Source organism: Aplidium turbinatum, chromosome 5 (genome assembly GCF_918807975.1).
Source record: "Aplidium turbinatum chromosome 5, kaAplTurb1.1, whole genome shotgun sequence".
Lineage (NCBI taxonomy): Eukaryota > Metazoa > Chordata > Ascidiacea > Aplousobranchia > Polyclinidae > Aplidium > Aplidium turbinatum.
The window spans coordinates 37532528-37676706 of NC_137476.1; the positions used below are offsets into that span (position 1 = coordinate 37532528).

The 144179-nt window shown below is 39.7% G+C and overlaps 3 protein-coding genes, 1 long non-coding RNA gene and 1 pseudogene across 8 annotated transcripts; 4 read left to right on the plus strand and 1 right to left on the minus strand.

Moving 5' to 3' along the window:
* Positions 1-4713: 4713 nt before the first annotated feature.
* LOC145769960 (ubiquitin-protein ligase E3C-like) lies at positions 4714-47381 on the plus strand. 2 transcript variants are annotated; one of them, XM_082581522.1, is made up of 22 exons: positions 4714-4951; positions 18397-18485; positions 27798-27854; positions 28193-28396; positions 29485-29579; positions 30201-30355; positions 30974-31507; positions 31775-31917; positions 33078-33247; positions 33432-33527; positions 33648-33790; positions 36553-36685; positions 40142-40244; positions 43496-43664; positions 44166-44275; positions 44852-45005; positions 45243-45484; positions 45765-45889; positions 46006-46155; positions 46461-46657; positions 46777-46907; positions 47081-47381. In XM_082581522.1, exons 2-22 carry the CDS (start codon positions 18417-18419, stop codon positions 47246-47248), a joined length of 3348 nt encoding a protein of 1115 aa, XP_082437648.1. In that variant the 5' UTR covers positions 4714-4951; positions 18397-18416; the 3' UTR covers positions 47249-47381. The 2 variants fall into 2 exon arrangements, with proteins under 2 accessions (XP_082437648.1, XP_082437649.1); XM_082581523.1 differs by having other exon boundaries at positions 30974-31423.
* Positions 15877-18396, plus strand: LOC145769961 (E3 ubiquitin-protein ligase TM129-like). Its single transcript, XM_082581524.1, has one exon. The coding sequence runs from the start codon at positions 15884-15886 to the stop codon at positions 16979-16981; it is 1098 nt and encodes a 365-aa protein (XP_082437650.1). The 5' UTR covers positions 15877-15883; the 3' UTR covers positions 16982-18396.
* A 5164-nt stretch (positions 47382-52545) lies between the features above and the next one.
* LOC145769887 (uncharacterized) lies at positions 52546-55595 on the plus strand. The gene is made up of 4 exons (XR_014289110.1): positions 52546-52682; positions 53299-53484; positions 53710-53828; positions 55495-55595. It is a non-coding gene; the product is annotated as an uncharacterized LOC145769887 (long non-coding RNA).
* A 2552-nt stretch (positions 55596-58147) lies between these two features.
* Positions 58148-103150, minus strand: LOC145769967 (eosinophil peroxidase-like). 4 transcript variants are annotated; one of them, XM_082581535.1, is made up of 20 exons: positions 103095-103150; positions 88410-88538; positions 86522-86616; positions 84914-85059; positions 83936-84067; positions 80770-80978; positions 79409-79563; positions 78594-78749; positions 78148-78238; positions 77471-77576; positions 76929-77093; positions 76052-76317; positions 74108-74196; positions 71093-71271; positions 70633-70789; positions 69580-69745; positions 62243-62401; positions 60297-60421; positions 59401-59513; positions 58148-58951 (listed from the first exon to the last, which is right to left on the minus strand). In XM_082581535.1, exons 2-20 carry the CDS (start codon positions 88480-88482, stop codon positions 58795-58797), a joined length of 2739 nt encoding a protein of 912 aa, XP_082437661.1. In that variant the 5' UTR covers positions 88483-88538; positions 103095-103150; the 3' UTR covers positions 58148-58794. The 4 variants fall into 4 exon arrangements, with proteins under 4 accessions (XP_082437661.1, XP_082437663.1, XP_082437662.1 ...); XM_082581537.1 differs by lacking the exon at positions 103095-103150 and adding an exon at positions 99746-99764; XM_082581536.1 differs by lacking the exon at positions 103095-103150 and adding an exon at positions 94168-94273 and having other exon boundaries at positions 88410-88534.
* A 3367-nt stretch (positions 103151-106517) lies between these two features.
* LOC145771241 (uncharacterized) lies at positions 106518-109426 on the plus strand (annotated as a pseudogene).
* Positions 109427-144179: the final 34753 nt, after the last annotated feature.

Here is a 144179-nt window from a genome sequence, read left to right on the forward strand (position 1 = left end):
CATTCAAACATTCTTGCATAGCAATAGATAGAGTTTCGCTTTTAGCAGCATGATTGTTGATTTCTTCTTCACAAATGTATTTGCATTTGGAGTTCTTGCATAAATTACTCTAAAATAAATTTGGATTGAACAAAAGATGATTTTTCTTCATTTGCGTTTTTTAGTTTCGAATACATCACTACGTGTTTTCAATTGTTATATTTGTTGGTAAATCATATATTCAGTGGTTTATGGTAGCCTACAACAACATACAACTTTTAAAAAGTGCGATAAGCCAGCTTTCGATTTTGTTTTGATCGACAATCTACAAAGGGACAGAGAGCACATTACTAAGTTTAGAAGTAGGCCTATGCACTATACACTACAGCCTACTTGTTTTGAACTTTTGCAAAAAACAAAGTTTTTGAAATAACAAGGACATTTTCGATGTAAAAACAAAAACCCAAATTCAGATAAAATTAAAAGTTTTTTTGCTGAATAACATTTAGCAACGCTGAATCAACATGAAGTAAACTTTCTAACAAATACGTTTATGTTTATTTTTGCCATTTAGCGATAATGCAGAAAAAGATTAAAACTATGGATCCAAAACTAAACCAAGTTCTTTTTGACTAAATTTTTGCTAAAGCAACATAGTTTTACGTTGAAAAACCGTCTCACACTGTTGTCGTACTGATTGCTTCAGGCTATGGAAAGTTTACATAATTCATTCATCACCAATTTCTTAATTTGATTTTGTGCTTTTGTTACCACACAAATCTATGCTTCAAATTTGAAGTAAGTTTCATTGTGAAGCATGGATTGAACTAAACTGCTCGAAAAGTCTTTTGAGAGATTTTAGACTGCATCCTTCCACAGTATTCAGTCAACCGAAACACCCTTATTGTCTTCATGTGCTTGAGACATTTCGTTTTATTCACAAAGCAGATTAGTTACATTGAAAGTCGTATAAACAATGGAATGATGAGAAATTTAGTATGAACGCAAAAAACTGATAATTAGGCTACTCACAGAAACCCTCAAAATCAGCAATTTACTATGCAACCACATCAATTAAATTCAAAATAATAATAAAGTTGAATAGTTATCGAGACGTTTGTTGGTATGCTTGCGCTGGACCGTGCGTGCCTTCAACGAAGAGATTAGCGATTTCAAGGAGATTACGGCGGAGACATCAGACAAATTTAGAAAAAATTGCCTTTTTTTAGCAAAAAAGCAATAGCAAAAAACTGGTAGAGTATGTGTGTCCACTTAAAATTTTAACCAGTTTGTCAATAATTTTGCTCTAACTTTGCGAAAAAAGCAACCTCGTAACGTTTTTATATCAAAAGTTATTAGACAATGAAAGTGTGGATGGAATAAGTCCACACGTCAGGTCATTACCTCACAAAAATTGCTTAGTCCAAATGGGGTTAAATGCACAAAAAGATAAGCAACATTAATCGAATGACGTGCACTGCATTGAGAATGTTGGTAAAATTGAAGTCTGAACCCTCGTTTACAGAACCCAGAACCACCCCAGTTTACAGAACCCCAGTTTACAAATATTTATTACACCATCATAAAGCACTTGGTAATATGAACCTGCGTTCATATTACACATTCAGCTAGGGTTCATGTTACACACTTGTGGTGATTCCACTTAAAATGCTGATAATCAACTAAATAATGCATTTTTTAAACAAAACTTGTTGTGATTTCCATCATCAAGTTTATTTGAGGGTATATTAATCAAAAAATTACAAGTCCATTGATGCACTAATAAAAAAAACAGAAATTTCTCCATCTGCCAAATAATATTACACAAGCTTTAAACCTTCATACCCCCAAAACTTCAGCAACACGCCAACTTTCAACAAGAACATTTCCGGTCGAATGACCAGCAAACTTACTTAATTCAAGCTGTTAAAAGTCAAACATTTTTATTGCCACGTTTTCTGAAAACAACAGGGCGTTCATAATACACAGCAGTTCATATTACACGGCTTTCCCCAAGTAGAGTGTTGTATCGCTCAACCGGCCCCAGTTCAATACTCGGTGCTGTCACGGGAAGTCTAACATACATAGCCTAACTAATAAAAGTTACATTCGCATGGCGCATAGATTGGCTTAGCGGTTAGTGGAGTGGTGCCTCACTCAACCGGCCCGTGTTCGATACTCGGTCTAGCCCCCAGAAAATTTTGAAAAATTACTTTGAATTTGGTGCATTCTGAGAGCATTTTCAACAAAAATGTGGGTATAAATATTCTTATAAAATGGTGCTGTCTGGTGGCATAGCAAAAGGATAAGATCATGTTTTCTTCGGATTTTTCGGTAATAAACCTAAGTCTCTATGTTTTCTTGTTGCTAATTCCTGGCTGAGATATTTGAATGTTTAGTATTGGCAAAACTCGCTCTTTTAATGCAGTTTCGTTTAAAATTAGGAAAACTTTGTTTAAGAGACATAGATACTGAAAGCTTCATTCTCAATATCGTGATGTCACACGCGTGCCAAGGGGGGGGGGGTTGTAACCCCCCCCCCTCCCCTTGGCTAAGCCACTATACCACTATACTACGACATATACGATATGCCATAAAATAAAATAGACATTAAAAGAAACAGCCATTTCATCAATTGTGAATGTTTGAAAAATACATTTTGCTTGAATAAAAACTGCTAAGCATGCAAAGTAAACTTGAAATCTGGTTTAAAACCCTGTATGCAGTGTCCATGACCAATTGGATGTTTGCATGTTTGCAAGCATAGACGGCAATTGATTGAAATTATAATGAAGGCTAAAAACTATAAAACAGCCATTCAAGGTTTCAGATTGTTTCAACTGACGTCATTTGGTTCAGCATTGGTTTCAGCTGAGTCAGCACCAACAAATGTTGCTATTAAAATGCATTTACAGTTGTATAACGGAATAAAGGAGTCTGATCGATGCATGATTTTAACCATAATAATAACAAAAAATTACCCCCCCCCCCCCAGATAAGTTAAGTCCGCCTTGGGACAAATATCAGCTGTTTAGACGTACATCAAACGATTTGATGCGGATACATAGAATTTCAACAATAATTCCTCACAATATTTCGGGGGGGGCTCGGGCCCCCTGGGCCCCCCCCATAAATCCGCGCCTGACCAGGAATAACCTATCAAGGCTTTGTCAGTCCGATGATAAAGATCCAACTGTCCCAAAAACAATAAGAGGCAACATATCATGACGTCAAACATGAAGTGAGTAGTAGTCACAACTGTAAAGAGAAAAAAAAGAACTTGTCTTGAATAAATTAACACACAAAGATGAGGGAGAACACTTAACACTAAAGTTGGGAGAGAAGTTACCTTTGCAGAAAAATGGTTTCTTTTTGAAAAGTCATTGTTTGCCGTGACGCAATATTACACGAACTGCATTGTCATTTGATTTTATTTGTTAAGAGTTTTAGTGTTGCCAGATAGAATAGTTTTCATAAATTTTAGCTCAGTTGTTGTTTTTATTTATGACCATCACAGCTGAAACAAAACACTTCAACATACCAAATGTCTAGAAAAACAAAAAAGCGAAAAACGTAAACGTTGAAACGTGCTTGAGACGAAAATAATTTATTAAGCTGAAAAAAATTAAAATGGTCGCAATACCTTCAGAAAAAATTAAGGTAAAAGGGGAATAAATAAAAATTACTAACAAAAATAAAAACAGCAACACATATTTAGGCTTTAGATGATATTTTCACGATTTCTATAAATATACACTTGCTACTAAGATTGGTTATGGTGCGTTATCAAGAGTGCTGTTGGTTGTGAGGAAAACACGTTTTGATGCGTTTAACTGCTAATGCTAAATTAGCAGTAAGTCGGCTGCGTAGCCGAGTGGTGAGAACGTCTGCGCGACGTTCGAAAGGACGTGGGTTCGACACCGGTCTAGAGCACGCGTCTGTGTCTCGGCGAAAGACACTTAAAGGCAAGCCAAAATAAGGGGAGCAGTTGACTCGAAGACTATATGTCACTTCGCTGCTTCCTGTCGTCTGTTGTATCGCATCTGTGATCGCAGTGTACTGTATGTTATCGCAATGGGCGCAAATAAAAGCATGATTATGATTATTATTATTATGAAAAATAGGTATACAAGAAATTTACAGACTAGAAATAAGAAAATAGCCTCCATGTCTAATTAAATTAATGGTTAGAAACAGAATGTGATATCTTTCACAGACTATCGGAATGCCAATCGCGCAATAATCCCCAATTGTCCAGCAATAACTACGGTATTTTGTTTCAAGAGTGCGTAGGCTACTGAATTGTGTAAAATTAAGGCAGATGTTAATAAATGGTCCTAAAGTATTGCATGAGGTTCCAAGTGACTTCAAAGGTCTTTCTACAACTTCCTAAAAAGTCAACAGGTTACGCTCAGCGCACCAGGCCTTAATGCACAACATAGGCTACAAAACTTTGGAAATAGCAAAACAAACAACAATTTATTAATTTAAATTAAATTTATTGATTTACAAAAAGCATTATAATGATGAAATAACACTGTCTTCACGCACCTTTCATTTGGTAAAAATTGTAATAACTTGCACGGTTATTCATCTGGAAAATTTTTGAGATAAGTTCACTGGTGCACAACTGGCAACGCTACTCTGTGCCAGATGTTGAAAAATGGAAAGAAGTTTCTGGAGTTGTGTACGGTTATTATTATTGTAACTGTCTCCGCCGCCAGTGTGGCCAAATCGTTTGGCATCCGCTGGCTTCGATCAGTCTTTCAACAAGGTTGATAGGATCTCCATTCTGTTTTGTCCTTTGCGATGTTTTGCAATCGATGGAGATGTGGTGTGCTGAGCAAGGATCCCAGGCCAGCTTTTCTGATGTCAGATCTCAGCAGTTGTAATAAATTGGTACGGTGACGTCCGGTTCGGCCTTGGTACTTTTTGCTGCCAATTATTGCAAATTCAAGGGCTTTCTGAGGAGGTGAGTCCTGGTGAAGTCTCAGAATGTGTCCAAACATGTTCCATCTCATGGTGGAGATCTTGCAAGACAATGGTTCACTGTTGCATATTTTGTAGAGATTTTTGTTCGAGATAAGACTGTTTGGCCAAGTATGTGTACGGTTACGGTTATTCTTATATCATAGCTTTTAAACTTGATGAGATGACATGACTTTTTTGTACAGACCTATATTCCTGGTGCAGACGTAACTACTCATTTTATTTATTCTCAGAATACCTTTACTTAATCGAGGACAAGTTTTTATATTCCGGTGTAGGTACTTTACTTTGTCTAGTTTTTGGTAAAAAAAAAGTTTATTTAAAGCTAGCTTTCATGAAAAACAGAACTATTAGTCCCAGTAGTTTAGTATTTTAGTTGTCCAGAGTTGCAACTCTTTAGGTTTCTTTGCTGTAGTCGTTGTAACCATGAAAACAGAAGAACTCTTGCTCAATTGTGATGATGTTGATTTAGTACCGGTAATAATCCCAAAGAAAGAGTCATTATCACATGTTTTTGGAAAAGTCTTGATGGCTAGTGTGGAGGCTACACCGGTATGGTTAGCGAAACACAATGCTCGCTGTTGTATAGTGAGTAGTCAGGTAGTGCTGACGCCAGGAAGATCGCTCCTTTTCAAGAATCAGTTGTTGTCAGAAATAGTAAATGTTCAAAATATGTATATAAGTTGCATGATAATAATAAGGCAGTGGCTATTTGACCGGCTCCGGTCTTTGAATCTGAAACACTATTTGACCGGTCATGACGTCACTGCATAAGCACTTTTTTCTTTTTCTCTTTCAAAGCAAAAGACGAGAAGCGCCGACATAAGTTCTAAATTCAACACGTATTCTTCAACTCAGTCCGTGGCACGCAGGGTTCGTCTCTGGCTGCCAATCTAAAGGGGATGAGTTCGATACTATCCGGAAGCATTTTTTTTTTCGTTTTTTTTTTTATCTAAATTTTGACCCGAAGCGCATTTATGTGGTCAATTTTTAATTTGAGTAGCCTACAGTCCAAGTTAGTTAATAGTTCTCAAGTTAGTTATATACAATACTTCTTTTAAAAGAAATGATAATGGTAAAACCATTTTTTAAAGAAGTATTATATTGTATATAACTAACTTGAGAGAAAAATGTAGGGTCGTTCGGCAACACACGTTCACTTATGACGATCGGAAAATTACCAAGAGAAATTCTCAAATTCCAGCAAATTAAAAAAACTCTAACATTATTACTCACAATTGAAAAGACATAAAAAATGGGCTGTAGGCTACTCAAATTAAAAATTGACCACAAAAATGCGCTTTGGGTCAAAATTTAGATAAAAAAAAGGCAGTGGCTATTTGACCGGCTCCGGTCTTTGAATCTGAAACACTATTTGACCGGTCATGACATCACTACATAAGCACTTTTTTCTTTTTCTCTTTCAAAGCAAAAGACGATAAGCGCCTTAAGTTTTAAATTCAACACGTTTTTTTCGTCTGAATCTGTGGCGCATACGTAACGTCTCCGGCTGCCATTCTAGAGGGAATGAGTTCGATTCTATTCGGAAGCGTTCTTTTTTTTTTAACTAAATATTTGAAAGTGGAAAGTTGTCTTGAAGGGTTGGTTGAGATGATGATTTGAAACTTGACTGATTGGTGTGCGACAATGAGACTGGATTTAATTTTTAACTTCGGACTTCAGCGAAACGTAATCTTACAGCCTATTAGAATGTGTGATTTTTTCAGAGAATTTGTGCTAAGAAATGAAAGGAATTTGTTAAAAATAAAGACTAGAAAAAACTTTTTTAATTCGTTTTGAAACTTTTTTATTCACTTGTTGATTCATTCATATCAGTTTGTATCCTTTTGTAGTTAAAAAAAAAAAAAAAAAAAGAACGCTTCCGGATAGTATCGAACTCATTCCCTCTAAAATGGCAGCCCGAGACGTTACGTATGCGCCACGGACTCAGTTTAAGAATACGTGTTGAATTTAAAACTTAACGCGCTTATCGTCTTTTGCTTTGAAAGAAAAAAGTGCTTATGTAGTGACGTCATGACCGGTCAAATAGTGTTTCAGATTCAAAGACCGGAGCCGGTCAAATAGCCACTGCCTAAAAAAAAAGAATGCTTCCGGATAGTATCGAACTCATCCCCTCTAGATTGACAGCCGGAGACGTACTGCACGCGCCACGGACTGAGTTGAAGAATACGTGTTGAAGTTATATCTTATATCGGCGCTTCTCGTCTGTTGCTTTGAAAGAGAAAAAGAAAAAAGCGTTTATGTAGTGACGTCATGACCGGTCAAATAGTGTTTCAGATTCAAAGACCGGAGCCGGTCAAATAGCCACTGCCTTATAATAATAATGGTGTTGCAAGCACAGTAGGCTAGTGCTTTTTCAGGTCTTCATAATAACTTACGTAGCAAAAATAGTAAAAAAAAAAACAGTTAGAAACTTAACAAGGAAGTCATAAACAAGAGAAAAAAACACCAAGAAAAACGAATTGATGATGATAATTTACACTGCAAAAGTGGCACCAGAATAGACCTTTTGTACATTCAAAATCACCAGAGCGTGACATTTGAGTTAGCCGGAGTCTGAGGGTTAAGAATCGCTTGTTTACTACGGTTTATGAAAGCGTTTCTTGTTATTGCAAGCAAGCGTGAGGTTGCTAGCAGGGAAAAGTAATTGTTTTGTGTTTATGAACTGTTGTAGGTTATCGGCACTCTTCAGCTTTTGTTCGTTTTAATCATAGTGCTGGCTAGCAGTAGTAGCAGACTAGGTATATACTGTAATATTTAGGCAGTGTAAGACGCCACCCGGCCTGTTGAGTTGCTGTGTGTGTCCATCCCCTCCGTGCATTCTCATTCTCCTAGTCTAGCTTGCTCGATTGATTTTAAGACTTAGCCGGCCATTATTGTTTAAATATTAACTAGACGTACTAAAAACTAGCCTAATAGGCTACTGTAAATGGTAATGTTTCAATACCCACCAGGTAGATTAAGTAGGCCTGGTCCACACAGGTCCTGTCACTAGCTAGACCTACCATAACCACTCTTTTTAAGCCAAAAGGTCATTTTATGGGTTTCTGAGTGTTTCAAGTAGCCCATAGGCATAATTAACAAATGCTATTTTGTAGAGTTATTGATATAAGCTACAATGTGTGACTGGATGCATGCTGGATGAAATCATTAGAAAAGCTGCCGTCATTTGGCATATAAGTGATATATCAAAGTATGAAACTGGAAGTAACTTTGGTTTGTTAAAAATAAAATGTCCATTTAAGTGGAGGAATAGCACTATAGAAGATATGGCTACAAACATGGACTCCTACCTTCATGTCTTGGACAGCGACACAGCTTAAAACAACACATGAATACTATTTTCCGATCCAAGGACAACTAGGTTTAAGTGGACTACAGTGGTGTAATATCGTTGTGTAACTTCCAAGTCGATGTTTGTGGAGCGTGTGCATTTTGACCGGGTATTATGGACCACGTCAATAGTATATACATTGTCTTGCAACATTTTATTTTGATTCTGCATCGTCTTTTCTTTGTCAATAAATTAAGTTAAAATTCATGGTACCGGTATTGAAAGTTTTCATAAGCGAATAAAACTGAGGCATGTTTTCTTCAGTTTGTTCAAACAAAATAGGTTCTTGAAAATTGCTTAACATGCAACAAACCAACCATACTTGATTGATGATACCAAGCATAGTCACTGGTATTTTCCTGTCGAAGATGTGAAATTGACAATTTTTTTTATGGGCCTCTCTACATGAATGCGATGACGTGCAATACTCCGTGTGTTCAACACTATGTCTTTACTTATTTGAGGCCTTCTACCTAGGAACGGTGGGATATTCAAATGTAGACCAATATCATGTTACAAGTCTTTTTCTATGAGAAACCCTTTATCGGCCATAACAGCATCATTGAAGTGCAGTTCATTAGCAGCTATTTTCTGCTTCAAAAACGTGAAAAAATCCACTTCTCTGACATATTTCTTTGTCACTCACATTACCAGTTTACAATTGCGATACAAACATAATACAGCCATTTGGATCAACTACCACTAATGCCTTTGCAGTGTTAGTTCTTTTATAGTTCGAGTAGCCTACGTTTGCGACTGACAGTGAAGTGAGAATAGTGTTTCGAGACGTAGCCTACTTCAGTGCAGTCGATGATGATCATGGTGCTTGGGTAGCCTAGTCCTAGTAGGAAAATTATACTGAAACACTGATGCATGCTTGTAAAGACCACAAAACAACAGCTTAAGCGATGCTCAAGCAAACGTTAAACAATTTTTTCGCCTGCAAACTATGCCGCTAACCCTAGCGCACAGCATTGTAAACAGCGGCTAGTCGTTCACGACGCCAACGTCACGCTCTGTTGGTTCGTTATGCAAAAGGTCTATTAATATGAATTTATGCTGTAGATGTTAATTTTGTGTTGGAGCATTGTATTTAACAATTGACATGATATATATACTCCCAGCAACAGCAGTTCAATATAATCGGGAAGTTCAATCTGTCAATCTCGATGATCGGGCCTGCATCAGTGGTTCAAAGCCTTTACAAATATGTGAAACTACCAGGATTCTCTCAAAGAAGCTTTTCCAGTCCAAGGATAAAGATGCAATCAATCAAATGGATGCTCCATGTGTATGTGTCGCTGCTGATTTTGGTTTGTTGGTTTTCCTAATTCATTCTTTTGTTGTAATAGGCTACTCTTGAGATGACTAAATGAGTGAACTTTAATTTAAACATATTTGTTCATTTAAAGCAAGAAGCTCCGGTGCTCCCCCCTTGTCGTCACTTGTAAACCTTTGTGCCCCCCTTTTCTTGTCAAGTTATAAACCAAAGTCTAACTATATAAATTTTGCATGTTTTGGATTTTAAAACAAAGGTTATAATAGTGTGTATGTTCATCCAATGTATGAACAGTAAGCAAAAATAAAGTAGTTTTACCCCATATTTTTGGTCGATTCCAATGTATAACGTCGTGGTATTTTTGACCAGAGTAGAGACTTGTAGACCAGCTTCGAAAATTTAACTCAGTGAACCCGGAATGGCCCGTTTCGACGAGTCCGATTCGGCTAATCCGATTCGGCAAGTTCCCTATTCGGCAAGAGCCTTTTTCGGCGAGTGCCCTATTCGGCGAGTTTTTGAAATTTTATTTTTGAAAGGGAATTATCGGGTAACGTGCAGAAAGGAATAAAAATAAAATGTTGGAACTATTAAATTAAAATTCGTCATGTCAGTTCAGTTGTTTTTATTTCTGACCATCATATCAAAAACAATACACGTCAACATAGCAAAGGTAGAAGCGACAAAACGCGAACGTTAAAACGTGCTTGAATTCGTCATGTCCGTTCAGTTGTTTTTAAGGTAGAAGCGACAAAACGCGAACGTTAAAACGTGCTTGTGACCGAAGTAAGTTATTGAGTTGAAAGAAATTTGGCACGGTCGCAACACCTTCAGAAAAATTTAAGATGTAAAGGAAAAAAAATGTTACAAAAAAAATCATGTTTATATCTATAAGTTAGTACTTTTGAATAGTTAAAATGATTAGTTTGGATCAACAAATGTGTGGCCTACAGCTTGGATTGAAAGGAAATTATCGGGTACCGTAGCCTAGTTATCCCTACCAGCAAAAATTTGTTCCAAGAACCCAGTTAGCCTAACAGTTCATTTCGACATTGTAGTAACAGAATGAGAAGGCTAACCAAATGTGTGGCCTATCGTTTTAACGTCGCTAAACGTTGAAATCGTGTAGAAAAGAGAACTTTGATGACTAGGATACGTTGCAAGCCTTAAAGCAGCCGGCGGTCATCGCCACTAAGTAGTAGTGCTTGAATGACCGCCTGTGCTACCTCCTCCGTCGGCCAAGTTTGGCCGCCGGTTTCTTCTAGCCAATTATTTAATTTCGCAATAGAATGATTGTGGATTAAATGTCGAAAATATGTAGTATCAAAGAGTGACGCAGAATTAGGTCAGCGCATCATAGTCACTAGTGTTGTATTGAATATATCCAGCTGCGATCACCAGCGATGTAAGTCTTGTTTGCAATTCCCGATGTTTATTTTAACGAAGTGTTAATCCGAAACTTTTGTGCTAATTTACATTGGCTTGCAATATTGTCGTTTTTATATCGATTCAATGTGGTCGGACATTGAATTGTTGTTAAAAAGGAGAACTAGGTTAGTTGACATCCGTCGGTAAAACACGTGTCTTCATAGTTGAGAACGCTGTGGGTTAGTGACTACACACCCTCAATGGTGACATCATAACGGAATAAATGGTCAGGTTTTATGAAAGGCGGTATGCAGTTGAAACAATTTAATGAGCTGCAAGCAGTTAAAACAATTTAGGGTCATTAGATGGTCCCGCAATACCGGATTACAATCCCGATAAAGCATTTAATGCGTGGTACAACGATTCTATTGCAGGACGTCGCCCAGACTTCCACAACGCTAAGTGATCATTTTAACATTGTTGCAAGTTTAATGCTATTTACAATTATGCTATCGTTATTGTAATTTGGCCTCCAAGCATGCAGATTGGCCGCCTAGAAGGAGCTCTTGGTAGGCCACGATGGCTGCCGGAAAAAAACACAAGTTTTAAGGCCTGCGTTGAAAATGAGAAACATTCACAGAAGCCCTTCAATACGTTGCATTTTTAAGATTATGCATTTTTAAGATGATGTATTTAGACGTTGAATCAATGTACAAATGAACTGTTAGGCTAAATGGGTTCTTGGAACAAATCGAAGGGCTTCTGTGATTGTTTCCCAGTTTCAACGTATCCTAGTCAGCAAAGTTCTCTTTTCTACACAATTTCAACGTTTAGCGACGTTAAAACGATGTAAAAACGGCAATTTCTGCTGGTCGGGATAACTAGGCTACGGTATCCGATAATTTCCTTTCAATCCAAGCTGTAGGCCACACATTTGTTGATCCAAACTAATCATTTTAACTATTCAAAAGTACTTTTTTTGTAACATTTTTTTTTAATTTTCCCTTAATTTTTGAAATTTTTCTGAAGGTGTTGCGACCGTGCCAAATTTCTTTCAACTCAATAACTTACTTCGGTCACAAGCACGTTTTAACATTCACGTTTTGTCGCTTCTACCTTTTTCTCAACCTTTGCTATGTTGACGTGAATTGTTTTTGATACCATGATCAAAAATAAAAACAACTGAACTGACATGACGAATTCAAGCACGTTATAACGTTCGCGTTTTGTCGCTTCTACCTTTGCTATGTTGACGTGTATTGTTTTTCATATGATGGATTGATGGTCAGAAATAAAAACAACTCAACTGAACTGACATAACGAATTTTAATATAATAGTTCAAACATTTTATTCCTTTCTGCACGATTTTAACGTTTATAAATACCGATGTAAAAACGACAATTATAATTAGGCTACGGTACCCGATAATTCCCTTTCAAAAATAAAATTTCAAAAACTCGCCGAATAGGGCACTCGCCAAAAAAGGCTCTCGCCGAATAGGGAACTGGCCATATGGATTAGCCGAATCGGACTCGCCGAATAGTAGCAGACCCCAGTGAACCAGAGCAAACACATGTGTAGTGAAGATTGCGTGCTAGTTCATGCTTGAGTTGTGCTGCAATTGAAAATGCATCGTAAAAAAGCACTTTGATTGGGTTACTTCGAATTTGAATCAATTTTTTTTAATAATGCACTTCTGGGCTGCATTGAACAGAATCGCCGCTTTAATTCAAGACTGACTTAAGTCCACTTTTCATGATTTTGACTTTTTTGCATTTTTTTCCTAATTGGACATAAACCCATATTATGAGCAAATTTGCTAAGCTGTACCTGCCTTAAAAACAGAAATACCATAGGCTTATGTCCACATATTTTTCCAAGTTTCAATTCCATATAGACTTATGTCCATGCATGGACATAAGATAAATTTTTTTATAAAAAATTTGGACTTAAGATATTTTTTTGGACTTATGTCCAATGACTATCCATGTAATTTTAGTTGTAAGTCCATGTCCAATTACTGGCAAGTAGTGAAGTTTGCATTGTATCAACATCATAATAATAACAATCACTTTGCCTTGCAACAAAGCTATAGCAGTTGGCCTGCACTTCAACTGGCAGCATGGCAAGTGCGGTTTAATTGAACAAGTCATATGCACATTATATCTATGCGTTCGGAGCTTTAAGCAACTTTCAGATTACTGCAATATGTCATGTACAGTTGTACACCTGTACGCAAGATACGAACAGAAACCACACAGTCTTGCCATGATCTCTTAGGGAATACATATTGTATACCAATATAGCATCAGAAAAGATTGTTGGTTATACCTCCTAGCGGGAAAACGCACTTTCATGACAGTACACGAAAGAATCAGTCATTTGTTTGCCACATCTTTAACATTTTTTGAACAATCATTTCCACTTATAGCAGAGATGCACAGAATGTATATATATTGAATGGTGCAGTGAACGTAAGTTTCAACCAGATAATTATTCCACATATTACCAAGTATTAACCCAACAATTCCATCTGAAATTTCACAAACCAAAGAAGGATCAATGCGATAGCTGTTGTGTTGCTTTTGATAATACTCCAGAACATCTTGTTACCGATCAAATGAAGGCTGATTAACAAAAACAACTTGCAAGAGAGCATAAAAAAAAACGAAGAAGGAAGCTTCCAATAAGGCATCTGTTCTTACTGCAGGATTCGATTTCCAGAAAAGATTGCATTTACCTCATGGAAAACCATCTTCATTTTATTACCGTTTAAGGTGGAAAAATTACAACTTTACTGTGACTAATTTGAACTCTATGCAAACTGCTTGCTTTTTGTGGAACGAATGTCATGCAAGAAAAGGTTCTTGTGAAGTAGCATCATGTCTTCTTAGTTTTTTATCAAAAGCAAACACCTATGGTGTAAAGAAAATTCACTTGTTTTGTGATCGATGCTGTGGCCAGAACAGTAACTGTATGGTTTATATCATGCTGGCTATTGCTCTCGAGATTTATGGCTTCGATGAAATCACCTTGAACTTTTTGGTATCTGAGCATAGCCAAAACTAAAATGACACAGCCCATTCAATCATAGAACGTGCTGCAAGCAAAATGACCATTTACACTACTGCACAATGGGAAAGTTTGATTATGACTGCCTTCAAAAGGCATCAACCAATTGATGAATGCATGCAACATAGTGATGTGATTGATTTCAAAAGTTCAGTTTCCGAAAATGATGAAAGCCAATGTCAATGATAGCAATGGAGAAAGAATCTACTTGTCCAAAATCATGTAACTAAAAATCACCAAAGCCGAGCCAATAACATTTTTTTTATAAAATACAGCTAACAGTGAAAGCACATTCAGAAAACTAGACCTAATTTTCGAAAATACAGGAAGACGAAGCTGAGCACTACCACTATGCCAAGGTTATATAAATCATTTCCTGGCACTTCAATGGATAAGAAGAATGATTTGAAAAAACTCTGCCTCAAAGGCTTGATTCCAATTCAACATCATGACTTCTTTCGAAATCTTCCAGTCACTCCCAACAAAGACAGTATTGAAGTATAATTTCATAAACTAGGCTTAGAATTAAGTGACAGCGCTTTGCAGACACTTTTCATTTGAAGTTATGCATATTGATGATAACAACATCAAGTCAGCAATGATAACGCATCATTCTGTTATGTCCAGTGAACTCGTCAAAGCCATTACGCATTATGGTGGTATATATAAGTTGTTCCAGTTCCAGTAGTGAAGTGAATGAAAGTGCATTGAATTTAGCAAATATGATAGTAATGGAGTAAAGTTAATAAGAGGATTGTGCTGGTGAATTTTAATCGAGTTGGCAATAGTGGTAGTTATTGAAGTGCATTGGCTTTGAGAAACAAATTAAGTGCAGTAGTGACTATGTGCTATACAGTAGTTGAGTTAGCAGTGGTAGTTGTTTAAGTACATTAAATTTAATTAGTGACTGAAGGTTCAATTGCACTAACTGTATGAAACGGCAACATGTTAATTGAACAGAAAAAGATAATTCAGCACAACTACACAGCAGTTTTACTCTCTTTTGGGAAAAAGTTGCAAATTCACAGTTTAGTGTAAGAGTTTGTTAAGAAAAAGAGTTTTTTGGAAGAGTTTGTGTCGGTGTAATTAAATAATTAAATTTGTGATAAAGAAATTTTGAACATCAAAGTTTGAGTAAAAATTACGTTATTTTGCTGTATGCTGTGATACTTTACCTCTAAAAGTGATTCATCAAATGAAAATGAATGATGCTGCACTGGTGATAAACAATTCATTCGTGTTTTTCAGCATGTACGTACCTTAACCTTCAGGATAAATTAGACTTATGTCCATTTACATAAAAATGAATCAAAAATATTTCTGAGCAAGAAAGATTTAAGTCCAACAACATACAAAAAAAATATAAATGGCACCACCTAGTGGCAAAGTATTCAGTGATTTTTGTAGACCAACATATTGCCTATCACTGGTAAATAGTAAGTCTCTGTGTGCACATCCATGTCAAAGAAATTTGTTCGGTTGTACAGTCAAGTGCAGTTATTTGCAATTATCTCAAAACGCTAAAAATGGACTTAAGTCAGTTTTGAATTCAAGCGGCGAGATAACCGTTAAAAGAGACATCGGAGGCTTGGCAAAAACAGCCACAGCAAAATATGAAATGCAAGCACCTGTTTATTGTTTATTTGGAAATATTGGAATGACCAACATGTACTGGTAACTTCCAAGAAATACAAAAATGCAAAGAGTTGTGTGGCAAGTTAAAATATAACTGAGTAAAGATGTTTTTAATTACTGACTTTAATTTTTATTCAGATTCTTATTTAGCCTAATTTACTTTTATAAAAATTAAGACATACTGATATATATACTGCAGATTTTAGAAATGCAGTTCAGTCCTACTATTGCTTTCTCGTTGTTTTACTGGTTAGTGGCATTTTGCTTTGTGGTTTCGCCAACAGAATTCCAGTCAGCTGGTCTAACAATACAAAGTATTTTTGATAGTTGGCTTGGGAGTGAAAGCAATGATTTTATTTATTATCACATCAGACGCACAGCGATAACAACACTTTTTCATGGATTTTTGCCAATGGGATATTTTATTGGAATGACGTTTGTTGGTGAATCTGGTTTGGAGTTTTTAGAGATATCTGAGTGGGCCATCCACACCGGATGGCAAATTTATTTCTTCATTGCCAGTGCTATTTTTATTGCTTGTGCTACCACTGTGTATTATTGGCATATGAGCAATTGGCAAAATCATCCAATCGCTAAGATACTGAGTCTGTATTCTGACTCATGGGTAAACCTTGCATATGAAATTAATAGAGAATTCAGAAGCATTGACAAATATACCAGTGGCCCGAGTGGAATGTCGAGAGTTGTTGTCACAGACAATTGGATCATGAAGACCGGAGCTTATTCAACAACTTTAGTTCATCAAGATCATGTGAGTTTAGTTGTAAAAAAGACGCAGGAATACCAGGTATCACCTGACACAATGACAACAGTTCAGTATGTCAAACTGAATGTACGTCCATCAAAGCAGCAAAAGAGTTTTGTTATTCGAATTTTATCTACTGAATACATGGATTTCAAAGCTAAACTTCGAACTGAATTGGTTGTTTTACCAAACATAAACATGCATTTGTCATCAGCTGAGCTGTTTCTTGAAGTATTTCGAGACCAAGTGCTTCAAAATCCTATTTGCATCGTTGATAGCAGTCGCCGACTTGGAAAATGTATTGGCTGTGATCAAAAGTCTGTGGCAGTTAAATTAATTAAACAATGTGCCAACGCAGGGGAAGGAGATTGCCAGGATTGTAACTGCAACCCACTGTGGTGTATGGAGTGCATGGGTCGGTGGTATGCAAGCCGACAAGACCCAAGTAAACCCGAGTCATGGTTGGGTGGTCATGCCACTTGCCCTATGTGTAGGGCTAAATTTTGTGTACTTGATGTTTCTAGTATTCAACAACCATAAGTTGTTGTGTTTTAAGTTTTGCAATTTTACTTGTTATTTGTGATTGTGTGCCAAAAGAGAAAGAGATGGTTACCATAGTATTGGATCAATGCTGCCATCCTGTGGTCATTTGCATGTTTATCTTAAGCTTTTTATCCCTGAAAACTAGAACAATATTATACAATTATGGTGTTGTTATCGCTTCTTACAAAATAAAAACCCTTGTTTTAATCCCTAGATCAGTGGTTTTAAACTAATTTTCAAACAACAAAGGGTAAAACAGATGGATTCAGTTGGACATTGACATCTCACATAGAAAAAACGTCATATCCAGATTATGCTTTTTTTGCATCTTACTGCGATAGTGTTACATAGGAATAACAATGCTTTAAGATGTGCATGATGAATTGATGATATTGAATATATAAATGTTTACAAAAATAACAGATTGCTATTTAAGTCATGCCACTAATTAAACTACCGTACGGTACCATATATGTGTCTGTTCATTAAATATCGTATCACTTTGTTTCCTGTATTTCACAATCTCATAGGTATTCATCATCATCATCATCATAATCCATCGTCGGTTTGTTCCCCACTAGTGGGGGTGGCCGATTGTTTTCGCGCAGCAATTGTTCTAATCCCTTCTCTCCATTTCACCCTGTCCCTTGCATCTTCCTCCTTCAGTCCGACTTTTTTAAATTCATCCTTCACTTGTTGTTTCCACGTTCTTCTTGGACGACCGCGTTTCCTCTTCCCATCCACCTTTAGATCTAGTGCCTTTCTAAGAAAACTTCCTTCCTCCCTCCTTATCACATGTCCATACCATCTTACTCCATTTGCCCTTGCCAGTTGGTCTATGGTCTCTCTCATCTCTAGTGATATTGATATACCAATATTTGTTTTTGTGCATATATTCATTCCTCACAAGTTAAATTGTCTTGTTAAGGTGTCCTCCCAAATTAGTTAGCGCGTTTCTTCGCAAACAAAAAAGCTTCAAGATTAAGAAGGGCTGGTTTGACTCTAGGGATTTGCTCTTGAGCAACACATTCTAAGGACTGCTCTCCATTCAGCCGCACATAATAGATGGAATAATTCCCTGGCAACAAGACTTCAACAATCAGAAAACTTCACTCTGCCAATCTAGGTAACCGGCCCTGCGTCAAGAGCCTCTACAAGTATCTATGTGAAACTACCAGGAATAGCCTAACCTATCAAGGCTTTGTCAGTCCAAGGATAAACATTCAAAACCAAACCTTCATCGTCTCTTGTGGAAAGATAATATGACATATATTATAATATGTATATATAGATGATATATGTAATATTCAGCAGTTTTGACTTAAATATCTGAATATGTGCCTGATCGACTTTTTCTGTGTTGTTCACTTAGTAATTATTGGAGATTATTTCTCATTCTGTATTGTTTGTAGTGATTAGGTTGTCAGACAAAATGTATCATAGTTTTGAGGGGAATCCCCGCACCCGTCCTGTAGTGTCGCTAGGAGGAAGTCGGCGAGAGGTATGCCAGCAACTTGTAATAAACTTTTTCAAATATTTTAGCCGTGTACTTACTGCTGTGTAAAAACGTATTAGTTTTGTATGTAATTAACTTTAATATGTATATTATATACAATATGTTTCCAAATATATATGCGTCCTTTTTATATACGCTACTTGAAACTACATTTTATTGATCTTTTCCCTTTTCATTATTACGATGACATTTTGGTATTATTACGATCATAGGCGCCGACTTTTCAAAAAACCTTGGGGGGCGAGAAAGGTGATGACGTCATACCCATAACGCTATTTTACTCAATTAAAATAGTCTTTGATTAAGCTTACTGTTGAACCATAGAGAAATAAAACATAGTAACTTTAGCGGGTTTAGCATACTTTATTTCACACAAAATATAACATAATTAAATAAAATAAACTCAAACGTTTTCGACACGTACGTGTGTCCTCATCAGAAATTAAATCTGCAATACATAAAATGAAAAGTCGTAAGATAAATTTGACTATGCACTGTAACTGTAACGACACTCTGGACTGAAAGCACAAACTGAACAAATGATACGAGAATGATTGCGAGTAAATTATGCGAGTAAATTATTGCGAGTAAATTACACATAATTTACTCGCAATCATTCTCGTATCATTTGTTCAGTTTGTGCTTTCAGTCCAGAGTGTCGTTACAGTTACAGTGCATAGTCAAATTTATCTTACGACTTTTCATTTTATGTATTGCAGATTTAATTCCTGATGAGGACACACGTACGTGTCGAAAACGTTTGAGTTTATTTTATTTAATTAGAATTTAGAATCGGATGCTGGAATGTGGGAAGTTTGTGTGGTAAAGGAACTGAAATATGTGAAGAACTAAGAAAAAGAAGGGTGGATATATGTTGCCTAGAGGAAGTAAGATGGAGGGGACAGTCAGCGCGGTTTTTAGGTGTCAATGAGAGGAGATATAAGTTATGGTGGTCAGGAAATAACACAGGAATCGGTGGTGTTGGTTTCCTGGTAAAAGAGGAATTGTGTGAGAAAGTAATAGAAGTTAGAAGAAGGAGTGACAGAGTGATGACAATGGTACTTGCTTTTGAAGAGGAGGTAGTGAGGCTAATCTGTGCATATGCACCTCAAAGTGGTAGGGATTACTTAGAAAAGGAAAGTTTTTATGATGTTTTGGCAGAGGAATGGGATTTACGGAGTTCAAAAGAGTTGGTGTTTGGATTAGGAGATTTTAATGGACATGTTGGAAAACAAGCAAATGGGTTCGAGGGCATTCATGGAGGGTATGGTTTTGGGGAGAGAAACATGGAAGGAAGAATGCTACTTGAATTTTGTGATGAAAGGAAACTTTGTATTGCCAACACATGGTTTAAAAAGAAAGAGAAAAGGAAGGTGACTTACAGCTCAGGAGGACATGAGTCGGAAATTGATTTTATTGTGGTTGGGCAGGAACAGAGAAAGTACTTGAAGAATGTGAAAGTAATTCCGTGGGAGTTGCAGCATAGACTAGTAGTAGGAGACTTAAATATGAAAAAGTGAAGAAAATTGTGAAGAAAGAACGAGTTTTTGTGAGAAATGTGTGGAAACTGGAGGAAAAAGAAACGAGAATTAAGTTTGTGAAAAGAGCAAAAGAGCTGGTAAACATGAGTGCGCAGGACTTGTGGGCTTCATTTCAGAAAGGTGTCCTAGCAGCATGTGATGAAGTATGTGGGAAAAAGAAAGTGAGGAGGGATCGTGGAGACACATGGTGGTGGGATGAAGAGGTGCAGCATGCGATTTCACAGAAAAGAGATGCATACAAGCAGTGGCGCAAAAATGGGTCAGAAGAGAATAAAAAGAAGTATAAGAGTATGAAAAAGAAGGCAAAGAGGGTTGTTGCAAGAGCTATGAAGAATGGTGCTGAGGAGGAACTTAATAAAATGGGGGAAAGCCAAAACAAAGTATTCAGACTCATAAAGCAAATGAAAAAGGATGGGAATGATATTGGAGGGGGAAGATGTATAAGGAGTGGAGATGGGAAGTTGCATTTCAGCCCGGAAAGCAGAGGAGAAGTGTGGAAGGAACACATGGAAAATGTTATGAATAAGGAGAATGTATGGGATCATATGACAGAGGTTGATCTGGTGGAGGGTCCAGTGGGAAAGGTTACTCGTGATGAAGTGGTGGAGGCAATGGGGCAAATGAAACTGTGTAAAGCAGCCGGTCCATCAGAAGTGAGCGTAGAGATGATAAAAGCAAGTGGAGAGTTGGGAATTGAAGTAATGCTACAACTTAGCCAAAGGGTATTAGATGGAGAGGGAATGCCGGAGGAGTGGAAGCATAGTACTCTTGTTCCATTGTTCAAGAGAAAAGGGTATGTGAGAAGTTGCAGTGCATATAGAGGTGTAAAACTCGGAATGGCCCGATTCGGTGAGTCCGATTCGGTGAGTCCGATTCGGTGAGAGCCTTTTTCGGTGAGAGCCCTATTCGGTGAGTTTTTTTTTTTAAATTATTGCGCGCCGTAGCCTAATTATCATTGCCGTTATAGGGTTAGGGGATAGAGGTTAGGGGGTTGGGGGTTTTTGGGGTTAGAGGATAGGGGGTTTTTGGGGTTAGGGGGTTGGGGGTTTTTGGGGTTGGGGGTTTTTGGGGTTAGGGGGTTTTTGGGGTTGGGGGTTTTTGAGGTTGGGGGTTTTTGAGGTTGGGGGTTTTTGGGGTTGGGGTGTTTGGGGTTAGGGGTTTTTTGGGGTTGGGGGTTTTTGGGGGTTTGGGTTAGGGGTTTTTGGGTTAGGGGGTTTGGGGTTAGGGGTTTTAATTAGTTTTGATTTTTTGGGGGGTTTGGGGGTTTTTAAGTTGGGGGTTTTTGGGGTTGGGGGTTTTTGGGGTTAGGGGGTTGGGGGTTTTTGGGGTTGGGGTGTTTGGGGTTGGGGGGTTTTGGGGTTGGGGGTTTTTGGGGTGTTTGGGGTTTTTTGGGGGATGGGGTTTGCGGTTTTGGGGTTTTTGGGGGTTTGGGTTAGGGGTTTTTGGGTTAGGGGGTTTGGGGTTAGGGGTTTTAATTAGGCTACGGTGCCCGATAATTTTCAAACAAAAATTCAAAAAAAAAACACAAAAATCCCCAACCCCAAAAACCCCCAACCCCTAACCTCTATCCCCTAACCCCTATCCCCTAACCCTATAACGGCAATGATAATTAGGCTACGGCGCGCAATAATTTAAAAAAAAAAACTCACCGAATAGGGCTCTCACCGAAAAAGGCTCTCACCGAAAAAGGCTCTCACCGAATAGTAGCAGACCCGTAAAACTACTAGAGCATGGAATGAAAATTGTGGAGCGAATACTAGAAAAGAGGTTGAGAACATTGGTGAAATTAAATGATATGCAGTTTGGATTTATGCCAGGAAAAGGTATAGTGGATGCTCTGTTTATATTGAGAAGAATGCAGGAGGAATACCGAGAGAAGCAGAGAAAACTATATATATATGTGTTTCGTCGACTTAGAAAAGGCATTTGACAGAGTACCAAGGAAAGTGATGGAGTGGGCAATGAGGAAAAGAGGTATACCGGAGGTATTAGTGAGAGCTGTGATGTCTATGTATGAGGATGCAAGAACAAAAGTGAGAGTTGGATCAAATTATTCAAACGAGTTTTTTGTGAAGGTTGGTGTACACCAAGGATCAGTTTTGTCACCTCTGATATTTGCTATTGTGGTTGACGTTGTAACTGAAGGAGTGAGGGAGGGCTTATTGAGTGAAATTTTGTATGCAGACGACCTGGTCTTGACAAGTAATAGTATGGAGGGACTGGAGAGAAAGTTTGAGAAATGGAAAGAAGCATTTGAAACCAAGGGTATGAAGGTGAATCTTGAAAAAACAAAAGTGATGGTGAGTGGAGCAGAAGGAACAGTTGTTGAGAGCAAAGTAGATCCCTGTGGAATATGTGGCAAGAGAGTGATGAGAAATTCAATGCAATGCAAGGAATGTGGAAAGTGGGTACATGCAAGATGTGCTAATGTCAAGAGAGCCGCAACAAGATTGGCGAAGTGTTTTGTTTGTGGGAAATGCAGTAAAGGAAGGAATGAAGTGGAAGGCCATGATGATGAGTTCTGCCATGGCATCGAAACAGTGACAGACTTCTGTTATCTGGGTGATCGGATAAATGGAAGTGGTGGATGTGAAGCAGCGGTGACAACAAGGGCAAGATTGGGCTGGGCAAAGTTCAGGGAATGTGGGGAAATGTTGTATGGCAGAAAATTCTCACTAAGGATGAAAGGGAAAGTATATCGGAGCTGTGTGCGGCCTGCAATGCTATATGGTAGCGAGACATGGATATTGAGAGAGAGTGAACTGGCAATCCTGAGAAGAACGGAAAGGTCAATGGTGAGAGCAATGTGTGGGGTGAAAACGAGAAGGGAAAAAAGGACTGAAGAATTGTTGGATATGCTAGAGATGAGAGAGACCATAGACCAACTGGCAAGGGCAAATGGAGTAAGATGGTATGGACATGTGATAAGGAGGGAGGAAGGAAGTTTTCTTAGAAAGGCACTAGATCTAAAGGTGGATGGGAAGAGGAAACGCGGTCGTCCAAGAAGAACGTGGAAACAACAAGTGAAGGATGAATTTAAAAAAGTCGGACTGAAGGAGGAAGATGCAAGGGACAGGGTGAAATGGAGAAAAGGGATTAAAACAATTGCTGCGCGGAAACAATCGGCCACCCCCACTAGTGGGGAACAAACCGACGATGGATTATGATGATGATGATTATTTAATTATGTTATATTTTGTGTGAAATAAAGTATGCTAAACCCGCTAAAGTTACTATGTTTTATTTCTCTATGGTTCAACAAAGCAAACTCTCTACCAAAGCTTTAAGCTTACTGTCTTGTTTATATTGACACCAGGTTGCAAACCGAATTTATTAGAACCGCTGCTTGAAACGATTAGTTTTACGCATGTAGTCGTAACAATTTTGATATTGTTACCTCATAATTGGAACTAGAGATGTACCGATACCAATATTTTGGCCGATACCGATCCCGATACCGATATCACTTTTTTAGGCCGATACCGATACTGATACCGATAATTTGGCCGATACTTTGGTGTTACAAAAAGAAGCAATTTTGGTATTTGCAAAGAAATATATCAAATGCTAAGTTTTACCTTATTTGCATAAAACTATTAAAAAAAACTTTGGATTGACATAATTTATTAAAGATTCAAGAATCCAATCTCAACCAGGGGCAGGGGGGGCAATGGTGCCCTTTTAAAGTCATGTAAGTTACTGCACATTTTGCAATATAACAATTTCTGCTATTCGCTTTTAGCTAAATTATAATCTTTCATTTTTTTCTCAAAATAATATTTACGGCACAAAATTTGGCAACAAACGTAAGAGGCCTTAAAACTCGTTTTTTTGGCAGCCATCTTGGCCTACCGGGAGCTCCTTCTCGGCGGCCAAATCTGCGTGCTTGGAGGCCAAAATACAAAATAACGATAGCACAAGTAAATAGAATTAAACTTGCAACAATGCTAAAATGATCACTTAGCGTTGTTGAAGTCTGGGCCTGGGCGACGTCCTACAATAGAATTGTTGCACCACGCAATAACTGCTTTATCGGGGGATTGTAATCCAGTACTGCGGGACCATCTAACGACACTCGCACAAGTGTCTCCAATGTGGCTGATTTTAAAGAAGTTTGCCACTCCCCTAGAATTCGTTTTAGCAACGAAAAACAACGTTCGACATGTGTTGACGATGACGGCAAGGTAATAAAATAAGTATTTCAATGATGTGAAGGACATTACCGGTACTAAAAGAAGCATAATTTTTGCAAAATATGAACAAAAAATGTTTTTCCCTCAGATGTCAACTAACCTAGCTCTCCTTTTTAACAACGATTCAATGTCCGACAACATCGAATCGACATAAAAACGACAATATTGCCAGCCGATGTAAATTAGCACTTCGGATTAAGACTTTGTTAAAATAAACGTCGGGAATTATAAACAAGACTTACAGCGCTGGTGATCGCAGATGGATATATTCCATCAATAAGTGTGGTGAAATGCAGACGGCAGCCCACATTATCAAGGATTGCCGGCTATACAGACCACTTCATGGTATGGAAGGCCTAGTTTCCATCGATGACGACACCAGGCAGTGGCTAACCAACGGATGCCCTGACAGGCGTGACATATAGCGACAACACGAGAGAAGAATAACAAATATTCCGCACAATGCAACAATGGCGATTATGACGCGTTGACCTAATTTTGCGTCACTCTTTGATGCTACATATTTTCGACAGTTAATCCACGATCATTGTACTGCGAAATTAAATAATTGGCTAGAAGAGACCGGTGGCCAAACTTGGCCGATTGAAGAGGTAGCACTAGCGGTCATTCAAGCACTACTTAGCGGCCATGGCCGCCGGCTGCTTTAAGGCTTGGCAGTAGGTTACATCATTATAACATAGCGTGATGCCCTTTTTTGTATACCGGACACTTGTAGGCTATCATTACTCAATACATAGTGAGCTGATAGATTAGCATTATCGCTATATCTTATCTTAAAACTTGAAAAAAAATTGGCCTTTTACTAAACAAAAGTGCCCTTTTTTCATAATCTTGCCCCCCCAGTCAAAAATCGTTCCGGCGCCCCTGGTCATAATAGTAGGTTTTAGTAATGAAAAGCCACCGTAATTGAGGATTGGGGTATAAGGGAAGAAACATTACATCATAATTGGGATTTCTGAAAAATTAATAAAATGTTTGCGCAAACTCTCCAAATAAGGCTATCATAATTGATAATAAGATGTAAAATGTAAACCAAGTGATTTGTGTAGTCGTACAAAAACTACTCGACAAGTAATGTGCAACCTAAGGGCGCTTGTCGTTTGGTTGAAAAGCTTTTGCCAGGCCAAGACTACCCAGGTAGCAAAAATGCACAATTCTGCATCGCTCCCACCCCGCCAAACGCTCAAAAAACCTGTGCAACTCGGCTGCCCCCAGCAAGCCGGCAATTCAACTTGCACCCTTAGCCGCAACAAAATCACCAAGCCCAAACAATGTCACAGCAGAATAAGTAGGCCCAAAAAGAAAGCAATGGGGCCACAAATCCTCAAAAAACCAATCAAAATGGTCCCGTTGCGCCCAAGATGACAACCTCATTGCGAAGAAAGAAGCGTCCCCCCCCGGCCACCAGCACAAGGCTGAGCACTCACCAGTACAGCGAGCTGCCGCGACCCGCCAACCACAACGGTGCAGCTTCCACACTAGCCATTTCAATTCTTGTCGATGTCAATTCTTGCTACAAAACGGCTGCCGAGAAACATATAGTTGATTGGATGGTCTAAATGGCTAGTGTGGAAGCCACACCAATATGGCCAGCGAATCGCAACAGCCCGCCGCACCAGTAAGCGCCCAGCCCCGTGCCGACAGCAGGGAAGGACACTTCCCCCCACAATGAGGCCGCCATCCCAAGCGCAACAAGACCACTTATTGATTAGTTCAGTGAGGATTCGCAGTCCCACCGCCCCCACCCCGAGCCCACCCAATCCGCCACGACATTGTTCAAGCCTGGTGAGTCCACCACAACGAAAGGCGGAAACCAAATCACAAACTGACAGAACCAGCCCACCAAAAATAATCAAGCCACACGGGTCCCTCAAACGTCCAGCAATGCAAAAACGATGCAAAACTACACATTCCCGCCACCTGGGTACTGGGTAGTCTTGGCCTGGTTTTATCCTCTGCTGAGAGTAAAAAAGAAACACAAATGATAAACATTGGAGAAATTGAGTCTCCTTCACAACTTAAGAATCGAACAACGCAAAACTGCTGAAACAAAACGTTTTGTTTGAGTGAAAGAATCACTGTAAGCAAACAATGCCAAAAGGTGCGCCCAAGAAGTCATGGCAGTGTGAGGTATCAAAAATTTGATCAGGGTGTTATTTTTCTACTTCAACGTGACGACATTGACGTTAGTTACTACTTTAAAAAATCTATATCTTTGCTTCTGCAGAAAATCCGCAGAAAACGCCTTTTTTCACACGTTTAGTATCGGCCACAGTATCGGTCAAATTTTGCCGATACCGATGCCGATACCGATACTCAAAAAATGGCCGATATCACCGATGCCGATACCGATATATCGGTACATCTCTAATTGGAACAGTTGGAAAACAAGCCGATTCATTTCCTTTTCGTGCGAGTGAATAACAACGATCAAGACAGTGATGTTATCGAAATAAAATGCAAAAAATCATGATCTCAGGCAGAGTGGAAACCGGCTATCAGTTTTATTAGCTTCGTTTCGCATGTTTTGCTAATTACTTACCTTCAAAGCGATAACAACGGCGAAGTGTTTTTTCTTCTGTTTTTATCGAAAGTCTTTTTAGTCTTTTATCGAATACCGTATCAATACTCGAGTATAGGCAACGTATAGGTCGAGATGTTCGCAAGTGATTTTCACCTCAAAAAGACAGGTTTAACTTCACGGACAAGGTCGGCAGTTTTCAAAATGAACACATTTTTGCTGCGGCAAAATCTTTGCCGACGTAGATTACGGAGCGTGTAATGGCGTCGGCCGAACTAAAAGTTTTGAATGCGTTTATTTGCTGTGATTCAAACTTAATTTTCAAATTTAATGATTTCTTGTCAATTCTAAAGTTTATGCACTTGTTGGGCAATATCCAAAGCTCACGAGACAAAACAGCAGAAAGAGCTGTTTTAAGATATCAATTTATTTTTGCGTGTAGGATATAATCGTTCTAATTACGTAACATTCCATGATCGTTGAAGTCGATGTCAAACCTTAGCGGCCGCATAAAACAATGATGTCAGGTTGGCTAGGTGATAATAGCGGAAAGAGACGTCGTTAATGCAAGCAATATCTGCGACCAAGACCATTAAAACAATGGGTTCTGTTGAATCGTAATTGATCTCACAGCGGGATGACCTCGTTGAAAATAGCGCGCCTAATTTAGCTGGTTTTCTTAATATTGCAGTGAGTAGTTACGTGACTATTCCAGCAGCGTTAGTTACTCTATCATCTACTTTGAAATTTCCATACCGTATGAGAAAGCCATGTGATCAACTGCTGGTTTGCGGGCAAGAGCAAAGTAGGCTATTTTTCGCTTTCGGCATTCTTTAAGTCCGTTTAAATGATCTAAATCTCTTTCGCGAAGTGTTTTATCTTTGAAACACCACTTGTAACAACCATTTTTGTTGCCCCTCAACCATAAATTTACGGGAGGCGCCGGCCCCCCCGGAAGTCGGCGCGTATGATTACGATTTACGATCACACATTTCGGTTACATGTTAACATCTCACCTCAGGGTGGATCTGGATCGGAGGTCATCCAACGAGCGAGAATTGAACGACAGAAGCGAGAGGTGAGCGGCTCTAGTTGGCTCAACGGATTACTTAAAACTATAAATTTATTTAGAGTATTTTTAATATATAGAATTCATCTTTTTCCACCCGATTTAACCATGGCAAAACATGTCCTTACTCCCAAACGAAAAAGTGTCCTTTGTGCATATAACCACTGAATGAAAGTGGAGATTACAGTTTGATGTAGACGTTATATATGTATAGTTGTATACGGTAGTTTAATTATCTTGAATCTTAATGCGGGACCGATTATAAGGAATTGCAAGCTATTTATTCTGTAGTTTCACAGCGACTTGCAGGACTATTAATTTCTATTTGATGACTATTTCATTTTCAGGCTGCCAGAAAAGAGCTCCAGAGTTCGATAATATTGCAGTCGTCCATTCGATCCTTCCTAGTACGGAAGAAGATTAAAGCACAATTTCGTGAGAAATTCGATGAAGAAAAACAGCAGCTTCTGAAAGATTCAAGATTGTTTGATGTCACGAGGTTGTTGTGTTTCTTCTTTGAAAGTGGAGTCCCATCTGATGCAGAGAGACTGGTGAGCTATACTACATCTCTTCCACCCAGCAAAGATGTCTAGGAACTTAGCTGATGGGTTGTTCCGTTTGTTTATTGTGTTCGACTGATTGGTCGATTGCGTATTTGAGTATTTTCACCCAAGATACTTTTGTATCACCTTCTCTCACATCACCGCCTGTGCTTTGGAAGCCTAACGCAAAATAACATCTCCGTCCCAGATCAAAGCTTGTTAGCTTTTTATACTTCAATTATAATATAATACCTTTTGCAAATATAGTAAGTGTTGTTGGTACCTTGGTCCATCATTCAAATTCAACTTTGTCCACTTGTGATTTGCCGATTTTGTTAAACCGATTATTATCTGCGCCTCTTACCCGCCTCATTCTGTTCATCGCATCTTAGTCCGTGATTCTGCCTCGTTCTTCAAATATTCTTTTCAAGGTATTTAGGAAGTTTCCATTTTCCATAATACCTTTCTTTCAAATCTCCTTCAAAGTCACTGCCTTCCCCTGCAATTTCTCTCTTCTTAGCACAGAACCATACCGTCATACTTCATTTACCCTTACAAACTTGTCTGCTGTTTCATTCATCTCCAGCATATTTATCGATTCTTCAGCCCTTTTTTTTCTTCCTCAATTTACTTTACCAATTGTCTCATCACCGGCATCATACAACATTGCAGGCCGCACACAAATTTGATAGACTTATTCTTTTTATCAGTGAAAAACTTCTGCCACAAAAATGATATTTTCTGTTTGTGTCGCATATGTTTATGTCTTACATGTTTTTTTCTTGTAAACAATTGCAGCAGTACACCATTGCATTGCTAAATAACATGTTATTATCTTATTGGGTTCGATTCCCAGTCGGGTCATATCACAGACTTTTAAAGCGATACTGAATCTGGCTTCTGCTTGGCACCCAGCAAAGGAATGGATTCATGATAATAATGTACTCAGCTGCACCTCCATGCGGCTGCACTGACCCTGACACTGTCTGCTTTGGAAAGCACTGAAGAGTAACGCTGTATAAAAAGATACAGCGCCATATAAAAAGATACAACGTTTTATAAAAAAACACACACGGTTTTTATGATTATTATCTTAGGTATGGCTGTGCCAGAACCTAATGAAAGGAGCAAGCAGAGCTACAGACTGGCCTTCGTTCCACCTCCTATCCCAGGTCCTGGTCCTATGCTGTAGGTTAGTGTCATCTTGCATTTCTCTAAACTGAATTTTATAGAGTTCTCTTCCGCCCAGTGAACGCCGCTCAATCGGACAGAAAAATCAATAAAAATTGCTCCGGTTAAGCAAGCATTGCAATAGATTGAATTGGCTTTTAGCAGCATGATCGTTGTTCACTTCATTATGTAGATCCGACAGCATCAGGCTAAAACTATTGGATGTAGTGAATCGTATACAGACTTGGCAACAATGAAGTTGGTGCGATTTTAAACGTAGGCTCCACTTTGCTACAAGTGGCAGCAGTTATTCCATTGCGTGGATAACTTCCCGTTTAAAGTCACTCGACTGCAGTTGGCGTATGCATACGCAGTCGAGTGACAAGTTAACACAAATATTACTTTTTACATTAAATTAACGTCTGCAGACGTTGAATCAATGCAAAAATAACTATTTTTTCCAGCTAGGTTTGTATGACTTTGCTAAGAAGTTTATGCGTTTTTGTTCTTATTAGTTCAACTATAAACTATATGTACGACTTTATGACGTGCAGAAAAATAATTCCGATCACAATGCAAGTGAATGTTGGAGTTTCCGCTGTCTGTAGATCATGGCAGTCGATCACTGTACCTCTGTTGGCAGGGACTTGGCCCGGGCTGAGCAGAAACAGGCAGCGACTCATTTGAGAATGTTTGAAAATTTTGCTTTACCAAATTTTTGGATGAAACCGAACGACAACGGCCACAACGAGGCGCTGAAGAGTCAACTGATGTTGTGGGAAAGATTGGTTGGCAACGGTAGTTATGTTCACATTGTTTGGTGTACTTGTTTCCAATAGTAGAAATCAGCAGCTACAGTTTATTGGAATGACAGCCATCGACATGTACCACACTTGTCCTGGCTATAACGTCTTTGTCCTAAGCATGATTACATGATTTTTCATTCAGGCACGTTTTAAATATTTCAAGGTTTTGCCATCTTTTCCCGTTCATTAACGTGCTGGTAGGTCTATATCGATTTTTGTAGTTAGTATATTTTTCGTCCCGGACGCGTTAATGACGAAAAATAAAATGATTGATTGTCCTGAGCTATATGTCTTTGTTGAATTAAGTTTACATAGCTCTGCAGAGGTTAGCAATCCATGGCTAGTTGACCACAGCTAGCAGGTCATGTGATGACTCAAAAATAAATTCCAATCTTGAATTTACTGTACACGGATATTGGATAGTGGATATATGATACAATAGCCAATATATCAATACTTTAAATGTGATAAATCCGCAGTTGATGATGATTTTTATTTTTTCACATCATTTTCTTCCAGTGAATAAAACCTAACATATTATATAATATGTATATATGTACTGTATATGTGTAATAATAAAGCGTAATTGAACGCAACATGTTTTGTTCAGGTTTTTATGAAACCATGATGTTGGTCTTTGCTAAAAAAGTTCCTTTGGAGATCGAGCTTCCTGAAGTGGAGAGCCGTGGTGGATCATCCGGATACTCTCCTCCTCATCTGATCCTGGCGGAGTCTCTTTTGACGATTTTGAAACGTCCTCTTAACTTTATCGGTCAAGTCAACTTGGAGGCTCCTTCGCTGCCGGGGAGTTTGAGAAAGTTTGTGAATGACCTCACCGATGTGGTGTTGGAAAGGTTTACGCTGGAGGTTCTCAGCCACCATGTCAACATCCAAAGTTACAACTACATCCTTCCGTGCTTGAAGAAAGATGAAGAGTTCCCGAGCAATTTATTGTTGCGGTATCTAGCAGACGCTCTGGCACAAACGGGATCTTCAGTTCGGTTATTCCCCAGCGTCTTTCTATTGGCTTCATTCGTGAAGCTGTATGATAACTTCGCAGGCAAGTCGACAGAATTAAAAATCAAAATGAAGATTATTCGTGAACACGATTTATTGAGTTGTTGTTCCGTTGTTGGTTTCAAAGGTGATAAAGTTGAATCCTGTGCTAGTAATGATCGTTCAAATTTGTTGCTTGTGAAAATCTTTTTGTTGTTTGGTCTTTTAAAAATTAAACTGTGCTAGATGAAACTTCTGTGACGTGTTTTGATTCATCCCACCTTCCCTGCCTCATGTGGAGAATAAGTTTGCCTGTGTGTGATGAATTTCAAAAATTTGCTGTACTATAAACTGTGTCACTGTGATATAGCTTCAATGACTTAAAGATTTGTGACATATCCAATTTCCTGCTCAGGGAAGAACAACGATCACCTACTTATGTGCCTACGCTGGCTGATCAGCACACTTCCAAGGGGGCGCTACCGAGCGGTGTCTTATACCGATTCGGACGAGGAAGAAGATGGCGCAGTTGATGTAATTATGGAAGATTCAACACAAGTAAAAGCTTTGTGTGGATAATATATTTTCGAGAGAAGTCTCTAACTTGTACCACAGGCAGGCAAATCACGACAGGATCAAGCATCGCAATAATTTCTCATATATTTATAAATTGCTTACCATGAAATGCTCGATGCATGTTTTAAAGTTTGTTTATAGATCCACTACGACTTTATTCGTTTCATCATATTTACTGAACTTGCTTCCCACCCAAACCACAGCAATACATGGATCTGGTTCATTAGATCATTATATTCAGTCTAGGGGTGTTCAATTTCGATTATTTGAATATTCGAAATTCAATTTATTTTCGATTTCCGAATTTCGATTTCGAATATCACAACTATTCACCATGCTGCAAAATGTGATTTTATTGAAAGAAACGCCATGAAAATTCGCTAGAAAACACGAAAAAACGCCATGAAAATTTACGAACAAAGAACACAAAATAACGTCTACAGCTCCAAGCCCATGTTGGTGTTTAAGAACACAAGCTGATCGACATGGTCACCCGTCAGTCGGGATCTCAGCTTTGTGACGGTCAGGCCAGCTTTTGAAAACGATCGCTCCGCTGGAGCCGAGGTCGCTGGGATCACAAACACCTTCTCGGCTAGCTTTTTCAGCAGCGGTAGCTCGCCTTCGTTTGGATCAGTTTGCCCAGAAGCAAGCTTCTGCTTCATAAAATAGGAAATCTCGTTTGAGATTGAGCTGATTTCATCATCATCACTGTTGTTGGAGTCTTCCGTCTGGACCCTGCCCATGGAGAAGAGTTCCGTCAGAGTGGTCTGGCGTCTTCGCTCATCGCCTGATGGTGTCGTCTGTGTTGGCTCAACGTCGGGCTATCGGAATCGGAAGAACTGACACTTCCCTTTGGTTGCACGCGCGTGGAAGACAACGACGTTGCGCACGACTGGCCGTTGGACCCGCGAGAGCGTGTGATAATCACGTGATCGACGATGCACATGCGTCGAAGTCTTTTTTCGCTTGCAAAATGCAACAAGACAGATTTCGCGTCATTCGCGTTACTTTCAACCGCGTTCAGCCGAAAGGGCGGTTATAATTTCGAATATGTCCGATACAAATTTCGAATATGACCTTAATCGAAGGTAAACACCCCTAATATTCACACTCATTGATTCGAGATTTATTTCCACTTTCAGGAAGTTTCCTTCAGCGAAATCTTGTCCACGACTTTTGAATTCGTCAACTCGTCACGGTTCATCAAGCACTGCGTCAAGCGGAAGCATTATGACGACGACGTTATTCCCGCACTGTGCGAGATAGCCCACCACTTCATGACAGGGCTGCACTACACGATCCATACCACCAGGTCGGAGATAACTACAAAGCGATTGAATAATGGCTATTGTCTGTCTTGGTTGTCCTGTTTGCTGTTATCGGCTTAGCATCAACTAAAATGCAAACTACTGGAGAATCGAACCCGTATCCCTCGGTATTTGTTTTCATTCCTCATTAAAGTTGAACGATGATAACTCCAATGTTGCTTTCCACAGGATCTTATACACGTTGGCGTTTTCCACAACATTCCTCAAGAAAGTTTGGAGGTCCATCCTCACCCTGAAAACGAATAAGATCAACAGCATGCAGAGGTAAGCTCATCATTCCCTTGCAAGGCTGACTATTAATTCTGGGAAGCTTAAAACAATAATGAAGTCGTCTGAGAGACAGAATCACTGATCAATGCGATTTGGTGCTTGTTGTCGTTTCAGCCAATCGAGTATCCAGGCGATCTTAAGTGGAGGCCACATGTCCAGCCAGTCCATAAGAGATTTTGACGTCCAGATGGCAACATTTTCCAACCTATTCTCCCACAACCTCCTATCGCTGCATGATGTCGACTTCTACCAGACTGGTGAGACGTTGAGACTCTTTCATATTTTGTTATAAGTTTTTGTTAAAAATTCTAGAATCTGATGTCACCAACACCGACACGCCGTCGTCACGCGCACCTGCTTCATTGTGACGTCACTTTTGTTGGTCATGAGATTCATCTCGCAAGGAACCGGAAGTCGACGATCGCGTTGGTGTTGGTTGTGTACTTAACGACAATAGCTATACGACCTGTATGCTTGAGGAAATCCATTGCACGACTGCCACGTTGCTCACTGATGTATCTGGGTTGTGGCCACGAGCGCAGCCTGTGCTGCTATTACCGTGTAAAAACGCTAATTATTATTATCATTATTATAATGATTACACATTACATTATAATTTGTCATTGATCTCGATCTCATCAATCGATGCTTTGTTTGTCTCGACCGCGGCGGGGTTTGTTTGAGATGGACGGGTCAACAAAGTTGGTGGGTGCATCCCCCGAACCCAGCAGGCTTGGCTTCTCGAGCGCGATACTTAACCGTTTTAGAACAATGAAAACTATCAATACTACAAAAAAGTGCTCAATGCTAAGCAAAAAACAAAGCAGAGCAAATTAAATCAAATATAGTTATTACTATCTGAAGCCTTTACAAATTGTTTCACCTAACGGATCATCAGAAGGTCTGCAAAAACATGCAAAAAAAGTAATGAATCGATAATTCCTGAAAAGATATTAAATATTACAACTGTAATTTAATCTGCAAAAAAAACCTTTAAACCTGTACTTCCTGAAAAGATATTAAATATTATAACCGTAAACCAATCTGCAGAAAAAAAACCTCAGAATTACTAAGGGCTACCTTCATCCATTACTACAAAGTTTCAATTATTAAAATGCTTTTTGATGGTGGTGAAACTTGGGCTAAGAAAGATGGTTTGTTCGATGTTACAATGGGCTCATTTGATGGTGCTGAGATTTGTGAGTTGGTCGGCTTGTTTCTTTTGAACGAATTTTCTGCTATTGTTGACAGAGACATGCTTGGGTTATATCGTGATGATGGTCTGGCTATTTTGCGTAATTTATCTGGTCCTAAAGTTGATCTTTTGAGAAAAAATGTCATTCAATTATTTAAACAACATGGCTTAAATATTACTGTGGATACTGGTCTAATTGAAACTGATTTTCTTGACGTCACTTTGAATTTGCTATCTGGTAAATTCTGGCCTTATCGAAAACCCAATAATGATCCCATTTACATCCATGCCCAGTCCAATCACCCACCCAACATTAAGAGACAAATCCCGATTATGATTGCAAAGCGATTGTCCGCCACATCATTTGGCCTAAATGAATTTGATAAGACCGCATCTGTTTATAATGATGCCCTATTGAAAAGTGGTTTTGCGGAGAGAGTTTGCTACAACCCTGCTAATAACTTACGAACATCTAGGAAAAGGAGTCGGAAAATTTTATGGTTTAACCCTCCTTTTAGCTTGCAGGTTGATAGCAATATTGGTAAGGAATTTTTCAAACTTGTTTCCATACACTTTCCGCCCCATCATAGATTGCATAAAATATTCAACCGTAACACTATTAAGCTGAGCTACAGTTGTACTCCGAATGTTGCAAGCATCATATCCTCCCACAATAAAGCAATATTGCAGACTGATAATGAACCATCGCAGCCTGGTTGCAATTGCAGGGTGAAGCCAGATTGTCCTTTGAATGGGCAATGCTTGCAGAAGGCCGTTGTTTACAAAGCTACCATTGATAACGGCCCTAAGGTCCTTAATTACATTGGTTGTTGTGAAACTACTTTTAAAAAACGTTTTTCCAACCGTAAATGTACCTTCAATGATAGGTCTAAACGAAACAGCACCGAACTATCTAAGGCAGTTTGGGACCTTAAGGACAAGGGTGTTGATCCTAAAATAACTTGGTCCATCCACAGCTGTGCTCGGCCTTATAGTGGAGGTGGTCGTAATAATTGTGGCCTATGTTTGGCTGAAAAACTGGCCATTCTGAAGGCTGATAGTGGCCACCTTTTGAACAGGCGTTCCGAACTGGTGGGTAAATGTCGTCATAGAAACAAATTTAAACTCAAGTACTTCAAAATAAAATAAATTCCTTTTGATTTTCACAGGTCATTTTTTAAAAAAATTTCATTTGATTTTTACAGGTTATAAATCTCATTTAATTTTCACAGGTTTAGAAACAGATTTCATTTCATGTGTTAAGGTTACTACAGGTTACATCATCACAATTCTTTGTGATTTTCACAGGTTATAATTTTGAAAAAATTAAATTTCATTTGATTCTTACAGGTTATAAATCTCATTTAATTTTTACAGGTTTTTAAACAAACAATTTCCATTTATTTTGTTCAGATTACTACAGGTTGCATTGATCATCAAACTGCATTTTGCTTTTTTGTGATGTCATAGAGGTTGCCATCAACTTGCTTGGTTTCCAGATGGACAAATTAATTGAAACTTTGTCGTAATGGATGAAGGTAGCCCTTAGTAATTCTGAGTTTTTTTTCTGCAGATTGGTTTACGGTTATAATATTTAATATCTTTTCAGGAATTACAGGTTTAAAGGTTTTTTTTGCAGATTAAATTACAGTTGTAATATTTAATATCTTTTCAGGAATTATCGATTCATTACTTTTTTGCATGTTTTTGCAGACCTTCTGATGATCCGTTAGGTGAAACAATTTGTAAAGGCTTCAGATAGTAATAACTATATTTGATTTAACCGTTTTAGAATGTTTTTTCTAATCCATGGATCTGTCGCAGATTTGTCGGAAAACAGTCGCAGCACCTTCACCCTCGATGAGATAAGCACAATCGTGCGGACACTCAGAGATGTTTGCCTCCGCCTTATTCGGACTATCTTCCCGGAGTGGAAGACGCCTCACTATGATGTCAGGTAGGTCCTGTTTGATGAATCGTGATTTCGACCACGATGTTTCAATGAGATTGCATGAACGAGAATGCAAGGAAGCCAATCTTCGTGTCAACCTTCAGGCAAGCTGCCAGGTGTACTGCCAAAGACGCAGCCACATGCTTTTGAGCTGTGTCAAACCGGGGATTTGCTTACCCGGTTATAGCCTGCAGAAGTCCATGACACCTACCTATGCGAGTCTCCTTTTTTTTTTGAAAATTGGGTTACCTTAATTACTAGGGTGACCCAAAAAAAACTAAATTTTAATTTTTAAACTTTTTCTTGTTTAGACCTCTGCATTGTAATCCAAAATGTCACCTTGCCAAGTTTTGTTGAGATTGGTCCACATTTGACGCCCTAGCAGTGGGCCAGTACCGCCCGCCGGGTCAAAATCAGCCAATCTGGCTAAATCTCAACAACCGGTAGTCCTAGAATGCTCAAACTTGGCTTTAAAGAAGCAGAATGCATGGTTTCCTATCTAACTTCCAGACGGTTTTTGGGGTCTAAAACATTTAGTTTATGAAAAAAATGCAAAAAACACATTTTTGACCAAATGTGGCCCCCATAAACGTGTAATATTCAACTTTTAGTGTAATATACAACACTAATAACACAAAATTTAAAATACAAGCAACTTTTGTTTAATTGCAGACAAGTTTTATTGCTTTTGCACTTTGGTTTGCCTCTTAACTCTCAACCACTGACCACTCTAATTACCCATTAAATAATTACAGACAGTTTTTGTTTTCGTTTTTCATATTAGTTTACCACCTAATATTTCTTAAAAATGATTTTGTGGTTGTGTCCAGCTTTTTGGTGGACAATGACTTCTTGGCCATATCTCCAACTTTAGAATGGTAAGCATGAGTCACTTTAATCGCTTTGTCCAACTCTTTCTAACTTCTTGGAGCAGAAACCCTTTCCTCAACATCAGCGACCATGCCCAAAACTCTCTCCACAATATCATTTGTAGCAGGCATGTTCTGTATCAGAGCATTGAATGATGAAAACTCCTCCATATGGTGCCAAGATCTGGGACTTTCACGAGTTAAACATTCAAACTTGGGCAAAACTCAGAGTTCAAAAGAGTCTGGTCCGATCAAGTCTGGCAAGCGAGTGGAGTTTTGAATAGAAGGCATTTGAACTAAGCCCTGTCCAATAACGGCTCTCTCGGAACTTGATCAAAATGTTTGCATCTTTTGCCACATTCGGACCTTGGTGGATATGCTCACACGATCACTTGCAAAAGCAAACACAACGTGGCGCTCAATGAGGTACCACAGGTGCAGGTTGAGCTTTGCGCGAGCAGCAACAGCCATTTCAAGGAAATGGTCAGGGTATAGCCTAAGTTGCTTCTTTTAGAGGTGAGCTGAATGTCATTTGTGGGAGCGTTCCATATTTCTAAGTCATTCACTGCAACATTTGTCAAACTTGGAGATGTAAACCAATATTTAACATAAAAAAAGTGTTGAAAAAGCCGCCAGTGAATATATATTCCCAACGTCACAATCTTTGGTAAAAGCTGAATCTTCAGATAATCGCTGCTTGAATCGCCAATTTGCATGATATAAATGTTCTTCGCCATCCAATGTGCATGATGAAATGCACTTGGAGCCTTGAACGTATAATTGTATCCAAGTGGGAAAGTACCACCAAGAAAAAGAATGGACAATTCAGCCAACTTTTTGTAACCTTCTCGTATGTTCTTTCCATTTTGAAGCCAACTGAACAAGAAATCAGAACTGATTCTTTAATTTTAATCCCGTTCAGTTTTCTGTTGTTCTTTTAGAAAGTTTCATAAACTTGAACATTTATGTTCATGCAAACTTCTGCAAAGCTTTTAAATACAGCTTCGTGTGGTGATTCTGTGTCACCGTAGACTACTGAAGCTGCTCCACCACAAACAAGCTCCATGATATGATGCCTGCAGGCTAGTTTAAGGATACTGTGTCCTATATGAAGTTGAACAGTGACGCCAGTTTTATACCACTATTTACTGCAGTTGTGTCAAAAACAAGACCCTAGACTATTTTTATGTCGAAATTGACAGCATTCAGTGCTTCAATCATGTTTCTTGCTTTATTCTTTGATCCACTTGAGTCCGTCATGTTTATCACATCAACCAAAACTTCTGCTTCATTATTTAAACATTTCAGTACCACTGCAAAAACTGGCTTCTTTTTTCCTGTATGTTAACACTTTTTTATGTTAAATATTGGTTTACGTATCTTCAAGTTTGACAAATGCTGCAGTAAATGACTTAGAAATGTGGAACGCTCTCACAAATGCCATTCCTAAAAGAAGCAACTTAGGCTACCCTGACCTTTTTCTTGAAGTGGCTGTTGCTGCTCGCGCGAAACTCAACCTGCACCTGTGGTACCTCATTGAGCGCCACGTTGTGTTTGCTTTTGCAAGTGATCGTGTGAGCATATCCATTATCCACCAAGGTCCGAATGTGGCAAAAGATGCAAACATTTCGATCAAGTTCCGAGAGAGCCGTTATTGGACAGGGCTTAGTTCAAATGCCTTCTATTCAAAACTCCACTCGCTTGCCAGACTTGATCGGACCAGACTCTTTTGAACTCTTTGGAGTTTTGCCCAAGTTTGAATGTCTGACTCATAAAAATCCCAGATCTTGGCACCATATGGAGGAGTTTTCATCGTTCAAAGCTCTGATACAGAACATGCCTGCTACAAATGATGTTGTTGAGAGAGTTTTGGGCATGGTCACTGATGTTGAGGAAAGGGCTTCTGCTCCAAGTAGTGAGAAAGAGTTGGACAAAGCAATCAAAGTCACTTATGCTTACCATTCTAAAGTTGGAGATATGGCCAAGAAGTCATTGTCCACCAAAAAGCTGGACACAACCACAAAATCATGTTTAAGAAATATTAGGTGGTAAACTAATATGAAAAACGAAAACAAAAAACTGTCTTTGATTATTTAATGGGTAATTAGAGTGGTCAGTGGTTGAGAGTTAAACCAAAGTGCAAAAGCAATAAAGCTTGTCTGTGATTCAACAAAAGTTGCTTGTATTTTAAATTTTGTGTTATTAGTGTTGTATATTACACTAAAAGTAGAATATTACACGTTTATGGGGGCCACATTTGGTCAAAAATGTGTTTTTTGCATTTTTTTCATAAACTAAATGTTTTAGACCTCAAAACCCTCTGGAAGTTAGATAGGAAACCATGCATTCTGCTTCTTTAAAGCCAAGTTTGAGCGTTCTAGGACTACCGGTTGCTGAGATTTAGCCAGATTGGCTGATTTTGACCCGGCGGGCGGTACCGCCCCACTGCTAGGGCGTCAAATGTGGACCAATCTCAACAAAACTTGGCAAGGTGTCATTTTGGACCACAATGCAGAGGTCTAAACAAGAAAATGTTTAAAAATTAAAATTTCTTTTTTTTTGGGTCACCCTATTAATTACTTTCTTCTTCTAGGGAGCTCTACCATCAGCTGTCATCGGGGAAATCCCTAACAATGACGACCTCCGTCCAAAGTAGCTCTGGGATGACAATCGCATCCGCAGCACATATGTTCAAGGTTGGTAGTGGGCCTCGTTGTAAGTATAATTGTAAATGCTTTTTGCCAGGGGACACTGATAAGCATTGCCCCTTCGCCCCCGGCCAGTTCGATGTTGCTTCATGGATCTGTTTTGATTGATGCGCGTTAGGGTTGTTCAAAAAAACACTTTTTTGTCGAATTTCATTGGGGACCCCTTGGAGTTGTTGGGTTGCATCTAAAAACCCCACAAAGCAAATCTGAGCACGTTTGGTTCAGTATTAACCGAGCAACGTCAACTTGAAAATTTAGATTTTGACTAAAATTTTCGAAATTTTTTTTACCCCCCTCTGAAAAAAAAAAAATTTTTTAACCTTTTTTGCATTGCCTGCAATGGAATAGCTGTAAATAAACCTGTTCACAGTTGAAACGCGAGTAGTCATGGTATAAATGTCACATTTTAACAATAGTTGTGAGGTTGTTTTATGCAAAAAATGGCTTTTTTGCATGTTTTCATGAACTTCGGGTAAGTTCTGAATGTTGATACAATTGTGTGAATATTAACTGCACTATTTTTTGATCTTTGACATCACAGATCATTATGAGTTGTCTCTCTCTTGTATAACATTATGTCGAACTTCAAGTCTTGTGTGTAACTGATAAGCTGTAGCCTGTAGTCAACTAATCATTTTGATTTTCTCATTTAGATATTATTCTAGAACAAAAATTTGTGAAAATTGATAGTTAGAGTTTGTTCCTGATTGCATAATTACTGTACAAGTGTACAGTGCTGTAATTCTGCAAATTTGTTTACCTGCTGCCATGCATTCCACACGTTCAAAAGATGTGGAAGTATTTTTAATCGGAAAGCCCAAAGATCAACCATTCTCTCAGTTACAATTGCCAACAAAGAGAGCTGTTTGACAAAGGTTTCTTTTCTATTTGAAAATTCAGAAAAAGCCAAGACAGGATGCTGTGGCCACTACATGCAGTAAGATTGAATTCCTGTGGAAAAAGATCCACACCTGAATATTCCTGTTTTCAGACCAAGGAAACAATCAAACTGTGGAACGAGCACAGACTCGTAAACATCCCAAACAAGGTAATACGAGAAAAGTACAGTTTGACGCTGATTTGGATACCCTTTTTGATATAGCAAAAGCAAATATTAAAGAAAAACTTAATGAAGAAGACTATGCTTTCGTGAAAGATCAACAAGGCCAGCGAAAGTCTACATTTGGATGCAAAGCTAAAGCATTGGAAAAACGCTTTCTACGGAAAAGAAGAGCAGAAGAAGTTGAACTGGGAATGAAAAACAAATCGGTGAAGGAGATGGAAGTATTAAATTCTGTGGAGACTGACCTTGATTTCCTAAGCAACAGTGATACTGATGCCAGTTCAAGCTGTGTGAGCAGAGAAGATTGGGAAGGTACAAGGTACACCCAACATCCCAGCGATACCACAATCTGTTTCCTTAGAAGTGCCAAGGCAGATAACTAAACTGCCACAAGTCATAGCAGCTGCTGATTGCCATAAGATCTCAAGTAAGGCATTAAATGATGTTTTAGCTGCATTAATTAGAAATCTTATGGCGATCAGCAGCTGCTATGACTTGTGGCAGTTTAGTTATCTGGCTTGGCACTTCTAAGGAAACAGATTGTGGTCTCGCTGGGATGTTGGGTGTACCTTCCCAATCTTCTCTGCTCACACAGCTTGAACTGGCATCAGTAACACTGTTGCTTAGGAAATCTAGGTCAGTCTCCACAGAATTTAATACTTCCATATCCTTCACCGATTTGTTTTTCATTCCCAGTTCAACTTCTTCTGCTCTTCTTTTCCGTAGAAGGCGTTTTTCCAATGCTTTAGCTTTGCATCCAAATGTAGACTTTCGCTGGCCTTGTTGATCTTTCACGAAAGCATAGTCTTCTTCATTAAGTTTTTCTTTAATATTTGCTTTTGCTATATCAAAAAGGGTATCCAAATCAGCGTCAAACTGTACTTTTCTCGTATTACCTTGTTTGGGATGTTTACGAGCCTGTGCTCGTTCCACAGTTTGATTGTTTTCTTGGTCTGAAAACAGGAATATTCAGGTGTGGATCTTTTTCTACAGGAATTCAATCTCACTACATGTAGTCGCCACAGCATCCTGTTTTGGCTTTTTCTGAATTTTCAAATAGAAAAGAAACCTTTGTCAAACAGCTCTCTTTGTTGGCAATTGTAACTGAGAGAATGGTTGATCTTTGGGCTTTCCGATTAAAAATACTTCCACATCTTTTGAACGTGTATAATGCATGGCAGCAGGTAAACAAATTTGCAGAATTACAGCACTGTACACTTGTACAGTAATTATGCAATCAGGAACAAACTCTAACTATCAATTTTCACAAATTTTTGTTCTAGAATAATATCTAAATGAGAAAATCAAAAAGATTAGTTGACTACAGGCTACAGCTTATCAGTTACATACAAGACTTAAAGTTCGACATAATGTTATACAAGAGAGAGACAACTCACAATGATCTGTGATGTCAAAGATCAAAAAATAGTGCAGTTAATATTCACACAATTGTATCAACATTCAGAACTTATCCGAAGTTCATGAAAACATGCGAAAAAGCCAGTTTTTGCATAAAACAACCTCACAACTATTGCTAAAATGTGACATTTATACCATGACTACTCGCTTTTAAATTGTGAACAGGTTTATTTACAGCTATTCCATTGCAGGCAATGCAAAAAAAGTTGAAAAAAAATTTTTTTTTTCAGGAGGGGGGTAAAAAAAATTTCGAAAATTTTAATCAAAATCTAAATTTTCAAATTGACGTTGCACGGTTAATACTGAACCAAACGTGCTCAGATTTGGTTTGTGGGGTTTTTAGATGCAACCTAACAATTCCAGGGGGTCCCCACTGAAATTCGACAAAGAAATGTTTTTTTGAAGAACCCTAATGCACATCTAAGGGCTCAGACAGCAAAATCCGTCAGTTTTTACATCGATTCAAAATCTGCAAACGTTGAATCAATGTAACAATGACGGATTTTGTTGTCTGAGAAGGGGAATTCTAACATAAAGGTACACTCCATTTTGTTTGTGCTGTCTATATTCAGGTGATTAGGACATTCCTTTGTTATACTACTTTGTGACGTACCGGATACGGGATCATGGATTGTTCGCATGTAACGTTGTGTTGGTCAATTGCACATTTACCACACAAACACTGTCTCTATTGTCTTCCGTGTACGTGCACTATCGTCACATGGGGCATACCCTAACATGCAACTTGATGACGTAGGTTTGTTCCCGCCTTTTAAACCAGCTGCACACGCGCCACACGAGGCGCCCTTTCGGTGGTGACGACATCTGGCTGTCCTCGACAGTTGGAGGAGACAATCAAAAGTACTTGGCCACCAACTGGAGGAGGAGACATAAGTCCAAAGACAATCTTGCCGCTCATATGGCAGGTCAGTGGCAATTCCCTTGTTTTGAGTTGTAAGTTAATCTTGACCTCTTTGTGGTTCAGGATAGAAAGGAGGATCGGCAATGATCGCTTTCTACTTGGTGAGTGATCACTGTCTTTGAAACTACATTTTTGACAAATCTGTTTTCTTGTTTTATGGTAACTCAAACTATGTAAAACCTTTTTGAGTTTTTTGCACTGTCAGTAAAAGCTGAACTGCCTAAACGTTGAGTTGAACCTCCTGCAACCATAAAACAGCTACTCATTGATTTAACATCTGCAGACGTTGAATCAATGCAAAAAGCTATTAATTTGCTGTCTGGGTTGTAATATATTACACAACATACGATTTGAAAGCACTGCACATGACTTTTCAGCCTGTAAATCCGACCTCTTGACATTAGTTCAACGTTTGCATACGTTGAACTAATGTAATAAAGAACTGATTTGCTCGGTTGGGTGATGCTGCCCATTAGATCACAGTATTTTACATCATCCTAACCAGATCCTTCTGATGAGGATCTCACCATGTCAGTCGCCGAAGCGAGGCAGCTCCTCACTCTCACCTGCCTCCCCTTCACCGTTCCATTCACCAACAGAGTGTCCATTTTTACGGTTTGCACTTTAGCTTATAACACTTTTTGTAAACTTCATATTTGTGCTCTAAGTATAGTTTACGTTTCAACCAAACAAAATTGGAGAAATTGGCTGAGGATTTGAGACAGCAGGTTTACACCAAGTAGCTATAATAATGTGGCGGAAGTATGACGTGGCAACGTTGGATTCGCTTTGAAATGACCTCTGTGCTGCAACAATGGAGTTTCAATGCTGCAACAGAAAAGTTTTGCAAAATAAATGCCAGACGAAGCTGCACTAAAATTTGCCTAACAAATAAATCCGCCCTGAAGTATAAACAAGAAGCCATGTTTGTTTTGCCACTACCAGCGACATTATTTCCTGATTTCTAATGCAGCAAACGTATTTTTGTGCAAGTGAGTTCAATATTAACGAACTAAAAACTAGCGGATTGAAATCGATGTTTTATCTTAATAAGGTTGAACCGTGCTTGCATGGAAGTAATTTTGTGTCTATTGCAAGACATGTAACCGAGTCGTTCGTATCAGGCATTGCTATGTGTTTGTCAAAAGATTTTTCTTTTCTTGATCTCTAATCTTTGCACTTTTCCTCCAGTCAATGCTTGCTCAGGACCGGTCATCGCGTGTGTCCGCCCGGGATGCGCTCTTCCAGGATGCCGGTCTTGCAGATTCTTCCACCGTGATCCGGGTGACAGTGCGTCGCGACTACCTCTATGAAGACGCCTTCAATGACTTCTCATTGGCCAATGGTAAGGCTTCCACTGGGCAGTTTGTAGTTTAGGTCGCACGACGCAAAGTGAATAATTTTTGTTTCAAACATTATTTTGAATAACGTCCAGTTTTCTTACCTCTCAAAACATAAAACATTATTTTGAACGGTTTTATTAACTCTTGGATGCTTTTCTATTCTCATTTACTGATGCCAACATCACCTTATATCCCTGCGCCCATAAAGTGACCATGCTCATCACTTGTGTTCATTGCAGCTCCTGACCTCCGTCGTGTCCTCCGAGTCACGTTTGTGAATCCTGCGGGGATGGAAGAGGCTGGGTACGGGGAGGGAGTCACTCGGGAGTTCATGCAACAGCTGGCAAAGACCGCGTTCGAACCAACTAGAGGACTCTTCAAAATCACAGGGGAGTCCGGACTGTACCCGAACCCGCACGCTGACAAGGTCGTGGATGACTTCACTCAGCACTTCCACTTTCTAGGAAGGATTCTTGGAAAGGTAGGAGATTCCACCGTCTTTGATTGTGTTTGTCTTTTACACAACAGACTGATCGCACCATCATAATTGTTGTTTTCTCACCCATGCTTGTGACGTCATCACTCCTCATCGTGTCGTGACGCAACTGATGACGTCTGTCCCTGTGCGTGCGTCAAATGCATTCAAAGCACTCCAGAATACGTCATCACTTTCGTCAAGCCGAGACTTAGTCCGGAAATGACGTTTGAATTCGTTGAAATATATTTGTGATCTCCTCCATCATATTTTCTTGACCTCCCAGCTCCTCTACGAAGGGATGCAGACAGAGATGCGGTTTGCCTCATTCTTCCTCTGCAAGCTTCTTCGTCACAGAAACGTGGATGTTGACATCAATCATCTCCAATCCTTGGATCCGGACTTCTACAAGTAGCTGATGATGTTTGATAAATATTTTTGATAAAGTTGTTGGTTGCTGATCAATCTGTAAACCTCAAATGATGACCGTTAGATTCCAACTAAACCTTCCCAACTTTTCTCCACAGAAACTTGATGTTTCTTCGTCGTTACGAGGGAGATGTGGCAGATCTGGACCTCAACTTCACGGTAGTGGACGATCAGTTTGGTGAGCTGGAAGTCAAGGAGTTGATCCCGGGTGGACAGGACATGGCCGTAAACAATGACAATCGGGTCAGGTTAGTCCCCTCCCTCCGACTCCGCAGGAGCAACATCTGCATTGACTCCGCAGGAAGAACATGTCTCTCTGATGTATACTCATCAAATTGTTCATCCTGTTGGATTCCTAGCTTCAGAAACTCTTCAGTACACGAACAACCGACGACTATTGTGATGTCACCTTCGTTTGTTGATGATGGTTTTATTCCACCTAACGTACAGAAAAATGGAGATCAAGTGCTGATATTTTACATTCACCTTTCCCCCAGTGGGTTTGTGCCACCGCATTGGACATCGTTGTGTAAACCTCCGTCACCTGTTGCAGATACATCCACCTCCTTGCCAACTACAAACTCAACGTGCAGATGAAAGCGGCCTGTGACGCGTTTCGTGACGGAATGGCATCCGTCGTTCCGCTTGAGTGGCTACGCATGTTCGATCATCGGGAGCTGCAGACTCTCATATCGGGAGCCGAGGTTGAAATCGACGTCACTGACATGCGACGTCACGCCACGTATTCAGGTAACCATAGCGACGGCAAGTTACCAAAATAGGAGGTCATCATCTCCGCTGTAACGACGTTTTGTGCCTCATTGTTGAGCAACAGTTGGCGATTGTTAGTTTACTATTCTTTCCACTAGGTGGTTACAAAGAGGACGACGCCATTATCACATTGTTTTGGGAAGTTCTGGACACTTTCTCTGAAGAGGAGAAGAGGAAGTTGCTTCTGTTTGTGACAAGTTGTTCAAGACCCCCTTTTCTAGGATTCAAAGTGAGGCCAATCATGTGAAAATTTTATACTGTAATATGTTTTTAAACATAAATTGTTTTAAGCAAGTTTCACCCATTCCCCTACGTCTCTATGCTGTTGAGAACAACCTATATTTGTGATAGATACAGAGTTATATGAGCACATATTGACTTATAATTATTGTCATTGCTCAGGAAATGCATCCGCCATTTTGCGTACACAATGGCGGCGAGAGCGACCGGCTGCTGACGTCATCGACCTGCCTCAACCTTCTGCGCCTACCGCGGTATACAGACGCACAAACGATGAAGGAAAAGATCCTTTACTGCATCGAGAGTGGGTCGGGATTTGAACTCTCCTGATTGTGTTGAAGACTCAACGTCGTTTGCAAAATATTTATTGAACGTGAGGCATTGTTGGTGGTTGATTCGCAGTCGTCACTCCACAACATCGGTTGTTCCTTATGCAGTGTTGCGTCATAATAAAATAAAATTTAGCCGACCACTGTTGTGTATCCTGGTAGACGCCCCCTAGTGGTTAGTTGGGCGCTCGCGTTTATGTGGTCGCCACAGTTGACGTGGTTAGGTGTTGCCAGATATTTTATAACGCAAGAAATGGTAATTGTTCGTGAATTCACTGAGCCGACAAAGTAACGGAAGACATTTTTTGTGCAACTTTGTGAAGTTGTGTTTAATTTGCATGGAATTCCACTCGAAGCTCATTGTGGCAGCAAATCGCTCCTTGAGTTTGTCGACCAAAAAGCAATTGTCGCTCGCCCTGCTGCACAGAACCAAAGTATTTTTGGATAGCTCCAAACGGGTTGCTCTGATACTGCCAACTTCCTAAAGAGCAAACGCTGACACGCTAGCTCACGCAAGGTAAGAAATCTAAGCCCACGTTTATTTTGGTGATTAGCCTAAGTATTATAGGCCTACTGTGAAGATAAACTGTAAGCTACAAACGTTTTCGGCCATACACACGTTAGCCCTTATCAAGTAACAAAAAAAATAACTGCTTATCATATCTACAATGTAAATGAATAACTGATCTAAACACTGAATTGAAAAACGAAATGCATAAAATGAAACGGCAGATCACATGGCGTTTAGATTACGCGAGGCAAACACGCATCAAGAAAAGACGTTGAGTAAATATGAAGCGCCTGAGGCAAACAAATGTGTATTGAGGCGAGGATTGTATGATTTTATTAGCACAGCCTCGTGGATTTTAGTGTCGAATTCGGTGGAACATTTACGCATAATTCTAAACGACTACAAGGATGGTTTGTTATTTGAACATGTTTGGCAATCGAATATGTCATCTTTAATGGCACTTTGTTTGTTCAAATTAATTAAATGTAAGTGCTCACTCTCGTGTCCAAATGCCGCGTAGACATACCGATGTATGTACAATTCGTGTCATGCGAACAAGTGAACTTGTACACGACATTTAAACACAAGTAGGGAGAGTCCTAAGTTCAAGCTGAAAATAATAACCAACTTTGACCGTTTTATACACAGGAACAATATCCACGTTGAACTTCATTTTGATAAAACTTAACATATTACTGACAAAGCGTCTCGATGCTTTACCCACATACAGAGCCTCTGAGAGAAATTTTCACTAGGGGTACGAAGAGTCATTCCGGGCCCCCCTCTCACTCCGGGCCCCCTTGTCTTAGGCAAAACGTGTGATGTTTGCTTAGGCGTATTGCACACCATACAACATTTTACTGCAGAATTGGACATTTGTGCGCAATAATAGTATCAACCTGCAATAAAACTTATTCTTTAATTTTAATAAGCTATGCACAATAATACTGAATATGAAAGAGGATAAATATGTCGTTTCCCTCATATGATATAGGCCTAGGCTACCTCATAGCCGGTCGTTTGGTCGACAAGACATTTGGTCGACAAGACATTTGGTCGACAGGACATTTGGGTTAGGGTAAAGGTTTGTTAACTAACCCTAAAATGAGTCGTTCTGTCGACCTAACATCTTGTCGACCAAATGACCGGGTACCGGCCTATCCTGCACTGCTGCCAGATAAGACTGAGCATCATCAAATGCAAGTTTATAACAACAGAGAATGGCATTGGCCTACCCTAGATTAAATTCTATCCCATGCATCTGAATAATGACATAATGTAAGGTTTAAGTCGCCCCGATAGCTCAGTTGGTTAGCGCGTGACTTCGTGAACGAAGAAGCTTCAAGATCAAGCGGTGCTGGTTCAACTTTCGGGGCGTGCGCTTGATCAACGCATTCTAAGGACTGCTCTCCATTCAGTGGCACTTAATGGATGTAATAATTCCCAGGTAACAAGACTTCAACAATCGGAAATTTCACTCTGCCAATCTCCGTAACCGGCCTTGCTTCAAGAGCCTCTACAAGTATGCGAAACAACCCAGCAAACATTGATTGCTGGGCCAGCGTTGGCTATATGCTGGGTATGTTGGCACAAGGCTGGCAATTTTGTCCAACATTTTGCCAACATTGCCAACATTACGCCAACAATTTCAATACTTCTTATTATGCGTTCAAAAAGGTCTTAAAGATTTTGTTTCAGGTTTATTTGTTTTAAACTGTAAAAATACTAACACAAACCTCTTTTCATGTGGTATTGCTTCAAAACACAGTTGTGTGATTGGCTGACATCGGTCAGAAGCATTGCCAGCGTTGTGCCAATTCATAACAATTTCGGTGTTTTCTTCAAAATTATGCAAATGTATACCATGATTTTGCTCCAATTTTACATTTTAATAATAGGCTATCAATGCTGTTATTATTTTCTGATACCGTACAAGTATACTATGAATACTTAAGACCAGCGTTGGTCAGAAGGGTAGCCAACAGTTTGCCAACAAAGTAGTTTCATTTTAGTTTGTTTATGCCAAACTGAGCAGAGGTCTAGAAAAAGGCTGGAGCAACAAAACACGAACGCGATAACGTGCTTGATACCCAAACAGTTTAAACTTTCCATTAGCCCTACACGTTTCCACAAAATAAACAATTGCAACGTCGGCTATATGCTGGATGTGTTGGCACAAGATTGGCAATTATGTCCAACATGTTGCCAACAATACGCCATCAGTTTCAATAACTTATTTCTTATCATGTGTTCAAAAAGGTCTCAAAGATTTTATTTCAGGTTTATTTGTTTTAATCTTTAAAATCACTAACACAAACTTCATTTCATGTGGTATTGCTTCAAAACACAGTTGTGTGGTTGGCTAACATCGGTCAGAAGCATTGCCAGCATTGTGCCAATTCATAACAATTTCGGTGTTTTCTTTAAAATTATGCAAATGTATAGCCTACCATGATTTTGCTACAATTTTACATTTTTATAATAGGCTATCAATGCTGTTATTGTTTTTATAATACCGTACAAGTATACTATGAATATTTAAAACTAGCGTTGGTCAGAAGTGTAGCCAACGGTTTGCCAACAAGGTAGTTTCATTTCAGTTTGTTTATGCCAAACGGAGCAAAGGTCTAGAAAAAGGTAGGAGCAACAGAAACGCGAACGTGATTCCGTGCTTGATACTGAAACAGTTTAAGTTTCCATTTGCCCTACACGTTTCCACAAAATAAACAATTGCAATGTCGGGTATATGCTGGATGTGAGGGCACAAGATTGGCAATTATGTCCAACATGTTGCCAACAATACGCCATCAATTTCAATAACTTATTTCTTATCATGCGTTCAAAAAGGTCTCAAAGATTTTATTTCAGGTTTATTTGTTTTAATCTTTAAAATTACTAACACAAACCTCTTTTCATGTGGTATTGCTTCAAAACACAGTTGTGTTGTTGGCTAACATCGGTCAGAAGCATTGCCAGCGTTGTGCCAATTCATAACAATTTCGGTGTTTTCTTCAAAATTATGCAAATGTATACCATGATTTTGCTACAATTTTACATTTTTATAATTGGCTATCAATGCTGTTATTATTTTCTGATACCGTACAAGTATACTATGAATATTTAAGACCAGCGTTGGTCAGAAGTGTAGCCAACAGTTTGCCAAGTTTGTTTATGCCAAACGGAGCAGAGGTCTAGAAAAAGGTAGGAGCAACAAAACGCGAACGCTATAACGTGCTTGATACCGAACCAGTTTAAAGTTTCCATTCGCCCTACGCGTTTCTACAAAATAAACAATTGCAACGTTGGCTACTTCATTTCAGCTTCACTGGATTTATTCTTTGAAAATATTAATAGCCAACAATAAAATGACTCTTTAATTAAATGACTCATGTGGTTTAGTGGAAAAACACAGTTTCTTTAGCATACCGTATTCTTGTACCAACAACGCCATGATAAAAATTGTTTGTTCATATTCAATTGCTTCAGATAATTTAGTGCAATAAATGTCTTGTGATTCAGAGAACACTTCCAGAAAGTTTAGGCTTTGGTGCCTCCAATACCCAACTAGCATAATCCGTTCTTTCTACATTGATTCAACGTCTGCAGACGTTGGTAAGGTAACTCATCATCATTAGTCGTTATCTCCGCCTGCGGCAGATTGCGCATCAACATGGCTTATTTGTTTCCAAGAGTGGCGATTTTGAGCCAACTCGCCCAGTGTCGTCAAGTGGAGTCCGGTCCATGATTGAATGTTGTCTTGCCATCGTTTTGGTTGTCTGCCACGTTTTCTTTTTCCTTCTACTTTGCCTTCTGTGCAAAGTTTGCTGATTCCGAATTGTGATCTTTAAGGTAACTAACAAGCGATAAACTTAAAAACGTGGTTGCTAATTCAAGTTGCCAGGTCTTCATTTTTTTCTTGTGTTCAACAAAAGCTTTTTTAATTTTCAAGTTTAACTATACTAAAATGTGTTGTAATATTTTTGAAAACATTTTTTCAGGACCAACCTCAAAATTTGCGTGCAGTTCCAGAAAATTTAAAACAACTTGTAAGCTTAATCGAATTCACTTGTTGATGTTTGGTAGCGCTCGACACAGCAGCATGATTGTGGTGATCATGTAATCATTGAGTTGCGGCTGCACTGCCGCCGCGCTGCTGACCTGTCTGCAGACGCTGAATCAATGTAAAAAAAATCGATTGATGGAGTATCACTTGTTGATTTTGTTCTGAGAGCAGTCTCGCTCACTGTCTGATTTTGACCACGTGGGTGAGATTCTCGTGTCGCCAACAAAGGGGCGTCTTTACTTTAAATGTAGCAAAGCTTGCACAATAGGCCAGCTTCAGGAGCAGTCATGTTGCGTCGAAATCTCTCCTCAATTTCTTGAAGCGAGATTTCACAAAACGATTGCTACTTTTACTTTCAACGATCCGGCGTATCGTTTTTTCTCCTCTCGCGGTGCATAGAACAATACTGCAGGCACAATAATTGTTGTGAAAACTCCATTATGACGTCACTACTTAAACTTTGACTGGGCAATATGACGCGTTGAAGTGAAAGAGGCAACAAAGCTTTAGAATGCGGCGATGTGTTATATCAACGTGAGGAGATGCAATTTAGCAGAAGAACTTGGTTTTTTTTATGAAGGAAGACAAAGGCCATGACGTAATCCTTTGCTAAAGGGATTATGACGTCACTCGATTCACTTCGACTGTTCAAGCATGGCGGTTGTGCTCAATACACAATTACGTGGAGAGCCGAAAGCACAATGCTTATGTAAACAGCGCTAAGAGGAATTTTCGCTTCTTGCATCGAAAATATAAAAAATCGAATTCAATTGAGATAGGCCTATTACGGCCGAAAGAAGTTTTAGAAATGATCAAAATGAAACTATAGGAATGACTTACGACAATGTTTATGAAAACCTGGTAAGTGAACGTCTTTTATTCATTGAACCTGAAATAATTGTGTAAAGTCGTTTTTGTCACTAGGCTACGTTTACACAATTTAAAGAAAGTTATAAAACTCAATTTAGAGAAAGTTATAAAACTCAATGACCAATGGAAAACTTTCATATGAAATATTCTCGTGACAAATTTAGTGCCAGTGCTTCTAGATGAGTGCTAAGAAGATATCAGCAAAGTAGCAGAGCTTGTGATGTCCCACAACATGTGTAGGGTTCTGTTCAATCTTTGATTTTGCTGCTCCGGCAGTGTTTGCCTGACTGCTTGAATGTGTTTGTATTTTTATGTCGTGTGGATAGGTCTGTGATGGTTGTAGAGTATTTGCAAACGTAGCTTTCATTGCCGTCAACTGAATAATAATAATAATAACATGTTTTATTTTGCGCCCATTTCGACAACATAGCCTACAGTAGCCTACACTGCAACCTACATACGCAACAAAACAGACGACTGGAATCCCAAAATAAACTTTAAACGTTGGCTGTCATTTGTAACAGTCGAAAATTTCTTTAGCAAGTGCTGAAGCTTTTTAATATGATGGATGAAACCCCTGTCATTACATTCGATTTACATTTTGCAGGTGGCAAATTTAAGTCAAGTTGTTGGCAAAAATGCAAGCGATTGTATCAGTGGACTTATTCCAACTATTATTATCGAACACAACACAGTTCAAGTCATGTCGAGAAAAAAGAAAGAAAAAAAAACGTCGTGAAGTCTAAGCACTCGTTTGATTGTTTAAAAAAGAATCTGAAAAAGATTGTTCTTGGTGAGTACGGATAAATGTTTTTACTACGACTAAATGATTATGTCATAATTATGCCATTTTGTTCTTTTGATTAATGTATGATGTAATTGTGAAGAGTATTGAGTAATGTATGAAAATGTTTTAGTGGTGTATTCGCATTGATGTGAACAACGAACATGGTGGTTAGTAGGCTATGTCGGCATTTATATACTGATTTAACACTTCTTTTTTTACTTTCATGATTAGACATGGTGATGGCGCACGACAAAGCTGCTGCCGTGCAGCAAATTGATGAAGAGTTTCAGAGTGATTTCGAAATTGGAAAGACAGGCAAGGTGGCTGAAAACGGCAAAAACTAACTTTTGGTGAGCTTGTTGTATGTTTGAAAGACAACTGCGAATGTGTTGCTTTAGTTGTTGAATAACTATCTGTACACGCAATTAGAATGTATTAGAACTTGATTATTGCTCTGCGTGGCGCAGAATCGAATGATAAGTTTTTTGTCACGCACGTTGGAGAGAGGGATATTACATTGATATTGCAGATTGTCAATTAACTTCGTAGCATAGGCGTAGCCAGGGGGGGGGGGCGAAAGGGGCCATGGCCCCCCCCAAATTTTCAAAGTTTGGATTCCGAAGTTGAACCCTTTGTTGAAAATATAATATAATTTGTATAAATTTATATTGTTTTTCAAGACATCTGGCTATTAACACCCTCCAGGACTTGTTTTAGACACACAGAAAGACACCAATGAGTTTTGCAAATCGTAAATCGCGCAAAGTTTACGCGATTTACGCTTCTTTTAACTAATCTGTGGAAGCAACTTCAGGATCGCTTACTCTGTTGGTTTTTTTTGTAGTTTTTGTGTAGCTAAGTTTTTTTGTGTTTTCTAATTTTAGCCGCAATTCTTGCCCGTTTGTGTGTAACAGCTACCTTTAATAAGTTAATAGCTGTTTATCTGTCTATAATTTTCATACAAATATTCCCTGAAAGTGTTTCCAGAAAGCGCTATAATCCATTATTTGAGTGTAATTTTGCAAAAATTTTCCGGGGGTGCATGCCCCCGGACCCCCCTAGTATACGCGTGCCTTCGGCACGCTCTAACCCTCCATCAGCTTTATTGCTTCTTTTCTTAACCCACCAGGAAACGCCACTGCAGATGTCTTAAATTAAACACTTTGTCGTTCTCTTCAATTCATCAAATATTTGGCCCCCCCCAAATTTTTTTTCTGGCTACGCCACTGCTTCGTAGTATCCTGAACGACAACTGATCAAAATGCTACACTGTGGGGCGTAGCCAGAAAAATGTTTTGGGGGGGGGCCAAATATTTGATGAATTGAAGAGAACAACAAAGTGTTTGATTTAAAGCCATCGCCGCTTGATGTGCAGTGGCGTATCCTGGTGGGTTGAAGCAATAAAACTGGTAGCGGGGTAAGAGCGTGCCGAAGGCACGCGTATTCTAAGGGGGTCCGGGGGCATGCTCCCCCGGAAAATTTTTGAAAAATTACACTCAAATAATGGATTATAGCGCTTTCTGAAAACACTTTTAGGGTAATATTTGTATGAAATTTATTAGCAGATAAACAGCTATTAACTTATTAAAGATAGCTCTTACACACAAACTGGCAAAAACTGCGGCTAAAATTAGAGAACACCAAAAACACAGCTAAACAAAAACTCAATAACTACACAAAAGCCCAACAGAGTAAGCCATTCTGAAATTGCTTCCACAAATTAGTTCAAAGAAATGTAAATCGCGTAAATTTTGGGCGATTTACGATTTGGAAAATTTATTGGTGTCTTTCTGTGTGTCTAAAACAAGTCCTTGGGGGTGTTAATAGCCAGATGTCTTGGAAAACGATATAAATTTCTACAGACTTTATTGCATTTTCAACAAAGGGCTCAACTTCGGAATCCAAAGTTTGAAAATTTGGCGGGCATGGCCCCTTTTGCCCCCCTGGCTACGCCTATGATTCCTACACTGTTGCCAAACAGCCCTCTTGAATTAAATATTTTTGTTTCATTCTCAGGAATTCACAATGATAAAGATACACAAGAAAAAGCTGCTGATGTGCAATGAATCTCCATCTATCAATACGATTTGATGTGGCTTGTTTCTAATAAATGTGAAAATATACGAAGCTCGGCTGTTACTTTGCTTTGTCACAAAGGGAGAAGTGTTGCTTATAAATCCGTGTTGCTGCTGTTCTTTCGCCCAAGGATTAGCTAGGTTCAACAATAAACTTTTGGTGATGAGCGAGGTTTAAGTACAGAGACGTTTGGCAAATGTAGATGCCAATGCGGTTCAGATGTTTTATGCACCAGCTTGCTTCGCATGGCCAACCTTGGTCAAAGCGCGGGCATCACAATAGTCAATAGATCAGATGAAGCAGCATCATGGTGCATAAAAGTCAACCAGAATTTAGGCGCCAGATGAAGCAAAATGGTGCACAAGCCATCTTGCCAACGTTGGCCAGATACAGATGCCAACGTTGGCAACATGAAGCAAAATGGTGCATAAAACATTTTGCCAACGTTGGCAAGATACAGAAGCCAACGTTGGCTAGATGCAGAAGTCGACGTTGGCTAGATGCAGACGCCAACGGTGGCAAGATGCATACGCCAACGCTGGCCAGATGCATCTAAATGGTGCATAAAACATTTTTCCAACGTTGGCAAGATGCAGAAGCCAATGTTGGCTAGATGCAGAAGCCAACGTTGGCAAGATGCAGAAACCAGCGTTGGCAAGATGCAGACGCCAACGCTGGCCAGATGCATCCAAATGGTGCATAAAACATTTTGCCACCGTTGGCAAGATGCAGAAGCCAATGTTGGCAAGATGCAGAAGCCAGCGTTGGCAAGATGCATAATCCAATGTTGGCAAGATGCAGAAGCCAACGGTGGCAAGATGCAGACGCCAACGCTGGCCAGATGCATCCAAATGGTGCATAAAACATCTTGCCAATGTTGGCGTCTGCATCTTGCCAATGTTGCGGCCAACTTCTTGCCAATGTTGCCCCAACAATCAATGTTTTCTGGGAACCAGGAATAGCCTATCAAGGCTTTGTCAGTACGAGGATAAAGATTCAAAACCAAATTTGCCTCCTTTTTCAAATAGTTTTTAAAAAACACAAAAAAGCCCAAAAACACCCGGGCATTAAAAAAAACTAGCGTTTGGGATTTTAAAAAAAATCCCGGGTTTTTCTCAACCCTGCTTTTGCTACACTATGCCCCTCCCCCCCGGGACAGGAGAATAACCAACTTTTGTGATTTAATTTAGGGTGCTTTTAACAGAACATGTTTGCACGTAAGGCATTAAGTCACCACTTTAGACACCTAATTTCTTTCTAAGCCCTTTTGCTACATTACGGGCCCCCCAAGGACTAACGAATAACAACATTTATTCTTGAATTTAGTCGTTTAGGATGGTTTTAACCAAACATTTTTTCGCGTAAACTATAAAATCACAATTTCGGGCCCCCAACAACCACAGGCCTGGGCCCTCAAGGGTACGCCGTACCCTCCGTACCCCCCTCTCGTAGGCCCTGCCCACATAGGGAACTGTAAGACAGTTTTTCCATTCACGTTCGTCCGCTTGAGAGTGCGTAGAGCGTGAATCCAAAGCCCCCCTCAGCACCTTATTGAAAAACCATGTGGGATAGTTGTTCGCACTAAAACAAGACCGTAAACGATTGACTTCAATATTAAAATTATCAAAATTAGAGCAAATATCTTGTGCTCGCTTGAGCAGGCATTTAATTAATCCAGATTTGTAGGTTGAAGGACATACAGCATTAAAATTAAGAAAGAGGTTGGTATTGGTTGGTTTTCGCCAAACCCAAGTGTCAAATTTGTTTTTATTAATTTTAATTTTGACATCGAAAAAGGGAATGGTTTGGTTGGCTTTTTCTACCGTGAAAGTTATATTAGGATGTTGCGAGTTGAGAATGTTGAGAAACTGCATAGCCTACAAGTTTTCGGCCATAACGTGTGTATGGCCGAAAACGTTTGTAGCTTATTGTTTATGTTCAATTTTAATGAATTATGTTAAATGCCGTGTGGTTGCTTGGTTGTAGGCTATATGTCTATGGTTGAAGAAAGTGACCTCTTTACAAAATTGTACTGTGAAGAACTTACTTTTTTTTAAACCCTTCAACACCTAGACCATGGAACTTGATAGCCTTCTGTTCGTCCCCATAGCTCAGTTAGTTAGCCGCCTGATTTCAAAGACGAAGAAACTCTAACATCAAGCGGCACTGGTTCGACTCTCAGAGTGTGCGCTTGAGCAACGCATTTCAAGAACTGCTTTCTACTTAGCGGCTACTATAATGGGTAAAATAATTCATGGTCAAGAACACTTCAATAATCGAAAACTTTACTCTGTCAAAGTTGGTGACTGGGTCTGCTTCAGTAGTTCAAAGTCTGGTACGTGGAACTGCCAAGATTAAGCTCTCAAAGAAGGTTTTCTACTCCGAGAATAAACTTCCTCAATCAATATCTAAAGCATTGTTTCCACTGTTTTAGCCTATTGCTAAATGGCTTTTTTACATACAGGCTACTTTTCTGACCATCTCACTGTATAGCCCACTATTTTTCGCAACAGACAAAATAAAAAGTAAATTGTTCCTCACTCTTTCAACCACTTCCGTCCTTTCTTTTAGGCTTCAGCAACTTGGAAGTCAATAGAGTGTTTTAGATCTTTACTTTTGTAGGCTAAACATTGCGATAACGAATGATGATTTGATGATTTTTTAATGCAAATGTTTATTATGTAAAAATAATAATAAGAAAGAAACACATCTTGCATTGAGGAGCTCAACACAATACAACATGGGAGGTTTAAATCATCAATGGGCTTTGCGACAGAATGACACTACAAAACAGATTATTGTAAACAATGTATGATTTATGACTGTATTAGCACACACCACGTGTGGGTGTCGACATCTGAAATAGGCTACAGTGGATAGCAGTTTTAAAATTTATAAAAAGATTAAAGCATGTTGACATTGTTTCAATGTTCACTATCTCATTTGCTTTGCACAAAAATACGCAGTGTTGGTGAATGGCGAATCTTCGTTCCCCTTGTCGATTTATTTCAACCTGTTTAACAGCACAGGAACATCAGAAAGTCATAATTTGAATTTACTCACTAAAAATAGGCTATATCACTGGTGTGATGTTTGAAAGTCATGACACATTGAGGGAAACAGGTTGAGAGTTAGAGCTCAATCAGTAGAAAGTTAGTGCAAGATACATTTGTGAAATAAAGCAAAACTTTGTTGCCTACAAGTTTGTAATTGTGCGTCAGTTCGAAGCGCAACTATTTTCTATTGATCCGACATTGTTGACGATGACTGAAGTTCAGATCTCCCTATTTTTGTTTTTCCATCAGCATTCTTCATGGATGGATTGTCGTACACATTTGCTTGGTCATCTAGGTTGAATCTTCCCGAGCGCCGATATTGCGTTTTTTCTTGAAGTTGCCTGTATGACGTCATAAATCGATACATAAGACAGGCAGATCAAAGTTAAACTTCAAATTTATATACACTGATGGTATTGTAAGTTAAGGAAAGCATCAAAATAGTTATGACAGTGTAGGCCTAGCATAAGTCTATGCAGGGCCCCATTAACCATGAGGCAAACGAGGCACAGGCCTCAGGCCCCCTGGTTTTGAGGGGCCCCATTTTTTTACATTAGTACCGTAGGCGTAGGTAGTGAAAGTTGATGTGCCAGATTGTGCACAGTTGTTATTTTTGGATAACACTTTCAAATTGTGTAACGATTTTGCAGTAACAGCTGAGCACTTATGCTCTGTATCGAAAGCGATTGCCAATAGGGGCCCTTAAACTTAGCTGTGCCTCGGGCCCCGTGAGCCTTAATCAGGCCCTGAGTCTATGGAAGTAGTATAACACAACGAACTTTGCACTCACATAAACTTATAGATGACAACAGCAAGAGCTGCCAAAGCCAACAGAGCAATTGCACCAAGGACGACTCCAGTCACTACGGCCGATGTGTTTGTCGCAGCTTCAGCAACCTGGAGCTAAATTTTGGCTGTCTGTTAATTCAGTGTTTCACTACATTTGACCACTTACCAACTTTTGAATAACAACTCGCATAATGCACGACATGCGTAGGCGATGTCTGTTCACCTTAGGGTTGATGTTATTCAACTCATACATTCTTAGCATCAGTTTGTACTGACGCTGCAAAAAAGAAAAACAGATTCCAAGCTGATGCTCATAGAAGTCCAGTTTTTGGGTTGATATGACGGTAAACAATCTAACTAATTATTTTACCATGTAAGCCAAGAGCTGGACTCCTATCAGCTTCCATGAAGCTTTGTTTTTGTACCTTCACTTTAAACCGATGCTGTAGAATATGGTGAACCACATTCATAAGGCAACGTATTCCAAAGTGTGATACATTGTAATGCTCTTGAAAATCCTTCACTTATTACGATTTTAAGGCAATTGGAAGCGCACTATTTATAATCGGTTGAAAGATACAGAGCGATTGAGAAAGTGAGTGAGTGAGTGAGTGAGTGAGTGAGTGAGAAAGTGAGTGAAAGTGAGTGAGTGAGTCAGAGAAATCACTTTATTTGCCAATCAGATAGCCTACTAATTTCTTTATTTCTTAAATGTCAAAACGTTTATTTTAATCTAAATTGCTTTTTAGTCACCTTTGTTTAAAATGTGTTTTGTAAAAAAACGAGTCAGATGAAGCTAAATTAGCACAATGGAAGTTTTCCATGGAAACCTATTTGTTTCAAACAACTTTAGTGTTTATATTTTACAAATGTGACAACTGAGTTGGGCTTACTCACCGGCATACAAGACCTTCCATCTTGAGCGAGCTCCTTTCCTTCCCCACATTCACAAAGAGCTGATTCCCCTGAAGATTCACAAGTCTCTTCACAGCCGCCGTTGTCAGATTCACACGGATCCATGTCTTGTATAGGAATAAGAATGTTGTTAGTCAAGTAGGCCTAATATTGACAGTCGTCACCCTTCATTGTAATGCTTTTATGTTTATTGCCAAAACAGCACCACTGAACTAGAAATATCCACAACTTGATTTGGTGAAATGTTTCCGGCAAAACTGCTTAAATTTAAATAGATTCACAATAAAATGGAATGGACACTTCAGTCTAAACATATTTCAGCCACATTTGATTTGAACTTACATCGAAATGTATCACTCTTGCTGTAAATAAATACACGAATCATACAATCTATTTGACAAACCTAAAAATACTTTGCTCAAGTTGCTTTGAAAGAGCTGATCGTGATTAGAGGGCAACTGGAGTAATGGTAAGCTAGTTACAGATCTGCTGTGGGGTGGCGTAAAAGATAATGAGGTCGCTTTCCACTTGCGCGATCCCTATTTAAGCTGGTTGTTGATAAGCGTCCCTCACTGCTTCTCAAGGTGTAACAAATTGGGTGGGAATAGTTGCTGAAGGAAATGCGGCCGAGAGAAAGGAACTGGCCACTCTTGTTAACGCGGAAGGCTTAGTGTACGGTAAAGAAAACCTTTGATCTCTCATCCCCCAAGCTTTGATGGATGGTTGCTCAAACGCACACCCCGAGAGTCGAACCAACGCCGAGTGATCTTGAGCAGGGCAAGTAACCACTAAGCTAACAAGGCAGACTTTGATAAGTGAGTAGGCCTACAGAAACACCTTTTTTTGTAAATCTAGTGCTCCCTGTTGTTAATATACATATAGGCTATACACTATACAGTAGATTTGCGAATAGAGAATATGCATGCAAAATAAGCCGGCAGGCAGTGTTGTACGCGTCAATGAATTGACGGCGTCAGCGCGAATTGCCTAAAAACTTTACGGCGTAAAGTACTGCGTCAGCTCTTAAAGAAATTGACGGCGTCAGCGTCAGCGCTAATTTCTAGCGCTATTTTAGCCAGGGTCTCACAAAACGGAAGTATTGCAACCAAGTTTAGGGTAACAATGGCTATAAATAAAGAGCAGGTTTTATGTTTTGAGACTGTATTGTAATTAGCTGCTTAGCTTCTTAGTTATTTCCTTGTAGAAACACAAGCATTTCATAACGTTTGTCTGAAAATCTGTTGCGTTTCGGACGCATAATGTCCTTTCTAAATGAAAACATGCGTTCCACAGCAGCGCTGAGTGGTACTGGTGTGTTGTATTGCAAAAACAAGCCTTGAAAACGTTTACTCGGAAAGGGATCGCTGTTCCACGCGTGCTGTGATGGCTTAGCATATACTGTATAAATCTTTTAACGAGGTCCACTGCACCAACATCGCTCGTTTCAGGGGCATAGAGCTCTTGAAATAAAGTTTCTTCAACCTCCGCGATGACATTCATTGATTTTTCTCTTTCTGATCTCTCGTTCTCGATACTGCTCACGATATGAGGGATCACCATTTGGCGACCTTCTTCCGCTTGTATTCCAGATAGCCATTCCAATCAACGCGAAAGTGGGTAATTCGGATGAGTCACGCTGGCCAGAATACATTGTGAAATTCTCATTGTGAAACGAGATTTTCCATGAAAACAAAAAATGATGCATAGCGCTTGACGCTTAAAATCGGCAAAACAGTTGACGGCGCTATCACTTCCGTCAACCAAAAATAAAGTGACGGTGCTAGCCTCAGAGTCGACAAAAAGTTGACGCCGTCAACGTACAACACTGCCGGCAGGTTTCACTAGTTAGTCTATATTTCCTTTCGCAAAGCTCTAATTGCCGCGCTAAAAAGATGACTTTTATATGGAAGCTAATTTTTGTAACTTACAATTACAGCTCGGAGGAGCTGGGGTAAATCGTCCGTTGACGCATTGAACTTCTCCTGAACCACTCATTGTTGTTCCTTCTTTGCATCTGTAGGTGACTCCAGACCCGCACTTTTTCCAAAACCCGCGTTCAATTGACGGTGGAGTCCCACAATCATCAACTACAAAAACATCTCGTCAATTTTTTCATTAGGCTGTCATTCATTACTACATGTGTGCTTCTCTCTGTTTTTGTTTTATTTTTTGCTATTTGTTTGTTGGGTTTTGTGGTCGTGCTAACTACTGCTATATAGCCTACTAGGCCTACATAATTTTTCATTCAGGCACGTTTTAAACCTTTCAAGGTTTTGCCACCTTTTCCCGTTCATTAACGTGCTGGTAGGTCTATATCGATTTTTGTAGTTAGTATCTTTTTCGTCACGGACGCGTTAATGACGAAAAATAAAATGATTGATTGATTGATTGATTCACGACAGAAATTAATTCCAAAGCGTTTCTCATACAACAAGTTCAACAAAACATTTTTTCTATTTGAAAACCAGAGTTAAAAAAACTACTTAGTCACATTCTGTGAGGTTAAGCTTTCACCAAAAATAATTATGTTGTAGGCTACTGTAGGCTACTGTAGGCTACAACGGTCGATGATTGTCCTTTCGCATAATTTGATTTAAAAAAAATGCTTGTTTCGCTACAACACAAGCTGCTGTTTGTATAGAAATAACAGTGGTCACAGCGGTAAACCATAATCTCTTCGTGGGAAAATTTTAACATAAAGTTCCCGAATCCGTTCGTCTGTATATAATGACCGAAGAAACACACACTTGAACTTCTTTTCAAACAGTGTATTTCTGTAAAATTAGCCCGCGGCTATCGAAATGGGTATGCAATGCCTACACCTCTAAAACTGTCACTACGATACAGATTACTTGGATAAAAGACGGAGAATTTGTCCAGTTAGCAAGCACCAAATAAACCAGTTAAATGTGCGACCAACTTCCAACAAACAACTTCGAGAATGAATCAGAAAAATTTGTGATAACTCAAAGGCGACGCAACATTTCATGTTTAAACCAGTTTCAACAGGATTGACACGAGTCTTACGGACGATGGTGCAATTTTGGCTCATGTTTTAGGAATTTCCATAACGTAATATTCAGTAGACCCGAACGGTTTCTACATGACGTTTGACCAGGCGAACAACCGTCTGGAACATAGTGGCCCCTAGTTATGACAGTCTGACATGGCATAACTAAAAAAGAATTGACGACAATTGTGAGCCAATGAATAAAAACACATGATACACAAATTGTTTGAATCACTCACGTTTAAGTTAATACGCAAATACAAAGGGCATGCAAAGAATGAACAACAATAAGAATAAACACGACGATACATGACCATAGGTAGTAGGTACACGCAAAAAATGACGCTATCTACAATGGTTGCGATAATAACCGACTGTTCTGGGCTCAGACAAGTGTCGGCCACCGCAGACAAAACCAGGCTCAAACCCTAACACTTAGGTGTTCTTTACGGGGGCGAGGCACGAAATATCCCTCAACACATAGTCTACTTTCACTTTCCCCGTACTCTCATCATAGTTGCAGACGGCAACTTTAGCTTTACGAACCACAGGCTTCCCTTTCCTAATTTGTGGAACTACCTCATGCACCCTCCCAAGTTGATACTTCCCACGTTTACCAATGTCCTGGAGAGAACCTACCACTACAAGTTGACCAGGCTCCAAATTCTCGGCCATTTTTAGCCATTTTTTCCGGCCCTGAAGACCTGGCAAGTAAAAATCGATCCATTTACTCCAAAACTGATGAGAAAGTGACAAATTGAACCGATAATCCCTTCTTAATTGGTCACGATCATGTGGTTGCCCAACAGCACAGTATGGGTCTAAGTATGGGGTCAAAAGTGAGGCAGGGGTGATGACAGTAAAATCCCTAGGGTCGTCACTCAAAGGTACCAAAGGGCGTTCGTTCACGATCCGAACGGCACTGCCAGAGTTTGCAAAATACCATCTCGGTAACAAAAATCCTTAAGCAGGTCCAAAGAGCGAAGCCACGACTCCCACTCTTTAACAAAGCTATCAGGGACCTCGGTGTCCCAATCAAACTTGTCTATCGCCAATTGCTGAAGTATAAGGCGTGCTTTTAGAAAAAATGGCGCTCCAAAGCCTAGCGGATCAAAATTTTGTCCAAGCTGACTGAGCATACTTCGGCGCGTGTGTTTAGCTAAGGGCTTTAAGGAACATGCGATACGCATCTCGTCAGACTCGGTTTGCCACACACAACCCAATGTCTTCGCTGATGGCAAAGTCATATTTTCAGTCTGAAAGTCAATGTCACGAATCAAAGGTGAAAGCATCTCATTATCCAAATTTGACAAGACAATCATAGCCTCCTTGTTAGCACTCCACTTACCAAGTTTAAACCCATGGCTATCAAACAAAGCAATTGATTCATGAGTGATTTGCTGAGCTTCCTCTAAGCTATCAGCCGAAAATATAAAATCATCCATGTACATATTAGTTGCAATATTGCAGAGAGTCAATTCACCAGCACTGCTGGGATTCTGCTCGATCATTTTCTTTATAGCCAAGCAAGCGATATACGGGCTACTCTTTATTCCCCAAGGGTGTACACAAAAACGAAATGGTACCATCCTACCATTTTCAAGGTCATCATCTTCAAACCACAATATACGAAACAAATCCCTTTGCGACTCAGGTAACTTTATTTGAAAGAAGCATTTAGTCACATCAGCCATGAGACCAAATCTACCAAGCCGAAATCTAGCCAAGACATCTACCAGAGGGTTTAACAAGTCAGGACCCGAAAACATTACATCATTAACACAAGTTCCTCGAAATTCAGACTTGCCATCGTAAACAATGCGCTTTTTTAATTGTGACGTAACAAAGTATGGTAAATACCATTCAAATCCCTTGACATTTCCTGCTTCACCAGTACGCTCAATATAGCCATTTGATTTAAGATCTTTCATGGTGTCAGTAAGGAAATCACGAAGTTCAGGTTGTTTTAAAGCTTTCTTTCTTAAAGCAGCAGCTCTATCTGACGCCAACACAAAATTGTTAGGTAGATCAATATCTTTCTTCAACGGAACAGGTATCTCAAATCGACCATCTTTCAACTCAATATTCGGTTCCACAAGTTCTCTAGCCAACTTATCATTGCGAGACAATTCACAGGTTTCATTTTGCAACGTCAAATCCTGAATGACTTTATTCAGGTCTGCTATTTCCATATCACGAGACTCAATTTTACGCTGAAAGCCAGAGATGACATCCGACTCTGAAGACGTCTGCACTCTGCACACTTTAGCAACGCTTTCATCTAAGGGTGACTTACCACCACAAGCCAACCAACCGAGAGGAGTGAGCAAAGCATGTGGTTCACTACGATTTTCACCAACACGCTCTTTTTTTGCACACATCAAATAAGCGTTGTCGTTGCCAATCAGTACATCTACAGTACTACAATCATTCAAATGAAACATATTCACGTCATGAAAATGACGGAAGCCATTTAAATCTTGTTTATGCGGTAAAGTTTTAACATCATCAGCCCAAGCTGGGTTAACCACCGAAGTTATATCACAAAACAGTTCATCTGTCTCTAACGACTGGATGTTGAGTTTGACAAGGTCAGCACAAGTAGCTTTCTGACCAGCCAGGGTATCCATTTTAAACGACGCTTTATCGTACGGTTTAAGATCAAGTTCACACACCAAGTCACTCGAAACAAACGTCAACTGCGAACCAGGATCATGCTGACAATACACCAACTTCGATTTGCCAGTCATTGGATTCAAAACACGAGCAGCAGTAACGCGGTTAAAGGCTGCTTTAACATTTCCAATCTTAACATTACGCACAGGAACTCTGGCACGAGCATCATCTTTCCCAACCGAATCCAGAGAATCACGTGACGTCACATAAAAATCATGCAGAAGAAAATAGTGTTTCCTATCGTTGTTAGGCCCACACTTACGACAGTTATTTGCATGAACGCAATCCCTAACCATATGCTGGCGCAAACAATTCAAGCATTTTCCAGCTTTCACAATGACATCTCTCCGATCTTTAGGTGTCAAGCGCAAAAATTCTTTACAATTAGACAAAAAATGATATTCAACTTGACCACGTGACGAACAACAAATGCATGCCGGTAGGTTTTTACGTCTGGCTTCACCACCGCGCGGTGCGCCAACAACAGTCGAGTACTGCGAACTCCCTGACATCACATCATCGTGGGGTTTTACGGACGTCTGCCTAACCGGACATGAAGGCAATTTTCCTTTGCCAAACTTTTTAAAATGCTGCGACTCACCAGAATCGCCCATTAGCATAATGCTAAAATCAGTCGACTTACGCGTTTCCTCCCGTACAACAAAATCGAACAAACTCTGAAAAGTAGGCTCATTAGTGCCACCATACTGATCACCTAAAAAGTCAAGATAACGCTGCTTAGCGTCAAACGGGAGTCGCTTAGCCAAATCCAAAACAAAACGTCCTTCCAATTTGTCACGCTGACCATAAGCTTGCGCGTAAAGCAAACACTGCGATAATTCATCTTTAAACTCTTTCAGATCACTGGAAGAGGTCGAAGTCAATTTGCTACCATAGCGATACTTTCTAATTTCCGGTTCTGCAAAAAGACCTCCACGAACCCCAAAACGCTGGGACAAGCGAGCTAACGACATTTCTATCCTGTCTTCCTCTGACAAGCCAGGGGTGTCAGAAACCAAATTAGCAATCGTTTGCGCAGCTGTTCTAACACAAGCTGCTTGTAACAAAGTCAAACAAGTCCCCTTAAAGGACGAAGCTGCCATTAAGGCCGTAACACGATTTTTAAAGAAGATAAATGGCATATTATTACCATCGTAACCAATCAAGGCCGCCTTATCGAAAAACGTCCTACTATTTTGGTATTCAAAAAAGCAATCCTGCTGTTGAGAACTCGATTTAGCGGGAGAAGACAAGCTATATCCCTTAAGGGGCTGAATGGGCTCAGTCACATGCACAGCCCGATCAGACGCGATACGCCTCTCACAACCACCCAAATTACGTGTAGCTGGGTGGTCACAACCTAGCGGCGCAGAAAACTGTGAAGGGGGCAAAGCATTACTACTAATGGCGGCCCCGTGACCTGTACGCTCTGGGGGAGGAGTTCGGTTGTAATTCGCAGACCTTGGCTCTACAGCATTCGGAAGACCCTTAGTCGCGGCCCCGAGACCTCCTGAAACAGCTGGAAAACGTGTGGATTGCCCTGGTCCACTCACAGGTTGAACGGGCGTTTGGAAAAGGTTATGTAAATTAAACTGCGATTGATGTTCATTTCTGGAATGCCTAGAAGAGCCCTTCTTAGAGCTACGCCGAGAGCCCACCTCTGATCGATATTCAGCTAAAACTACCTCTTTACGTTGTTCAGCCCTCAACTGAGCGTCTTTGAGTGCGAACTCAGCAGCTCTCGCGGCGGTCTCAGCTGCTCTCGCTTCGGCCTCAGCTCTCGCGGCAGCCTCAGCTCGAATAGCCTCAGCTCTCGCGGCAGCCTCAGCAGCTCTCGTCTTAGCTGCAGGTTAATTTGTGCAACTATCCGAGACGAAGTCCTAGACATCCCAGTGCTTACATTTGAGGCGCTATCCTCAGGATGTATGTCAGCATCCAACATATCTGAGAACTCACTTTCTTTTTATTCAAAGTTATTTTTTAACGAGTTAAATTCGGGATCTACCCTATCACGAAGTTCTGCCAAGATTGCAGAGTTAAAGATTTTAGTCAAAAGAGCATGGAAATGCCGTAATTCCTCTTCTAAAGTAGATAACTTAGATCTAAAATTTAACAGTTCCTGCTTATCACTCAAAGAACCTAGGGCCACAGAAAGTTTCCCAATTTGAGTCAAAATATCCCGTCTAAGATGCCGGGCCTCTCGAACTGACTTAGCCTCATCGTTAATGGGTCCCTCCCCAGAATGGCCTGCCCGACCGCAAAGAACATCATCAGGCTTAAACTCAGTCGAGTCTACGGCGGTCGAGTCCTTGTCGCCACCGAGTGTAGACATATTAAATGTTGGGGCTAAATTTAACAATTAAAAAAATTAAGTTACACAAACACACAAAATTATTAGGCTACAGTAGTTATAAAAAACTTAACTGCAAAGACAGTAAAAATACAAAAAAGAATTTAAATGCACGATACCGTAGCTGTACGAGTATGAAGTCCTAAAGTCCACAAAACTTGCTTGGATTCTTCCACTTGAATCTACAAGCACAGATGGATTGTCTTTTAATCTTCTTTCTTGCCAATGATTGTCAAAGTTATTTTTCTTCTGTACCAAACTGAGAAGAAATGTCTTCACTTTTCTTTGCTTCTGTAAGAGTGTAGACTACCAACCAACAAATCTTCTTTTATTATATCTTGTACTTCTAATTAGTTCTTCTGCACTAGCTGACAACAAACACGTCGTTTAATTTTATGCCTTCAAGTGCTTCTTGGCCCACCAGCTAACAAATTCGTCGTTTATTTTTCTTGCTTTAATTTCTTCTTGACCTACCAACTGACAAGAACTCGTCTTTTATTTTTATTTTTTGCTTTAATTTCTTCTTGACCTACCAACTGACAAGAACTCGTCTTTTATTTTTTATGGTCACAGCGGTAAACCATAATCTCTTCGTGGGAAAATTTTAACATAAAGTTCCCGAATCCGTTCGTCTGTATATAATGACCGAAGAAACACACACTTGAACTTCTTTTCAAACAGTGTATTTCTGTAAAATTAGCCCGCGGCTATCGAAATGGGTATGCAATGCCTACACCTCTAAAACTGTCGCTACGATACAGATTACTTGGATAAAAGACGGAGAATTTGTCCAGTTAGCAAGCACCAAATAAACCAGTTAAATGTGCGACCAACTTCCAACAAACAACTTCGAGAATGAATCAGAAAAATTTGTGATAACTCAAAGGCGACGCAACATTTCATGTTTAAACCGGTTTCAACAGGATTGACACGAGTCTTACGGACGATGGTGCAATTTTGGCTCATGTTTTAGGAATTTCCATGACGTAATATTCAGTAGACCCGAACGGTTTCTACATGACGTTTGACCAGGCGAACAACCGTCTGGAACAAACAGATTTAACAAGTTTGAAAAAAACTTTAACTTGCTTTGTATCAAATTATTTTAGACTTAAGTAGTTCTACATACAACTCAGGTCTTCATTTGTTTTATCAAGAAAACATTTGTTTTCCAAATAATAGTTTCTTCTTTATAACCTTCACAAGGCAATAATAACACTGATACTTGCCTTCAGGCTCTTCCCTCCATAGCGATAAATCTAACGCTGGTATCCTATCACAAGATACAAACGTATTGGAGGATGTAGTCAGTGCAAAGACGTCGCTTTGAACTCTTGTCAAACCAGAGTTCTCACAAAGGACTCTGGCGAACGTCATCCCGTCCAAAGCGGATCTCTGTAAAGAGATGTCACCATTCAAGACTGGAAGACAAACGTCATCATCAGCCACGCTGGTTTCCCTATGAAGCCTTTGTTGAACTTACTGAAGTGTTTTTTGATCGAATTGTTTTTTCCATTTGTTCTTGTCAGTATGTTCAGTTGTAAAGAGTAAATTATGAGTAAAGGTAAAGGTGAGTCCCATACTTGAATCCTAGCATTGAAAATGAGAGGATGAGGTTCTCATTATACTAAGTCTTCGGCACTAACGATACTGGGGTGGCCAGTTTCTTTCTCTCGGCCGCCTTTCCTTCAGCAACTATGTCCACCCAATTTATTACACCCTGGGTAGAGGTGAGCGGTGCTTTTGAAAAACCAGCTTAAGCCGAGAGTCGAACCAGGATTGCATGATTGGAAAACGAGTGCCTTACCCGCTGCGCCATCCCACCGCCTTGTTATAAGGATACATATATAAGCAGGGTGGACCGGCACCAATGAGACTCTCAGACTCGTAAGTTCCCGAGGCCTTTAAAATGTCTGCAAGCCCCTAAAATCATCCGGGCCGGATCTAAGAGAACCCTCTGGACCCTACTGCATAATAGGATTTCATCTTATGGATTATAATGTGCCGGTTTTGCAAATATGCTCAATAAGATTCATACAAGTGGAACTAGTAGAAGTGTTGACAAGTTTATATTAAGACTTGATTTCTTTTAGTTGACTTTGATGCAATGATGGCTATTGTTGTACCAGATACGAACATATTATGATATAGCATCCTTCAATCTATTTGCATTTCTCTCAACTTTGAAGTAGAGAAAATAAGCAACAAACTTTAACCAGTTGTGAATATTATTACATGAACTGGACTTGGAATTGATGACCCCGTTCGTTATACTTTCTTACCTGCTCCGGGGTGAAAACTCCATCCCTCTCGTAGTAGAACTTGTCTCCATTTCTAAGAAACTTGAACTGTCGGGCTATGAGGCAGGTGAATGTTGGACCGAGCCTCGAACCGGATACAAGATCTTCAGCTAGACCAGCCATCCAAATATCAATGTTTCTAAACAACATGTGCCAGTGTAGATATACAGCAGCGAAAGACATTGTTGGTTGCTATTGAAACAAACTGATATAAAATAAAATCAACCTAAAATTACTCTGTACAGAATTGAAAGAAACCAAATCAAATGCGACCTGTAAAAATAAACTAATTAATTAGAATGAGAGTCATAGTATTCGAGTGCTGGTTGAAATATCTATCAAACTTGCAAACTAGTTTCATCAAACATACGTCATAATATCTACAGTAGTTTACGTAATAATACGTTCAGTTATTTATTTCACTCGTGCTAAAGATGCTTACCCTGGGTGGCCGTACAGCTCCTCCAATTTGTTGCGGATTGTTTCGTTTCTAATTTCATTGGCAACATCACTAAAGTTATTGGCTCTCATGAGCCCGCACTCCTCTCTCCAATCATTGTAAAGAGGAAGAGCATGATCTCTTCCTCTTTGAAGATTCAATGACGCAAGATCAAGAGCGACCTGAAAGTAATTTTGAAAATGATGAATCACAAGGAATTACAGTTCTAGCCAAATTATGAGCAATTTTTGAAAAAAGTATGTTTTTCCATTTGCATTTTATAAATAAAGTCTGCACAGGCTGATAGTTATTAAATCCTCATGAAGTAATTACCACATGTAAATTATTTCCTGAACGTTAAATAAGTCGCAGCTTGTGTAGACTTTAGTTGAAAAAGAACAAATGAAAGAATGCTCTTTCTTCAAAAATGGCTAATAATTTGGCCAGAACTGTAGTTAATCGAATACAGGGCCAAAGTTTATTCTGTTTGCATAAAGTGAAAAAATATACCTGACTTTGTTTTGTATGCAGACTAGGACCAGCTACCTGCTAAAGCCATGCCACATGAAGACAGAGGAATGGCGGCTTTGCAAAAGTGTCTCTTCTATGGTCACAGAAGATTTTTATTGGGTATCCTACTCTTTGGATATCTCTCTGCACTTCTGGGTTATTGAAATGGTTGATTATAAAAATAAAAATTTTATTTGAAAAAGGTTTAGTTTTGCGACGCATTGCCGACTGCTAGTAAGATTGAAGTGATCTTATGAGTTTTCGTCATAACAACAGCTTTTTCTAACATTCAATTTAATCTCATTATCGTGTAAGAGTATGTGCAATGCATGTTACGTCACACAGAAGAAGCACGATGCGTTTGTGTTTCCTTAAAAGCGTTAACGAAGAGGAAGAAGTAGAATTAGAGTATTTTGAAGTTATTGAAAAGAATGAAAATTAACTTCAATTAATATTAATTAAATTCGTAGTCATATCACATGACTAGGGAAGTGTGTTCCGATAGCTAGTGCAAATCGCTATTACCACAACGAACTCGCAGCATCAGGCTAAAACAGGTCGTTATTATCTACATTGTGAAATTTTGATAACTGCTTTCCGACTTCCAAAGAGTTTTTTTGTCATTTAGGCTATTTTAGAAATGATCGTTGTTTGATCAAAACAAACTACTTTACAAACAACTTACTTCGAAACAAAATGGAGACGATTTGTATCAACTCGTCGCGAAACTTTTGTCATGGACAAATCGCAACAAGCAATAATTCGATGTGATGTTTTTTATCAAAAACTAAAAATTTCCTGCCTATAGTCACCACTGAGAATGTATAAAGATAGCCCGAGCTCAGTAATATCTGTTGATGAAACAGGATTGAGAATGAAAGAAAGTTCTAAAGATGTGGGTAAGAACTAAGAAGCAAGATACGGGCTCTGGCAATCATTTGGGTATGAAGTTTCTCAGAAACAACATGACTAATGATCAAATCGCACACAGGTCAAAATTTCAGATTTTTCACTAACCAGTCGAAATCTCCCTAGCAGGGCCGTGTTAACCACCCTCGTAATTCCTGGACGGGGCCACGCCTGATTAGGGGCCCACTCATTCTAGTTTGTTTAATGTTTTGACTACCTTAAAAATAAAGTATTAGCTACAGAATCTTGACATACAATAGCTTAAATCATGAGAAGCCGTGTTTACTGTTTTCCAAAGCCCGGAGTGAGGGCCTGCCACCGCCTGCGGGTTCACTCACATTTAGTTCATGCAGCGTTATTCGGCTTGTATTGTCACATGTGCCGGTAATATTTAATTTGTATTTTTTTTTTCCATTTTTGTAAACTTTTCACGCTTGCGTTGCTCGCTCAACCACATTTTATACATGTCGGCGATATTAGACATGCATAGATGGGATCGAGGGAGTAAAAAAGTTTTTATGTTCCAAAAAAATTAACAAAATAATGTAATAGGCTATTCCAAAGTAAACACTGCTCACTAAAATAACCTAGTTAATTTAAAATTAAATTGATAAACTTTGATGTGAATCGAGATAAGTTATATGAAGTAAAAAGGCTATCGGCGAAGACGGGGACACCTCAGATAAATTTTCGAAGTTCTAGACTGCTGAAAAGCTACACCATTCTGGGCTATACAAACTCTCAATAAATAAATTATTAAAATCCTCATGTGGTCGTGAATATTTTCTTTAAATTGTGGGTCAACTTAAGTTATAAACTAAAACTTCTACCCCATTCCAATTTCAATGTGATGAATTTGGTTACATTACAAAGTGTGCATCATGATGAAAACATATTGCTCCTAAAATAACCTAAAAAGTAACCAAAGCAAGATTACGTTTGTCGAAATTGTCTGAGAGCAAGCCCCACATTCGATTTCAATTTTGTTTTTATAAGAACCCACTAGTGGATTTAGAGAAAGGCGAGATAGTGCCCAGACGGCCCTGCCACCAAGTAAAAAAAAACAGCGAGTTTCGGTATAATGGCCTAATATCAGCCATGCTCAGTAATTTTGTTTACTGGATGTGTTTGGTTGGTCGCTTACATCATAGCTCATGTATAGGCTAATTTGTATATCTTTGTACTTTATAAATATCGAAAACTGGCCACTGGTTTAGAGTAAAAACATTTACTATATTTAGATTGCAGAAGTATAGCGCCCGGTTAAGAATGATTAATGTTATATCTACCGTCGGAGTACAAAACGTGAGGGAAATTTGTTTGACGACTTGTCTCGGTTGCATGATCAAACATAACTAAAGAAAGGCCGTGCGTGCCGAAAAGCCAAGTACAGTAGCAGAAAAATGTCTTTACTCATATGATGCGTATTCGTGTTGATGATTGATGAAGTTGGGCTGAAAGTGCAGTTCATTAAAAGGTTTTAAAGAAAATATTTCTGAAAATAGATGCACTAAAATGTCAAAAGGCTAATAACCATTCTCAGGTGATTAAAAGATTTGGCACAAGGCACCTGTTCATTTGTTCTACACCATTCCTCACCTGGTTCTGAAGAGCAAACAGCCTTTCTCTCAATTCCTCGTGCATTAATTGTGAGGTTCTTCCAAGTTTGGCTGGACGTCCAATTAAACCTTAACAACAACTTGACGTCACAATGAAATAACAAAAACGTCACAAATAACACAACTTCACAAATGATTTTTTCTCGCGTTGGCCGTGTAAACCAAACACTACTCTGTTCTTCAGAACTGCTTGTTTGAACTCGACCGTGTTTCGTCCCTTGCTAATCCTTATTGTCTAAAGGTTTTTTATTAAAATATTTTATGTGGGAAGAGAGATGAAGGCCTTCAGCGGGTAGGACTTACCATAATTTTCTCTTTCTGGAAGCAAGTTTTCTTTTTCAACGAAAATATGTTTGTTCTCTGAGGACGATTAAAAATGCCAAAATGATTTGAAATATTTGTGGCTCTCCATCGTAAATTAAATGCACACGGAAGATGAGCAAATGTTGTGAAAATCATTCAGTTAAATTTTTCAGCAGACTTTAACAAATTGTGCAGTTTTACATTAACGTTATAGCTCAAACTGTCAAACGCTTTTTCTTTTGATGCCGCCGCTATAATTAAAAGAAAGAAAAAGATTCATGATTGGGTGGCCTGCAAATACAGTAATGCTTCCAGTTATGTTACGCTCGAGTTATGGCAATTAAAAGCTGTTTCTACATCAGTGCTCTCTTACAGGGCTTCCCCGGAATATGTTTTGTAGATCTGTTTATGACCACCGTGCCGCATTCATCCTCCACGTTAGTCAGTTAGTTAAACAAGAGGTTGAGTGCAGTCATTAGATTGCTGTTCCACATTATTGATAAAAATTAATGGAGCAGCTTAACATCTATGGCCTTCATCCAATAATTCAATCGTATTCTTTCAGTAGTGAAAATGTGGTAAAGCGTTCATTGAAACCACACCCCTCTTGCATTTCCCATCCTATTTGGGATCTTTACATTTATTTTACGTCGCTAAACGTTCTATTAAAAGTCAAACAACCTAGTTCTGCTACCTTATGCAAATACAGTCTACTGCAGTGGTTTTAACTTTTTTTCCCAGCGCCTCTTTTCAGAGATTTCCACAATCTGGCGCCCACCATTATATAAGGGTTGTACTGAAGATGGTGAGTTATGCAGTGAAGTTGTATCGGTTTAAGACATGACCATATAAGCATCACATCAGATGAAGCGCGTTAAACATCACATTAGGAACATTCAATAAAAGAATGCTTCTTATAGATTCTAAATCTACCAGCTGGGTCTATGCAGTTACCATGGGGCTAGTAGGCTAATACAGACCACGAATTTATATCGATCGTGATCTAGCAGAACTATTAAGGCAAATTTGCAGTGAGGAAAATATCGTTTCACTGTCAGAATATGGCGCCACCTATAGCGCTCCCTGAGTACTTCCGCCCCTCTAAGCACTCAATAGCGCCTTCTAGGGGGAGTAGCGCCGAGATTCAGAACCATTGGTCTACTGCAGCTCTCATTACCCAGGATCTCATTGCTCATTGACTTCAATACCATTTATAATAACCACCAGTCCAGTGGGCGAGTGGTTTCGTCTTCGGCTCTAGGGCTGGTAGATCTGGGTTCGATTCCAGGTCGGGTCAAACCGAAGACTTTAAAAATGGTACCGATAGTGTTCTTTCTTGCATATCGCAGTGAGAATAGTCGGGCAATAATGTGATGACATCATAGATTTGATATAAAATTAAAAATGAGCCCTGTGGCTAAAAGACCCTCGCAGTTGTGGAGCGACAATAAATAAAATCGTATCATTATTTGGCATTGCACATGACTAAAGAATTGCTCTTCTTAGGCCAGTGCAAACTGCCACTGCTACAGCGAACTCGCAGCATCAGGCTTACGCAGGTCATATGAATCTACATTTGTGAAGTCTTTATAGTTCACATTCATACATCGACCATACACACCTCGGAGAATGGGATCAAGTCCTCCTTGGCGGACAATCCTCCAGGGAGAGAAAAAAGCTTCGTGGAGGAGGATACTCGGAAACTGCGGATGATCCTGAAAGTCTTCATCCAACCGCCGGAAATCAGGAGAAATAGTCACGTGACCGAACCTGAAAGCCGCTGTAGCGAACACGTTTGATATGGAAGGATCCTCGTCATCTTTGTATCCCTCATAATCTCCCATCTGCGCCAATCCGTTTGGCCCAAGGATTTTTGGCACGTATTGTCTTGAAAAATATAACGTTTTAGTTAACGTTAATTAAAACGTCAGAAAATTCATAAAAGCGAAATGATTCACTACAATATAAGCATCTGGCACGATCGCAATTACAGTTTAAATAATGAAAAAATGTGAGATATATCTCAAAAGCAAGTGTTCTAGAAAAACGCAAACTACATTTGCATTTTTTTAAAACAATTGCCGCGTTTGCCTTACTGTTCATTAAAACCCTTTTCAGGCTGTTTCACTTTCAGTTGGGATCATCAGAAGTGAAAGAATATATTCAAACTGACAATCGCAATGTTGGTTGGACGTGGCATGTTGCTAAGTTTTATAGTCAACACTGGGCACACACTTGTAGCATTATTGCTGGTCTATATTCGACCTACGTGTACTCAGTACACTGTACTGTATGTAGCCTATGATGTGGTGGCTTTTGATTTACGGTAGAACATAAACTAGTTGACTTTTAATAAAGGATTGATTTAGCATTTGATTCCAAGTGTTTTAACACAGATAATGTACGCATCATAAAAATATAAACTTTCAAAAATAAAGTCTAGTTCATCTTAATTTTTTAACAACTTAACCACATGGATATACAAGTCTCATATTTACTTCCAATGGACGACTTGATGGTATGCTCCTACAATTTTTCTAGCTTCTTGGTAGACAACCTCCCCATCCCAATGTGGATTGATCCTCCTTAATTCTCTTGCTATTCTATTATGCTCTCGGACCCATATGGTGTGGATTGATGCCAAAGTTAAATGTTCGCTTGACCTGAAGAATAATGGCACCTCATCAATTTATGAAGATTTTTGAAGTTTAGGTTGTAATTGTATCCCTGCAAACATATGTCGGGTGCGCTCATGGTGTCAATTGGTATTATTGAAACTTCTCAAGATTTTGAATTAGTGATTAACGCTTGACCCTGACTCATTCAAAACCTTTAGATGTCTTGACGTAAATTTAAATGACATCCAGGATTAGACTTACGTATAATTTCAATTGTTTAAGGAAATACAATAATCTGCCATTAACGTGTTTTAGTAGGCTATAGCTCATACTCCCATTTCTTCAAATGCAAACAATCAGTGATTTTTTCATAAATTCATTTATGAAAAACACAGGCCAGTAGTAACTGGTGGTTAGGTTACCTGGGATCTCCGGCTAAAAAGCAGGGAATGTTTTCTCCACTCACATCAAATTGATCTTGTACGCAGGGCATACTGGGGTTGAACGGGAGATAATCGTGGCCACTCACTAAATATAATCGTTTGTAAGACGCTACAATGTATTTTTGTTTCAAGATGATGAGATCTTGGTTGTTATTGTACATTGTAAACATAAAATTGAAACTGTTTCTAAGTCTAAAGCATTGCCTAAATGACAACACAATTGAAAGGAGAGAACAAAATGTACTTGTCACATTATATAAAATAAATTCATGGCATTCCAAGCATATGTACACTGCACATCTGATGTAGCCTACACTTAACACATTGCCAAGATATCTGCACCTAAGTTTGATAGTTTAATCTTCAATGGCACGTTTTCCTGGTGCAAATATCGTGACAGGGTATTTAAAGTTCATGGAATAATTGCTTACAGAGCTCCGAGTTTATATTTTTCAAATGCGATTCAAGTACTTTTCGTTCTTATCTCTTTAATTGTATAAAGTGTTATTGTTGCTGCTCAACTGTTCATATCAATCTTATGACATCATCATCGATTCCACATCGTCATTAAACGTCATCATCGACGTCACCAGCTTATGAAATTATTTTGCAACATCTGGTGTTAGTTAGCCTACATTTTTTCAACGCATTCTCACCATCTTTGTACCGGGTATTGACTCTCATCTCGCCCAAGTTGTGCGTAATATTACGAAGATTGTAAGCCATTGAAGCAGTACTGCCGTATACCTGACAACAGCAATGATATCTATAGTTACACTGTACGCTACTACTTCATTGTAAAAAGTATCTTTGACAGGATTTTCATGGAATTGCAAACTTCACGATAACTAAAAGCAAAAAAGTAGAAACAAACCTTTTGAGCACTTGGCAGTAGGAGTAACAGATTTGTTTCAACAGTAAGTGTCCTATATAAAATATTGTGGCACAATTTCACCGTAATCTTTGCACGTTGAACCAAGTCAAACGAAAAATCATTCACTGTGCGTTTCCTTATATTTATTATCAAATGACATCTTTGCTTGTGTCATCAGTTCTAATGACTAGCCAAACACACCTATTGTTACAGCGCTTGCATTGTTACCGTGCTTGCGTCGACAAACGACGTCGCGGCGTTAATTTGTTCTCTGGGAAGGAGCTTCTGGAAGAGCGATGACGTATCTCCGCTTCCGCATACGGATGCAGAACGGAAAAACGGAAGACATCGTGATCCGGTTATCCGCTGATCTCCCTCAGGAACCTAAGAATGGATTACTATGAGCAACTTAAAATACTAATAAAATTTTATGCTCGGCTTTTAAACTTGTAGATGTGGCTGCATATTGATTGTGCATATTGCAAGGTAACTATTTGTTAAAAATTATTTAAAATGACCTTAATAACTAAAGGTAAACCTAGTCCCATACTCAGTTCTGAGCTCGGGAATGAAAATACAAGGTTCACGTCAGATCACACTTAATAACTACCCTAATAGTAATAGATCAATAAATGTCTAAATGAAAAATCTTTAATAACAATAAAATGATCAATAAACAAACAAACAAAGTGGTAATAACAACTTTTGCTAAATACCAGACAATGCGTCAACAAGCCTGTGAATCCTATCTTGCTGCTGGTACAGGTTCAAACGCTAAAGGTGCGTTGGACTAACAAGATATGACGATGCCGCTTTGTCGAGTCATAATTTAAACTTTTTATAAGCTGAAACAAAATTAGGGTCACTGGCGTTGATTCAAAGTGTGAAGCTGAACCCAACGACACTCGGGTGTCGATTGACTGGGTCAAAGTGGGTTACGGAAATTTTCTCTTCATCTGAAAACTTAAGTTGACAAAACATTGACGAATTGTAAAACGTAATAATCGCGACGCGGTCGCCGCACGACTGCCACAACATCTCACCATCATAGGGTAACATGGGGGCTCGTTCTCGCAGGTCTGGGAACAATCAGTCAGCCCCTGAAACGTCGAGGTGCTCAGACTTTGGGGGGTGAGATCCATATCGTGGTCGATGTATTGACCCCAGACAACCAACATGTGGGAGTAGTCCCCGTCGTCTAAACGTAAACAAATCGATAAACGTGTGTATGACATCATAAATGTTTAAATGACGTCATAAATGTAAAAAAAGACACCTTGACTCATTAAATGACATCATACGTTTTTAAATGACGTTGATAGTCATGATACAGTCTGGCAGTAAAACCAATGCAACAATTACGAAATATTCTGCCGTATTTACCGAATGCACAAAATCACACATTGTGTTTGTACTACTACTGTAGTAACTTGTACATTTGTACAATGTACAGTGCTTCTCCAACGATAAAAATTCTCCAGAAAGTAGGCCATCTCAAAGTAGGCTATCTGACTGGTCACTTGGGAATTCTCTCTTCTGTGATGCAAACCACCGAGTTTGAAAGGTTGTCATAATGTTTTTATTGCAATCCATTGTTTGCTCAAACAAAGATGAGTGATCGTTGATTACATGTATCGTCAACATTATTGCTATCACTACGTCATTTTAGGGCTACGGTCTTTCGCACTCTCTCATGGAATGCACACTGTATGTTTATGTTGTTATTTTTTCATGTACGTTTTGTTTTATATCCAAACAACAACAAATGAACATCCAACCGCCTATTAGGTGTCAATGTTTTCTGATCCATTAGTGGTGAAAGATGATTCTACGTGGAGTGGTTTTAAACGTCCAAGATTGTAATTTTGATTGGGTTTGTTTGAAACTTCATCCTTGAACTGAAAACCTGTGATAGATTATACTTGCCAGTTTCGCATTGTTCGTGAATTAATGCCAGTTTCGCATTGTTCGTGAATTAATCCATCCACTAGGTGAAATAAATCGAGATTATGAAGAGTAGACCTTAAAATTGATTGCGCAAGCGCACACCTCGAGAGCCGAACCAGTGTCGCTTAATCGTGAAGTTTCTTCGTGCACAAAGTCAGGCGTTCAACCAACTGAGCTATTGGTGCAGACATTTATGGTATCGCGGCGGACATGATATCTGCGTTCTATTTAATGACCTATGATCTGCATTGCCGACTGGTGAGAGCCTTGGAACGACGTTCGAAAGGGCGCCGGCTCGACACCGCTCAAGAGCATGCGACCGTGTCTTTACTAAGACACTTAAAGGCATGCCTGAAGGTGGTCACGAAGATTGGCTTCCTTGCCTTCCCGTCCACTTAATCTAAATCTTCACCGGGTGTAAGCCTGGATACGACAAACAAACCTATGACCTTCTGACCTGTAACCTGTTCATTCTTCGTTCCAACGATATCATTAGAGACTTTCCGCACGATGGGCAGTTGATAACCGTTGTATAATCTATCTGAGTTCCAACCAATGGGGGTGCTAAAGTCATTTTCGTATTGAGATGGGAGCCATCTAGCGAGAGGAATATTTCCAGAACCCCACCATGGGTTGGCGTCGTTGTTGCACATTCCGCTGTAACTTCTGAAAAATAATTCAATGCACGTTTAATACAACAAGCACTATAAAAATATCAATAAATCTCGTCTCTCTCTTCAGTAACTGTATCCATGAAATTGAAATAAAAACCAAGCCGGCTGCATCTTCAACTCACTTCACTACAACTGATTGCTTGTTAATCCTTATCCCAATTTCTGTCAGAATTTGTCGACATAACCTAACTGCTACTCTTGCTATGATGCATGTCTAGGTGTCTATTGTTAATATGATGACGAGGTATGAAGATTCGGTCCTTTCCAAAAATCTGCATTGGATTTACTGGTGAGTCCTTGAGAGCGCTGAGAACTTGTGCATCAAAACACATATTGTAAAGGTACAACTCTTCTTTTGTATGGAAACATAACATCCTGGCCAGTGGCGTACCTATGCAAAGTGGCGCCCATGGCAAAGTTTAGATATGCGCCTTTTTAACAATTTAAGTTCAATATTGCATACAAAGATGATAGCCTACTGCTATTTTGCATTCATCAAATGCTGGCATTAGCATACAAGTCTTTTAGGAACAAATCACGAAGAAAATAAATGTGTTAACGCCATTTTATTACGTTCAAATTCAAAGGCTTCTCACTACGGAGCTTATCGATTTGATAGATTGCTGCGCTTTGTGTCTTCTTTCCAAGTTATTTCCCACATAAAAACTAGCTAACGCGGCTTTCCGGTTGTTTTTCATCTGACGCTGTGTATACTGTAGCCAACTAACAAGTAAATTATTGGACATAATCGGACAGAAGTTGGTTATGACCTTCTAGTTATTATTGTTTGCTAATATCGTTGGTTTGTCGTATGTAGGCCTATCGTTAATGTCAATTGTTTGCTAGTGTCTCATAGGCTACTGGTCTTGTTTTAAATACAGATTAGGCCCTACCGCTACAAACCAATTAAAGCGAAGAACCTGCTTGACTTTTCAGCTTCTGCTGCTTGCATCTTTTGCCCTTAAGCCCCACTTTCCTATTTCTTTGTATTGGTTTGTTTCATGGTCTGCTTTTGTAATTATTTGGAATTAAAAAGGGCAAGTAAAAGTTAAATTAAGAAAATAGACTTGCTCTATAATTATTGTATAGGTTATAGGCCTACGCCCTACATGGAAAAAAATGTTTTCATAGTCTTTTACGTATAGTCTTACTTAAAATTCATCTCAATGGAGCGCTGTGTTGATGCAACCAGCGGTGACCGACCTATAGATACAAGTTTTTTTTTTGGATAACTATGGATAAAAATAAAACGACCCAAGTCTGGCAGATTTTGTCAAAACTAATAGACTATGAATTAATTTAATTTGTCGCCGACATTTGTTGGCATGTCGGTTGGTTTTGTGACGGTTGAGTTGTATGCTAACCAGAGATTGAAGAAGCTGATAGCGAATCATTCCCAATCCCAACATGATGTGTTCTACTACGAATTGCGTTCATTGTATCCGTTTGATAACTTGAGTAAGTTAGGTAAAAGTACGGTACCGTATATTCATACAGCACAGCTTGCGAAGTTGAGAATGAATTTCAAAACTTCAGAGTGCTGAGTGGTATTCTAGCAGGGATGTACGTATACGCCACAAATTCTACGCCGCATACTTGCGGCGTAGACTTTTTGTTTACGCTAACGCTTGCGGCCACACTTTTTTGAATAGTTTGCGCTTGAGGCTGCGCCGTAAAGTTTTTGCGGGTTTTTAGCGCATAGCGTCAACGCATACTTTTTTCATGTATTTTTTTCGCTTCAACACGCCAATACCTTCCAGCGCTGCAGTTGAAAGAATGTTTTCAATGGGCAAAGACATATTGGAACCAAAACACACCAAAATGTCAGATGAACACTTTCAGATGCTTGTGTTTCTTCGTGGAAATTCAAAATAAAACTTGTTTGTTTCGAGTGGTTTATACCGTGTGAATGTTTGGCACCTAGCAAGCAAAATTAGTTTACGCTAGTGTATGCGCTGACGCTGACGCCGCCAACTTTTTTTCCAAGTTACGTTGATGCATACGGCGTATGGTTTTTCGAACGTTTGCGTTTACGCTGACGGCATCAATATTTTTTGTATGCGCGTACATCACTGTATTCTAGGCAGCACCATCAGCACAGCACGTAAAAATAAATCATACCTAGCCTAATTCTTGGTCTCAAAATTTCATATAATCATGCTTATAGGCTCAATAATACCTTAATGCTAATTTCTTGATACAATATAATGTGATACATTATATAAAGTGATACAACAAATTAGATTTAAATAAATTCTTATAAAAATGAATTAGTAAGTTCTGGTGCTGCTTCAAAGCTTCAACTAATCGCTGCTTAGCGACTTTACTAAACTTCCAATTGTTTCAGATTGAACGCAAAATCAGCCAGGAGAGGCACAATGTTGCTTTTGCAAAGTCACAATTCTATTGTTTAACAACGGCTACAGTAAAAGAGAGACTCATTTTTGATCTTTGTATTGTATTGCGCGCAAATTAGATTTTGAAGAAAGTGTAAGCGGAAAATTTTAACTTTCACCAACCAATTTTTGCGCCCTTATCAATGTGGCGCCCATGGCTCGAGCCCTGCTTGCCATACCCTAGGTACGCTACTGATCCTAGCTGCCAGCACAAAGCTGAACAATCACCAGTAGCCTCATGGGCGAAATACGTGTCTATCGCTGTCAATTCTTGCTGCAATCGGCTCCCGAAAAACTTTTGTTTTTATTACGATAGCAAAGTGCATATTGTGTTGATGAGACTGACACTGATTCGGTGCGATACTTGCTTGGACAGGAAATCAAACCCGGTTACAACGAGGCTGCTTGTAATTATGTTTGCTGTTCTATCCTACTGGGAAACGAAAAAGATAAAATACAATCAAATATTTAATTCAGCAAAATGTTTTCAAGAACTTGAAGCGTCAATTAGGTTGTTTCAATCAACATATCGCAAGCCTTTGTTGCAGCTGACCTGTACATTCTTTCGTAACAATTGCTCGGACAATCAGGGTTCGGACGGTTCACCAAGCATCCTGAAAACTTGACCAACTGGTCGATTGTCTCGGGCGTAAGAAAGTCTGTGGCGTTCACGCGTCGTTTGAAGCTGCAGAGAGGACAAAATGAATGTGAAACTCAGACAGCAAATCGGTTAATTTTTATATTGATTCAACGTTTGCAGATGTTAAATTAATGTAAAAAACAACTGACTTGCTGTCTGGAAACTTACAAGTAACGTTGTACTGAGGCAATTGCTGATGTTTACTTTTTTAGGAAAATGTTGGAATAGTGGAAACATATTGTTTGGTTTGGTTTTATTGCTTTGACATTGACGTTTCTTGTAGGTAAAGGTAAAAGTGAGTCCCATACTTGAATCCAAGCATTGGGGAGTGAGAAGATAAGGTTCTCATTATACTAAGCCATCGGCACTAACGAGAGTAGGGTGACCATTTCCTTTCTCTCGACCACTGGGAGGCGAACCAGGATTGCATTGGAAAGCGAGCGCCTTACCCGCTGCGCCATTAAACCGCCGACGATTCGTGTATCTCAACGAAAAAAAACGTTTTGGGTTCCATAAATTCATATATCAATTAGGCAACAAAACAGACATGGAAAGAATGTTGCATGGAAAGAATCCGAACACCTCGTATGTGTAGAGTCCGAACACCTCTGATGGGTAGAATCCAAACACCTCGGATGGATAGAATCCGAACACAACGGATAGGTAGTATCCGAACACATCGGATGGATAGAATCCGAACACATCGGATAGGTAGAATCCGAACACCTCAGATGAGTAGAACCCGAACACTTCGGATGGATAGAATCCGAACACATCGGATGGGTAGAATCCGAACACATCGGATAGGTAGAATCCGAATACTTCGGATGGTTAGAATCCGAACACTTCGGATGGGTAGAACTCGAACACTTCGGATGCATAGAGTCTCACCGTGTGTGATGATCATCTCTGACTTTCTTCTCCATCATGTTTAGGGCACATTCGAACACATCACCAGCGATCGCCATTCGCATTGTCTCCTCGTTCGGAGGTTGTTTGAAGAATTGAAAGAGAGTCATCGGATTATCCCAAATGTTCTGGAAACAGATTTCTTGTTTCAATGTTTAATGTGAAGAAGTGGTGGAGTAACCCGTTAGGCAAAACAACTATATCTCTAAATAGTTTGAACCCAATTGAAAGCGATTTTCAATTAATTTCCGTTTCCAGTTCTACAATTACACTATCATCGCTATATATTCAGAACAGAAGCTTATGCAAAAAATCTAAAGTTAGAAAGTTCTTTTAGCATCATTATCTTGATATTTTCAAAAGTTTTAGGTTTGTTAATATGGGAAAATAAATATTAACAAACCTTAAATTTATTGAAAATATCAAGATAATGATGCTAAAAGAACTTTCTAACTTCAGTTTTATCGTAAAATAATTAGATTCCGGTATGTTGTATTGTTTTGTCCGTGCGCGGACATTTTGCCGAAAGACATTTTGCCGAAACCCATTTTGCCGAAAGACATTTTGCCGAAAGGACATTATGCCGAAAGATATTTTGCCGAATGGACAAATTGCCGAAAGGACTAATTGCCGAACGGACTAATTGCCAAAAGGACTAATTGCCGAATGGACAAATTGCCGAAACAATTTGGGAAAAAATTACTTTGAAGTGACACAAAGTCTCGTTACTATGCAAGCAGTGCTTTTGAAATAGAATTATTTTGCTACTGTTGTTTGCTTAAAAATTACTTTGAAGCAACACCAAGTCTCGTTACTATGCAAGCAGTGATTTTGAGCTGGTAATTATTTTGAAGTGACACCAAGTCGCAAGTCTCATTGCTATGCAAGCAGTGCCTTTGAACTGGTAATTATTTTGAAGTGACACCAAGTCTCGTTACCATGCAAGCAGTGGCTTTGAAGTAGTAATTACTTTGCTACTGTTGTTTGCCTAAAAATTGCTTTATATACAGTCCCCACAGTTTTAGAAATCAGTATTAGTTTAAGTGACACCAAGTCCCATCTATAAGTATATATGCAGTCTCCACAGGTTTTGGAGATCAGTATTAGACGTTTGCTTATATAACACTTCTGTCGGATACTTACGCGCTGTCGCACATAATTTGTGAGTGAAATCTGTTTGTGAATGACATTTATGTGTTATTAGGTTATGATAATACATTATAATGCATTTGTATAATTTCGGCAATTTGTCCATTCGGCATTTAGTCCTTTCGGCAAAATGGGTTTCGGCAAAATGGGTTTCGGCAAAATGTCTTTCGGCAAAATGTCTTTCGGCAAAATGTCCGGGTACCGTTTTGTCACTGTAACTTATTTATTCCTTCTTATCTTGATTTAGACTAAAACAAAATTTGTTAGGTGGCGAAATTGAAGAAAGAAACCTTCAAAAGAACCACTACACGCCAACAATATCAATACACGTCAACAAAAGTAACATGATTTATAACATAAGCGTGTGACAAAATAAACAAGGAATTCAAGACTCAAAGACAATGTTGGGTGTAATGCTGTAATGAAAGACTGTAAGCTGACCTCTTTCATGTATTTTATCTCTGTTCTTCTAGCAGCTCTCTTCACATTCCGGTAAGCTTCTTTCATCGCTTGCGGAGCGAAATCGTCGTATACACCTATGAATGAACATAAACAATAAAACGTCATAAAAATTGTTCCCGTGGTTGCTCGTTAATTAGCAACTGGCCGTTTCATGTGCTGTCCAACTTGTCAAATTGAGAACTCGTGCGGCTGAGGTCATGTCTGTAATCCGTGCTCGAGTGATACTAATGGAAAAGAAAAACGTTCCGGGCAAAAATCCAAGGTCATTATTTACAGTACGATAGCACAGCTGAAGCAATTATTCTTCAGTGTAAGATATTCCCTTTGTTACATGGTGAAGCCTGTTGAACAAAATATTTAAAAAAAAAATTTTTTTATTTCAACAAAAAAGTTCATGGCGTAAATTGTTGTTGGGAATTATGTTTTCAAGCAAAACTCTTCACGCATTTCGTTTTAATTACAAAATTTTTGAATTTGTTGTGATCTCCAAACAGAAACAAAGCGCAGTAGAGTTTCAAAATTCATTTTAATTTTGAATTAAATGACCTTGCTAAACGCTCTTGAAAAATTTGGTGACATGTTTAGTTGTTTACGCTTGGAATAGTTGCATACACACAGAGCCAGTGAAAATTTTATTCGGAACGAGAGTTTGGTTCGTTGCTTTGTGCTTCCTTTTATGTCGGTTCGATGAAACTCTGTGGTACAGGTTTTTGGTCCATTTCGTCTCGAATAGTTCTTCAATGAAGGAAGCTTCAAAATTTTTTGCAAAAAACTTGTGGCAAACTTCTCCCCAATTGTCGTCATCAAGGCTTGAAAACCAACACGCAGACGCTACAAGCAATGAAGATATAGTTTCACAAGTTCTTTAGGGTAACAATATCCATGTTTAAAATAACGCAGTTTAGAATAAGATACCGTGACGGCGAACAATCTAAATAAATTTGTTCACCTATGAAGCGACAACACCGGAATTTGGGGGTTTTTTCCGTTTCTAAAAATATCGGTGTTTCGATTTTTTACAAACGGAACAGAAACTTAATTAATAACATTTTTTCGCCTGGCCTAGAATTTAGAAACGTTGCTGTTTTTTTTGCTTTTCTTCTATAAGAATTTGTCGAGTTTTGGAAGGGAATTGACATTTTTATGACATAAAGACAACGTTTGTTGTGTTATAACTTAAACACAAAAGAAAATACTGTATAAAAAAATTACTATGAGAGTAACATGAAATTTAGTATGAAATTGTATGAATACAGAAGAACTTAATTCTGGCTCAGTCTTGTAAAAATTTCGGTTCCATAAAAACAACTCGGCCAAATAAAAAAAAAACATTTAAGAGATTTTTCATCACTTCGAAAGTGCTTTGTTACGTTATTGTTTAACAGCTGTTCATTATTCGTGCGTCGTTTATTTTTTAGTGTTGTTTTGTTTTCTAGTAACATACCCCTACTTTGTTGTTAAAATGGTTTGTTGTTTATTGTATTTGTGGATTGTTTTTTTAACCGTTAAGAAAACATTTTTATATTTTTGAAATATGTATCCACGTAAAAATTCGTAAATTGTAGTATTGACTTTCTCATTGTTGGGGATGAATTTTGGGTATGGTTGCCCACTTGCAGCCACTACAAGAGTGCAACCAACCTTGTGATCAGATGCCTAGAAAAAAGAAAAGCGACAAAACGCGAACGTTAAAACGCGCTTGAGACCGAAATAAAATTTTGGCACGGTGGCAACAGAAAAACTTAAGGTAAAAAGGGATCGGGTTCTCTACGTACGCCAACTCAAAGATAAAACGTGATCTTTTTTTTGACAGTAATTATCAAGCAACACAAATTCAACGTATAGGAACGTTGTTTCCTGTATTTACCTGAAACATCCATGCTCTGATAAGCAGCAACGCAATGTGTGACGTATATGAGCATCACAAAAGAAAACCACATTTTGGTCTGATGTTTTATTCGGACATGTACGGAAGTGCTTGGAATTTGTTGCCTATCTAGAAAAAAAGTATTTTATTCAATAAAATACAAGAAAAAAGTTAGTGTGAATGAAGGCAACTAAAATAATAACACTTCGACATAAAACAATTCGATCTTATGATCTTGAAGCGTAAATTATCATCCATAACTACAATACCATCAAAAATTTCGAGACCACTTGAGTTTTGTAAGAGAATTTACTTCCACAAACTTTTTTGTGTTTGATGTTTTACAAAAAACTGCAAATTTGTAAAACGAATTGCATCCACGAATAGCTCATGTCGGGCCGAGGAAAGAAAAATAATAAAAACTATGAGTGAAATGTAGAAGCAGATCAGCTTCTGTTCCGATTTCTTGATGTCATTGAACATGGAAAGTTATACAAGGATCCTTCATTTAAGATGCAACCGAACGATGAAATGAACATGGCACATACATGGCACATACATGGCACATACATGGCACATACATGGCACATACATGGCACATACATGGCACATACATGGCACATACATGGCACATACATGATTGACACATACATGGCACATACATGGCACATACATGGCACATACATGGCACATACATGGCACATACATGGCACATACATGGCACATACATGGCACATGGCACTTAATACAATCAGTCAGCTTCAAAAACTTGTAAAATTTATTGACAAAAGCTTTCTCCACCTTAAAAGCGGCTATTTCAGCATATTATTTAATATAGTAATAAAAGGTTTCTGCAGACTCTTAACCTCAGTTTTGGCTTCTCGGTTAGACCTCCCCAATCCCCGGACTTTTTTTTGTTTTCATCTATATTGTGACTTTTCTGCATGGGTTTTCAATGCTGATTTCAAAAATATGCATAAAATTTTTTTTCGATCAACGTCTGGGAAGTTATTCGCTGTTGCTTAGCAACAACTTTTCATAAAAATTACAAAAATCTCCTTTAAAACTCCTTTACTTTTAACCTAGTATCCTGATATCTAAATTATCTAAAAGCATTTCTTCTGCTAAAGAATTTAAAAAAAATTTATAAAAATTGGATAATCGGTACCAGAGTTATGACCGTTTAAGTACCCAGATTATGCAGTCACGCATGACTGATTTTTGTTAATTTATTGCCAAATGATACTAGAAAAATGGTGAAAGTTGCTGTCAAGGGGTTTTTGAGGGTAAGGAGTTCAAAAAATATATTAAAAAGTGTCTCAGACCAACAGAAAAAAAGTTATTAAAAAATTGATACCAACAGTCATGCATGAATGATTTTGTCGCAGTCGCTTCATTCCTACAATGAGATGTATTCCTTAGGCACCACAAACGTTAAATGCCTGGAGTCATATACAGTATAACGTGGAACCGATCATCTCAATGTAGCTAATATCTGGGTACCCATTGCACTTGATGTTAGAATACACGCTACATTGCTCGGAAAGAGCTCTGATCAAGTGCAAGATTGTTTGTTTGTTTGTTTGTTTGTCAGTCCGCCACAATTTCAATAGCATCTCTCACCCAGCATAATGTAGTCTATGTATCTAAATCATGTGGCAAAAAATGGATTAAGTCAGCTGAACTTAACGATAACCTTCTATAATGCATTTCAGGTTTCACTATTGATCAGTTAGCATTTTCTACTTGTATCTTGTATGATTATATAACGTATTGTATACACTTCTGCTGTCTGATATTCCGTGTGTATTCATGTATCCATCATGGAGCTGAGGAAGAGTAAAATAAACAATGGTGGTTTGCTTGGTAATTTGCAGCCTTTAAAACATTTTAAGGAAGGACAATTTAGACCAACTACTGGAGATGTTCTTCAGAAATACATATATCATCTTCAATTAAATCCTCGTAACCACCAGAGTGGGAAGCTCGCAGCTTGGGATACAGCAGTATGTCCAGCAAAAGTATGGCAGCCTGCTTGCATTCCACTGATGACAAAACAAAATATCCAAAACAAAATTATTCGTTTGGTTGATGAATACAAGAAATACAAACATGACAAAAAGGGATCTGCTGCTTTAATTAAATTTCGAGAAACTCTGACAACAAGATTTATGATATCTGCTAAGAATATCGAAAATCTTATTAACAAAAATAAAACATTGCTACCAGAAGATAAGGCAGAAGGTATACAGTTTCTTAAATTACTTGAAACAAACCAACCAGCATCTCTTGGACCCCTTGATAGAAAGAGGTTGAAACGCTTCACAAATTATGCATTGAAGAATCGAATAAAGGTAATAAAGTATGATGTATGTTTATTCCCAGTATGCTTAACAACCCAATGATTTTTAAAGTAACATACCTATTAATTTTTGATACGGATGCATAAACAAGACGTTTTTTACAGATAAATGCAGATTCTCAGCCATCTACCTCAGGACTTAATTTCCTCTCCTCGTCATTTTCCCAATAAATTAAGTCGAATCTGCACTGAGAATCTGCATTTATCTGTAAAAAATGTCTTGTTTATGCATCCGTATCAAAAATTAATAGGTATGTTACTTTAAAAATCATTAGGATGTTAAGCATACTGGGAACAAACATACATCATACTTTATTGCCTTTATTCGATTCTTCAATGCATAATTCTTGAAGCGTTTCAACCTCTTTCTATCAAGGGGTCCAAGAGATGCTGGTTGGTTTGTTTCAAGTAATTAAGAAACTGTATACCTTCTGCCTTATCTTCTGGTAGCAATGTTTTATTTTTGTTAATAAGATTTTCGGCATTCTTAGCAGATATCCTAAATCGTGTTGTCAGTGTTTCTCGAAATTTAATTAAAGCAGCAGATTCCTTTTTGTCATGTTTGTATTTCTTGTATTCATCAACCAAACGAATAATTTTGTTTTGGATATTTTGTTTTGTCATCAGTGGAATGCAAGCAGGCTGCCATACTTTTGCTGGACATACTGCTGGATCTCAAGCTGCGAGCTTCCCACTCTGGTGGTTACGAGGATTTAATTGAAGATGATATATGTATTTCTGAAGAACATCTCCAGTAGTTGGTCTAAATTGTCCTTCCTTAAAATGTTTTAAAGGCTGCAAATTACCAAGCAAACCACCATTGTTTATTTTACTCTTCCTCAGCTCCATGATGGATACATGAATACACACGGAATATTAGACAGTAGAAGTGTATACAATACGCTATATTAATTATACAAGATACAAGTAGAAAATGCTAACTGATCAATAGTGAAACCTGAAATGCATTACAGAAGGTTATCGTTAAGTTCAGCTGACTTAATCCATTTTTTGCCACATGATTTAGATACATAGACTACATTATGCTGGGTGAGAGATGCTATTGAAATTGTGGCGGACTGTGACCATCTTGCACTTGATCAGAGCTCTTTCCGAGCAATGTAGCGTGTATTCTAACATCAAGTGCAATGGGTACCCAGATGTTAGTTACATTGAGATGATCGGTTCCACGTTATACTGTATATGACTCCAGGCATTTAACGTTTGTGGTGCCTAAGGAATACATCTCATTGTAGGAATGAAGCGACTGCGACAAAATCATTCATGCATGACTGTTGGTATCAATTTTTTAATAACTTTTTTTCTGTTGCTCTGAGACACTTTTTAATATATTTTTTGAACTCCTTACCCCCAAAAACCCCTTGACAGCAACTTTCACCATTTTTCTAGTATCATTTGGCAATAAATTAACAAAAATCAGTCATGCATGACTGCATAATCTGGGTACTTAAACGGTCATAACTCTGGTACCGATTATCCAATTTTTATAATTTTTTTTTTAAATTCTTCAGCAGAAGAAATGCTTTTAGATAATCTAGATAGTAAAGGGGTTTTAAAGGAGATTTTTGTAATTTTTATGAAAAGTTGTTGCCAAGCAACAGCAAATAACTTCCCAGACATTGATCGAAAAAAAATTTTATGCATATTTTTGAAATCAGCATTGAAAACCCATGCAGAAAAGTCACAATATAGATGAAAACAAAAAAAAGTCCGGGGATTGGGGAGGTCTATTCTCGGTGTTATTGGAATTGCTAATCATCAATAATTGTAGGATCCATGTGAGAAGATTCAACCAAACGTATAATAATCAATAAAAAATCACAGGTTTGGTAACTACAAAAATTTATTGGTAGAGCTTTCGCCGCCGTAAAGGCGGCTTCATCAGTACTCTATAAAAGCACAAATAAATTAGCATTAAAAAAAGAATATGTAAAAAATTATAAAGTACAAGGTAACACTTCAAAAGGTAACGTTTGAACCATAAATAAATAATAATTTAAATTAAATGTAAACAAAGTCTAGGTTTGAAATAATTTTAAGCTGACTTGAAGCTTTCCGTTAACAATTTAAATGCTGTTATAATTTTTTACATATTATTTTTTTAATGCTAATTTATTTGTGCTTTTATAGAGTACTGATGAAGCCGCCTTTACGGCGGCGAATGCTCTACCAACAAATTTTTGTAGTTACCAAACCTGGTTGATTTTTTATTGATTATTTAATATAGTTTGAAAAGCTATAATTCTGAAATTTGGAATACGTCATAATTAGAAATTTTAACAACTTTTCTGAAAAGTAAAAACGTTTTAGGAGACAAATCAAATAAACGCATTTAAAAGTTAGCAGCCTTAAACGCAAGGCTGCAATGAATTGTTGAGTTCAATGACTACAGCAGATATAAGATATGTAATAAATAACCAACCCTCAGGAGATATTAGATATTAGATAATATTTTCATGATAGACGAATGATTGCCGCGATACTGTTTTGTTTTCTGAGCACAAGCGTCTTGCGTATTTTACTTTTTTAAACACATTCGAATGAAAACATTAATGTTATTTTAATTAAAATAAAAAACTATTTTTTTATAATGTTTATGTAGTGCTGTTTAGATACTGAAAATGCTACCTTTACGGCGGCGAAAGCATTATCAATAAATTAGCCTACACAACTATCCGAACTTGTTTACTTGATAACTTTAATAGTTTTTAAAAAGCCCACTAATAAAAAAGTTTATCGTTTTTTGCACCATCTCATGTAAGACATGACGTTTGTGCTACAGCAAAGACATAAAATGTAAAAAGTCGAGTTGTCTCATAATCTATGACATCACGGTATAGGTGCAATGGATTTGTTCAATGAATCTCAAAAATGTTAAACACCTTCTATTGCTTTGGAAGCTTACTAATTAACCACCTCACGTAATATAAAAACTTCTCATAAAACATGGCTTCTTGTTTTTACAAAACTCAATTCAGTTTTAGGTGAGGCAATTGGTTTTCAATGTTCTTCTCTAAGATCATTTGTATAATTTTAAAGCCTCCTTCCAAACAATTTCTATTTGATGAATCTAATTCAATGCTTAACATGCAGTTCAATGCTTAACAACCTTCTAACAAGTTTGCTTAAAAAATTTAATATTTAATTACAGTAAATTAAATGAAATCAAAAATCTACACTAAAACTTTGCAAATACTTAACGGATGCAAATTTCAATAAATTGCAACCAATCATCATGAAACAAGGCGTATTGCTTTCTGCGCCACTTTAAAATACTTTTATGGAAGTTTCCGCACTGCTTGTTTGCAATGTGAACCTTCTGTACATCTGTACAACTCTATCTTCAAACGAATCTCTCCTAATTGTTGCATCTACCTTCAATACTTGCATGTGAAATCTGATGGTAAACACCTCCGCCTATAAACTGCTCCGATGTTGGAAGTGGTCTATCTTCAAAGTAGTCTTTCATTTGTACTGGAATCGATGGCACGCGAGAAAACCAACTTGATTTATAAATACAATAAATTCAACCATGCCAGATCTAATTCACCTTTTAATGACGTCACAATAAATATTCTGAGACAACAGACACTCCGTGATGGCAACAAGTTTGCCAGAACACGTTTATAGTTGGTATAGTCTCAACGCAACAAATAGTTTACCAGCCTCATTTTTTATGATTAAAAAAGTGAGGCAAGATCACGCTGAACGAGTTCTTACCAAAACATTTCTGGTCTACCTTGACCCTGCTATGCTGCAATGTTGACGCATCTGACCTGAGAGATCGAGCTATTGCTGCGCTCAACGTGCCCAAGCCATCTCATTCCGCCCAATTGGAGAACTTCATTAATGTCTCAAGAAGAAATTGCAAAGAACCTTTGGTTGAGGTGTGCCATGTTCCATCAAAGGCACATAAATCTGAGTGACACCAATTTCCCTCAACATGTTTTTCATTTTAGTTCTGTTCACAGAAAGAAATGTTATGTCTGTATATGTTTTGGGTAAACAAAAATAAAATAAAATATGTCAAAACCATTGACGATACACGTTCCAAAAGTAATACTTTGTTGCAATTGAAAAAGTCACGGATCACGGTAAGGAAAAAGTTTTCTGGTTATCATTTCCCAGATTCAATCCTTTCGTTTTGGGAAGTTTACAGAAATGAAGAAAACTTCTTCTTCTTCTTCTTTTCTTCTTCTTCTTCTTTCGTTTGAGACTAGATCAAATCAAATTTCAGGGCAGGTGATGGAGAGCCAGGTGAGTGTAGCTTCGTCCAGCGTTGCTATACCATGCGTTCTATTTGGTGCCTTATAGATCGGACATTCGAGAACAACATGGTCAGCAGTTTGTTCCTCCGCGCCGCATTCGCAGGCCAGTGAGGGAGCCAAACCCCACTTGTGCATGTTGGAATGGAAGCGACCGACTCCGGTTCGGATTCTGTTGAGCTTGACCCAAGTCGGCCGAGGCAGGTCCATACCAGGGGGGCGCGCCACCGGGTGAGGTATAAAACGATGTAGTTTCGTGTCGGTGGCACACCACGCTAAAAAGAAAACTGATCTTTGTGTAATGAAAGCCTGACATTGAGTATCACGTTGAAAGCTTATGACCTCGAGCAGTCGCGTATCGAGCTCTTACGCGATGAGCAACAATTAGGGGAGTTCTTTAAGTAGGTTATCAACAGATTGCATAGCCGAGGGGTGTCAGAACTGATACCAGATGGGCTGAGACGAGCTCATGCCCTAGAGTGGTTTCGAACCAACGACTTTTGTAAGGTCAAGCAGGTGGTTTGTGGTAGTTCAGTTTCTTTTCTGATGCTGGGCGTCAAAAAGAAGGATGGTGGATGATTAAACGGCAAGTGTGAAAACTGAAAACACAAAATGGTGGACAATAACTTAATTTATATGAGATGTCACAACTAACCAATAAGGTTAACTAGTTAAACAAAGACTTTCTGGCGCTCAAGCAGAGTTGTGCCATTTTACTGAAGTAAGTTTCATAATTGAATTTACGCCTCATTTTAGTTCGACAACCTTTACTAGGGTGAAGATTCCTGATGGAGCCAGCCATCAACATTTTGGAAAACAAGAGAAAGTCGGAGCAGCGTTCACGATCGAGAAGCTCCGCATTGTCGAGCGACTGACCTAAGAACACAAAGTGAACAAAGTGTCCTCTTAAAAGATTTCTCTTGGAAGATTCATCTTCTGAGATGGAGTGGCACTGCATCAACATCTTAGCAAACAAACCAATCCTCTTCTTTCTCCAACTCTTCATTTATTTGTTAACATTTTCACGTCTATCCACGTCACCAATTGTTGAACTGAGCAATAGAACAGGAAATCCATTTCTAGACACCATATAATTCCCACCACATTGGGTCAGTTCAGGATTTCAACTGTGGCGACCTACCCAAAAATGGACAAAAGAAGTTTATAATCTAAAGATAACCAGGGAGACACTTGACTGACTTCTTAAGATGCGAAGTTCGTTCATATCTATTATTATGATTTTCATCTGAACGACAAGTTCGCATTTTAAAAGACTGTATTCCAATCGAGGAATTTCATGTTCCATCCCGGTAGAGTTTGTATTGTGTCGAATTCTATGGCCAGGTTATTCAATCAAAAGCACCCAAACAATCTTTCTTTGCTGTCAGTATTTCTGTCAACATCTTACCAAAACTTTTAGTGCATCAGTGATCCATGATAGAGGCTTGGACAGTCTGCTCGTGACATGTTGATTTTGTCGTCACATTTACCTGAAGTAAAGCGTAGGCCTACATTCAAAGAAAATAACAGCAGAGTGTAAGAGTTGACCCATGTGAAGTTCTCGAAGTTTCCTAATGTACATTAAAATAGCTTTGTGTTGTTCTGCTCATAGTGAGATGTGTAAGAAGCGACTATGTTATGGATGAAGTGGAATTCATTGTGTTTATGTCACGAAATCATGCGTTCAATGATTTCGTCTAAATTGTAAAACCAGACATATCCATATACCACACGTCGCCATTCCCAATTTTGCGTCTTTGTGAACTTTTTTCTAACGACGGTTCTTTGAAACGTGCTAGAAGGACGAGTGAGAGGTGGGATTCGACCCCTTGGAATGCAATATCTAACCGTGCAGCAAACTTTCTGTTTAGTCGCATATTGACTCTCCCTAAGCATAAGGAAGCACGTGATTAAACTGAAACGAGCTATGACGAGACAAATCTCATTATTTATCGGGCTTTGTGCAACTATTGTGACAAGTAATGTCGGTCGTTTGGTGACGGAGAACGTAAAAATGATGTTACATCATGTAAAATTGATATTTGGTTAAAACAAATACATTAAAAATACGACAAACTGACTGCATTTTTTGAATCTCATTTTCTTGTAAAGGCTTTGGAAATGCAAATTGATATCGTAAGCCACTTTACAGTTTTTAAGTTTTATAAAAGAGTGAGAAAAAATGATTATGATTGTCCATGTTTACAAAAATAATAGCAACGCTATCCATAGGCCCAGACACTTTATTGGCTTCTATACTTTCTATCATCACTTGCAATGTTGAACTACCAAAAATGTATGTTTTCCCAACACGTGAACTGGAACTATCTTTCCATGAAACCGTATCTGGCATTTACAAAAAATAAAAAAATGGACATTTATTTGATTTGCAAACATTCGCATTGTTTTGTGCTTTTGTGATCCTCTGTGTAATAAATTGCATCATTGATCTCAAGACTATTTTACAGTGGAAATTTTGACTAAGAATAGTTTTTAACCATATTTAATCTAAATCAACACATTCTCGCAACCTTTGGTCTCATTATCTGCATCATACATCTGCCTTCGTCGCGCTTTTCTGACTTTTGCATGTGACAAAAATGACCTAGTCGGGCTATAGAGTTGCCACAACACACTCTTAATTCTGACCTCATGCTTTAAGTTGAGACTTTAGCTTTCCTTGTAATATTTCTAAACCAAGCAGCAGATCTTGCAATATACCTTGCTACCAGTGTTGGTCTAATGCAGTGGTTTTCAACCACGGTTCCGCAGAACCCTAGGGTTCCGCCAGTAAGTCTAGGGTTCCGCAAGTTTACATTCAAATCCGAGAGTCTGTTGTATTATTATATGCATATTGTTTAAATATAATCAAATATTGATTAGGTTTGCCTTTAATAATAAATTTGCTACACTTTAACACGTTCGCTGCGATTCCGACTTTTCGTTTTTTTAGAGTTTGTATTTTTATTGTAGCCTACATAAATAAACCTGAGCATGAGTATTTTAATTTTATTAATCAAATGATTTTTTTGCATAAGGCAATTAAATTATTGAACAGGGGTTCCTCGAGCTTTTGGAATCTTTCATTGGGTTCCGTTCCACCAAAAAGGTTGAAAACCACTGGTCAAATGCATACATGTGCAACCAGTGGCCCTCGGGCCGCACTGCGGCTTGCCAAGTTGTTCCGTGCGACCCGCGTGGTGCTCAGCAAAATGTTAAAAGTTTATACTAGCCATCACTATTTGATGCAGTTTACATATTATATAGTCCGTCTTGCATCAAAGCAATGGAAATTTTCGCACGCTGTGCACAGAAATATTGCGCTTTGTGATGCAAGAATGCTGGGCTGCATAATTTCGCAATGCGAGATTACCACTTAGAACAGAGGTCGGGAACCTATGGTTCGCGAGCAATATATGGCTCTTTTGACGACGGCATATGGCTCGCCAAAAAAATCCGATCTTCTAAACTGCAAAGCGCGAAAGTTTTATCCTCACTTTTCATTACAATTTAGAGCTGAAAATGCGCTCAGAATGCACCAAATTAATTGTAATTTTTCTTCTTTTTTTTTTGGTGGGGGATACCCCCCAAACCCCCCGCTGTTTTTCTCATCTTGCGAAGACGTGTTCCCACTTTCAAAACTTCACCAGTGCCACCACGTGTTTATTGTATTAAGTGTTAAGGCATTGCAGTATAACCTATGGCTCTCACGGAAATGTATTTCCAAAATTGTAGCTTTAATGGCTCTCTTACTCAAAAAGGTTCCCGACCACTGACTTAGAAAAAACTGTGTGGCATTGTACAGTACCATAGTGACGTAGTTGATACTTGATGGAGTTGTTGTTGCTACATAGATAGTCTACTGTTGAAAATGATTTGGTAAACTTTTATAAAAACTATGTTAGGGGCAAACATCAGAATCTTGTCGACCATGTCTTGATAACCGTTTCACTTTTTGGAAGCACATATTGCTGCGAGCAATTTTTCTCTAAGATAAAATATTGCAAAGAGGCCAACTATCGGACCAACATTTGAAAAGTCAACTTCGAGTTGCTTGTAGTTCTGTGAAAGCAAATATTTCAAATGCAAACAGCAAAAATCACACTGTGATTAAATACGCTTGACTAAACTTAGTTTCCTCATCTTCCTTCGACAATTATTCACAGTTTATCAATAAACTTCGCACAAGTGTGTCGTAGACTGTATTAAATCTATTTCTTAACTACATAAACTACTTTCAAAGGAAAGTAGTTTTATGATACTAATTTTTTCTGAAAAAATCATGTGGCCCGCGTTATCATTCAAAATTTTGTATTTGGCCCTCCAGTGAAAAAGTTTGCACATGCCTGGTCTAATGAAATCTTTCTTACCCTGAGAACCTAGTCCAGATAAATTGCCTACGTCGGCAATTTGCTGATTTGCATCAGTATTGGCTGTCACTAATGAACCCGCTGCAAGTCTTCCAGCTCAAAATAAAACGAAAAATACTTTTCACTTTTATAGTATTTTTAGATTAAACGTCAAAACGTTTTAGATTAAATATATTTTTATAAACGTCAAAAGTAACAAACTAAAATTTTTAGTAAAACGAAAAGATAGTTTCGTAGTTCACAGAGTTACAAATATCACGATGCTCTATAAACTGCTTTCATCTATTTGAACTTTGAGTTGTAAAAACAAATACTTACCATATTTACTTCAAGGAGCTAACTCTGATGTCGTTATTATTTCAAGTACGACCAATAATTAAAATGTAAGTTTAATTTGGATCAAAAATGAAAAACGTTTGATTGATTGTCTTTAAAATATTTTTCCTGTTAAACGTGGAGACAAGAAACAAACCGAATATGTGAAATCAACATTTCATAACAGTAAATTAACGTTGAACTGTTCCGATTTTTAAGTGTAAAAAATTCAATTTTATCAATAACAAACATTCAGTAGTTTAAGGGCTTTCATCGAAAACCAGGCACTTAGAACGGCCAAACCTATGATAACAAACACTCACTTCAAAAATGTGTCAAAACTCACATTTGTTTAAGTTGTCTGTGATCTCCCATGAGAAATATGTTTCCCTAAACCCAATGAAGAAAAGAAAAGGATTTCTTGCATCAATTCAACGCCATATTTTGTTTGTTAATTGTATATTTAAGGTTTTTGTAGGTATTCTCTAAATTGATATAATGAACAAACTGCTGCAACCATAAAAAATCTCTGTTTTTTTAACATCTAAAGTGAAGTATTCTTCATGAAACTACATCTGGAGACCTAGTATCCCGGATGTGTCTACCACATCGCGACAGAGACGATTGTTTGCGGTTATTCTTGTCTCGTCAATGTTTGCGTTTGTCGATGATTTCAAGTTCATACAAATAAAACTAAAACATTTCAAACAATCATTGAAATTTGTTGGTCGTTTCATGGAAAATTATCTTTTATTGCAATGGACTTGTTTTGTTAGTTAGTGCAGCTTGATTGATTTTATAAGTAACAAAATATATAAAAAACGCTTTTTATAGTTCAAGGCGCAACTGTCGGCATTGACTCTGCTGTTAATTTTGTAAAAGAAAACTTTTTTATAAATTTTGTTTTGTTTCCCCTTGGAATTGACCAAAAGTGACCATGTTAATTTCCCCATAACTCTTTCATAGCATCCAGTCTCAGGATGCAAACGCAAAAAATCGATATGTTGTTACATGAATACAACGCCAACATACAATAAACCACAGTAATCAAATCTGCTTTGCAACGTGGCTGTTTTCCATTCATCCCAAATCCCACCAGAGATCGGATCGCGCAGGTGAAAGGCAAGAAAAGAATGAGGAGCGACAAATAAAAGCTTTAGTCATTTGTACGACCAAATATTTCTTAATTAACTTTACAGCATATCTCGGTTGAACACCAGATATACAAAATAAAGATCATTAACAAAACAGCAACTAATAATAAGCAGCTGTCCTGGCACAAAACAATGTACTGATATAATTATTACAAACAAATAGTGTAAAGACGTAGCTATTTTTATTATCGAGCACAATGCAAATAGTAAACTCTTTGTCAGCGTTTCAATTCATAACCAAATTCAATTCCATCTCCCTTTGTGGCTCAACATTACTTTCGATGCGAGAGGTAGTGAACCTTTGTTCAATTTATCATCAATACGCTTCACTTTGAATAAAAATAAATAAATTTTCTACAATTTTCCTAAAATAACATGCTACATATGCAAATTTTTACCCTCTGGTAAATTTGATAGAAGAAAAAATTCTTCATTTGAATCTGACTTTCCATCACTTCTCTTAAAACCAGAACGATCTGTCTCGTAATAAATAATACGCAACAGCTGTCAATGGCAGCACCTGCTTGAAACTGACGCTACTAACTGATGTTGTGGTTGACTGCTTTAAGTGTATTTGCATTTGACATAAACTCAGTAATTTTGTTTACAAAGAAGTCAAACTATGGGACAGCGGCAAGGGACCACTTTTCTGGATTCATTCATTCATCAACAACTCAGACAGAGCAACATATTGGCGGTGTTGCAACAAAATGTGTCAGTAGGTTACTTCACTTCTGGGCTACATAAAAGAGATGTAGATAACTACAATGTACCACAAAGAGATGACGAAACGGCTGTACAGTCTACCTACAAATGAATTACTTCCCTGTAAGAATTCAGATTTCTATGTTATAACACAGAGACACCACGCAGTGAAAAGCAGTAACACATCACAAATAGTTGTTGCATCGCAGCCTTCCCACACAGCAAAATCAATCATTTTTACAAGCTTAACAATGCAAAAATAAATAAAAACGAAAGATTTTGCTGACTGAGATCCTCACAGCAACGGTCAAAGACACTCACGAGCCAATGCAAGCTATGCTTGATGAAGACTAAAAATTGAGCTTGTCAAATGGAACCAAGAATTTGTCACGTCATAATTTTCTCTGAAAACGCAATGCACTCAACCGCAACGACTTATATCATCTACCTGCAACTTACACCATAATCACCGCCCTTCATGCCTAATTTAGTGCCACAATTCGTTTTATTTTTATTATTTTGTTAGGATGCCTTCTGTCCGACTGTGGCGTCTAGATAAGTTGCCAAATTAATCGAAGATACATTTTCTTCACAATTTCATTGTTTCTTTGCTCTTTCCTGTTGCCATTAGGCCTGCTCTTGCAAATCTGTTCGAAATTTTGTTTTTGCTTTTCGTTGTCGACACGTGCAGATGTGTGTTGGAACAGAAATACACGTTTTTGATGAAAATCTCTGCTTGGTGTGTCTAAGCTTGGTATTAATAAGCCGCTTGCATTGTGACTCGGAATATATTCATCTACAAGATCTATTCCATGGTAAATTTACGCTTTGAACTTTAATGGTTGATGATGTGGTTTGTAATAGACTTGGAACTTTATGTGTATGTCACGTACGTGGCCGCATTATTGGTTCTCAGCCCATTACAAGGAGTGGGAAAGTAAATAGTATTTTAAACAAACCTCAGAAAATTGGTTGGTAAGTTAATTCTTTCAAAGTGTTGCCATAATTGATAACTAGATCATGGAAATGTTACCCAAAAATTAATCATAATATTTTTTATAATTTTATTTGTTCAAGAAAATTTGTTGTTCTACAAATTCTATAGAATTCTATGCGAAACAGAAATATTTGAGAGAAGACGAAGTTTCGTTCTGACACAAAATTTCTTTATCGTGATTTCGATGGAGTTTTGGTTTGCGCATTTCCTTTCAATGTGAACTTGAAACAAAGCACAGGACTTAGAGAACACGACGTCAAACTGTGCAAAAGTGCTTCCTTTCATATAAAGTTCTTTGGTTGCAAATATTTAACAACATATTTTGAAACCAAAATAAGTTTTATTTGAATCCAAACAACAAGTCAGTCACTTTTTACATTGATTCAACATCTGTAGACCTTAAATCATGCAAAAAGCGGCAAATTTGCAGCCAAGGGAACAGCTCTACATCCAACTCACAAATACCTAATTTTGAGAAGTAATTTGACCGACTTACCTTCCTTTCTTCAAGTCCAGAAGATTTTTTTGGAAGTCGTCTGACTTGCTCCACCGCTCAACTAAGGCGTTTAGTTTTTTCGTCGTCTTTATACCAAACAAAAGTCTTGATGACGTCACACTCTACTCTGTCGGTCTCAATTCTACCCAATGACCAAGCGAGCAAAATCCGTCCCTTTTTCATTAATTCAACGTCTAAAGACATTGATTCAATGTAAAGAAACGGATTTTGCTATTTTGAGAGATACAAAACCAAAGTCACAAATGCACGTTTTTGCTGTAGCATTGTACGTAGTTTTCTCAAAATAAACTTCTTCTTTTAAACCCAAAGGTTGCTGAAAGCATTCTGCTTCCTTCTTTCTCATTCATCAAAAGTTTAAAGAAATCCTGAATAATACCAGTTGCCTTCAAATAACAACTATAAGTGCTTGAATTTTAGTTCTTAACTTTTATCAATAAAAATACTCAACATTGAAGTAGTGCAAAACATGAATGTCTCAAAATTTGAAGAAGTGGACCGACTCTTTCTCTTAGTAAATACCTGACTAAAGGGGGAGGGGGGGCGATCAAAATTAGACTCACGACACCGGCAGTCTCATACTCATTCACCGTCTGCAACAGGCTAATCAAAATTAGACTTACCTATTACCACATGGCCTGCTCAGAGAATTAGGTTATCTTTGCAGAAAAATAGCTGTACGGCATTTCGAAATATGTTGCTCCACTGGAACTAAGCAAGTCTCATGTGGCAACTCTACTTTGCATTGTTACATCACAATAATCAAGTCAGGTCAAGGTAAGAACAACATCTGAATGTTCATAATTCTATACACTGGAAGGCAAACCTATTTTTGTGTTTACTTTCAGTCATTTCATTTAGTGCCCAGCCAAAAACACATCCGTATGCTCAACTGCGGTGTCGAACCCACGTTCTTTGATCGTCGTACCAGGGCTTTTATTGAGTTCCCGATTCCGTATGCAACGATAGGAATGCGTTTGTTTGGGAATTGCAATTTATTCAGGTGATGATCTCAACCGCTCTGCTTTGTCAAAAGTCAGAACAATTTGTTTAAACGTTCAAGGGTAGTTTCTATAATTTAACGATAATTTTTGTTGTGACAATAACTGGAACAAAATGAAGATTGGTAGGTCTCTGACTACCAATATCATCCAAGTCCATCTAAACCTCACCTGGTCATGATCAAAGCGTATTGATATTGGAAAATACAGGTCTATTGACTTAAAAACATTGATATGATTATTACATAGAAATATTTCTATAGTGATTTTTTACCAGCTGCAAAACGTTTAATTTCAGAACGTAACTGAAGTTGTCCTCGTGCGTTCAAAAGCGTGAAGTAATTGTTGATCTATCGGTGTTTGAATTGCAGCAAATTAATCGACCTATTGTAAAAAATATGGCAATATTCTAGATGGCTGAATCTGATACGGATATGTGTGATTTATAATGCTTATTTCAGTCGGTAAAAATAACGGATTTTGCAGCCTGGGATACTTTACCCTTTGTGCTATGATGGTGATGTGGCGTTGAATCAGCCAGATCTACATTGTGCCTCTCAATAGAAATCAAATATGTCGTTGTTGAAAGAAATGATGAATTGACTTTGCCAAGATAAATTCACACGAATCAAGTTGGTACAAGACGTGAAAAGTGATGTCCTCCAACAACAAACACTAACTTAGTTGTGACATCATAATACAAGCGCTTTCGTTTGTTGGAACAGAAGATCCGTTTAGCTTTTTGGAAAGTAAACCGCCAGCATTATATTGACTGTTGTGTTGTGCTTGTTGTTTCAACGAGTGTCCCAAGCAGTTTCGAAAAGGGCGACAGGTTTGGCACAGTAACCCATCTGGGTTTGCTCAGAGGCATGTTAGCTTCTTGGATATGGGTTTAGTAATGTTGTCCTAAGTCTAAGTAAATGTTTGACAAGAATGCACTTTCACTTACTTGACAAAATAAACTTTTCCTAAAAAATTTTGGTATTTAAACAAAACATGTATAGAAAAGCATCGGCTTGAATGTCAAAGTGCATTTGCTTGTCCGCTGCTAATAGTTTTGCCTTCACCAAGTCGAATGTTCAAAATAAACTCTTCCACATTCGAAGCAAGTGAAGCGCAAATATTGTTACGCAAACAAATGATGAAAGAAAAGAAAATTGATTTTTCAAACAACAAAATAAGAAAATTTTTGATTTTGCCAAAGCATTTCAAAGACTATTCTACCGGCAACTTACAAATTAGGTGAGAAAATGCACAGGTAAACATTTTGAACAGTGTTGGCTAGATTACCTTCTGAGGGAATATACATGATTGAGCCATCATCAGTACTGCTGATGTATTACATCAGGTTTGTTTAACCTTTTTGAGTCCACGGACCACCAGGATAAATATTTTAATTCTTTACACCCCGAAGCGAAAACTAATTTTGAAAGCACAAAAATTTATGCAAATGTGGTTGCGGTTGCAATGGAGTAAAAGTTAGAAACATGAAGAACAAAGGCAAGCGCATTTTCTGATCTAATTTGACAAAAATTGTGCAAAAAGCAACCATGTGACTTTCACTCGCGTCTTTTCCAGCATAGACTGGACCTTCAAAGCTTCATCCAACAAACAAAACCAATGCTCGTACACAAGTTAGAGCCGATGACAACGACTCTCAGCGATTTGTTGATTACCACCATAGCTTGCTATGTTACGTCTATTACTACGCCATATTATTTGATGACAAGCTGCGTAAGTTCCATTGGCAAAGTAATTTTGTTCCCCCAAGTAATTGGTTATTCGGCAACAAAGAAAGCTGCACTCTACCCTACGATCGTTGTTGTGATTTCAGAGACTCAAACACCACGTCAGGAGCCTATTGAAATACAGCCTAAGAACTACCACCTACGCAAGAACCAACTAAGTGTGAATAAACTTTTTTTGCTCAACCGTTGGGCAGCCAATTACTATTTTCTTGTACCCACAGATTAACATCCACATTGCGCACGGTAAGCGTCCGACTTGTAGTAAGTTCGTCCTACTCCTTCCAGTGTCGAACGGTGACCATTTTTTGAGGGGGTCACTTTTTTGCAGTAGATTTTTAACACGTACAGTGCTAGGTTTTCAGTTTACTCAATAGCTGCTAGTATCATAATAAACTAATGTGGGCGTGCAGCGCTTTCTTCAACTGTAAGCTTGCATTGGGGGCTTTGGCGTGTTGAATTTCTGTCGTGAAAGGGACACGCTTTCGATAGCCCAGATATTCAAGATCTCGTGACTTGTGATTAATTCTAATCTGATTTAAATTCTACTCTAATTTGTGAAAACTTGGGAAGCTCTAACTTTAGTCTTATTCTTAAATGCTTAAATTGCTCTAATTACAATTCTAATCTAATTTGGAAAAGCTAAAACAATTCTAGCTATGCAAGACTGGTTTGCATTGACAGGAAAATTTGAAGCCGACAAGCTAGAAAGTCGCTGTGGACAATATTGTAGCTGCAACCGTTTGCTTTCCATCCAAGAATTTGTTGAAAGTGAAGAGAAGCTCAAATTGAAACCCGTGTTGCAGCTTCACTCTAGAACTGGTGACGCTCTTGTTATAGCTTATCGCTCTGAGTTTAAAAAGGTTCAGAATTGCAAAAGAGTTGTAAACTTTCTTGTCATTGCAACGCCAGATAGGAACATTTTAGCCTACCTGTGTTGCTTTTACATCACAGGATATGCTCGAAAAAATGTTTCAGCGAAAGTCGCTTGTTTTACAATGTAAGCACTAAGCAATAGTTGCTTGGTGACGAAAAAAGAACAATGGTAGATAATGTGGTGGGGAGTCTGAAAATCTGAGCCACATGCACAACACAAGATGGTGAGTCGGCGAGGCCACATTACAACATATTGCTGTTTAAACGGCCCACTCAAGTCTGCAGGCGATTGAGCTTCACCCATTCCTTCCGAGTTAGTTCTGCTCGTGGTAGAACATTGATATTGGGAAGGACCGTGAATTAAACTGGTCACCAAGCAAGGGAAGTATCTTGGGAGGTGCTGTAAACAAGTGCAAGAGCACTTGTACGGAGTGTGGATGTACTAGCACTCCAGGATGTTCCAGCTAGGCATCTCAGCAAGTTGTTACGTACTGATAGCTTAGCATGGAGGACTTCAACGTGTTGTTTATAGGTCAATTGCTGACAGCTTCACTCCGAGGTAAGTGGGGCATGGGTTGTGCAGTAGAGAGTTTCCATTAAGAGGGACCGACAATTGGCGCGTGGATTCCATGTTGCACAGGTGAAAAGGTGTGACGTCAGTCTTTGCCAGGCTTAATTTCAACCTCCACAACCTCAGATAGTCTGCGATTTCGGCGATGTTGTCTATGAGGGCTTCCTCTACTCTACCACATGCCACTACTTGTCAGAATGGAGTAATGCCAGATCATCAGCATAGCCGTACTGGCATGACATAGTTTTTGTAATGTCACTGATGTAGATGTTAAATAGTAGGGGTGATAAGCATGATCCTTGCGGAACACCGTTTCTTAAGCGGCTGGGCCGGCTGCACTGCCTATCACTGGTCTTTAACAAAAAGGTCCAATTTGCCAAAATATTTGTGAGAAATCGCACAATATTTTTGTCTGGGATCATGCAGAGGATCTCAAGTGTTATCTCTTGGCGCCACACAGTGTCATAAGCAGCAGTGAGGTCCACCAAGATTACTCCTGCTTTGTTTCCCTTCTTGAAACTTTCTTCAATATCCTCGGTCAGCTTGACTGCTTGATGAGTTGTACAGGGTCTGTGCCGAAATCCAGCTTGTTCTTTTGGTAGCTGGGGATCAACATCTGGCTGGAGTCTAGTTAGCAGGAGCAGTTCCAGGATCTCGTATGGGACGCAGAGTAGTGATCTCGGGCGATAGTTTTTTGAAATAGGAATATTTTCATTGACTAATGCGAGCATGCCTGCTACGTAAGAGAGCCAAAGAGCCAACAAAACCAGCAGGCGCCAGGGCAGAGGACATTGTGAAGAAAGCGGCGTATACGATTAGTGTGAAGGACATTGTGAAGAAAGAGATGCATACAATTATTAAGATTTTAAAGCAGAGGCCCGGGAGTGCGCTACTCAGTGTGTTTGGCCATTTCTAATCAACCGCACCAGATGCAGTGTAGCCAATGTAGTAGCCTACGATAGCCTTAAAGCAGGGGTTCTTAACCTTTTTTGTCTCCTTTACCCCTTGCCGAATGAAAAAAAGTAAAATTTACCCCCACCGTTTTGTGGCCCCTTGTGATGTTATCGTGTCCAGTCAACCATGAAAAGAAATCCAAAACATCCTTTTTTGTCTAGATTTACCTTGGCAAATATCAAAAACAAGCTGTTTATTTGCCGAAGACACGATTGTTCTTGACGGGGTCCTGTGAAAAATAATGTCTACTCAAATGACTTTTGTGCTTGCTTTCCACGAACAATTTTGGAGATTCTTGGAACGGTCGTTGAAAGAGCTACTCGCATGTCGTCTTTGGGAACTAAGCTAGGGTTGCCATACCGTCCGGAAAATTCCGGACATGTCCGGAATTTAGGGTTAAATTTTGCGTCCGGGAGGAATTTAAAAAAATGCTCAAATCTCCGGAATTTTATGATGGCACTTTTGCATTTTCTCGTGCTGTCATGGCATCTCGAGAAGGCACTCTTGCATTTCACGCTGTTAAGCATCATCACAGCTTTTTGTCCATGGACTGCCTACATCTGCTTTACTTAAAAAGCTTTTCCCTGATTCTAATCTAGCGAAGAAGTTTAGTAGTGGCCGCACAAAGACAGCAAAAGTTGTTACCAGCGTGCTTGCGCAATATTCTATTGATGCTGTTCTGAAAAGTTTTGAAGAAAACGATATCGCGTATTTTGGCGTTGCAACAGATGGCAGCAATCACAATGAACTGAAAGTACAGTATTTCCTATAATTATTCAATATTTTGACTGGAGGAAAGGTGGTTTGCAATCAAAATTGATTGAGTTTACAAACAAGGCAAACGAGACTGCCGACACAATAGCCACTTATGTAAAAGACACCTTTGAAAAAAGGATGCTTTTGAAAAAATCTGTGGCATTTACAGGAGACAACTGCAATACTATGTTTGGAGGACTTCGGCGTAATGAGCAAGGAAACAATGTGTTTGCAAAGTTAAAGAAAATGTTAAACCCATCATTGATTGGGGTTGGCTGTTTAGCACACGTTTTGAACAATTGTATCCATCATGGGGCTGAAAGAATAAACATCGATATTGAAAATAATATCAATAAGATATATCAATATTTTTCTATTTACACAATTAGAACTGAACAACTGAAAGAATAGGCCTACTGTGAATTTGTAAATTGTGAATACAAGATACTTCTCTCTCATAGCAAGACTCGCTGGCTCTCCTATTCCGTTGCAGAAGTGCTAGAAAATTTGGAGCTGGTTCATAAGGTACTTGTGGAAAGGAAGAATGAAAACTTTATGCCTTTGAAAGTTAAAAGGCTTTTAGTTGAAAAAAGAAAAGAGGGATATGAAGATGAATGTAACAATTTTCTTTCCGAAGTTGCAAACCTCTATGAGAGATGCTTAGAGTACGGTACCTGTGCAAATGGATGAAACCAATGGAAAAGTTTGCTTGTTTCAAATGGATGACCTTGAACGAGATACCAAGTTGGAAGGATGTAGGCTAGAGCCTTGCCTTGGATATCTGATTGGTAAAGGGGTTGATGTGGACGATGCAAAGTGCTTTGACCAAATCTGTAACTTGAAGCAGTTTGTGGAAAGTTACCTACAGGACGAAGAATTTATTAAATTGCCAACGCATAAGAAATGGTGCAAATATTTCGATTAGTCTACGAACATCACATGCCACTCAGAATTTTTAAGGATTGTGCAGTTTTTCTTTGCTGTTACATCCCACAATGCCAATGTTTGTTTGTTTGTTTATCTTTATCCTGCATTGCGGGAAAGCGGACTTGAGCGCTATGCATCGGTGTACGCCTTCCGACGTACACCTGACCCACGCTGCAGCCGACGGCAATGTCTGTTTCCGGTTGTCTACTCTACTTATGACTTAAATTTGGTACTAGGCTACCCATTACTCGAAATCGATCACTGGGTAGAGGCAATTATCGTAAAGTTTCTTGCCCAGAGAAACAATAGCAAGTGCGGGTGGCTGGAGTCGAACATGCAGACTCTCGACTGCGAACCCAACGCGCTAACCACTCGGCCACGGCTGCCGACTGAGAGAGAGAGTCTTTTCACTGATGTAAAGTCAGTGGACTAAAGAAAGAAACAAGTTGAGCGTTGCGACGATGAAAGGCATATTGACTCTTCAATATAATTTCAAAGATATGTGCTGTAGTGAATTTTTCTCATTTTTGAAATCACACAAGGCCCTATTGAAGAGAATTAGATCTTCATAAAAATATGCATGGTCAGAAGAGTAAATTTGTAGTGACTTGACTTACAAGCGTGTCTTTAATTTGTTTTAAGCATGTACTGTAATTGCTGTTCTTCCTTTTTCGGCACAACCTAATTCTCATTATTATTTTTCACTCTGAAGTTGAGATTTTTTTCAGTGACGGTCCGTAGCTATATTTAGAGAGTGCTTACCCTGCCTGGTGTGAGATTCTGCTCGTGACAGAAGACAATACTTTTCATTTCGGTAGCAGGCGCTTTAGCATGAGTATCGTACAACTTTTGTAGCTTTAGCATTTCGGTAGCGCATATATATGGTCTCATGAAAATAGTCATGCACTCTCCGGAATTTTGCTTTTTCAAATATGGTAACCCTAAACTAAGCGAGATCGATGTTTTGTTTTAATAGTCAGCAATGAAGAGAACCCTGCTTCACACAGATAGCCTAAGTAGTTGGAAAAGATATAATAACTTCAAATGCACGCTTAGTCAGAATAGGAAACTCTTTAACAAATCCACACCATAACTTGGAAAAGTCACCATTGCACGATAAGAATTTGGAACAAAGCGTTGTTGAATATTGAAGATCAATTAATTCATCTTTGCAAAGATCATCGTCAGCAATACTTTCTAACTTGGCTTCGAAAGGAGGAGTTATCCAAAAAGCAGCAGGCTACCGGTACTTTTAAACTTTCACCTTCGAAGTAACCGTCAAAGTTCTTTTTAAGGCGGCAAGGTGCCGGCATATTTCGACTTCGAGGTTAGAAATCTCGTTGCGACTTCTACTGACTTTCCAATGATCAAATGCTGGAAAATTTGCGTAAATATGAGTAGTAAAAATTTTCTTTTTGAACTCTTCTACTCTACAGATCTAATTTTGTCTGACAGCCCTGAATTTTATCATGTAGGCCTACACACTTTTCCTTGCATTTGCATATTGAGCTGGTTCAAACTTGAAAAAATGTCTGTCAAGTAAGCCAATGCACCAATAAATTTGTTGTCGCCAAAGTGCTTACTCAACAGGGATTTGCGTTCTCGAAGAAAAATCTCGATTTCACTATGTAGTTCGAAAACTCGAGACAAAACAAGACCCCTATAGAGAGCCACCGAACTTCGGTGTGATAGCTTAAAGGAGAACAGAGTGTTCTGATCCCATTCCGATCACAAACCACTTTGAAAAAACGATGATTAAGAGCACGTGCCCTGATAAAATTCTCGCATTCAACCACATGCTTCAATACTGCTTAATATTCTGGAAGGGTTTTACTTGCCGACGCATGTCGATGAAGGGCACAGTGAGTAGAAATGATGCTCGGTGCGCGTTTTTTTCACCAGAGTTGTAAAGCCAGGCTTAGCACCGAGCATAGAAGGGGCACCGTCTGTGCAAAGAAAACCCACATGATTCCAGGATATATTATTTTGTTGAAAGAAATTGTCCATTTTTTCCAGTATCCATTTTTTTCGAAAATGTAGCGCACATACCCTGCTGAAATGAAACTGGCAGTCTACTTGCGTGGAGATATAAAAGAACAAGACGAAAACTTACATTTAGCACAAATTTGAATCAAAATCGAGTGCAACACTACCAGTTTTTTAATAACTGAAAAAATGAAGTTTGCTTTAATTTATGATTCAGTAAATTTACCCCCTCGGTTGGTGAAATTTACTCCCAGGGGGTAAATTTACCCCCGGTTAAGAACCCCTGCCTTAAAGGAAGGCATGGTTATTAAGTAGGCTACTAGCAACTGATTTTAAATCGGCAATAGCCTTTAACCTAGCAGGCTTCTGTGATATCAGCAAAGTTATCTACAGATTACAGTGACGAAATGATACACAGTTCTGGGAGAAATCTACAGGCTTAGAAAATTTGTAATACATTTGAAAATTTGTAAACATCGACTAATCTTTTCGCATCATAATAATGATTGATTAATGTGCTTTAATAATTTACCAAATGTAGGCTACTTCGATTGTTAGTAAAAGTAGTGTTTGTGCTTTGACGCCATCTGTTTTAGCAAACGAAAATCTGTTGTTTACTGCTAATATTGTTTCATTTTTTAAATTTTTGCTTGATTTTCACATAAAACATGATTTGCCTATAGAACTTCTATAGAAGGCTTTCTGCAATAACAATTGTCATATTTCACAGAATCGCATCAAAAATGTAAGAATAATGTATGGACATGCTTGTAAAAGACGGACAAGGTCTCATCAAAGTAATAGCAAAAAGAAAATACCAATGTCAAAATTTGCATATTTTTAGCACTTTTTTGGAGTGCAACCATGGAATATCTCAAACGTTAGAGACACTGCCATAAACGACGCCCTGCGTATCGTGACAGGATGCCTGCGACCTACACCATCGGAAAATCTCCCTGTCCTTGCAGGCATCCAACCAGCTGAGCTTCGTCGTGAAGAAGCCATCCTGTCTCTCTCTCGTCGAGCTACGAACCCCAACCACTTACTCTACTCAAGTCTCTACGAGTCTGTGAACGAGAAACCTCGGCGACTGAAATCGAGACACCCATTTGTACGTGCCGCACAACTCCTGATGAAAAGTGCTGAAGACCAATCCATCAGTGCGGCAACCTGGGCGGACCACCAATGGAGCTCGGAGTGGAAGAAGAACTCCTCAAGACTCCAAAGTTTCATCTCCGACACCAGCCACCATCCAACCGGAATGCATTTGCCCAGGAAGGCCTGGGTGCGGCTCAACCGCCTTCGTACTGGCGTCGGACTATTTCGCTTCAACATGCACAAATGGGGGATGGCTCCATCCGCGATCTGTGAGTGTGGCATGGAGGAACAAACCGCAGACCACACCATCTGTAACTGCGCCATCTACCATGCGCCAAATGGTGTGCGTGGACTGCGTGAACTGGATGACGAATCAATTCAATGGCTGCTCGACACCTGCCCAAACATTTAAACCGCGTCGCCGCCACTGCCCAAGGGTGGTAAAAGGCAGAGCCCCTCGACCCTTGAAGTGGCAAAGAACAAGGTTCAAACGAAGAAGAAGAAGAGCTACTGTAATTCGTAAAAACCAAGGTCATTTTCGGATTCAGCAACATCAAAATACTCCAAAACCGTTAAAACTTTCTTGACACCAAATTGTGTGTTGACCAGTGTAATTCAGGGCCTCTGAGAGAAATTTTCACTAGGGGTACGAAGAGTCATTCCGGGCCCCCCTCTCACTCCGGGCCCATTTTTGATTGACAAAAGACGTGATGTTTGCTTAGGTGTATTGCGCATCATACAACACTTTACTGCAGAATTAGACATCTGTGTCAGTGCGCAATAATAGTATCAGGCTGCAATAAAACTACTATTTAATGTTTTGTGTTGTGCATATCATGTGATCCTGTCCCTCGCTAATTTGTATATCCTGCATTGAATTCGTGTGTCAGTTGTTGATGGTGCTGTTGAGAGGTGTCGCTTGTAGGCATACACAGCTTTAATTTAGGGTGCTTTTAACAAAACATTTTTGCAGGTAAAGCATTAAATTACCACTTTGAGCTTCTAATTTGCTCGCAATTAACTTTCCGGGCCTTTTGCTACATTACGGGCCCATCCAGGACTAAAGAATAACAATTTTTATGCTTGAATTTAATCGCTTAACCGTACCTGTTACTGGCGTAGACCCTATGGTCTCGCCCTCTGCTAATTCAGCAATTTCACATAGAAGCAGGGACGCTAGATAGGCTACCTGAGATTTCTTGACTTTTACTTTTTTTTTTGCCCCAACTATTAATCCCGATTATGTTGGTATCGGATAATTGTGAAGTTCACAATAAACCTTTTGTCACAGCCAGTTATGAAATTTGCTGATATTCAATTGCTTGATTGACAGTTTACTATTAGCGTGCGGTTTCATTTTGTGTTTGTCGGCGGCTTTTTGCAAAACGTTATATTATGACCTAAAAGCGGTGATTTCATCAACAATAACTTTTAAGAACTAGCGTCAATTTTAAGTTGCTGTGAAGGAACAAATATTGAATATCTCCGCAGTTCACTTTTTTTTCAAAAAATGTTTTTTCAGTACCACAAACGTTAGACATTTTCCTATAATATATTAACAATTTTTAGAATACAGAACTTGTCGTCGTCGTATGAGCCTCTGTAGAGGCCATTCTTTGCTGCCACAAATTGTGGTTTAAAACAACTGTTCACGCACAGGGTTGCCAGATTGATAAAACAAAAAAGGCCAAACCTGAGCTTCTGTTCTCTTTGTTGAAATCAGTGGTGTTTTTGCACTTATTTTCAACAACAAATTAGAAAATATGTACCCAGTTTCTATTGTTCTACATGTTATCTGTTAAAGAAGAATATTGCTTAGTAAAATTCCTGAAAAAATGCAATCCATAAAATACAAACAGATAGGTGTGGAAACAATTACAATACAACTGAAATATGTATATAACCAGAGATGTACGTATATTATACGGCGCAAATTCTATGCTGCATACTTGCGGCGTATACTTTTTGTTTGCGCTAGCGCTTACGGCCACATTTTTTTGGATAGTTTGCGCTTGAGGCTACGCCGTAAAGTTTTCGCGGTTTTTGAGCGCATAGCGTCAACGCATACTTTTTAATGTCTTTTTTTCGCTACAACACGCCAATACCTTCCAGCGCTGCAGTTGAAAGAATGTTTTCAATGGGTAAAGACGTATTGGAACCAAAACACAGCAAAATGTCAGATGAACACTTTCAGATGCTTGTGTTTCTATGTGGAAATTCAAAATAAAACTTGTTTGTTTCGAGTGGTTTATACCGTGTGAATGTTTGGCACCTAGCAAACAAAATGAGTTTACTCTAGTGTATGCGTTCAACCGAACACCGCCAACTTTTTTTACAAGTTACGTTGACGCATACGGCGTATGGTTTTTCGAATGTTTGCGTTTACGCTGACGGCGTCAACATTTTTTGTATACGCGTACATCACTGTATATAACATTAAGCTAAGCATCATCCTGTTGCATTTATGTCCAACATCCTTCCACAATGAACACTCCTTATTCTAGGAATGCTAACGCCTCTGCCATTTCGTTACTGCTAGTTTCACCATAAACGATATCAGATGTGAAACGCCTTATCATTATGGCACTGGCATCAAAGTTTGTGCAACATGTTCCATTCAGCAGCATGTCCGTTCGTATTTGCAAAATCGCTTCCAAAAGCTCAGTCTGCATTTTGTTTCGTGGTTTTGTTTTCACTGCAGTAAGTAATAAAAAAATCCTCTCTACTACTGCATTACTGACAGGGATGCAGAGACATGTTAAAGCATAGCTAGCAAGGTCTTTGAAATGGGCATGATGTAAAACGCTACACCAAAACTTTTCACTGTTGCTAGGAATAACCAAAAGAACTATAAAAACCAAAAATAAAAAAGGCCAAACAAATGCCAATCGGGAAACTAAAAAAGGCCAAAAAAAGGCCAAGCGGCCAAACAAAAATTGTCCGGCCAAACACTTTTCAAAAAGGTCAAATTTCTGAAATTTGGCCGTAAAAAGGCCAATCTGGCAACCCTGTTCACGCACAAAAAGCTGACTGGTAAAGCGGGGGTCGAAAGAAAATTATCAGTTTTAGAAACCGTATGCCAGTTGAAAAGGGAAAATCAGTCAGAATTCTCGGCTCTGAATTGGGGAAAATCAGTCAGTTTGTTGTTCTGCAGTAAAACGAAATCAAAACTTGGTCAGGAAAGTTGAAATTAAGAATTATCAGTTTTAGAAACAGTAAATTTGCTAGCTGCCAGTGAAAAGTACGGTGACCTACTCAGTCTCGAACCATTCGATAATTTAAAGAAAGGAGGTTCGTCAACCTCAAGTCTTTAGTACCCTACCCAATCAACACGGAATACTTTAATACCCAATCTTTACCCTAGCTAACCTTCCCCACCCCTATCAAGCACCGGGATTCGCAATTCCAGCCCGGGCTTGTTATCCCCATCTTTACGCCGAAGATCACACTAATTTTTGGTTTAAAGAAGAAAGAAGATCAAAAAAGACTTTAAAAACTGTAATTATTTGTGTTTTGTTGTTTTATAGTAATTTTCATAAATAAATTCAATTCCAGTTGCAACACTTAAAAACCAAAAAATCCTAGCCTAATTTTTGAACATCTTTGCATCAATATTGTCAGTTTTTATCAATTCGAATAATTTTAGTTATATTATGTAACCAGCTTGTGTGCTTTCTAAATTTCTGTAAAAATAAGCTAATTGACCCATCTATTTTACCCAAATTTTCACCCATTTTGACCATTTTCTTTATCATAGCCTTTTAGCATTAATTCTTTGAAAATCCTAGTGTTGCCAGTGATCTTTCAATATAAATTTATTTATTTCTTCTTAATCTTAAATTAAACGTTGTTCATATTTTCTTTTTATCCGGAATCTTTCATCCTTGAACTAAACTGATTGTTTTCTACCAATTTTTGACTTTTGACTTGTCTATTTTACTTTTGACTACTTTTGACCAGGGATGCCAGCGACAAATTTCCAATAAACTTAGATTGTGTGCTAAAAAAAACCCAGATGAGGCAAAAAAACCAAGGTCCAGAAAATATATAGTAAAGCGGTTAAAAAAACCTGCGTGTGCTTTTATCACCATTTTAAATCATTACACAGAAGCCTCAGAAAGCTACAAATAGTAACACATATATATAATTATACAATAAAAACAATGAAAACGATTAATGCTACAAAAAGTGCTCAATGCTAAGCAAAAAAGCAAAGCAGAGCAAATTAAATCAAATATAGTTATTACTATCTGAAGCCTTTACAAATTGTTTCATCTAACGGATCATCAGAAGGTCTTATTCAAATAGAATCTATAGATTAGATTCTGGATTGGAAATAGATTCTATTTGAATAAGACCTTCTGATGATCCGTTAGGTGCAGTGGCCCCCCAATGTTTTGGGCATCATCTTTTTAAAAAAAAATTTTTATTAATACATATTAATATTATTTTTTTAATATTTGGATCCCAACCTCAAGTAAGTCAACTCAAGTTGCAAGGGGGGAGGGGGGGGAGGTAAAAGCTCTCTTTATAAAAAAAAAGTATGGAAAACCTTGATGACTAAATTGTACAGTAGATAAAAAGATTTTCTACAGAAGCAAAGATATAAACTTTTTAAAGTTTTAACTAACGTCACATTGATGTAGAAAAATAAGAACCTGTTAAATTTTTTATATTTCACACTCCCATGACTTCTTCCGCGCGCATTTTGGCATTGGTTGCTTGCAGTGATTCTTTCACTTAAACAAAACGTTTTGTTTCAGCAGTTTTGAGTTGTTCGATTCTTAAGTTGTAAAGGAGACTCAATTTCTCCAATATTTATCATTTATGTTTCTTCTTTAATCTCAGCAGAGTATAAAACTTGTAAAAGTTTTTCATCCATACGACGTCATGAATGAAATTATATCTCAAATCGGCGTAATGACGTGACATCATCTAAACATTTTACCGAATAATAAATTAACAAATTCGATCGTCAAAAGTGGTTTGGTGGTGGTAAATATTACGTAATGAAAAAATGTGATAAGATTGGAAGACATTACGTCATGTATTTTCAATACAAATATGAAGTTTAAAATTTATTCTTTTGTTCATAGTCGTAATCCACCTTCAAAGCGGTAAGCTACTACAAAGAACAATTTTCGATAAGGGGGCATCAAGAATAAGTCGACATGACTTTTAACCCTTAGAAGGTTGGGCTCCTGGAGTCTTGCTCAGTTTGGGGGGGGGGCTGTCAATTATTCTTATGCTTTAGGAGTGATATCTCTTTTATTCTGGCACGTCTCAAAATTTGGGATTCACTTTGTAAAATTATTCATGCTGAGCATATCCGAAAATTAAAACTATGTGAATTTTAGAACTGCTCATATACGTTGAAATGTTGAGGTCACTTATGAGTGTAATTTGTAGCGTGAGTTTACGCATTATTTTTTGGTAGAGCAATGAAGAACGTGCATAGTAATGTTGTGATTAGTTTTTTTTACATTATTTTACATACAGCCAATGCCCTTTACGCTGTGAAACAGTTAGGATTAACGAGATATGGGCCAAATTAATTACTTTCATCCAGCTGATGGGAAAATGTTTCACAATAGAATATGAAATATTTCAGAGGATGTGCTGAGAAAAGCCTTATATCTTTCAATTTATAACCTTTATTTGCTCAAAATTTCAACTCAATAGAGGTGAATAAAAGTTAGGAAAAGTCAAGAAATCTCGTAGTCGCAGCCTCAGTGGTTTTAGAGATACAACTGTTGATACAAAAAAGTTGAATTGACAGCCCCCCCCCCCCCCCAACCTTCAATGGGTTTGCATTGAGTCAACAGATCTATGCCTTAAGGTTTACGTCATCTCCGGAGATCAGTAAAATATAAGGTTGTCATCTTCAGTGCAACAAGACCATTGATTGATTGGTTTAGTGAGGATTCGTAGTCCCATTGCTTTCATTTTGAGTGATCATACTGATTTTCAATTTATTCCTACAAGACGTTACGTAATGAAAAAATATATAACTAAGGTTGGAAGACATTACGTCATGTCTTTTTAATTCAAAATGAAATTTAAAATTTATTCTTTTGTTCATAGTCGTAATCCTCCTTCAAAGCGGTAATACAAAGAACAATTTTCGATAAGGGGGGCATCAAGAATATGTCGACATGACTTTTAAGGTTTGCGTCAGCTCCGGAGATCAGTAAAATATAAGGTTCTCATTATCGTGATTGTAAGCCGCGGGAAATTTTTTCTTTAAAAAACAGATTCCCGGGAAGCTAAACATTTTTTCCAGCCCTGGTATAAAACAAGAGAAATTAAATAATATACCACTGTCTTGCACCAGTGGCGTAGCCAAGGGAGGGGGTTCGGGGGTTTCAACCTTTCAAATTGAATTTTCGGATGTTAATACATTGTTTACAAGAAAAGTTTTAGCCTATGATGTAATTTCTCTTCAAACTGTGCAAGGATGCAAGCCATCTGCAACTGCTGAGATCGCTTGTTCGATCTAGATTAACATCTAAACAGCTATTCATTATACAAAACTTGAAAATATCAGAAATAGCCTAAAGTAACTTCATTGTCTCAAAGCTTTTTGCTTGACACTCATCAAGATGTATGACCTCTATGACGTTACATTTTCTAAACTTTGGGTTGACTTCAGAGCATAAAAGTTAGTGACTTACCGGAATAAGATCGTTTTTTGAATCAACCAAGGAGAAAATTGATAAATAATAAAACTGTAATAATCTCGCTAAAAAAGCAATCAACCTATTTCTCTAAAACAAAGTTTGCCTAATTTTAAACAAAACTGCATTAAAAGAGCGAGTTTTGCCAATGCCAAACATTCAAATATCTCAGTCTGGAATTAGCAACAAGAAAACAGAGACTTAGCTTTATTTCCGAAAAATGCCGAAGAAAACATGATCTTATCCTTTTGCTATGCCACCGGACAGCACCATTTTACAGAAATATTCATACCCACAATTTTGTTGAAAATGCTCTCAGAATGCACCAAACTGAAAGTAATTTTTCAAATTTTTCTGGGGGAGGCCCCCCAGACCCCCCGCCGCGAAGTGTCGCCTTCGGCGATCACGCCATCGGGCTTCGCTCGCCGGCTGCCAACACCCCCCCTTTCAAAATTTTTGACTATGCTACTGTCTTGCGCTGTCAATATTTTGCCCCCCCATTGTTGAAGGTCTGGCGACGCCACTGGTTAGGTGAAACAATTTGTAAAGGCTTCAGATAGTAATTAATTATATTTCATTTAATTATACAATATGTATATACAATACATGCTTATGTTGGTATGGTAGTTAGTAACTTATAGTTATATAGTTATATTCCATATATGGAATATAACTACAGTATATACAAAAACAAAAGCTTGGTAGGCCTATATGGGCTTACAGCAAAGATTTTGGTTCAAAATTGCCTTTTTGGTAAAGCGTCTAGCTAGCATTGCTCAGTGTGTGTTTAACCAAAATTTCTAAAACTGACTAGATGTATGAGTATATAGGCTAGCCATTAAGGTTAGTTTTAACTTTTGAACTAAACTTTTTGCTGTGTGAGTTGTAGACTGCGGCTAAGGAGAATCATCATGCCTGCTCAGTGCTTACTTTGTTCTTAGCAATAAACCCTGCTTAGCCTTTTTCATTTGAACATAATGTTGAAAAGAATAACTCAAGTTCACAATAAATAAATGTTCAGTAACACAAATAGTTGTACTACTCCAATTTTGAGTCATCCACATTTTCATAAAGTTGGATCATTTCTTCAGCATCCTGTACCTCACTGACTGCAGTAGCTGATGCAAAAACATTACCTTATCATTTTTGTGTTGCAGTGTGGACCATTTATCGAGGATCCCAATGCCTTAATACCGTGCAAGCTCTGTACAAAGTTAAAAACCAAAAAACCTAGATTTACCTAAATTTGAAAAAAAAAAAACTTAAAACCCAGATGAGGTCAAAAAAACCCAGATCTAGGTGGAAAAACCAAGCTCTCTCATCCTTGCTTTTGACTTGTCTATTTTATTGTTATCCTGTATTTTAGCCGTAAAGTATCTCGTATGGTCACTTTGCCAGCTGGCATAAAGTTTAATGGTGACATCACAATCGAAAATTCAAACAATTGCTCTTAAAGTATTTTAATTATCCTTTTTCAATCTGTCTCACTAATTCGTAATCAAACTTTGTTTTTTTTTTCAACTTTAACCGACATTTCCATTTTAGTATTATTCATTAACATAGAATCAACGTAAATTGTTTTTATTTTTTATTTAATTTGTCAATTCTTTAGCAAATCTCTGATTCAATCCTCAATTCGATTGCAATCTGTCACTTGTTATTTAAATTGTTAGTTAACTCTCCAAAACATAGAAACGTCGCTTTAAACTTTAAACAATTTGTAATAACCAGCTTTTTAGAACTATTTTATTTAAACCATGTCTCGCTTTTCAAGTCGTACAGGTTTGAAGACTTCTAGAGATAACCTGGCCGGTGTTGGTTTCTCCTTCCCACCTTCTCAGTCCACTAGCTTAGGCTGGCCGACGAGGAAGCAGGTTCCTGTGAGTGGTCACTCACTCAACCCAGATGGTGAAGCCTCCCCGGTAGACTCACTGCTTTTTGCGAACTCGTCACTTCGTCACGGTGGCGAGTGTCCGATCCGCAATTCCGCACCACATCGTGGCTACTCCACCCATTTCGAGCCCCCCTTTCCGAGGTCAAATAGACTGCAGTCCGTCTACCCTATTCACCTCACCCTCCCGAATGTATTCCCCCTTCTCTGTCCTTTCTCCACTTGCAGGAGGGCATCTCAACCTTACCAAGATGTGCAGGCGTATCAGGACCATATGCGAGCATTTCATGGTTCGCGCGCCGAGTTCCTGATCACCTGCTGCAGGTGCTGCCGTGTTCTCCCTAGAGCTTACAAGCTGGATGGGGCCCAAGAGCACTGGCAATCCTGCCCCGAGGGCCTTCAATTGCCAACCTGCCTTCCCTGGCCGAGCAATGACCCGACACCCTCGGAGAGCCAAACCAGACCCCCTATGATGACCAAGCCTGGGCTTTCCTACGCCTCTTTTGTCAGGCGTGGAAGGCGCCGGCCCTCAATTGCAGGCGCATCGGTCGAGGGGTCATCTCCTCTTCCTCCTTCCTCTGTCATCCGTTCTCAAGTCTTCTGGCGCCAAGGCCTAGACACTAGACAGCACTTCCACTTTGCCCCCCCCCCGCCTGACTTTATGCCTGAACTTTTCCGTACTGTTCTATCTCATTCAGGCAAGACTTCGCTCAGCCCTGCTGACACTGACAGCTTGCCTGACCTAGATGTGTTGTTTCTTTCTCGTCTGTCTTCGGCCGGACCTGGGTCGGAAAGTGGGGACTCTTCCGACTCGTCTGACTTGTCGAACAGCGAATCTCTTTCCTCTTCCTCCAATTCTTCGCCTGATAGCCCAACCACGGACTGTTACGGCCTTACTGTTAGCGCGAACCCTTTTCTACATGTACCTCTGCGCAAGCCGACCTCCACCGGAGCCGTGGCAGTGGACTCGCTCGGTTTATCCAAGCCGGCTTCGCGTCCCTCTTCTTCTTCTTCTCTGCCTCTGATGGCTTCCACCGGAGCTGAAGCTGGGGACTCAATCAGCTCTTCCAAGCCGCCCATGCAAACTTCTTCTTCCAAGTCTCTCCAACGCTACCCATCTCACTCCTCCTTACCCTTTAATCCTGTTTCCATCCCTCTAATACCACCTTGTACCTCGACGCTGTCTGCTGAAGCCCAGCCTTTTACCCCACCTACCCAAACCACCCACTCTAATTTCCTGTCATCTATCCCTTTCCAAACCTTGACTCGACCCGAAGTGACGCCATGGCATGCAACCAAGCCACGATTGACTCCGGACTCCCACAGACTACCCCAGGGATGTCCACCACACCCAACACTCAGCGATCCATCCAAGACCCTGTTGAACTTGTCAGGGAAAGTAAGACGAAGAGCTCCAGGCGGGCTCTTTGCAGTTTAGTGAACCTTACTTTAGCGGGTGGCATAAATTTCGACCACTTCTGCATTGAATTGGAAGAGTGAACCGTTGGCACTTCGCCGCCCAAGAGGACACGTCCTCGCAAGCCACGCTTCAATCGTGGCGCCCGGGCTCGCGCGGCTCGCCGTCGTTCGAACGGGGGTTCTCCTCGGTCGGGCGGCGGGGGTTCGCGCGGGAACGGAGCCCGATATCATAAGGGCGTGGGGTTGCGAGCCGCCTTCTCGCGGGACGCGAAGGGAACGGTCCGCCGGATCGTTGAAGGCAAAAACAGTGACCGTCTTTGCGAAATCCCACCTCAAGAAATTGAGGAGAGATTTCGACGTGACATGACCGCTCCTGAAGCTGGGAGTTGCTCGCAGATGCCCGAGTGGATGAACTCCCACCGTTACGACCATGATGGTGTAAACCTCTTCCTCGTCGATGACGGTGAAGGTCCCATTACGGCCCGGGAGGTGGAGGTGGTCCTCCAGTCGCTTGATGTCGGTTCCGCCCCTGGTTCTGACGGATTGTCCTACGGTTTCTGGAAGACCCTGGACCCAAGAGGGAGACTCTTGGCCAGCCTTTTCGAGACCTCCGGATCAACCGTCGTGTACCGGACCAGTGGAGAACCAGCAGGATCACACTCATATGTAAAGACCCTGAGGGTGACCTGCACGACGTCAGCAACTGGCGGCCCATCTCCATCTGCCGAAACATATATAAGATTTACGCCGCCGTATTGGCCCGACGCCTGCAGCGATGGGCGGTGGAGGGGAATGTTATCAGCCGAGAGCAAAAGGGATTCATGCCCACAAAGGGCGTCTATGAGCATGTGTTCATGCTCGACACCATCCTCTCGGATGCACAGTCACGCAAAAGGCCTGTGTCAGTTGCGTTTCTGGACATTCGAAACGCCTTTGGCAGTGTCCGGCACGAATGCATAGCCGAGGTCCTGCGTCATTTCGACGCCCCCACAGACCTTATTGAGTGCATCTCCGACATATACGTCGACAACACCTGCACCGTCCGCTGCGGCAATGGTGAAACCGATCGTATCCCTGTGGGGCGGGGAGTCCGTCAGGGCTGCCCGTTGTCTGGGCTGCTATTCAATTTGGTCATCGAGGTGCTCCTCAGGGGCGTCCGTGACAAAACGGATTGCGGCTACAACCTTCCTGCCAAAGAAGACGACATTAAAGTGCGTTGTATGGCTTATGCGGACGACATCTGTCTCGTTTCTTCCGATCGTGAGCAAATGATCTCTCTTCTATCTGCTACTGAACCCTTCTCTTCCTGGTCCGGGCTACGGCTCAACCCACGCAAGTGTGGCACCCTTTCCTATGGGAAAGTGTCGGCGTCCCGTCTGCGGGTCGACCCGAAACCTTTCTCCCTTGCCGGGGAGGAAATTCGAGTCATCCCCAAAAGCGAGACGTATAAATACCTCGGCGCTCGAACCGGTTACGCCTCGGACGCATCCCTAACCCAACCCTTCATCTCCATTCTGGAGAAGCACATTTCCTTATTGAAGAAATCCTTTCTTACCCCAAGCCAGAAACTTCTGGCACTCACTTCCATCATTCTCCCGTCCGCGTCATACCATCTGCGAGTGCGGCGCTTTAGACAATATGAGCTTCTGAAGCTTGACCGACTGGTTTTGCGGTGTTTGAAGGTGGCGTGGCGTCTTCCCAAGTGGGCCTGCAGCACGTTCTTTTACTGTAAGCCTGCATTGGGAGGTTTGGGCATCACGAACTTGTGTCGCGAAAGTGACACGCTTTCGCTAGCTCATGCTTTCAAGATGCTGACGTCACCTGACAGCATTGTCTCTGACTTCGCTCTCGGGCAGCTTAGGCGTCGTGCCTGTCTGAGGTTCGGCACTCCAGATCCCACGACTGACCAACTGGCCAGTTATCTGAATAGTGACCCCCCTCCCGGCGGCCACCCGTCGCCTGAACGTACGTTGGTCCGCCCGCCCGGATGGCGGCCTTGAGTTGGCCGCGGGGAGCTCCACAATCACCCCTCCTATAAGGAAAAAAGTGGTGCCGACCCTCCATCAACACAATAACTTGTGGTGGAGGAGACAGTGAGAATCCAAACCTGACCAAGGCAAGACGGTCAGTGCCCACTGCCTGTCCGGATTTTCAAATTCCTGGACCCGGCGCCCGGAGCTCCTGGATCACGCGGACCGAGTATTTGCGTACAAAGCTAGATTGAATCTAATGACACTTGAATCAAAACCAAGCCATGGCCGCCGTTACCTACCTTCCATGTGTCGTGCGTGTGGGAAAGCGGAAGAGACTCTCCCCCACATATTGAATCACTGCCCTACCGTGATGACTGTCGTCACGGAACGACACAATTCAGTATTGATGGAGATCGTGGGGCACGTGCCTGCCGAATGGCAACCCGGGCTTTCCATAGATAGTACTGTTCCACAGCACGTGGAAGCGGGCGGTGCTGATCTGCGTCCTGACATCGTCTTGCAACGCCCTGACGGTGTCACGGTCGTATGTGACGTCACATGTCCGTTCGACAACGGCGCGGATTCTCTTCGAAAAGCCGCCGACAGGAAACACGACAAGTACGGCGAGTTATGTGTCAACATAAAGGAAGACAGGAAGCGCCCTTGCAGGGACGTCCTGTCACTTCCGTTTGTCGTAGGCTTCCTTGGGAGCTATGCTCCGACGAGCTCTCGAGCTCTGACGGCCTTGGGCGTTCCTTCTCGTGGGGTAGCAGAGGTGGCTAGAAAATTGGCTTCCCTCTCAATCGAAGGATCCTTCTGCGTCTGGAAAGCTTGGAACGCCGGGCTCACTTGTGGAGGGGCTACGTCATAGAAAAGACGACATCAGCGATCAGAAACTTATTCCCTAATAACGTTGCAGTAAGTATCCGAGCGCGCAAGACAGAAAACCGTTTAGACGTTATAACTTTATAACAATATTGGCTTAAAATTGATCACCTTATGTCATCACCTTATTTCTATAAACCTGCGCCATTTCTTTTATATGATACTCCAGTCTCTTCAAAAAAAATCATTCTAAAGTAAAAAGAAAGGAAATAAAATACCTCATGTAGGCTACATTGTGACTTGAGACTGGTTTAATAGCAATTAAGCAATTTCAATCATCACTAGATTCTCTATGTACTAATCAATCAATTGTTTCGAACTGTCATACGCTGCTTTCACCTTGTAACGCTGTTCTTGCCCGCTCGGATCAACATCGCTCCGCTTTCAATGCATTGATCAACACGATCCCCTGATCAACTCGATGCAGCCTCAAAACTTCTACTCCAATTTTCTATTTTTACCGTTAATGTAGCCTATCAGTGCCTCTGGTTTCGATCGCTAGCCTCCCCGACCCAGCTGGGCGAACCTGCCTCAACGTCTGGCCAGTGCACATCCGTGCTCGCCGAATGAAAGCTTACTCTTCTCCAGTGAGTATTAATTACATATCTTTTTTTTTTTATTACAGTATATTGATTCATCGAGCCTCTGCTCCACATTTTTATTGAATATTCGTCTGCCACGAGAGCCAAATTATCCTTAAATGGTTCGACTCTCTTCCTCGTGGGAGACCCCAATTTTATCCGCTCTGGCAGACCGGGTATAAGAGTCAAAGTACCTGCGCGAGGACGCGTGAAGGAGACGTGGGCTCTGCCCGGCGTTCAATTACTGCCGGTTCCAGCGTCCACACGCGACGGGTCGCCCGGTCCGTCGCAGGGCTTCATTCTGGGCTATGCAGAAAGAGCCTGTCTCCCTGGCCCGCTCCGCCATTCTAAATTTGCGGACGGGCCATATAGTGTCTCGATCTACACTCTCCCTCCACAGGTACCTCAACTCCCCAGCCTGGCCCTCGCGACCTAAGCTGGTGGACTTAACCCTCCGGGTGCATCGTCACCCCATAAATCACGCCGCTCCCCGCCGCCGCGGGTGTGGCAGGCCGGTTTCTTAAAGTCTTCGATCTGGCTATGTTTGTTTGTACTCTCTCACCGTGTCAATCTTTTGTACCGTGAGCCACTGATGCGAATAAAACAGTTCAACACAAGTATTGCCACCAGTCTGTACACTGAGTAGGCCAACGCAAAGAAATCAAAACTTGGTTAAGTTGAAAAGAGATTAGTAAGTGAGCCAGATGATTTAGTTGTTATTGCGAAAGTGCTGAAATAAATAAAGAAAAGGCTACAAAGAAAGCTTAAAGTTAGATTCAGATCACCGTTCTGTCGTGCGACTGCGAATAACTGGATGCTTAGTTCCAAATCTCAGTCAAGAAAAGAAAGAATTTAAAGAAAAAGTGAGTTGTTCTGAAAACCCCCCTTTTTTTTTATCCCCACCCCCATCCTAGTTAACTATTTCCACCCCAATCAAACCCTGGGATCTGCAATTCCAGCCCGGGCTTGGTATCCCTATCTTTTCACCCGAAGAACAAGGTTTAAGAAGAAAAGGAAAAACATTTCACAAGAAAGGAATCATATAAAACTGTAATTATTTATGTCGTGTTAATTGTGTACTACAGTAATTGCTATATGTTCATTGTTTAACCTAAATTTAGCTTTATCGAGTTTTAAATTAATTCCTAGCCTATTTTTCCATTTCACTTTGTTGTTTCATTTTTTAACCTTAATTCTAATCAGTTAGTATCTTGCTACTTAAATTAATTAATTCGTAGACTTGTGCCTCTATTGCAATAATAAATCCATCCGAAAATCCTTTTTTTTACCCAAATTAAACACCCTTGTTCAGTTAATTTTTGAAATTTCGGCATTCAAACTCCTGCATTGGTAATCTAGTGTTGCCAGTTGTCTGCTAAATCTTCCTTTTCTTGCATCTGAAACACGCATCTTCCATAACTTCCTTTCTCCTTGAAGTGTTCACTTGAATCATAACCTTATCTTGTTAAAATTCTATACCGTATAATTTGAACAATAATCCTCTCTTTATCTTTAAAGTCTTTTGAACAATTGTTTATATCGATCCTAACTAATCGTACTTCAAATCAAAGGGTCACCCTATTTGTTGGTTTAAGTTTTCAGTAGTGACGTCACAATTGACTTTTTAATCAATTGTTCTCAAACCATTTTTTTAACCTCCTAGCTCATCAAACTTATTTGCAGTACCGTAATTAACTGATATTCAAAGCCTAATTGCATTTAGTAACGTTGAGTCTATGTAAAAAAAATAATTATCAAATTTTAAGTAGTAACCTCTGATTCAACCCTCTTGTAATCCGTCAGTAGTTCTTTGTTTTTGTAATCCGTTACTTTCAATTTCTAAACTTTGAGCTGTCGCTGTAAACTCCGAAACATCTTAAACTTAACCAACTTTTTATATATTATATTTATACATTTTCTACTGATTATGTCACGCCCTTTAAGTCTCACAGGTTCAAAGACTTTTCAAGATAACCTGGCCGGTGTTGATTTTGCCTCCCCGTCTGCTGAGTCCACTAGTTTAGGCTGGCCGACGAGGAAGCAGGTTCCTGTGAGTGGGCACTCAGTCCCACTCAACCCAGATGGTGAAGCCTCACCGGTAGACTCTATTGCTTTCACGAACTCGTTGCTTCGTCGTGGCGACGAGTGTCCGATCCGTGATCCCACACCACACAGTGGCTTACCTGTCGCATGCCACGAGTCAGCTCCACTATATCTGAGGTCGAATAGACTGCAGTCCGTCTGCCCTATTCGCCTCACCCTCCCGAATCTATTCCCCTTTCTCTGTCCTTTCTCCACTTGCAGGAGGGCATCTCGACCTTACCGAGATGTGCAGGCGTATCAGGACCATATGCGAGCATTCCATGGTTCGCGCGCCTAGTTCCTGATCACCTGTAGCAGGTGCTGCCGTGTTCTCCCTCGAGCTTACAAGCTGGATGGGGCCTTAGAGCACTGGCGATCCTGCCCCAAGGGCCTTCACTTGCCAACCTGCCTTCCCTGGCCGAGCAATGACCCAACGCCGTCGGAGAGCCAAACCAGGCCCCCTATGATGACCAAGCCTGGGCCTTCCTACGTCTCTGTTGTTAGGCATGGAAAGCGCCTGCCCTCAACTGCAGGCGCATCGGTCGAGGGGTCATCCCCTCTTTCCCCTTCCTCTTCCTCTGTCATTCGTTCTCAAGTCTTCTGGCGCCAAGGCCTGGATAGCACTTCCACTTTGCCCCCCCCACCTGACTTTATACCTGAACTTTTCCGTACTGTTCTATCCCATTCAGGCAAGACTTCGCTCAGCCCAGCTGATGCTGACAGCTTGCCTGATCTAGATGTGCTGTTTCTTCCTCGCCTGTCTTCGGCCGGACCTGGGTCGGAAAGTGGGGACTCTTCCGACTTGTCCGACTCGTCGAACAGCAAATCTCTTTCCTCTTCCTCCACTTCCTCGCCTGATAGCCCAACCACGGACGGTTACGGCCCTACTGTCAGTGCGAATCCTTTTCTATATGCACCTCTGCGCAAGCCGACCTCCACCGGAGCCGTGGCAGTGGACTCGCTCGGTTTATCCAAGCCGGCTTCACGCCCATCTTCCCTGCCTCGGACGGCTACCACCGGAGCTGAAGCTGGGGACTCAATCAGCTCTATCAAGCCGTCCATTACACCCAACACTCAACGATCCATCCAAGACCCTGTTGAACCGATCAGGGAAAGTAAGACGAAGAGCTCCAGGCGGGCTCTTTGCAGTTTAGTGAACCTTACTTTAGCGGGTGGCATAAATTTCGACCACTTCTGCATTGAATTGGAAGAGTGGACCGCTGGCACTTCGCCGCCCAAGAGGACACGTCCTCGCAAACCACTCTTCAATCGTGGCGCCCGGGCTCGCGCGGCTCGCCGTCGTTCGAACGGGGGTTCTCCTCGGTCGGACGGTGGGGGTTCGCGCGGGAACGGAGCCCGATATCATAGGGGAGTGGAGTTGCGAGCTGCCTTCTCGCGGGACGCGAAGGGAACGGTCCGTCGGATTGAAGGAAAAAACTGCGACCTTCACTGCGAAATTCCCCCTCAAGAAATTGAGGAGAGATTTCGACGTGACATGACCGCTCCTAAAGCTGGGAGTTGCTCGCAGATGCCTGAGTGGATGAACGCCCACCGTTACGAGTATGGCAATGTAAATCTCTCCCTCATCGATGTCGGTTTCGCCCCTGGTTCTGACGGATTGTCCTACGGTTTCTGGAAGACCCTGGACCCAAGAGGAGGACTCTTGGCCTGCCTTTTCGAGACCTGCCGGATCAACCGTCGTGTACCGGACCAGTGGAGAACCAGCAGGATCACACTCATATGCAAAGACCCTGAGGGTGATCTGCACGACGTCAGCAACTGGCGGCCCATCTCCATCTGCCGAAAACATATATAAGATTTACGCCGCCGTATTGGCCCGACGCCTGCAGCGATGGGCGGTGGAGGGGAATGTTATCAGCCGAGAGCAAAAGGGATTCATGCCCACGGAGGGCGTCTACGAGCATGTGTTCATGCTCGACACCATCCTCTCGGATGCACAGTCACGCAAAAGGCCTGTGTCAGTTGTGTTTCTGGACATTCGAAACGCCTTTGGCAGTGTCCGGCACGAATGGCCCGAATGGCGAAACGTACAAATATCTTGGCGCTCGAACCGGTTACGCCTCGGATGCGTTCCTTACCCAACCTTTCATCTCCACCCTGGAGAAACACATTTCCTCTTTAATGAAATCTTTCCTTACTCCAAGCCAGAAACTTCTGGCAGTTAATTCTATCATTCTTCCGTCCGCGTCATACCATCTGCGAGTGCGGCGCTTCAGACAGTATGAGCTTCTGAAGCTCGATCGACTGGTATTGCAGTGTTTGAAGGTGGCGTGGCGTCTTCCCAGGTGGGCGTGCAGCGCTTTCTTTTACTGTAAGCCTGCATTGGGGGGCTTTGGTGTGTTGAATCTGTGTCGCGAAATCGACACGCTTTCGATAGCCCAGGCCTTCAAGATGCTGACGACCGTGTCTCTGCCATCGCTTTCGGGCAGCTTAGGCGTTGTGCCAGTCTGAGGTTCGGCACTCCAGATCCTACCCCGTACCAGCTAGCCAGCTAGCCTACCCCGTGCCAGCTACTTGAATAAGGACCCCCCCTGAAGGTGCCCGTTCTCAACCGTGCCCAACAGGCGAAAGCTTGTGGGGCCGCGTTTCGGCGGCTACCAGTCGTCTAAATGTACGTTGGTCCGCACGCCCGGATGGCGGTCTCGAGTTGACCGCGGGGAGCTCCAAAATCACCCCTCCCCTAAGAAAAAAAGTGGTTCCGACCCTCCACCAACACAATGACTTGTGGTGGAGGAGACAGTGGGAATCCAAACCTGACCAAGGCAAGACTGTCAGTGCTCACTGTCTGTCCGGATTTTCGAACTCTTGGACTCGGCGACCGGAGCTCGACCGGAGCTTACCATAGATAGTACGGTTCCACAACACGTGGAAGCGGGCGGTGCTGATCTGCGCCCTAACATTGTCCTACAACGCCCCTGACGGTGTCACGGTTGTATGTGACGTCACATGCCCGTTCGACAACGGCGCGGATTCCCTTCGAAAAGCCGCCGACAGGAAACACGACAAGTACGGCGAGTTATGTGTAAACATATTGGAAGACAGGAAGCGCCCTTGCAGGGACGTCCTGTCACTTCCGTTCGTCGTAGGCTCCCTCGGGAGCTATGCTCCGTTGAGCTCTCGGGCTTTGGCGGCCTTGGGTGTTCCTGCTCGTGGGGTAGCAGAGGTGGCTAGAAAAGTGGCCTCCCTCTCAATCGAAGGTTCCCTACGTGTCTGGAAAGCTTGGAACGCCGGGCTCACTCGTGGAGGGGCTACGTCATAGAAAAGACGATTCCAGCGATCAGAAACTCAATTCCACCAACAACAGAAGCTCTGCAGTAAGCATCCGAGCGCGCAAGACAGCAAACCTCAAAACCCGCCAGTAATTGTGTGACGTCATAGTATGTTAAATCCATTGTTTCATTATCAATTTATCTGTAAACAATTGTTGTTTCATCAGCATGCTGCAGCTCAATGAAGAATACAATCATCATCAATAAAATAAAATAGCAATATATGAATTAAAAGTATATATTGCATATCGTGAATGGACTCATATCATCTATCAATGACGTAATATCATTAACAACACTGAATCTGTATTTTCATATTTCAATATTTTAGATTATCACACACTACCTTCTCCCGATATGCTGCTCTTTCCCGCTCGGATCAACCTCGCGTTGCTTTTAACTCATCGATAAACATGATTTCCCGATCAACTCGATGCAACCTCCAAAGTTTCATTCCACTGTTCTATATTTTTCCTGATAACGTAGCCTAGTCATATCTACGCTTCGATCGCTAGTCCCCCCGACCCATCTGGGCGAACCTGCCTCAACGTCTGGCCAGTGCACATCCGTGCTCGTTGGTTCAACGTCAACACTTTTTCGGTAAGTGAAGCATACAATATATTCCCACATACCATCTTTTTTTTTACACCAATTAATTGAGCCTTTGCTCCAGATTTTATATAATTTTCGTCTCCCACGGGTATTCAAATCGTCCTTGTAGCTAAGCTTCTCTTCCTCGTGGGAGACCCCAAAGTTTATCCGCTCTGCCTACGGGCAGACCGGGTATAGGAGTTAAACGTACCTGTGTTACGGTCACGTGATGGAGACGTGGGCGCTGCCTGGCTTTATAAAACTTCTATCGCCTGGTCCGTCGTGAGCTGACCTTTTTGCGTTTGCAGAAAGCAAAGCCCATCTCCCTGGCCCGTTCCGCCATTCTAACTTTTGCGGACGAGTCGCACAAAATTCTCGATCCACACTTTCCTTCCACAGGTACCTAGACTCCCCAGCCTGGCCCCCGTGACCTAAGCTGGTGGACTTCCCTTCCGGGTGCATCGCCACCCCATAATCACGCCGCTCCCCGCCTCCACGGGGCGTGGCAGGCCGGTTCTTTAAAGTCTCTGACCTGGCTATGTTTATTGTGTTCTTCTCGCCGTGTCAATTATTTTGTACTCGTGCGTCGTTGATCAAAATAAAACAGTTCATCATCTTCGACCTGGCTATGTTTGTTTGTGCTCTCTCGCCGTGTCAATTATTTGTACCCGTGCGCTGTTGATGCGAATAAAACAGTTTAACACCTAGGGTTGTCTTGTCATGATGCTTTTGCAGGTCTTTGTCAATTTTTGCTGTAGGTGAATACGGGCAAGGTTGCCAGGTCCGCGGAATTGGGCTAGTTTGGTTGAAGAGTTGCGGGGTTTTGGAGCTATTAGTGCCCGCGCGTCCTTACAAGGACGTGAAAAGTGGGTATTTTAGATTCCGAATTGCTTTCTTCAGATTGCTGATTTTTTTCAACTTTTATTTTCTTCGGTTAGAATAACATTATAGCTATAGAAACAGCGCAAGAGCATTCTCGTAAATAAGTTTTAGTGTTCACTATGCAACGTTCAATGTGGACCTTTTGTGAAATATGGAGCCAGCACGTGGTACACGAACTGGGACCTGCAAAATCGAGGTATATAACATTGTTTTTAATCAACTTTGTGTTTTGATAAATTTATAAATATGTATAGCTATGTGCCCAAAACAAAATATTTCATTTTTCTCTTAATATTTTTTCTGAATATAAGTTATAAGTTAGGTGAGTCCTTGTAGGGACGCTTGGGCACTGGCGCGGACGCTTTATTGCCAAACTGTAGACATATAGGCAGGTTCGCCTAATGCTATAGGATTTCGTATGCTTTCATGTTTGGGCGGAAACGAACGTTATTTGTAACACGCTGATATTCAATTTACAAAATTGGGCGTTTTAGTTGGGGTAGTAGGTTAGGTTAGGTCATCACTTTCGTGTGCGGACGGTGTTGCTTTAGAATCTAGGAGTAGGCGCTTTCACTGTTTTTGTACTGTAAATTGAGATTTTGTTATAAATGTTCATGTATCTTTAATTTATCTTTATTTTTAAAAGAGGTTCATGTATAATTAACTTTTTGCAGTTTTTATAGGAAAATTCGTTTCACTGTTCAAGAAATTTTGGAAGAGGCTCCACCCAAGGAGCCCGCAGATATTGTAATTTTTCTCCTGATGAATCCGGCAACGTGAGTGATGAGGACAGTGCAAATAAAGATGAGGGTGTCATTAAAGATAAGGAGAGGCCTACATTGATAACGATGAGACAGAGCCGCTACCCGGACCATCCAAAGCCAACCCATTGCGTTGGAACCCAAGAAGAAACGTAAAGAAAGTAGCCTACTGGCAACACAAGAAATTGGGTCAACGCCCGTTGCGTTACATGACCTGGAAGAAGAATTATCGTACAACAAACCTGCCAAGAGACAGTTTACAGAATTATCCAAACTAATTGGAAAAGTCACACTTGTAATTAAAAAAAGGAAGAGCCGTCCTTGAAAACTGTGTTTCCTAACTCATCATCAAGTAAAGAAGAGTTAGCAGAAGAAAAGATACCACCTGTACCCTGTAGCCTATGCGTCAGAAACAAAGATAGGATTCAGTCTACAGCCAAAATTCAACTGGGGAAAAAATTCCTCCTTTTCCTGAAGCTGAGAAACCATGATAATTTACCCATTGATCCTGATAATGTGAAAACGCCGTATGATGTCATGAAACTCTTCATCTCTGACTGATGGTTTTGTGAACAAAGTGGTGAGAGAGACCCAGAGGTATGCAGCACAACAAAACCAATTGGCCTTCCAGTCAAAGGTGGATAACTCCTTACTAAGAGCAAGTCATGCAATAATGTTTATGGCAGGATACATCACCCCTTTCACACGCAGGATGTATTGGGAGAGGAGAGATGATACAAGCAATGTGATGGCAAGAAGAGCCAAGTCAAAGAATATTCTTGATGAGGTAAGGCGCTATAGCCATTTTTCCAACTTAAACCACCTCAAAGACGACCCATTTTGGAAAGTTGCCCTTTTTTTTGAGACTTTGAATGAGACAGCAGCCAAATTTGTTGAGTACGCAGCTGTAAACGAACCAATGATCCGTTATTTTGGCCCCCACCCTCTCAAGTAATTCATAAAGGGCAAACAAACAAGATTCGGGTTTAAAATTTGGTTGATGTGCATCCCCTCTAGAGAGCTAATCCAATGTGTCCCCTATGCTGGAGCAAAAACAAACATCTTCAAGTATGGATTGAGTCAGGGGCCTAACGTTGTTTATGGCCTTGTCGAAAGTGCTCGACTGATTCCTGGTTCGAAGGTTGTGTGCGACGATCTTTTCACGAGCCTGGATTTGATAGATCATTTGCCTAAGCAAGGGATAGGTGTTTTGGGGACAATGAGGTGAAATCGAATGAATAATCTATCTTTACTATCAAAAAAAGAGAGCAATGATATGAAGAGGGGAAATATGAAGCAACTTTACCTTGGAGATGATCAAACCATTGTTGTGTGGAAAGATTCTTGAACACGGTGCTGTCTTTCAGTTATAGTAGGTAATCATTTTATCAAATTTTAGATACTCTCGTGATTCAATAAAGAAACTGGACATGGATCAGCCTTACTTACTCAAGGTCTGCAATAACAACATGGGACATGTGGACCTGCTGGACAATCTCAGTTCCTGTTATTCCATCTGCTCAAGAAACCGCAACTGGTACAGGGGTGTGTACAATTGGATTCTAAATATCAGTATGATGCAAGCTTGGAGGTTTTATAGAAAAAATTGGGGCAATCACGGAGGAGAGAGAGATATGGAAAAGATTAGGCTCCTTGGCTTTATCCGATCATGTGTAGAAATGACAATTATGATCAATAGGAACAAGACATTTTCTCTCTACCATCGACGCATGCACTTGCCAACCGTGAAGAGAGCAGAAGGGACCAGGGCGATCACCTGATCATCAAGACGGATAAAAAAGGTGTCTGCAAATACTGTCACAAATGCACGTCATACAGATGCCATCGGTGTTATATTCAACTGCACCCAGATTGCTTCGAAGTGTATCATAACTGAAAGGAATTTGTAATATTATCTGTTTAGATCAGGGGTGGGGAACCTTTTTAGTATTGCGGGCCACATAAAATGAGAAATAACACAGGCGGGCCACTAAAATTTCGAAATTTTATTTACAGATAAAAAATGCAGCGAAGTAGACAATGATTTATTTCACTTTCACAGCTAGTGGGATGGCTAAAAGTTTTTATTTTTGGTGAGTCGTGTGATGTCTGCTGACACGGAAGATGTTGCAACTCTTAACTACATCTCCACGTTTTTATCAGTCAGTCTGGAGCGAAGCCGACTTTTTGTTAGATTCAATTTGGAAAAAAAACTGCTCGCAACGGTAGGTGCTTCCAAACAGAGACACATATTTCAAAGCATGTTTCCGCATGACTGGAAAATCATCAGCATTTATGTAGCGTTGATAAAAGTTGAGCATTGGAATGTTTTGGTACATCGCTTTCAGCGTACCGTCACTCTGGAGCTCTACTATTTCATGTTGGAAGTTACTAGGAACATCAGTTGCAACCACATTGAAAGGAGAGGCAAAAATATCTAACTCCATTTCTTTACTCTTTATGTCCAAAAATCTTGCATTAAATGTCTCCATAAGATTGACACATACATAGGCAATGGGTAGCCTATATTTGGCTGTTGTAGAAAGCTTTTGCTCTTGCAAGGTAGGAAAATGTGCGGTGTTATTGTTTTCAAGTTGTACTTTCCACAGGTAATTTAGCTTCAAATGATTTCACTTTTGCAAAAGAAAAAAAAAAATTTTTTACGAAATTTTGACGCGGGCCACATAGAACAGTTACGCGGGCCGCATTCGGCCCGCGGGCCGCAGGTTCCCCACCCCTGGTTTAGATCGAGTTTCGTTTGTTCGTTTCTCAATAAATCTAATGAAAAAGCGATGCATTTTATTAGAAATTCATTTTAACGCATCTTAGAGCAGTAGTATTGCTTTTTACGACTTCAAAAATTCCATTACCGGAAAATTCTAATTTATTTTATTTTACATCAAGCCTTCGTACGAATGCCCAAGCGTCCATAGAGGGACGTACCATTTTCTGCATTCCTGGTACAGATATCAGAAAAATTTCTTTTGAATATTCATATTCAACCCATAAGGACCTTACATGAAACTTTTTGTAAAAATATTCCGACTAGAACGATGACCGGGCACTAATGGGTTAAGCAAAAAATCACAACAGTTTTCATTAAAATTCTATAAATTTCGCTTTACAGTGAATGAATCAGAGTGAATTTTAGATGAACTTTTTCTGTTAAACTGGATTAGCGCCTTAGCGGAAAAGTGATGGAAATGTCACGTGAAGAAGGAATGGTGTGGCTGCCTGTTTGATCTATTAATTCTTACCTGCTCCCAGTGCTCTGTCTACTAGAGTGTCTAGTAGGGTTATATACCGTAGGGGTCATACTACGGGGACAGAATCCTTAACCAGTACCTGGAATTAAAACTTCACTTCCAAATCGCAAAAAATTAAGAAGAGAAGAACTACACGGCAGAGTTGCTGTATCACATGTATTCTGACACAGAAAACAAATTGTACCTGCTCTTTCTACAACCAGTTCTTCGTAAACTTAACCGTATAAACAAATTTTTTGAGCTCGAGTCCGCTATCACTGTGAAGCTATTAGATGAACCATGGCCACCTGGAGATGCGGCTTGATTTGTCACATTTTGCAGATTTTGATTACAGCAACAGCTAGTGTTCGACTGACATTTTCTGAGATTGTTTTACTTTTTGCTGCCTCCTAATGATATAAAAGCTTTTTATTGCCTTGGGGAAGCTGTAGCAAATGAGAAAAAGTAAGTTGAAAAACGCTGAATCAGACTGTTATTGAAAAATTAACATTCTGACAAAAATCTTCGAAATCAAATTGTTTTTGTTTTTCAACATCTGAGGATGTTAACACCTATTGTGTCATCGGGGGAAAACAGTAAAGAAAGCGTAAAAATATAATTTTTAGAAAAATCTTGTTGAACCATAGGCATACGAAGCCGAGCAACGTGATCAAGTTTAACATCTTCAAGTTTATTACATTTACATAAACATAAAATTACGCAACAAATTAAGTATCGAACGTTTTCGACATCACAAGATGTCCTCTTTAGGAATAATATACATACAACTTAACTACATCTGAATAAAATACAATGGTTAACTAAATCTACAAACAGGAAAAGACAAAAACTGCACAGTAGGGGAGAGTGGGGTTAGTTGGAAGGCGGGGTTAGTTGAAAAATGATCATTTTTTTAACTCTCGATAACTTTTTTAAATATTTACTGCCAACATGTGAAGTAGTTTATAAAAACACATAATCCATGTTAGTTTCGATTTGTTGAGTCAAGGTATACCTGTTTGGCTGACAATTTTCTATTTTCTTACTTTCGAAGTAAAATTTTTGGCGTATTAAAAAACATCTTATGCGTCGATATCGTTACAGATAGGCAGAAGTTTTTTGGTGTGTGTCATCTGTAGGTGTTCAATAACACTAAGACATAAACAAATTTTAGTCCAATGCGCCATGCTTGAATATTTTAGGAAAATAGTTTGTCATATGCTAATGGGGCTAGTTGGAAAATAGTGGGTGGGGTTAGTTGGAAAGTGGTTTGATAACGGTATAACTATGTAGTACGATACGAGTATATCGTCGTGGTATGATAATAAGTAATATAAGCTCCAATGTATTTGTTTTAAGCAGACATACATTGTAAAATTTTAATTTGAATAACTTGGAAAGTGTTATATATACGGCATCACAAGTTTTAACAATGCGTTTATTAAAAAAATGGTTTTACGATGATTAGGTGTAGAATTCATTGCATTTTGATTTTAATGCAGGTAAACATATTTGCTTACAACCCCATGTAAATGTTTGTTAGTTGAAAAAAGAGTATCCAGTTCATTAGTGGGCATTAAACTGACGTTTTTCAACTAACCCCAGGCATGGGGTTAGTTGAAAAATCAATTGTATGTTTGTTTATTTTAAATTTTCATTAAAAGCTGAATTGACTCAATACTTATTTTTGGTTGTATGATAGAGGACACCATAGATGATAATTTAAGCCACTTCACGTTGTCAGGTTATGCACCAATTGTTTTAACTTTCAATTTTAAAAAAAATCTTTCCGACTAGCCCCACTCTCCCCTACTTCTGACTAGCTCAAACTCAACGATATAGGCTCCACGAAAATCAAAGGTAACTGCATCAAACGGTGTTAAACAGATCACATGTTATGGTAGAAAGGCAAGGTGCGAAAAAACTAATTTTAAAATACAGAGAGCATTTCTGTTTATAGATTTAGTTAACCATTGTATTTTTTTCAGATGTAGTTAATTTGTATGTATATTATTCCCGAAGAGGACATCTTGTGATGTCGAAAACGTTCGATACTTAATTTGTTGCGTAGTTATATGTTTATGTAAATGTAATAAACTTGAAGATGTTAAAATTGATCACGTTGCTCGGCTTCGTATGCCTATGGTTCAACAAGACAAACTCTCTACCGAAGCTCTATCATTAGAAAAATCTATTTAAATAAGCAAATACAATATTTTAGTAATCGCTTTTTCATTGATTTTTTTAAGTATCGATAGCGGAAAGTCATTGCTTTTTGGGGACTATCGAATAGTGAAATAGTCATTGCTTTTTGACTAACGACTTCCAATCCTGACTGGGTTAAATCTTTCTGATTTGTCAATAAACCTGATCTGCTGCAGCAACCTGCAGATCATAAATACGCGACTCGTGGCTTTTAGGTCCAATCAGGGATTGGGTCCAATGAATCAATTCATGTGCAGGGTCCGTGATGAATATTCAGAGTTTTCAACCTTGTGCAAAATATTTTTTTTCTGTATTATTTGCGTTCCTTAAAAAACTCACGTGTTGTGAACAAAAATAACTGATATATTTGATAGCGGTTGATGGCTTTCAATTTTCTTCGTTTTTGCAAAACGTTACAGTATGACCTCAATTCGGTGATTTCATCAACAATAACTTTTAAGAATTAGCGTCAGTTTCAAGTTGCTGTGAAGTAACAACTGTTGAATATCTCCACAATTCTCTTTTCAAAAATGGCTTTTTCCGTACCACAAACGTTAGAACTTTTCTTATAGTGCATTAACAAATTTTTCGAATGAGCAATTGATCTTCTTCCGTATTTACGAAAACTATTTGATGCCACCAAGTGTGGTTTAGATGAATTTTATTTTGATCAACGACGCACGAGTGCAAAATAATTGACACAGCGAGAACAACACAATCTGAAAGTCTTCGACCTGGCTATGTTTGTTTGTGCTCTCTCGCCGTGGCAATCCTTTGTACCCGTGCGCTGTTGATGCAAATAAAACAGTTGAACACAGAGACTTTAAAGAACCGGCCTGCCACGCCCCGTGAAGGCGGGGAGCGGCGTGATTATGGGGTGACGATGCACCCGGAAGGGAAGTCCACCAGCTTAGGTCGCGGGGGCCAGGCTGGGGAGTCTAGGTACCTGCAAAAGGAAAGTGTGGATCGAGAATTTTGTGCGACTCGTCCGCAAAAGTTAGAATGGCGGAACGGGCCAGGGAGATGGGCTTAGCTTTTTGCAAACACAAAAAGGTCAGCTCACGACGGGTCAGGCGACAGAAGTTTTATAAAGCCAGGCAGCGCCCACGTCTCCATCACGTGACCGTAACACAGGTACGTTTGACTCCTATACCCGGTCTGCCCGTAGGCAGAGCGGATAAACTTTGGGGTCTCCCACGAGAAAGAGAAGCTTAGCTACAAGGACGATTTGAATACTCGTGGGAGACAAAAATTATATAAAATCTGGAGCAAAGGCTCAATTAATTGGTGTAAAAAAAAGAAGGTATGTGGGAATATATTGTATGCTTCACTTACCGAAAAAGTGTTGACGTTGAACCAACGAGCACGGATGTGCACTGGCCAGACGTTGAGGCAGGTTCGCCCAGGTGGGTCGGGGGGACTAGCGATCGAAGCGTAGATATGACTAGGCTACGTTACCAGGAAAAATATAGAACAGTGGAATGAAACTCTGGAGGTTGCATCGAGTTGATCGGGAAATCATGTTTATCGATGAGTTAAAAGCAACGCGAGGTTGATCCGAGCGGGAAAGAGCAGCATATCGGGAGAAGGTAGTGTGTGATAATCTAAAATATTGAAATATGAAAATACAGATCCAGTGTTGTTAAGGATATTACGTCATTGATAGATGATATGATTCCATTCACGATATGCAATATATACTTCATTCATATATTGCTATTTTATTTTATTGATGATGATTGTATTCTTCATTGAGCTGCAGCATGCTGATGAAACGACAATTGTTTACAGATAAATTGATAATGAAACAATGGATTTAACATACTATGACGTCACACAATTACTGGCGGGTTTTGAGGTGGTTTGCTGTCTTGTGCGCTCGGATGCTTACTGCAGAGCTTCTGCTGGTGGGGAATTGAGCTTCTGATCGCTGGAATCGTCTTTTCTATGACGTAGCCCCACCACGAGTGAGCCCTGCGTTCCAAGCTTTCCAGACACGGAGGGATCCTTCGATTGAGAGGGAGGCCACTTTTCTAGCCATCTCTGCTACCCCACGAGCAGGAACACCCAAAGCCGCCAAAGCCCGAGAGCTCAACGGAGCATAGCTCCCGAGGGAGCCTACGACGAACGGAAGTGACAGGACGTCCATGCAAGGGCGCTTCCTGTCTTCCAATATGTTTACACATAACTCGCTGTCAGTGACGATCGGTGAGGGAAAGCAAGGAAAGCAGTGCTTACCTGAGCAAAAATTATGCAAAATATAATGACTGAATTCTAGGTTTAACTCTTATTATTTTTATCACGTCTTTTTTAACTTGAAAATTACTGTATTCGTGACTAGAATTACTCGTAACGCTTGTGAGTAGTCTAAGTCCTCACCAAACCGCATGTCTTGCCTATAAATGCCAATTGACGCAAATGCTTCTGTCAGAAACAATCACTGAGGCTCCAGGTAAGCAACTATCAAACTTGCTTTCCCAGATTCAAAAATGTCAAAAAACACCTTCGTTTTATCCAATCCTCACCCGTTTTGCCAAACGTCACCAGCTGCTTAGCCAATCAGATGTGTTATGGTTATGGTAGTTTAGTTGTGCTTTCCCAGTGACGTCAATGCGTACATTCGCTAGAGCAGGGGTGGGGAACCTGCGGCCCGCGGGCCGAATGCGGCCCGCGTAACTGTTCTATGTGGCCCGCGTCAAAATTTCGTAAAAAATTTTTTTTTTTCTTTTGCAAAAGTGAAATCATTTGAAGCTAAATTACCTGTGGAAAGTACAACTTGAAAACAATAACACCGCACATTTTCCTACCTTGCAAGAGCAAAAGCTTTCTACAACAGCCAAATATAGGCTACCCATTGCCTATGTATGTGTCAATCTTATGGAGACATTTAATGCAAGATTTTTGGACATAAAGAGTAAAGAAATGGAGTTAGATATTTTTGCCTCTCCTTTCAATGTGGTTGCAACTGATGTTCCTAGTAACTTCCAACATGAAATAGTAGAGCTCCAGAGTGACGGTACGCTGAAAGCGATGTACCAAAACATTCCAATGCTCAACTTTTATCAACGCTACATAAATGCTGATGATTTTCCAGTCATGCGGAAACATGCTTTGAAATATGTGTCTCTGTTTGGAAGCACCTACCGTTGCGAGCAGTTTTTTTTCCAAATTGAATCTAACAAAAAGTCGGCTTCGCTCCAGACTGACTGATAAAAGCGTGGAGATGTAGTTAAGAGTTGCAACATCTTCCGTGTCAGCAGACATCACACGACTCACCAAAAATAAAAACTTTTAGCCATCCCACTAGCTGTGAAAGTGAAATAAATCATTGTCTACTTCGCTGCATTTTTTATCTGTAAATAAAATTTCGAAATTTTAGTGGCCCGCCTGTGTTATTTCTCATTTTATGTGGCCCGCAATACTAAAAAGGTTCCCCACCCCTGCGCTAGAGCGACTAGACTAACTCGTCAGAATGGTCTCTCGTCAGGGTACACGCACAGCATCACAATGCCAAAAAGCTTGTTGCTGTTTTTTGATGTCTCCTTGCCATGTACTTTAGCCTACTGTACTAGCTTTCATAGTCATGCCTTTGCCCTTTTTACAGCGTTGATATAACGTTACCACGCCAATGAACGTTCAGGTGCGAATGCAATATTTAGTTTTTAAGCTTCTATATGCAGGAGGCAAACTTATCCAGCTTTTTGTACAAATTGCTTGCGGTTGTAATGTTTAGGCCTAAGTGTTAGTTTTTGTAGTGTAGGCTTAACTGAATATCTGAGAATGAACATTCATGACGAATTAAACATTTAGACAACTATTATTCCATGTCTAACACTAGATTTTGGTCCTGCAACGTTAAAATTAAGATTGTTCATGACTTCTAAACATTAAATGGATGTATGATCACGACATAGGCGAAGCAAAATTTGACAGATTTTTATTTTTGATTTGTTTTGGAAATGCTCTCAGAGCGCACCAAATTTGAAGTGTTTTTCAAACATTATCTGGGGGAGGCCCCCCAGACCCCAGCTGGAAGTGTTGCTTTCGGCAACACGCCTTCGGGCTTCGCCCGACGGTTACGCCCTTCGTGCCTACTATCTTGCTGCAGCATATTTCCAAGTTGCTTTCCCAACGGTTTAAGCCACCGAACGTCACTCCTCGCTGTACTTGTCGTGTTTCCTGTCGGCGGCTTTTCGAAGGGAATCCGCGCCGTTGTCGAACGGGCAAGTGACGTCACATACAACCGTGACACCGTCAGGGGCGTTGTAGGACAATGTCAGGGCGCAGATCAGCACCGCCCGCTTCCACGTGTTGTGGAACCGTATCTATGGTAAGCAAGGGTTGCCATTCGGCAGGTACATGCTTCACGATCTCCCACAATACTGAATTGTGCCGTTCCGTGACAACAGGCATCACGGTAGGGCAGTGGTTCAATATATGAAGAAGAGTCTCTTTCGCTTTCCCACACGCGCGACATATGGCAGGTTTATAAGGGCGGCCATGGCTTGGTTTTGATTTCAAGGGAAGTAGGTTTAGGCGGGCTTTATAAGCAAATGCACGGTTCGCGTGATGAAGGAGCTCCGGTCGCCGAGTCCAAGAATTCGAAAATCCGGACAGACAGTGGGCACTGACAGTCTTGCCTTGGTCAGGTTTGGACTCCCACTGTCTCCT

Coding starts and splice junctions, on each gene's coding strand:
- LOC145769967 (XM_082581534.1), bottom strand. CDS start 94,261: ATGAAAGACTACTTTGAAGATAGACCACTTCCAACATCGGAGCAGTTT. Junction 80,979..83,935: donor TGTTACGAAAGAATGTACAG/GTCAGCTGCAAC, acceptor ATTATTTTTCAG/AAGTTACAGCGGAATGTGCA. Junction 71,272..74,107: donor TGTTTGCTCTTCAGAACCAG/GTGAGGAATGGT, acceptor AATTACTTTCAG/GTCGCTCTTGATCTTGCGTC.
- LOC145769961 (XM_082581524.1), top strand. CDS start 15,884: ATGCAGTTCAGTCCTACTATTGCTTTCTCGTTGTTTTACTGGTTAGTG.
- LOC145769960 (XM_082581522.1), top strand. CDS start 18,417: ATGTATCATAGTTTTGAGGGGAATCCCCGCACCCGTCCTGTAGTGTCG. Junction 45,006..45,242: donor TGACTTCTCATTGGCCAATG/GTAAGGCTTCCA, acceptor TGTTCATTGCAG/CTCCTGACCTCCGTCGTGTC. Junction 46,156..46,460: donor AACAATGACAATCGGGTCAG/GTTAGTCCCCTC, acceptor CACCTGTTGCAG/ATACATCCACCTCCTTGCCA.